The sequence below is a fragment of the Anomalospiza imberbis genome, chromosome 2 (assembly GCF_031753505.1).
Source record: "Anomalospiza imberbis isolate Cuckoo-Finch-1a 21T00152 chromosome 2, ASM3175350v1, whole genome shotgun sequence".
NCBI classification, from domain to species: domain Eukaryota; kingdom Metazoa; phylum Chordata; class Aves; order Passeriformes; family Viduidae; genus Anomalospiza; species Anomalospiza imberbis.
Window position 1 is genome coordinate 28,395,270 of NC_089682.1, and position 144,179 is coordinate 28,539,448.

At 39.4% G+C, this 144,179-nt stretch overlaps 1 protein-coding gene and 2 long non-coding RNA genes across 7 annotated transcripts; 2 read left to right on the plus strand and 1 right to left on the minus strand.

Moving 5' to 3' along the window:
• Nucleotides 1-786: 786 nt before the first annotated feature.
• On the minus strand, nucleotides 787-84,379 carry NCK2 (NCK adaptor protein 2). 3 transcript variants are annotated; one of them, XM_068180292.1, is made up of 5 exons: nucleotides 84,052-84,379; nucleotides 52,339-52,410; nucleotides 31,617-31,858; nucleotides 11,320-12,041; nucleotides 787-2,156 (listed from the first exon to the last, which is right to left on the minus strand). In XM_068180292.1, exons 3-5 carry the CDS (start codon nucleotides 31,840-31,842, stop codon nucleotides 1,962-1,964), a joined length of 1,143 nt encoding a protein of 380 aa, XP_068036393.1. In that variant the 5' UTR covers nucleotides 31,843-31,858; nucleotides 52,339-52,410; nucleotides 84,052-84,379; the 3' UTR covers nucleotides 787-1,961. The 3 variants fall into 3 exon arrangements, with proteins under 3 accessions (XP_068036393.1, XP_068036394.1, XP_068036392.1); XM_068180293.1 differs by lacking the exon at nucleotides 84,052-84,379 and adding an exon at nucleotides 83,381-83,495; XM_068180291.1 differs by lacking the exon at nucleotides 84,052-84,379 and adding an exon at nucleotides 83,366-83,485.
• Nucleotides 83,801-94,562, plus strand: LOC137468497 (uncharacterized). 3 transcript variants are annotated; one of them, XR_010995972.1, is made up of 4 exons: nucleotides 83,801-83,929; nucleotides 86,483-86,605; nucleotides 92,292-92,939; nucleotides 93,221-94,562. It is a non-coding gene; the product is annotated as an uncharacterized lncRNA (long non-coding RNA). The 3 variants fall into 3 exon arrangements; XR_010995973.1 differs by lacking the exon at nucleotides 93,221-94,562 and adding an exon at nucleotides 92,112-92,197 and having other exon boundaries at nucleotides 92,301-93,077; XR_010995971.1 differs by lacking the exon at nucleotides 93,221-94,562 and having other exon boundaries at nucleotides 92,292-93,077.
• A 37,683-nt stretch (nucleotides 94,563-132,245) lies between these two features.
• Nucleotides 132,246-136,374, plus strand: LOC137468498 (uncharacterized). Its single transcript, XR_010995974.1, has 2 exons — nucleotides 132,246-132,998; nucleotides 134,044-136,374. It is a non-coding gene; the product is annotated as an uncharacterized lncRNA (long non-coding RNA).
• The last annotated feature ends 7,805 nt before the right edge of the window (nucleotides 136,375-144,179 follow it).

The following is a 144,179-nucleotide window of genomic DNA, read 5'->3' on the forward strand; positions in this document are numbered from 1 at the left end:
GAGGTTTAAGAAGCCCACTGTGGAGTCCTTCTGTAGGTAAGTTGCAAACAACTGGTACTTCTCACCAACTTCCTAAGGAAAACTTCTATCTTCTTAGAAGACAGTTGTGGGTAGGTGCTCTTCAGGATAATGCATGATCATTTTGGATTGCTCTGTATCACTGCTTTCTTTCATTCAGCTTTACCAAGCATAAGTGTCACTGCCCAATTTTTAGTTAATGCACATACGGAAAAATACATTTTTTAGTTCCAATACAAGCTGTCAATTCAGAAAACCTTACAGAAATAAGATTTCAAGAGTGGTGGAAAAATAGTACATGCATAGAACTTCAGAAATTGTACCTGCCTCTTGGATCTGAGCAAGACTGCAGTTCACTGGCAAAGGTGCCAGTGCAGTCTCCTGGCAGTGGCATGATTTACCCCAAAGCAAGTCAGACAGTGCTGGTATCTGCTTAACCTGCTCCAGAGTTATACACAGAGGTAGTTGCACTACTACTGGCTGAAACACAGAATAGGCAAGAAATGTGTTTTAATAGCAAAGAGGTACCAGGAAATAGGTCCATCTTGCAGATTTCATTAAAGCGATGAATGGACTTAATTATCACAGAAACAAGAAACACAGAGCTCATTAGACACTGCCTCATATCAAAACTGTCCTCTGCAGTCACAGATGATTTCTTTTTAGGCCACACAAATTCCAAGACAAACAAATTCATTATTCACTCTATTTCACCTTGCTAAAATAACACCAGGACTACCACCCAAGGATAAATCCAGTACTCCATCGTGACGTAATACCTTTTTTATTACAATATCCAAAAAACTGAGTATGCAAGATTTTGAGATCTCATGATGCGTTCTTCAATCTCAGGAATGTGCCATCTAAAGACTGTATATTTAAACCATAAAGGAGTTTAAATGTAAAGAAAAGAGAAAAATGCATTTTCTTCATAAACATTCTGTGTGTCTCTTCCTACCAACCACACCATCCTCTGTAAAACCCGAAGATTTCTTTCCGTAAAGCAAATATATATATAGTGTTGGTAGCCCGCCCCACCCTGTCCCAAGATCAGTTTTTATTAATCTTCTGTATTAGTGTCAACAATCAGCTACAGATACATATTACCTTGAGAATTAAATACATAATCGTTTAATTCAAACAAGCAGAAGGGCAAGAGGAAAAAGCATTATGTGGATGGCACATTTGGTTGTAGATTACCAAAACATTCAGCCTTTACAATTCAATTATTCTTTCTCTAGTAATCAACTTTCAAATAAAATTTCTCTTTGTTGCAATTACAGACCAAAATACACTAGTTTTCTTTTACTACAATCTTACCATAGTAGTTTAAGAAGTACTATTACAAAATGCTTTTAATTAGTGTACTCTTTCCGAAGAGTCAGAGAGGCAATGTAACAGCAGAGTACAGTGTAAAGAGTGCTTCTAAGAACTAGGAGGTTTGTATTATCCTACTCGGTAAGCGATATAGCTACAGAACTCACAGCCACAACTGTTATGTCTACTCTCTCTCACTTAAGCAGCTGCAGCTTCAGTGCATTCAAACTGTGCCCGATGTCTCTGAATGGAGAGTTCTGCCTGCATGAGCAGTCTGAACAGATTAACTGTGGTTTGAATTGAAAACGCCCCTCCTTGATCTGAGCTAACTATGTAAACGTACACAGGAGAGGGGCGTTTTGAACTCTGCTGGGAAGGTGAGTGCTTGCCATGGCCACCCAAGGGAAACTCTCAACCTGAAGAGAGGTGGTCAGAGGTTAACAAAACTGGAACACAAAGAGAGGCAAACAAAAAAAAAGGACAAACAGCAATTGACAGAGCAAACACTTTAGAAAGAGCCTATTCCTTAAGCCTGCTTCAGATATTGCTCTGCTCTATAAAAGTGAATTTAGGACCTAAGGCTTGTAAGTTATAAGAGGCCCAGGTGGCCAAGTCCATCTTCAACGTCACTGAAGTGCTTTCACAAGATATAGCTTTTCCCCATGTTCACTGGTGAAGATGGGAGCCTTTTTGTAGTGTTCCACCAACTCATCCATAGTATTAAATCGTCGCTGCCCAATACAATAGACATTGTCCACGAGCTGCACCTTGAAATGTTTGTTCTTCCCCGATGCCTTTAGAGATACTGAGAAGTCACTGGGCTGTTGAGAAGAATTGAGAAAGAAAGAAAAAATTACATAGAAGAGAACAAAATGACAGCATAATTTTGCAGTTTCAGGAACAAACTGTGTCATATAGTTGACAGTAATTGACATTAGCCACGGCTCAGTGCTTTAGCTACTTAAGAAACCCAATAGCCTATTATTCGATAAATAATTACCATTGTTATTAACGTGGGCAGTTAAGTCAGTTAAAGTGAAAACTCCCCAGATGCACAGTCTGAAGTTGCCAATTACATGACTAAACTGCAAATATTATCTTAGTTACTCAATCTAGAAGCACCAGAATGTCAAGGAGAAGGGAAGAATTTTTATCATGCATGTCTTCCTCACTAGAGCGGCCGGGAGAAAGCAATTACTGCAATATTGCTTGGGCAGGTGAAGAAAATTCCCCATTTCGCATTTTTTAAAGCCGTGACCACTAGAGGGCCATTCCTGCTTTGCATTGCAAAAGACAAAAACACATGCACCTTTTATCTTCATTACCACATGTATGGAGAATAATTTCTCCCATTGAGTACACTTTCTTTGTAAAAAAAGATAAAGCTATAGAAGAAGAAAAACACCGTACAAATCTCACCATCACACCACTGCCCGCAAAAGACAGAACTTATGCACTAATTAAGTTACTCAGGACATAACAATTTCTAGTGATAAATCTCTTCATCCTGGCAATCAGTTGCTTTAACAAGGAGAGTGCAGTCATCCAAACAGACAGAATGAGACCATTCCACTTCCTTCACCACATGCAACCATAGGAGGGTAGAACAGACACAGTGTCCCTTGCTTCCAGCTGAACTCTGTCTCCAGCCACCTACTGCTGCTGGCTGGCCACAGAGATGGTGTAGAAGCCTGGGCATTAAGGATTTAATGTGTTGCTATCTATGCCTCAAATACCAACGACCATATAAGCAGGCAAGTTAGAAAAGGATGCGGCTGGAAAGGGGGGGATGTGCAGAGGTACGGCAGCACCCTTCTGGGGCCAATTTTCCTATTCTGGTCCATGGAGACCACACCACACAAAACAATGCAGGCATAGGAATGGGGTTAAGGAACAGGCAAGTCCAGTAGAGGGGGATCAAGACTACTAAAACACCCTTAAAGCTCCCCCCAGTTTCCATAAAGGTCCAGAAGAGGCCCCATGCTGATTCATTTACATGAAGAGGAAGAAACCTAATCTCAGGGAGGGGAAAACTTACCAATAACCAGGTAGCCCCACAAAGCCGTGGTGATGTGCTGCTTAGGCCCTGGATACCCTGTTGGCTAGATTGATCCCGGATCCAGGACTGCAGATCTCGTTTCCTTTGCAATCTCATCTCCCTTTCATTTTCTCTTTCTTTTATTATCGCTCTTACTATTAGAGAGTAGGGGCAAAACATGAATTTCTATGCCTACTGTGTAGTTTGCTTATAAATCTCCATGAGCTTCTTTTGAACCCTTGTAGTTTTTGTCATTCGTTGATGAATCTTGGATGCTCCCTTCCATGTTGGAGTGGGATATGACAGATAGGAGCATGGGTTTGCCCTGTGAGAGGTGTATGGAAGCAGGTGCCACCAGCCAACAAGAAAATTAATAAAAAGAACACACTGGAGTTTGTAACAAGCACTTAATGGAGTTAAGTAATGCCTGGCGCTACTCTGGAGGTACGGCCGCAGTGTCTCAGCCCACTGAAGGCATGGCTTCAAGCACAAACCGCTGAAGGCACGTGCCAGGCTTCTGACACAACCATACTGTGTCCCTTGGTCTCTCCCCACCATGCCGCTGTTTTGGCTGGGCCAGCACTGCAAACCTGTGCTTGCCCAGGTTAAACAAAACCCACCTGGTTCACAGCACTGCCTTAGGAACAGTCCAGGGCACAGCCATGGCACAGCAGAGAACCAAGTGGAGGGGTCAGGAGCCCTCACATGTTACTGCTGACACCAGACTTCAGATCATGAAACCACACCCTGAGTCCTCTACACTGCATTTATGAGGGGTCAAACACACACCGAGCACATACCCAAATAAGCTGGAGGACAACATTTTCTCAGATATGCTGTCTTTATTCCTGCAATAAAACGGGTCTCTGCCCACACATCTCTTATGTCCTGCCTATCCCAAAATCTCATCTCTTGCATCTCCTCCTCACCTGTTTTAGCACTAATGCTTTCTCTGTCTTCCCTCTGACTCAATGCACCCTGCCCACAGCAAACAAAGCTCCCGCCATGCCTGTTGATCTGGCTCTGGTCCAACTCCTCAGACTCGAGGCTTGGCTTTGGGCAGCAGCTCTTCTCCTTTTGTACTGCTAAAGGCAGCAGCCACCTCCCCACTCCCTTGGCCTAACCCTCTTCTCCCTCAAGCCACTACATTCCAGATCAACAGGCATCACTTCTTTAAAAATTATTTTATGTAACACCCATAGGATAATTATTTGTTCCATCTATAATCCAGGGTCACCGGGCCTTGACCGGGTCAGCGCAGGCTCCATCAGGAAGGCTTCCTCTGGCATTGAGCAGCTGCTGGCTCAAAATACACAGAACACTCTCTGTGAGTGCCAAGAGGGGACTGGGAAGGGTGGGAGAAAGTGATGGAAAGAAATGTGCATAACAGTGTATCTTTGGGATTCGCAGTCTCCACATACATTTTGTGCCCTGTCGTCCATCCCTAACTCCAAGTATGAAAACTGCTATTTTAAGCCAGCTATCTCTGACATCAAACCCCTGCCTCAGCAGCATCATAAAGAAGGCTGCACAGAACTCACACCAAGACTGGCTTATTTTCAGCACCTACCCCACTGGGTTAAAGCCAGTCTGGCTGTACAAACACTTTGCTGTGGTTAAAGCCGTGAATGCAGTGTGGACAAACCCTCCAGCAGCCATAGTCACACAGGCCTGGGACCTGGTTCCAGTGGAATCTCCACAGTTCCAAGCAGCAGCCATTAACCAGTAACAAAGCACAGGCCTGCACAAAGCTCTCCAGAAGCTTTGGGACCCTGGCCTCATGGAAGAGAAATTCAGGGCACGGGCAGTGTGCTGATTGCTGTGCCCTGAACACAGGCAGGTCTGTAGGGTCTTACCAAGGACAGACTGAGGCAGCAAGTACAGATTAGCAGGTTAGGATTCCAAAAACAATATCAAATCTTGCTAAGTGCTGCTGCTTCCACGGGTGATACCTGCACCCAACAAAAACCAGTAACCAAAAGGCTCTCAATTAAAACAGAAGAACGGGAAGTTCATAATCTGAACAGAACATTTTTGTTTGCTTGTTTTAGGAACAGGAAACAATGTTATGGCAAATTTTAAAAATAAGTGAGATATTCACTTTGCTCTCGAAAAAGTTTTAATATTTTCTGACAAAGCACAGTTGTTTTTAGCCTGTCAAAATTATGAGTTTCCAAAGCTCCTTGTATCTGTTAAGAAACATTATTTCTAGGCCATAAAGGATGTGCTAATGACACACAGAGAGATGCTGGATCTCTGACCTACTGTCCTATGACCCAGGCATTGGCCTGACTTCTATCTTTGTGAGCTGATCCACATAATACATTAAATACTCTTTCTGCCAATTTAATTATAACCTTAGTGAATGAACATTTCTCATGAACTATTGTCTGTTCTTCACAGCCCTGGAGCCTGCTAGTTAGATTCATACATAAGTAGAAGACGTTATCATATTTTCTGCAGAATATGTTACAAAGTTTATTCTTTTCATTATCTGATTTAATTTAAAAAAATGTAAAAAGCGGAAAGGCTGATCTAACTCTTTTGAGAGTCATCATCCGGTGCAAAGAGATGGAAGAGCTCAAACAGCTGTTGCAAAAATCCTGAAACCCTTTATTGGTCTCAGAGTAGTAACTTCTATAGGACTCAAGAATGAACAGTAAAAGCAATTGGACTTGTTTTTGTTTTTATTTTGGTTCCTTCTTGCCCTAACAAACGCAAATTAATTAAAAATACTATTTAAAAAAAATCTAAATAAACTATTGCTCTTAATGCTTTCATTTCAAAGTATGCTGGTTTGATGCAGTTTGAATTGGTTCCCTGCTGTCCTCCTTGGATTTGCTCCAAGTCTGTTTATTTTATTTACTGTTTAAGCTATTTTGTTCTAACTGCTGGCCAATGTTTCTCTCTTCTCCCTCTCAAATTAATTGCTACATTTGGATGTTTACACACTAACTTTTCCAGGAATAAAAGGCTCACATACACCAAATAAAGGCACATCAGAATTAAGCTTTAATCCCTTACACGTATAGAACAGTTGCTGATTCTGCAACAGAGTTACAGAGCATAGCTTTGTGGCAGGAAATTGAATATTTCTGCAAGACCTTAACTGGAAAGACCTAAACCTGAAAAACCTAACCTGAAGTTAAATCAATTCCTAAACCAGAAATTTAAAGATTAGCTCGAATGCACCTACAGTCCAGTTGTAGCAGTACTTTGAATTGTTTTCAATTCCTTTAACATCTGTTTATATCTAGAGATGACCCTGAGCTAGCTGGTGCCTATGGCATGTGCAAAACAAAAGGTAGGAAGTTATTTCTTTATTTCTTTGGTGAGGAATTGAATGATCTTTAAAAAAAAAACAATTGAAAACTACCAAAAAAATGAGTGATAAAGCAATATAAGGAAAAACAAGTGAAACAGGAAAAACAGAGTTCCCTCTTCACATCCTCAATGTGAGAATGAAATTATAATTTTATCATTTATAAATAGCAAGGTTGTAAAAAACAGTTCCCTCTGAAAATCTTTTACTGATCCTGTAACTTAGTTCAAATTTTCCCTTTCAATCCAATTCGGTTTGCCAATGTCCTTTCTCCAAGAAAGATAATCTCACACACTCATTCTTCAAACTATTCCAGATCCTTTGAGCTCCCATCAGTGAGCCTGTCCTGGGGCTCTTCAACTCCTTCCACTTCCATACCCAAGTTTTCCCTAACTTCTCCTCTTACTCAATCACCCAACCAAAAAACTCAAAAGTCATATCTCAAAGACCTAAGGTCAGGCTGGAAAGAGCCATCTGGGAGAATTAATTCAGTTTTCTATCCCTTCTTCATCTATCCCTATCCCTGTTTCATTTGGATATAAGCAAATACCATTCTCCTCCCTATTTAATGGCCATGTTCCAAAATTACACTGGTCACAAATATGAATTGGTTTCATTGATCTTCAACTATAGCTCTAATAAGATTTCTGCTCTTCCATTTAAAATAAGCCACTAGGATATTTCCTGATGCCTGTTTTCAAAGAAAAACTTTCTCCTCATGTCTGCTGTACTTACCAATTACTGCATGTCACAGAACATGACCAATGTTCACTTTTTAAACAGTTGCCACATTTCATTGCTTCTATTGAACAGTGGAAGGATTAAAACTCCAGGAAAACATGGGACACTGAATGCTACAGAATTAGCACCTCAACAACCATACAAACTCTGAACCTCTGCCTCCTCCTTCTATTGTCATTATTGCTAAACAAAGAATGGAGAAGCTAAATATGATCTCAAAAACGGACAAATCCAGTCATACCTACAATCCTCAGTATCATTTTAATATGCCTAAAATCATCACCTTAAAACTATACTCTGCAACTCTGTTTAGGATGGGTTACTGCAATTTGAATGCTGTGACACCACCAGCAGAAGGTAGCCATTACTTCCTAATGAATAACTGCTCTTGAAATCATCCAACAATTTGCATAGCTCACTCATAGTCTGAGAAAAATAACACCTTCTCTGCTTCATAAGAAGGCCTCATAGGACTACAAAGCACTGGTGTCTGCCTGATCACCAGTTTCACACCCACCTGCAGAGGACTGCAAGGGGCCCACAAGTTCTGACAGAAGCTCCCTTTGAAGTTTAAGGGTGTCTGCAGAAAAGGGTCTGCTCAGAAGCTGGAGGCGATACACTACTGCTTCCTGTTAGCTGCAGTACTAGTTAGCACACTTGTTTCCTGGTGTGAATCTAACAAAATTTGAACCAAATTTGGTTCTGTAGTCAGTGAAGTCTGAGATCTTCAAAGCATGACAATCACCCACCCAGTCAAGACCACTAGTATCAGCCAAGACCTATTTGTCTTGGGTTAGGAACTACACAAAAAGAGTAAAAATCTGACTGCTGAAGAGCCTTCAATCCAAAAAGTGGCTCTACAGAGACTGCATAGGTTAAATCTGCTTTTTTTTTTCCCCTATTGTTTTCTTACTTGAGAAAAACTGCAGGTTTCATTAACCTAGCAGCCTGCAACAGAAAGAACAACTAGTTAGCAGTATTTTTAACTAGGTGTGTGCCCAGGTCTTTTAGATCCCCAAAACTAAGGTGACATTACCTAGGTATAACACAGTTGGCAAAAATGTTATCAGTAGGGAACTGTGCCTGTTACATAAACTATGGGCTTAAATGGTTCAAACAAGTTTATGGTTCTAATAATAGTATTTCGTAATTAATGAAGATAATCAGCCTCCTAGCTACCTTACAGAGTTCATCTCAGGTTATTCTCCTCTATGGTAGCATCTTCTAGATTTAAGTGTTACTGAGGAGAATATTTTTGGCTAAAGGAATCTAGCTGTGAGATAAACATCTGGTAAAAGTTAAACCTAGAGAAATATTGTAACATCTTGCAACTACTAACACTTGAAAGGCAAAAAACATGACAGTCTCATCAAGTGAACACAGAATAATACAAACCATCTATCCAAGGAAAGCTTTTCATAGCTCAGTAACAAGAGCAAAATTGAAATCTAAGGAAAACTTTTATGCAGACCAATTTTTGTAACTATGGTGATGGAAGGCTAGAGAAAACTCTAAAACAGGTCAAAAATCAGGCACAGAATTAGGAGCATGACTCACCGTTTTATCTATGGACCTTTCTAGAAAGCAATAACCCCTGCATCCCTAGCATTAAAGGTGAGTTAACAACACAGTGTAGTGGGAAATGCTGGTCTGGTGGTCAGATGAGCAAATCAGAGAGCTGACAACTTGGCTCTGCTCAGTCTGTTCTCTCTAATCAAGACCATCTGCTCAGATTGTGAAGACACACTCCTGGTGACTTTTAGCCACAGCATGAACAACCTCTGTAGTCACATGTGTGAAATACGGCAACTGTCAGAAATTCATGAGTCATTGCTAAACTCTTTCTTTATTCCATACATAATAAGTTTGAAATAGATTTTTACGATCCTTTTCTCAATGCTAGCAAGTATGCCCATTCACTTCTTATATCACTTGTGGCACTCCAGGGAAAAACTAGCAATCCCCAGTGTTTTATAATTCACATATATAAACACACTATATGATGGAATGATACATAAAGATTAGGGCAGACGGAAGTTTGAGATGCAGTAAATTATTTCTTTAAATCTAATAAAAACTAAAACTCCCATGCAGTATTAATACACAGAGGCATTTATGTGCATAACTACAGTTTTCTCATTGCTAAAAAAGTTTCAAATACAGGGTTTGCAAGACCAGACAAAGAGTACAAAAAGAAGGGAAAAAGCTAAGTTCTTCAATTCAGCGCTTTTTTTTTCCTGCAGGTGTGCAAAAAACTTGCTGTGATATGAACTGAATAATTTTTCTGTTATCCCACTAAGTGTTAGATGCTACAAATAGTTTAAAGACCACATTCTGAATGAATCTTTTTGTACTCCAAAGCAATGATTTCTCCAGCAACAATGCAGGCAAAAAGTTATGCTGTCACATTAAATTAAAAGGTTACTGTGTTAAGGTAGTTCGTTTACTGCAGAGATAGAGGTAGACTCTCTTAAGAGCTAAAAAAACCAAGCTGTAGCATAGTGGTCACTGTGACATTTCATGCATGTCCTGAGAAATGGGTAAGCATTTTTGTATTTTAAGTGCTGTATTAATTTTCAAACTCTCCTTCTGGCACTTTCCCAAGAGATGAAAGAAAATTGATAGCTACAGTCTCAGGATAAATCACAATGCAGCCTCTAGATCTGAAAGTGAGCTTCTACCTGCTGGACTGACATGCCAAGAATCCACCACATCCAGTATGCCCCTATCTGACAGGATGTTGATAGAAAAAGGATGTTGGAAAAAAAAGGAATTACTGTAATTTAATGATTACCATAATCCTCCAGTGGCTTTCTACATTTTACAAGACTGTGTGTCCCACATCAGTCTTTTGTTCTGTTGACTAAACAAATTTGATTCCTCTCAGCCTCTGTAAATCAGTCATGATTTCTAAATTCCTACTTTTCTTCTTATCTTCCTCTAGTTTATTTTTATTTAATCTCTAACTTTTTTCCTGTTCTCCTGTGGTTTATTTGCATTTGCCTTTGTTTAGTGATTACAATTAAGCAGAAATAGGAATTCAATGACACAGAGTTTCAAAGAAAGGGTAGTTATATAGCTATCATGTTTTTTGCATGGCAAATTCATCAAGGAGAGGTGCCTGAAATTTAATCAGACAATACTGTCTTCAGATAAAAATATCTGAGACTGTTACAAAGTCGTGTATTAACTGTGAATTCTCTAGCCCCAGCATACATGAAAGTCCTTTCAGCTGAATTTTAAATCTGAACTTTCAAAATTACATGAACCATAATCAGCATTACTCAGATCCCTCTGATGTCATCAAGGCTCAATTTACAAGGCATATGAGCTGCCGATCTGAACCTCTCTGTTGTATATAACAACCAGATACAATAATAACTTTACCTTATTACAAACTAAATTATCTAAGTAGATCAAAAATACATTAAAATGGAATTTTAACTAATAAAGAAATTATGTAATTAATACATTAAAACCAGAACAAAACTGACCAATGCAAAGATTCTATTTGAAAATAGCTTTAAGATCAAATCAATGACCAAATTTTCAATCACCTAGAATTATTTTATCTTGTAGTGCTTTAAATTTGAAGACTGCATGAGAAACACATAAAAAGCCAAATGGAAGCCTGAAATATTTACTTGATTGTCCACAAATTAAAAAAAACCCTGGATAATACAGACCACAGCTGTTAAATTTCAGTGTAAATGTCACTGCATTTCACTGACAGACCAATTCTCACAGGCAGGGAGGGTATTGGTTGGTAATGCTGAAGCCCTGCTCGCTTCTTTAAGGGTGAAAAGACAGGGAATCTGTTAAGTGCCGTGCTTGCTAACCCATGCACGGGGAGTTACAAACCTGCGGGCAGAGCACCACTTACCGAAGATTCACTGTCTCTAACAAGGAAATCTCCTTCCACTCCCCTTTCGTTCAGGGCACATTCTGCTTGGTGCCGGGTAACGTTCCCGTAATACCACTCTCTTCCAGCAAATCGTCCAGTAGAAGATGGCCCTGTGTAGCTTATCTGAGGTGGATGGGAAGTGTTCATGGAAGGACCATCACTAACGATTACTACATAGTTTTTAGGAACAAGACCGATTTGACCTCTGGAATTTTTACATTTCCACCATTCTGGGTCATTTTCTGGCTTTTCAATGACTTCCATAGTTTCCCCTTTTTCAAAATTGAGCTCTTCATCTGTGACCGAGCTGAATGGGTACAGTGTCTGAACGATGTGGAGTACTTTGGTGCCCTGGCCGTTACTCATGGAAGCGCCTTTCCTTAGGCTGAGAAAGCTGGGTGAATCTGCAGTTGCCTCCTCAACCTCCTCTACCACATAGTTCGAAGGGAACCAGCCGATCTGTCCATTGTAGCTACCTCTCCACCAGCCGTCGCTGCACTTCTCCATGACAATCACTCGGGACCCTTTAACGAGGGACAGCTCATCCTCCCTCTCAGCAACATAGGCAAATTTCACGTAGGCAGGAATGTTAAGATCGTAAATCCGGTCAGCGCTGCTGCCGTTGGAAGGGTATTCTGCATCTGTGCTGGGAGTGGGGGAGGCGTCTCTCGCACTCGTCTTTCTCTTGGTTTTTCCCAAGCCTGTTAAAGACAGAAATGTAAAGAGGTCACTTGGAATGCTTGTCGCCAGACTGCAAAAGCTGGATGTGGTGACATGCTGTACCCTCACTTCAACAACACTGCTAAATGGAGATCTCTTCTGTAACACTACATAGTCAGGAAATAGCAACACCTTTAGGAGATTCTCGTTAACATCCAGCTGATGCACCATTAGGTAAAGCGCAATTTGTGTTATAATGACTTCTCTTCTCAGAAGTAGCAGAGTTTAAACACACTTAAACAGAGCGATTTCTTCACTGGGAGAACAGCTAATCACTGAAACGTTTCTGAGCTTGCTGTTATGTATCTTTAAATTCCAGTCAAATTATCATGCCTTTTAGTTTTGGAGATTACTTCAATTTGGCTCAAACAAAAAGTGAAAGAAAACCTACAAAAAATAAGGAGCACAGAAATAAATCTGAAGTTTCTCTGCAGACTGTATTGCTCTCTTTGTTCTGGCATTACCCAGGCAGGCATTGCTGCAATTCCTTCCAACTGCAACTCTCCTTCCAAAACCCACACCTCTTTCACCTACATTTCATCACGTACTGTAACAGCAGAAACCTGATGGTGAGAAAAACCATTTGCATTTGTTTCCCTATAATCTGTAAATTCTGGTGTCCTGTCATGGTTTTATAGTGTTAAATACAATGTACAGAAGAAACAACAACAACATTGAACACAATTTTTTTTTTTTTTTAATTAGAGAAACCATACTAATGTCTGTTTAAATACAGATAAACTGCACAACATACTTGGTGTACTTTTCAAACTTTTGCAGCAACCCCTGCTTAAGCTTATATATAAACAAAATAATAAACAAAGGGAATAAGTAGCCATCTCTTGTGAAATTCACTTATAAAATTTCTGAAAACCAAAATATTATGTTGCAGTGCAGCACAACCAAGCAACACCCAAAATGTCATGCAAGGGACAGAAGGCAAAACCATCATAGAAATAAGAGGAGCATTTGTACTTTTCTCCATACACATAGAGCCTGGGTGGCAGGTGAGAGATTTAGTTGAAATACAAGAGCACACATGCTGATTATAGAGTACTTAATGGAAAGAGAATAAATAAAGGTACTTTGTTTTTGTTTCTTCAAATAATTTGAAATAAGGAGATGCATGCTATTTTAACTATTCAGACCTATTCAATCCAGCCACTCCACTGCCAAAAAGTGTGTTTTAATATATTTAGATATATATGTACTTGCATATGCAATGGGCATCTTCAGCAAAGCTGTTTGTGTACCACAAAACTTCATGCTTATTTCACAGTTATCTGTATAGCACAGACTAACAGTGCACACATAATCATGCAGGGATCGCTGTCTAGAAGGGTTAAAAATACATTAATATGTGGTCTTACAGTCTCAGAAGATGGCAGACAATTCTGATGATTCTACAGTGTTTCCTGACCTTCCCCAGCAGGGCCTTGTTTCCTGCTGGAGCCTGCTACATCCTATTGTCATTCTAACTACACCACTTCAGCCAAGAGCCAGTGGCTGCACTTACAGGCAAAATGAGGGAGGCAGCTTATTGTACTAGGGGAGACAATCACAGGAAAAGAGTGTACAAGCGAGTACTAATCAGAAGCTGGTCAGGCTCTGCCAAGACTGGAAATTTTCATCAGTTTAGAGATCATTTTTAACCAAAAAGACAAGGATGTTTCAGAGCTAATGAGCATTAAATTACAGTGATATAAACAAACATAACTTAAAGGTCATTCTCTTAAGAAAAGGGGGAAATTACTTTTATAAATTCATGGAAAATAAGCAACTGTATTTCAATAGATTCACTCTACATAAAGCCCTCCATTGAGATGAAACCCTCTAGATGAAAAACTTGGGCTTTTATCGGCTCACTAATGAAGACACACAGTCCACTTATTGGAATTACAGCAAAAGAACTAATGAAAAAAGCAGTGGATGGTGAAGTACCTGGCCTAGCTAATTGAAACTCAGAGCACAGAGATAACTGTGAGAAATGAGGATGTAGTGTGACAAGAAAATGCCATAAACTTAAGTGTCTAGAGAAAAAATTGTTGACAAACAGGTAAAACCCCAAAATTTCTCAAAAACCCCTCTGAAATCTGATAAAGGTATCTAAACATTTAGAAAAAAAGTTATAATCCAAACACTTTCTTTCGCTTGGAGTTGCATAAATTCCCTCTTTTTTCACAGACCTTCCAATAGTGCATCTGACATTTCAAATGTTGCTTCCTATCATGCCCATTAAACATAAATCATTACAAAATTAGGAAAATAATAAAAAAAAAAACATAGTCATGTTTCTAATTTTTATCAATAAAGACAACTGGAGTTCTTCAGTTTAAGCTTAACATTTCATGTGAACAAACTTTTTAAGGCTGACAGCATGGTAATGATTAACATTTTGCAATAGCAGCAACGTGCACCAAAGGATTTCCAGTTGGTTTGACCAAAGGAACAAACTATGCAGAGACCCATCTGCAGTCAGGCACAGCGAAGGCAATGCACATTATCTAAGAATAATTTTTAATGTCAGGTTGCAACATTCATAACTGTGTCCATGACTGAAGAGGAAACAAGTTGTTCCATGAGCAGAATGAAGGAAATCTGTTCCTGTTTTTCTCTTTATACCTCCTGCTAAGCTATTCCTCCTCTTCCTCCCCCATCTCCTGCAGGATTCACAATAAGTTTCCCTACTGTATGACTGCTTTCACATCCCCACGTCCTTCTCGTATCTCCAGGTCCCCATTGTCATCTTCAAAATACCTTCAAAGCATATTCTGTCTCCCCCGGCACTGTCCTCCTCCTGTCTCTGTTGGGCTGGCCAGCCAAGCACGGTGCCTGCTGCCCCACAGCCTCTCAGCCCTGCCTGGACTAAGCAAAGAGTTGGAGTTGTTCTGGCTTCTCCTCCAGTGGGGGACAACAGCAATGACTCTCCCAGGCACAGACTTGGAGAAAACTAGTTAGTTTATCTCTGCCAGTCTGTCAAGTTTGGCTAAAATTGGCTGAGTTATCAAGGATGGACAGATGGACGGACTATGACAGCTGACTGCGACAGCATGACTAGTGTAAGCTTCATTTCCTTAGGAAAGTCTAAAAATACAGTTTAGTGGGATGGCTCGTCACAGCTAAGCAAGAATAAAGTTAGGTCAATTATAACTTTGTATATGCATCTATAACAAAAAACACAACTCCATTAAAAAAAGAAAAATACAATCTACATGAGTCATCTCGGGAAGAGTAAAAACTACCATTCTACCATTCTACTAACAGAAATGTTCACTTGCTACTCTTCGTAAGGGGATCCCGATTCTTATGTCAGAATGGAATGAAACACAAAGGATACATGTGGATACAAAGGATTTAATGGAAAACAAAACATTCAAGCACATTGGGAGTCACATGTAGAAAAGTTGAATATAGTTGCAATTGCAGTCATAGTTCTGGTGTGGTTTATTGTCTATCTACTGATCTACCTACCTTTCTACTACAGCTGTGCTTTCCCTATTCTGACTCACTGGTTACAGTTCATCTGTAACCTGTGGAAGCCATATTCCTTTGTAACACAAGTAGTTGTTGTAAGGAGTAATCTAAAGCAAGAGGTTAGCTTTCAAAAGTGAGAGGAAAAGTGTGGAAGGAAAAGAGCATTGCAAAGCAGCAGAGAGCCTGTTTTGCTACTGCAAGTTGTAGGAAGCAATACTATTCACAATCTACAATAACCCACAGTAAATTACTTCATTTTCACTCATATAAGTACATTGCCAAGTGATGTGAGCTGGTATAAGTCTTAGGATATATTACTGAGACAAAAATAAAGAACAAACTGGTTAGCAATATTTCTGGAGAAGGGACCCACTGCAAATCCTCCTTCTCTCTGCACTGAAAGAAATCCTCTGCCCCAAGTTTAGTCCTAGGGAAAATCAGAAATGTGCCTGTCACATCACTACATGCTGTCTTCCTTTCCTAGCTCAGCTGTGGCTCTAAAGAATAGCTTGTTTTTTGAGCAGCAGGCTGAAGACCAGTTTCCTATGAATTTGCTTCCTGTCACTTAAGTTTCCATTGTGCAAGCACCCCTTCATTACCAGCTTGTCCCTGAGACAGTCTTTCCATTGTACCTATAAGGTCCTCAAGCTTCCACCTCCAATTTCCTCACCCCACAGCATTTCCAGCCTCCCACCTCATCCCTCCTTAGACTTCCCTAGGAAATGTCTTGAGTTCCCCAAGCCCCAAAGTTCAAAGTGGTGGAATTTCCCTGTGATTGACCTCCTCTGGCCTGATGCTGGGACAGTGCCAGCTCCCCCACCCCTATGTGTGTCTCCTGCCACACTGGCCACACTCCTGGGCCAAAGCTTGGCTGCCTGTCAGCACAGATGCCCCAATTACCCAGGTGCTCCTGCTAAAAACAAAAGGATTTCTCTCTCTTCTGCCTTCAGTGATGCACTGAAACAAGGCTGCAGAGCTACAACCTCCAGGAGAATTGGTTCATAGGATAAACAAGTTTAACTATATTTAAAACATGATCTTAAAACATACCTTATCAAACAGACACATAACACTTGCATAGAAAGGGATTCTTGCCACTAGTATAGGTTTGTATTCATTTGCTAATTATGGTTTAATATCCCATACTACCTTTACTAGGAAAAGCCTATTTACAAAACAGACAACTTCCTAATTTTACAAGGATTTATTTGACAAATATTTCCATGTTCCTGCAAGCTGGTATCCTTGTCTGAAACTGATGAGTGACCACAGTCTGTATTTTAACTGCATCTGATCATCCCCAGAGATGAAGGAATATCTCCACAGGCTTATCCATACTCATGGTTATTAAATTCTGCTTAAGAATAACATGAACCAAACATTAAAGGTATTTGCAGTCAAATTCTCTAGCACCCCCTTCCCAAGACTGCTCACTAAATTTGTAAAATCCTGTATGTAGCTTTACAGTAAATACAGTTGCATTTCTTTTGTCAAGGAATTTTAAGTTGATTTGATACTTGACTGTTTCTAAAGCTTATTTGTTATTACTGTCTTTTGATTTGATAATACTGTCTTTTCTATTTTTCCCTCTTCTGTATACAAAAACCATTATTCAGTACCAAATGACAATTTCTGAGAAATTGATCTGAGAAACTGTCTCTGATTTTAACACATAATTTTAATATACAAATGATAAGCAAAGATACTTTTTGCAGCTCACCTGCATGTTGAATCAAAATCACAGGACAAAAAACCAAAAAACCCGTTCAGAAAAACACTGCAATACAAGAAAACTATTGCTTTGAGAAGTTGTAAGATACCAAATTTCCAAAACAGAAATCCTCAATTCAGAACTTGGTGAAAAAGCCCAAATACTACTAAATACAACAGGTAAAACTTCTTAAGAATCCTCCAATAGCTTCTTATTCAAATATCAAGAAAAATTAAGGAAGGACACTCCAAAAGTGACCTTCAAACTATAGAATATACTGCAAAACCAACAAAAGTGTCTCAATACAACTGAGTTTTGAAAATTACTTCCTCTTTAAGGGACTAGAGTTCTATGAAATGGTTCTCTTCAGATATCCTATATTCATGTTGGAGAGGTCAGTTTTAAGTCTAAATACGCAGCTGGAAATATAAAAATAGGTGCTGCTGAGTAAAGCTGTTAGTTGTCCCCATGACAATTAGAGAGACAACTATTTGTGCATTTTCATCTATTGCTGTATTTACATATCTTAATAGATTTATCATAACAAGTCAGAACTAATTTTTCTATAATGTATTCTACTCCTTATTTTTGAAATTAGTTTTTGATCAGTTATTATATATTACTACGAAGCTGTAAGTTGGCAAAAAAGTAACTTGAGCAAGAAAAGAGTCAAAGAAATAGCTTGAATTAATAGTGCATCAAATACCAACAGTTACTCTCTTTCACAGTCTAATTACAAATACAACAATCTTTTTTCTCAATTAAAAAATTAAAATATGCTGTATCACCTAGCCAAAGCACAGAAACTGATACTAGAGCTGAAAAGGACACATGTACACCCACAACTCTCACACAGGCTGTCAAAGCATGGGCTTTAAACTTCACATGAATATTCGAAAATTTATTTATGGGGGAAAAAAAAAATAAAAAAAGATCTTTCATGGGAAATATGAATTAACCAGTAACTCAATTTTTAAAATATTACTGACCATTACCCTGTGAATTAAAGAAACCCAAGAAACAAAACAAAAACAACAACAAAAAAGCAAACACAACAACCCCCCCCCAAAACAACAAAGTAACTACTTGTAAAATTTTTCATACTAATTTTAATGCATTTTAATTTATCCACCCTCCCTCCAGAGCAAAATGCTTTTAACAGCACCACTTGCTTTATGGTTATAAAACATCCCCAAAGAACTCCATAAAATCGTAGAAGCCACACAAAGAACATGAGCACAGTACAATTTAATGGAAATATTTTCATTTTGACTATTTTTTATAGCAACGGGTTTTGTTCTTTAAAAATAACCCCATTACAATTCAAAATGAAACAAAGCACTCCAGAGGGGTGAAAAATTTAACCTCATTATAATATTTTAAAACAATGACTTCCATTAAAGACCTCAAAGATTCAAGATAAACAAATTGGAGGATGATAAATTAGAGGAAGTCAAACAAATGAACTAGGTAGGAGAACTCTCAGTATAAATACACAAAGCAAAAAAAAAAAAAAATTAACATAATTGCTGCTAATTTCAGAGTTCTATAAAAAGTTAAGAAATAAATGTCAGCTGAAATTGATATATGTTTTAGTTCCCCTAAACATTAAATCAAATTTTACAGAACAGCTCTCCTTATTTTAAAAATATTCAAAGGCAAGGCAACCAGAAATTTTAATTCAATTCACTAATACATTGTTTTCTGTTAGATGCAACAGAAAAAACGCAAATTTCTCAAAATTAATTTTTAATTTACAAGTAATATTTCTTCAACATTTTAGCCATTTTTATTTAAGATACATAAAATTATTTTTCTTGTGTATTCTAACAAAATTGAAATTCCATCTGACTTCATACAGATGCAGTTAAAAACAATGATCCTTTCTTGTTTAACAAATAAGTTATTCATCTCTGAATATTACAGCAATGAATTATATTGCATATTAATGCTTACATTTAATAAGAGTGCAAAGTGTACAGTGTCTGTTTTGAAATAAAGTAAAAAATGCATTAAAAAAGAAGCAATTAACTTTTCAGGAAAATTCTACAGGAAAAATACCACCACAATGCAATGTAAATTAAGTAATTCATCCACTCAGTACAGAGCTAAACACAACTTCTTGTCAACTGGAATATTCAAATCAGACACTCATGTAGTTTTGTTATTTATTATTACTTTTATAATTTCAAATTAACTTGCCTTTACTTCTTTATTGCTAAGGAATTCAGCAGACCAAAGTTTCTTGTGTTACACAGAAAGAAAAACCAAATATTTCTGCACATTTTCAGACTGCAATCTCCCACTCCTTCTCCCCCTCCACCTACACGTCCAGTTTTCAAGAAAATGTTCAAAGGCTAAGATCCATATGGGATAGTTAGTGTTTTAGAAGCAACATATCCATCAACAGCACTCTTTAAAGGACACTGCTATAAATTCCATAAAACTTCAACTGCATTTGTAATACAGAAATAAAGCTTTACAGCTCAATTAATGACTTTTTGTATCTTCTCTAAGAAGCTCAATATAAAAAAAATCCACACTAGAAGAGATCAGAAAATAGAAACTCTTCTCTAGATGTCAAAGTGAAACTCTGACATTTCGACAGCCAGGCTGCTTTATCATTGCTTTTCAAATACACAAAAAAGTTTCCCATGCATCAAACACTATTCGGTCAGGAGGCTTCTGCAGAGAAATCAACTCAATAACTACATTGAGAACAACTACTGCATGAATTCCTGTAATTTACACTGTCCTACACATGTCTATTCGTAATTAGGAAAGGTACACTCAAATTTCAGTATCAGGTACTGAGTTTTCTGTATTCAAAGCATTTTAGAGCAAAAGGTTAAAATTATAAAGATGTAATATAGGGACATACGTGAACAGAGACAAATGCACAATCTGCAGGCTTCCATAAACTGCCTCATGTGTGCTCTTACCCCAGTGGCAAAGTGAAGTAAAGTGGCAAAGTGAAGTATAAAGATGTAATATAGGGACATACGTGAACAGAGACAAATGCACAATCTGCAGGCTTCCATAAACTGCCTCATGTGTGCTCTTACCCCAGTGGCAAAGTGAAGTGGAAGACTCATTAGGCAAATTTAAATGGTCTTGGGATTTTAAATCCTCTATATAACAGGAAAACAGCTGTCTTGGTCTCAAATACAAGGCATATAAAATAAATGGGGTTTCTCAAGACCTACCATTCCAATTTCCCTCTACATATTTAAATTGAAGCTTGCCTACTTTAAATATGCAATCTCTGCTTTCAAACACAAATAAAATATTTCCACCTAATATGTAATCTTATAAATTATGTTATCTTGACTTTGAAAGATGTCCTGATTAAGAGAATATAACCAGAAATACCTTAAATCTAAGGTAGTCCTATAAATCTAAGAACATATCTATAAAGTGTGGGGAGAAGGCACAGTAGCCATGTAGGACTTCCCATTGCTTTCTGTTCCCTTGATGTAGAGAAGAAAAGCTACGCTGTTTTGCCTCTTCTTCACATACACTAACAGAGGATATTGACAAAGGAAATCACTAATATGCATGAGATGCTCCAAAGTGTCTACCTCAATGCGTACTCCTGTCCTTCAGGAAGTATATCAGCTTATGTTCCCTCTCCTCTTCCAGCACTTGGTGGAAAGATGATTTATATTTAGCTATCTCACATTTATATGAAGTAAAAGAGGTGCACAGGACAGCTCAGGATACAAATTTGACTTCCCAATGCTAACCCATTCTATTAAAAAGAAATTGGGGGAAAAATACAGCAAGTACAAAGCAGACTATCCTGAATGTAAGATGACAACTCTCCAATTTAAAGACTCTTCCAAATAACTGAGCTGGAATTATTCTATTTTAGACACATGTAACTATAGATCTAATTTAGTCATTTCACTTCTTGTATGCTCAAATTTACTCTCAATTCTGTACCTGAAAAGCAAAGATGTAATAGATGTTACAGATAGGGACTGAAGTTTGGATCACGAAGCCCAAACCTGAACAGAGAAACTACAAAGCAGCAATTATACAGCCCCTCAGCTCAAAGAAATGCTTTACCAGACAATGATTCAGACTGACTAAAGGGCACTATCTCAGCATCAAAAAGCTGGAGACAGTCCCTCCTGAAAGTACAAGTCATCTACCCTTTGAGCTTACAGTGTTTTACTCCACTTGACCCATACCAACACCAAGCAGGATGTAAAGCCTTACTAATTCTGCCGTAAGGCCAGAATACCCATGTTATACTATACTAATGTTTTCCAACATTAAATAAGTCATACAAGCAAATACAAGATGTTTATTACATTTTCTCTTTAGAAAGCTCAAAAATCCACAGAAGCCTGCCACTGATACTACAGTTTTCTTGCAAACTCCTTTTAGGAAGGGGAAAGCAAGCAAAGTATCATCTTTTCTGTACTAACTTCCTCTCTGAATTTCAATGCACATAGCTTCATTAATCAAGAGCTCTCAGGTTATTTGCAATTACATACACAAAATCAGGCCTCTCTGTCTCTGAAGGGGAAGTAACAGGATGAAATGGCTCACTTAAGAAAACAGCCCACCTCCTCTGAGGTTTAAGTCCTCACAGCCAAAACACAAAACTCCAGGGCTCACACACAAACCAGAATAACTTCTTCTGTACATTTAAATTCAGTAACTATAGATAAATAATTAAGTAATACATTTATCTCCTGTTCTGGAGAACAATTTCCTGAATGAACAATTGAAAAAATATCTTACAGGTTGGTTAGGAAACTGGTAGAGCCCATATACAAGAAGAATGACCTTTCCACCACACCAAAATACATTTTTCCTTTCTTTCACTTTCCATGTCCTTTAATTTACAAAATCCCAAAGGCTGCACACAGGCATTATGACGCTGACTCCAAACAATTTAGACAGTCTACAGCCTAATTCCTTAATCAATTTCTAGTGCAAAATACAGCTACAAATAGTCATCTATTAGAAAGAGCAGCCTTAAATGTCCACCTGTCCAAGCTGACTATCCATTAAGAGAGGTGTCCGTCCAAATGAACTTGCTGAGACCACAAAAATAACTTGTCAGTAAACAATCACATTCACCACTGAAGCAGCTCTCAAAAAAGCCATCTGTGCTGGAAGCTTCCCCCTTAAAACAACAGAGGTGGGCATTCTCTCCAGCACTGCAGCTTTGTGCTTTATGCCTACATACACTCCACACATGCAAATTCTTGTTTTATGGACATACTCCACAAAACAAAACACTTTTGATACTCAGAAAATGGAAGGAAACCTTTCCTTACACATTCTAAGACAAACCCCAATTTTCTTTTGGCATGAATGCTAATTTACAAATTCTGTTTGCACGGTATGAGGACGTGTCACTGAACCTATTGTTCAGGTCCTCAAAAAACCTGAGAAACAGAAAGGAATGGAACACACGTGGAAACATGTGGAGAAAAATAAACAAATTAATATTTAAAAATCCCTGAAATATTAAACCTCAAGACAGCCCAAGGCCACAAAAAAAAAAAAAAAAACAACAAACAAACAAACAAACAAACCAGATCCATCCAGTAATACCAGAAGAATTACTTAAGGTTGCATATTGAAGGAAATTGCCACATCTGAAGGAGAAGAATTCCCCAATGATTTTAAGGTGCGAGAAAGAACAGCCACTGTCACCTATGTATTGAAAAATCTCTTGTCCTTTGAGTCACTGTAATTCCTTGGAAAATGGTGTCCCTCAGAGTACATGCCAAGGCTATTGATTTTTGCCAGTTCCCTTAGCTTGGTCTTTTGAACAGTGACCCAGCTCCACACACCAAACAAGGCACACAATACCTCTAACACCCCACCTGCTGTCATCTGCTTCTTCTCTCTGCTACCACCTTCATGTGCTAGGAAGCCAAAGGGGATGACAGTATGCAGAGCACACAAATACATGTACCCTGAAAAACATGTGCTAATGGAAAAAGTCCAACCCAGGCAGATAGGTGCAATGCAGTGACCCTCACTGCAGCCCCAGTTCTGCTGCCTCAGCCAACTTCAGTTCTCCCAGGAACCTGAGGGAAAGGAAGACAGAAGGGAACACTATGCAATGAATCCAGTACAAGACAGTACTTGGGAAAAAACCACCCTCTATTTTCACTGGTTCAGAAGAAGAGGCATAATTAGCAGAATGCTTTAAGTATTTTATTCTATGTAAAAAATGAAACATCAAAAGAGTTGAGGGTTCAGACACAAACTTTTAATGCTAAGAAAGGAAAAGACTGCCTCCACAGCTGGAGCAGGGCATAGGAAGAGCTACCAGCAATGGAGTGACTTTCTTTAATAGTGAGCCGTGAAACTACCTTGGGAGCTAATTTTTGGGCCTGCTCTAAGGCCAGACATTACAGGTTGAAACATAACTGTCTCACAGAGGGGCAAAACCAAGGATCCTCCAAGGTGACAATTGAGGGAAATAATACTAAAGACATCAGTACAAACAGCCACAGTTGAGTTAAGGTGATCCTTTTATCTTTTCACATATAATTATGAATAAAATAAAGGCTCATTCTTTGATCTGTAAATGTCAATGTACCTCCAAGCACATAGAGACATTATGCATGGGAAAGGGGGAAAAAGTATACCTATTAGATAAAATTTGTAATACAATGAACAAATTTATTTACTCGATATAAAATAAAAATAGGAGGATTTCTTTATGCCTTCAGCCTTGCAACATTTTACTGCAACTGCCACAGCAGAAAAATCTGCTGAAAGGTAGCACACATCATGGTTTCACAAATCACTATCTGTTTTAAATTCCTGAAGCAGCACACCATTTAAATGATCTACCCCAATACATAATCTATCCCAATAAAGCTAAAACTTTAACAGAACACAATATATATAATTGTAAACTGAAAAAATCAAACTTCTGAACCATTACAAGGTAGCACTGCAACAAGCTTCAGGTTCTGCATTCACTGCTGCTTTTGGCTTTTCACTTTGGAGCAGATAAAGGGCCTGGTGCATACATCCAGCAGAGAAACTCTTATCAAGCAATAAAAGAAGCATTATTCTGTACTATGAGTTCTCCAGAATATTCACCAAAATGCTTTGCTTTCAGCTCTTTAAAAGGCATGAAGTTTGTGTTTAATTTTCATTGGGGATTTTTGCAGTGGTTTTGTTTGTTTGTTTTGCATTAGTCTGCTCTGCAACTTCAGATTTTTTCCTTCTCAAGCAGATGCTTCTTTAGAAATTACAAAACAGTATTTTTTAGAAAGTGTGATTTTAGTTCCACCAAGCAGACTTGGATTCCTTTAATGTTACTTTCAGTGGACAGAGTTGATATGCATATTATAATTATTTAAATGTTTATGGGTGTACAACAGGTCCAAAACCATAAATTCGTGAGTTTGTTTTGCATTCTAAATAAATATTTAGACATTTTATAGTAGCACTAATTCAAAATCAATGTATTTTTTGCAATTATATATCTAATTGGTAGTCAGAAGGCAGACCCTACACTGTCATCAGTCATTTTCCATACATAAAACTACAGCTATTGGGTATGGCTCCCTGTCTTCAAAGATCATCAATAAAGTGAAAATGACTACTTTAACAAAGTCTAGGTTTTAATGATGATTGTGAGGCAGATAAATTTCCAGAAAGCAGCAAAATATTTAATTTACATATTATACAAATAATCTGCTACCACTCCAGTGACATCAGCACTGCCAGCATTTAACTCAACATGCTCTAGATGGGAATGTGGAAGAAATCTCTTCTCTGTGTTTGAAATCATTGTGAACATCTCCCATTCCTCCTTTCTCAGCAATCTATGTAACCACAATCATCTGTTATTACTGTGAACAAGAAATGCAATTGTTCCAGCTTATTTTTCCCCCGAAACTAAAGACACCACACCTAAAAGGAGTTACCATCACTTCTCTCACTACCACAAAACCATGTTCTCCTCAATTTCATCACTGGTGAGGAGTCACCACCGTTGCCACATTGTCTTACAAACAAACATGCTTTCTCTCAGCAATGCAACTACAAAGCAGGATGAAGCACAGCAGAGAAAGAGCTTCTGCTAAACAAATTCAACAATGAAATGAGCTATTCCAGGATTCTAGGAAATTGAGCAAGAATTTGTGCTGTATATAAACACTTCCACTACTTCCTCTCCCTAAATTTGAACTTAAAGTCCTGTGCGCCAACTCCTTTAAAGTGCAAACAGAGATGATTTACGCTCATCCAATTCTCCAAGAAGCACAAGAGACATCCCACTACTGTCATGCCCACATTTTCTGACAGCTAAAAAGCTTCAAAGCAACAATAAGTGACACAGAAAAAATACTTTTATTTTTCCTAAATTCTTACAAGAGGATTGACTTTATTGCTAATTTCAGCTAGAGATGTTTGGCTAAACAAAAACTTCATGCAATTCCTTCTTAGGATCTTTTATATGTCATAAATAATTTGACAAGTAGCTATATTCTTTAAGAAGTTATTTATTTTTTAAAATCAATTTTATTAAATGCTGTTTTTTGAATGGAAAGAGTAGCATTTCTTACAGGTCTGTGAGAAGGAAGGCCAAAAACACTGGAAGCTTGGAGTTCTCTAGAGATTAAAGTAACTCTGTTTGTCGTGTAAGGTTGACCTGTTTTTATTAACATGAGTTGCATATGGCTTAAGAGGCTGTGCTATACAACAATATAGTTATTATACAGTAATATACCCTTATAGTGTTCAGAGAAGACTAGAATTGGAAATAACTAATTAAGAACTAGCAGAAATATCTTCTAACTGGTACTTGTTGCTATTACGAATTTAATATGTTTTCTGTGATCTTGCAGATGAGGCTCAGACAGGTCACTGATAAACAAATTCATCAAGCAAAGAGTACTGAAGACTCAATTTAGGACTCTGACTGTGCCAAAAATACTGGGCATATTTATGATTACACTTTTAAAAATTAGTGTGGAAGAACTGGAAAATATTCAGCTAAAACCAGCAACGTTAGACTCATAAGAATAACTCTTACCAGTGAAAGAGTTTAGTAATCAAATTTCAATACTTAAAACAAGATTTAGAAGCAATCTGATGAACGTCAAAATACCACCTTTTCCAATAAAATATGGCACACACATCACATCAGAGCTACCAAATTAAAGGCCAGTAACACACACCAGAACTTAAAGGTTGATAACTTAACTGGAGAATGAGATTTCATAACCATGTTATACAGAACTGTGATGGTACTTGTTTAAATCTGAGTTGAAATATTTATATGTAAAAAGGAAGTACACCAAGCCTCTTAACCAACAGTAACGAGGAACAGTTTTCCATTTCTAAAAAAACTATTGCGTTAAAGAATGAGCAATTCCTCATTTTTGCTTCTTACTAGGCAGTGACTCTGCAAAGAAAAAAGGGCTAACTTCCCTGTCAATTTCCAAATGAGCACTGAGAAAATAGTATTAAGTAGTCCTCAAATGAAAAAATATGAAGTTATGTATTTGAAAAATCCCCAGCATTTTCATAAAATAATGGGGGAGAGGAGAGAGATATAAAACTTTTGATTCCTGGAAGCACCAGTATATATGGCCTTCAGGGACTCCTGCAGATCTACAGACTCACCCAGGTAGACACACACCACAGGGGTTGACAAACAGAGGAAACACTCCTGGATCCTCATAACACTTGTGAAATAACCTGCTAGGAACACTGATGCAAGCAAGACTTGGCTTCTCTACATTACATCTCACTCGGCAATTCTTACTTTTCAAGCCTGGCATACTGAGTGAAAAGTTACTGAAAAGTTTTGCAGACTTCCAGAAGCTCAATAAAGGAGCCATTTAAAAAGTCTCTCATGCAACACAAACATGTCTGTGAAATGTTATCAATGTTACTGTTACTTGCCATCATCACCAAAACACATCCAGTTCTATTTTTCCTACAGATTTGCCAACACCTTTCCTGTATTCTTGGTGTCCAATCTCCCTTCCAATACATATTTTATTGAACTTTTTTCTTATGCAGGGCATCTGTTCAAAAACCCACATCAAGAGCAAAGTAGAAGCGTCGTCAAGGTTTCTTATGTAGTTGCTCACTAAAGAGAACAAGACCAGAAACCAGTAAGAAAAGCCAATATGCAGTGCTGGTTGTGAAGCAAAAGCAACAAAAACAGCAAAAACATTAAAAATCATGGATTCCCATGAAAATGGCACTCTGCTGTTGGATCACACACTTCAGGCACTAATGGCACACTGCTGCCTGGGGAGTTGTGCTGCTGCCAGGAAAATGACTCGCAAAGGGATGGAAAAAATGTAGAAGTTTTATTTTGAGTACACAAACAACTGACTTCTCAATTATTTTGGCTTCCTTCAGATAAGGTTTCTGTTTGGCATGACAGAGATGAGCCAGCAGGCATAGATCATCTTTGCTGCAGACGGGGAAACCCATGGAGTTGCACTCAGAGGCAGCTCTGGGGGTGGTGCTGGCAAACACCCACTCCAACCAAATGGATATGGGAATTCCTTTCCACCCCCCAGCACATGGGAAGAATTATATTACAGAAAATTACAGTTTAAAAGATGCATGCTGGAAATCTCTTGCTTAGTAAGACTTATTCAAAATGTATAGAAAATACCCTCCCCGCAAAAGAAATGCTGTAAAAGGAAACTATTTTAAACTTCATTATAATGAATGAAGATGAAAGTTTAATCACAGGCATGGAAGCTGGCTTTTGCCTTAAGAACAGTAATAATTACCAGATTTCATTTAATATGAGCAAACAGAAGACAGCAATTTGAAATGGCCAAATTACCACTAACATTCTACTTGCACTATCACTCAGTTAAGACAAAAAAGGGAAGGGGAAGATGAATCATTTAAAATACTCAATAGGTAGTCTATACACTATATTTCCATAATTAAAATGAGACCATTGTAGCTGAGTATTCATTAGACCTCACTCAAGAAAGATTTAAGAATACACAAGTAGTACATCTCAAACAGAAAAATTACAAAACCAGACATCCATCAATTGAAGAATTACAAGACTCAGTTTCTCCAAGTAATTTAAGGAAAATTAAAAGTTATGGAAAATTCCCTGATGTCAGGACTAAAAGAAGATACAATAGAATAGTGCAAGCCCTTAGAAAGGCAAAGACAAAGTGAACAGTGTAGAAAAGGCTATTGTTTTGTAAAAAGGCATAGGATGATTCTAAAGTATCTCTTCAGAAATTTCTGGGGGTCATTTGAGATTTTGGGTGAGCAGTTTTTCAGTCCACAAGGAACTGATTTAATGAACATATGCTAAACAAGCATTAATCAGCATTTTAATAAGCACCCAATGTGTTTAGGAGAGTTGTCTCTGAACACATTTTATTTAATGTTTTTTTCAAAAACTGCTGAAATAAAATGGAAATTCAAGAAGCCTTAAGACATTGCTAAAAATAGGCTGATATTTTAAAACATCAAGCTGCCTATTCTAGGTACCCATATGCCCATCAACCTTCCACCAACCCTGAGCCAAGAAATGGTAAAGCTGATAGGACTCTATTAATAAAATAGTCAAGGGTTGCGATATAATTGATGACAGTCAACAGTTCTGGAAAAATTAGTTTTTAGCATCAAATAGGCATGACTTAATTCTCTGATGAGATTATAAGTTTTTGTGTACAAGACACCAACATAACTGGTGGCATAAAGTTTCATTAGAACACAGACTGCCAAAGATGAACAACTATTCAGCTGATGCATCTTCAACAGCAAACAAGGGGAACTATTAATTAAATAGTTATAGCTCCTACGGGGTCTGCCACAATTTGAGCTATGGCTGGCACTTTTCATATTTATTGAATATAAAAATATAAATCAAGCACCAGTAATTACTGTGGATAAGCATAAGAGTGGCAGATAGCTACAGGTAATCACATAGACAACACATGACATCATTTGCATGACAACGATGCTTTCAGATGAATTATTTTTTAACACAAGGAAATGTAATCTATTAAGAAAGAGGCAGGGAAAAGTGCATCTCCATGGGAACAACCATTTGCTTGAGTGACACAAGTATTAAAGGGTGGGTGCAGATATGTCACTGGAAGCAGCTATGAGTCTCCTGCTTCTCTCCTGAGATTTCACAAGATTAATGATTAATTATTGACAGACTATTAAGTGACACTTTGTTGGGGTTTTTTTTTGAGTTCAGTACCTGATATTTTGGCAGTAGCTTCAAAATCAAAGTCTGAAACAGATTTGGTTTAAGGACTAATATTCATGACCACCATTCCCAACTGTGCTGGGTTAGGAGGTATTTTAATGAGAATTTTCTTGTGATCCTTGGAGAGGCAGGTGTGATGATACATTAGACATATTTATATAAAGAGAACTTAAGAACTTGCTTCACTGGGCAAAGCAAAACTTTCAAAAGCTGTTTCACTAGATGAAGCATCAGTCTTGCAATTCACAAGCCTTTGTTAAAAAAGGGGGAGTGCATTTTTGATAGCCTCTCAAAACAAGGGATCCTCTAAGGAAGGACACATGCTCTGCTTGTTCTGAATGGGAAATTACTGTACAGCAAGTCAGGAAAGGCTTAAATACTATAGTTTAGTTGAGGACACTGATTCAGGAGAGGTAAAAGAAGTTGTACACATATGTGGTGCACAGCACATACATGTTTCATTATGGTAAGGAGTTCACAGCACCTAAACTTTTAAGGAAGAATACTCTTAAGGACCAGCTCCTTTGGGTGGATGTCAAGAATATTCTGAATCCATTTGTGAGTAAGGTATGCCTAAGGCAGTTTCTCACTGTCACAGGTTGTATGAGCTTAAAAGAGCATGAGAGATGCTTTACACTCTGGATAGTCACCAGGTAAGCGTGGTCACAGCACACAAAGACCAGACTCCATCATGAGGCACCTTCTGCCTAAGCTGAACAAACACACAGAGAAAACCATTAGAAAGGGATCAGGGAACGTGTAACTTGTCATAACAGTGTTCCAGAACTTAAAAACCCATGCAGGTGTGCACAAAGGGCTGAGGCTTGGGAGATGTGACACCTAGAGATGGCTTAGCCATGAAACCACCAAGCTTTTTTCTCACAGCTTTTCATCATTCACCGTCAGAGTGAAGGGAAGCACCCTGCAGGTTTGCTAAGACTGAAAATAAACACACATATAGGCTAGGACACACTTCACTTAAATAGATTTCTGTTGGACATAAATAAAAATGTGTTGGACATAAATAAAAATGTGTTTGCATCAAGCAAATATTGCCCACATTTTACATAGGCACTTGAAATATTATTACAACAGGACTGCAATCCTTTCCTAAGGTACCTTTCAGACAAAATACATACATTATATTTATGTTTTAAACAACATAAATCTATATAAAAGGAGCTTAATGTCACAACTGGGACTTTAACCTTTGAAAAGGCATAATCACATTTCCTGGCACTGTAATCAGTATATTCCAAGAGTATCTGTAGAAAGGACTGTGGTACTAAATATTACCACGGTAAATTTTATGATAACCTTGTTTGCCTGCCACCCATTCTCTAGTCCCCAGTTTCCATGTACTTTATGGCAACTCAGCAGTGAAAGACATGGTAATGAAGGAGTGACTAAGAAACAAAGCCCGTTAGAAACAACATTGGCACAGGATAATCCCACATAAGCTATATGCATATTGCCATATGCAATGCCCTTTTTAATCAGTCCTTAAGAATCAAAGAGAAAAAAAAAAACAACATTTCACATGACTTTCAAATAGATTTCTTTAAAATACACACAAAATTTTTCAATGCTAGATTATTTTATGTGCATGAGATACTGTTGTGAAGACTTTATGTGCAAGTTGAAAATACAATACATATTTAAGGACTTGAAAGTTGATAGAACATCTCAGACCACAGAAACTTAACTGTACATAGCCACACTGTAAAATCCCATTCATATAGTGATTTAGCTTTGGCTATGATACCTATGCTGAACAATCCAGTTTACATCCTTCATCTTTCAAGTGAGATGAGTTAGCATGAAAGGAGAGGATTCAGACGTTGATATGCGTATGAAACTTACAGTTTTTCAGCCACTGAAAATACAGAACCTTTGAAAAGTGGAACAAAAGTAACATCTTTTTCTTCTGGATGCGATGCAAGGAAACATATTAAAAGATTTTTACATGTGATTCTCCACCCACACCACTCTCTCTGTCTCTCCCTCCCTCAATCATCTACCCATCATGTCACCTCAAACGAAGCATAAAGACAATGCAAACACACATGTTAAAAATATTTATATCCACATTACATTCCCAACCTGAAACTCATCAAGTCTACTAAATTTATTCCAAAATACAAAAGGACTTACCCAATGTGTCTTTTAGATTTTTAACCAGAGAACCTTTCTTCAAGCTGTTTTTTCGCTCCACATAATTTGATGGCACATATCCCGTTTTGTTGGCCGCGTTTCTTACCCTCCACCATGTCTTAGAATCATCTAATAGCCAAAGACGCTCATTTTTCTTGATGTCAAGTTCTTGGTCCTGCTGTGCAGTGTAATCCCACTTTGCAATAACAATAACTTCTTCTGTCATCTTTCATGGAGTCCTTCTGCAACAAAATAATAAAACATTATCCTCAGTAAATTTTGTCATATAAGTCTTACTCATTTTTTCCTTTGAATTCTTCTAAAATAAGTAAGAAAAAGGCTAGGGGAAAAATGAGAATGCCATAAAGGGCAAGCCCTCTTTTAAAAATAAGGGAAGCCATATTGACTTTTCTTGGTTTTTCAGCCACTAAAATATGGCAACTTCTTGATAGCAAATTCTAGTCATAATGTATTACATTCACTTCCTCCAAATGCATATAAAATATATGGATAAATATTAACAGAAGCTTATTTACAAAATCTGTTTAATTTTTGCATATAGCATTATGAAAGTATCCCACATGTGGAATTCCAAATTCTGATCTGAGAAAAAAAATAAAATAACAGCATTCCAAAAATATATTTTCCCTCTGCACTAGTTCCACATCCTCATACTAATTTCAAACATATAAGTTTTCTGCATTTAAACAAAGCTGTCCATCTTTATTTAGTAGGAAGTTAAGAAATAATTCAAGAAGCATTGTAACCCAGCAGGGAAATCTGCCATCAATAAGAGGGTACTGTCTTTAGCAAGCCTTTGTTCACCGTTTTGTGCAGGCAGCACAAAACTGCCTTTAAGAGTCTTCATTCCGCCTTTGTTCCCAGGAAGATCCCAGCTCAGCATAGTCCTGCACCAGGCATTAGTCAGCAGGGTGGAAAAGAGCACCCACTGGATTTCACTTCTTCCCTACCTGAAACATATCCAGAGTTCTATTAAGACTGAATGAGCTGTCTTTCTCTCACTTACCTGTAAGAACAATGATGTTTTTCAAAGCTATTTGTCAGCTGCACAAAGACAGCTGCATGCCTCCACATTTTCCTACGCATCCCCGCAATTACCGGGAACAATGTGAAGCAGCACAATAGTGCGCAAGGAAAAGTCCAATACTAGTACCAATGACATTCAAATATGTTACAATGCCAACTGAGACATGTTGATTTTACCTTCTAAATTCTAAGAAATCACCTAAAATATTCTAATTGCTGCCGTGGAGGCTGGGGGAGAGGGAAGTCGAGGAGGACAGAGTAGGAGGTGAGAACATATTTGATAATCAATGTATCTGATTTTGGGTTTTTTTAAATAAAAGGTGTAGATTTCATGTAAACTACAGATTAGTAGAAAAAGGTGCAAAGGTACTTTAAACTACTAATGTCCAAAGACTTCTGTAATATTTGACTTTGTTGCCTAGGTCTTGGAAGTCCACAACCCCATCTTCTCTGATATGTAGTGGTTTATGTGATAGAAAGGTAATTAAAAACCAAACTTCATTCAGAAACACTGTTCAGCATGTAAATTATATCACCTATATTCCATAAGGGTTCCTTCTGCAGTCTGTAAATACACACACAAACACGCACACACTTCCCCCTTTAGCTACAGTACAAACTGTGAAAACTGCGTGCCAGACAACCCAGCTTATCTACTCTAGGAAAAATAAGTGCTTTACTTATTTAACCTGTAATCATAAAACATAATAGTGGACCCTATTATAAATTAATAACCTCTTCTTATAATGAATTTTGTTTCCAGGAGAACATCATATAGGCCTGAGTGACAATCACTAAACCATCTGACAGCAAAAAGCTGTGCTTGCCATTTGCTGGCCAACACTAGCAAAATTACCCTCTGAGGTCCCCAAGACAAATTTAAAAAGGAGCTATGATGCTTTGAATAGCTGAGAAGCACAATCTTTACACCTCAAACAGGCTGTGACTTATGCAGTGGAACTGATAGTTTTACAAGAAATAAGTCAGTAATCATTCAACCATTTTTTCCCCCTAAAATAATAATCCCATCTGACAATGATAGAGAAAAGCCTGAACTTTGGACCTCAGTCTCCAATAAACTGCCCCGCTTTCTGACTGACATAAAATGGACAGAGTCTACAGGTCGATAAGTTGACGTAGCCACAGGGGACTGCAATCAAACATGTTCTGGAGCCTGGTGTTGTCAATATAATCTATCTCTCCAATTTAGGTTGGTTTATTTTATCTCAGCAATTGTAAAATGGTCAATTCTTACTATTCCTGGGGACACGGAGAATATGAAGAAATAGGACATCATCAGTGCAGTTGGTTGATGTTGCCACTACATAGGCTTCCCTTCTAGAAAAGGTTATTTTCACAATACAGGCACATTTAAATTATCAATATTACAGCATATTAATAATTGAAAACCCCACATTAGGAATAATATTTGAGTAGTGACTAGTAGTAAACTATTAAACTCTTCCTATACCTCTAAAGAAAAAAACAATTTTAATTGACCCCTATTGTAAGAGTCATGAAGTATTTCCCCACAGTACTGGGCAAGGACAGAAGCACAGGAAGAAACTAGTTACCAGGGCTGACAATATCAACTGAAGTCCTCTGCAACTACCCAGGACAGGGTGTTCAAACCTACTTGATTTGGTAAATTCCCACAAGCATAGACATGTAAAACTGTCACTATGCCTGAGAAATGCTGTCATTTCACAAGCAGACCCCTTGCATGATGCAATTTTGGCAGAAGTATTCTGGTATAGAGAAGCCAAGTTTCCTGAGCACCATGCTCACACATAACCCATTTCAGTAAAGTAGTCCAGCTTTTACTAAATGTTTAGTGGCACAAGCTTTCCTTCCCAAGTGAAGATAGGATTTAGAGTCAAAATGCATATTGTAATTGCAGCTAAACATTTGCCCATTTAAAGCTGGGTACATGTGTGTACAATTTAGTTGTGTTGGGTTATTTTTGTAGTTTTAGGTTTGTTCTTTCTAGGGGAGCGAATTTTGTTTTGTATTTTGGGGTTGTTTGCTTGTTTTGTTTTATTTTGTTTGTTTTTAATGTGGGGAAATAGATTAATGTTCTTCAAATTATTGTTTTATGATTACATCATTAGACTGTCTCCATCAAGGACAATATGGCTCTTCTGTGACATCTGCAGAACTAAGATTTCCTAGTATGTAAAAAAGGACATATTTGTTTCCCAGAAGGGAGGCTGTAGAGGTAATAGTTTTGAAATGCTTTTGCAACACAGCCATGTGCCAAATAAAAGATTATAAGCAGACAACATAACAAGATTTGGGGGGAAATGAAAAGAAAACACAATAACACAGCCTCCCAAAGCATCTGAGAGTACCGTAAAAACTTGACACGGACTGAAAGCATGAAATTTCTTCAGTGTACTGCTTATGTACTGCAAAATAAAACATACCATGGTTCCCAAAAATTTTAATGGCAACATAAGATTCCTTCACATCAAGAATATGAAAATCCATTCTGCTAAAAGTGTACAATATTTTGGAAAGTTCCTTCTCAAAAAGCTCAGAAGTCCCAGCACTGAAATCCTAAGTTGTCTTCTCCTACCTGACAGAACAACATTCCACACTGAAAGCACCAGTGAAAAGCTTTGAAATATAGATATAATACAGTTCTGCAAGGAACTGTAACAGTCTTTCCTCCATACAATATTGTTTCACATGACCTTGGCTTTTACCTTATCACATCAAGTGGTCATTTGCTTTACTTCTACAGCAATCCAACTTCCAACCTCAAAAACAAAAACCAACCTGAAATGAAGACACCACATTAAATGAGAACAAACAGAACTCCACAAACCAGACCTTCAAAAGTTAATTCTTGCAATACCAATACACAACTCCAACTCCTTTTAATCCTGCAATTCTTTCACTATCAGTCTCAAAAGATTAATTTATTTTGCCAGCATTGTATTTTTGCTGAAATGTAAAAACTAATATAGCTTTGATTGAGCTCATGTATTTTCAGCCACTTCGTTACTTCCCTTCAGCTTAGGTTTTGTTAGGAGAGGAGTCCTGTCTTCAGTGGAAGCTGCCCTACTGCAGAAGCACACATGAAAATTTTTCTACAGAAAATTATCCTTGGGAGAGAGGGCAAAAACTGAAAAATTGCTCAGCCGAGAAGGCAATGAACAAAAACTCAGCCAAAGTCAAGACAGTTATGGCTGTACTGAAAGTCTGCTCAGACAGGAGAGGATCATATGGCAGAATAAATGCAGACTGTGATGTAGTATCTAGTACTGTAGCTTCTGTATGACTTTATGAGAACAAAGTCCAGAAAGGAAAAGGTTATGTTCAATAAACTATCAACAATCCAACAACTTAGCAATGACAGGGAAAACAAACTAAACAAAGAAACACCTATGCCATTTTGAAGCCATCCTTAAAACTGAACCATATAAGTAATATTTGAGATGATGGAAATTTAAAGATAGAGGAACTTAAGAGAATTTGATCCAACAACCACATAAATCTACTAAGTGATTCTCCATGTGAAAGATTTATTCAGTTGGTGTCATTTTAAATACCAAAATACAAATAATTGTTATGCAGATCCCATTCTCTTTTTACCAGGCTGGGATTCCAATCCTCACTCTCTCCCCCTCTCCATATAGGACTAATATTTCTCCCACAATGACCAATAGGAAAGGACCCTTATCAGCATGCCACCCGAACTGCAATCTTCTCCTATGGACTGACACAAGTTAACACTACGACTAGTTTAATGCCCGAGTCCAGTGGGTAGAAAAGCAGCATCTTTTCTTGGCTTCAAGAGGAAGGCTCACAGTTATGTTTGGGTTAGTTAGGACAGTACAAACAGAAGGTAAAGATGAAGTTAGAAAGGAAGCAGTTGCTCTCCTTGTTCACAATTTGTTTTGCAAAAAGGAACATTACTGAAAAATGACTGACAGTAATGCTTGAAATGTAATCCCTCACCAAGGGAACAAGCAAAAATTCTAATAATAGGCAGTGCCAATTGATATAACAGACTGTTCTGGAATTGGATGTCTTCTTAAGACATATGGAAAGAAAGGGACAGAATCGATACAAAGGCTTTTACATGACAATGATGTACATAAACCATCTAATTGCTATACAATATTAAGTAAAACATAATTTCTAGATGATATTTAGTTAATTACACGGGAAGAATGGAAAACTAACTAATGATATATCATGGTTTTCTCTAAGATTTGAAGGCTGAACAACTTCTCCTCCTGTCCCCAAACTCTGAAAAATCAAAATGTGTTTTGAACCATGTGGCATTTGCTGCTGACAGGCAGCTATCAAGTGCCCACCTGGTTAATCTTTCATGAGCTATGGCAAATAGGCAATATTTGGCCCTCTAAGGTAATATAGTTGTAGAAAATAAATTTTACAAGTCTGTGTTCATACAGACTTGTTTCACAGTACCTGGCTGTGCTTACTGTATTCTGCAATTAATAACTTCTATTAGATCACTTCATCTGAAGTACACTCTAAATCTGAAGCTTTCTTGTTTATGATGATGCAATCTCTGGTGAGCCTGCCTACAGTTTCAGGAAATTTGAAGTTTTGTTTTCATCTAGAGTTTTTTCTTTGTTGCATGAGTGGGTGTGTGGTTAGTTTTCTTACATCAGCCTTGATAAATAGTTTTGACATATAAAAAGATTTCAAAAAAACACATCTTTACATTTGAAATTGTTTTGTTCGGTTCTTGAGAACCAGTAAAACACTAACACAAATAGAGAACTCAGAAAGCATTAAAAAGAACCAGTAATGTGAATTCAAATAAACACTTGTGTAAAAGAATACATCTTTTGGATATACTTTTAGCTATCTCCAGTAGAAACAGGAAAATATCACCTCCTTCATTCAAAGGCCAAAGTTAACCTAAACCAAGGACGACCTATTTCTAATGGTTGTTACAAGACAATCTCAAAATGCAGATATTTAAAAAGAGTAAACAAACTGACCCAAATTATAACTAGTTGTTATAATTATAACCTTTGTTTTAACTAGTAAAACCCCTTCCATGCTTTGTTACTTGAGCTATTTGCTGGTGCTTGGACAAACAGAGATGGAACACATAAAAGCCACTTTATCTAGCTGCTTTTGTAATTTAACACTTTAATACTTCATATAATGTGTGTCAACCCACCCCAAGAGACACATTTCTTCAGAAAGAGGTCACTGCATCAGACTACTCTCTCTCTCTTTTAAAGGAAGTTAACTAAATAGCTGTAGAGAACAAGCATTCATCACCCAGCTATGTGCTTCTGAGGTATCAAACCCATACCTGAGCAAAAAAGGCCTCAACACCCAAGCACCTAAAATAGTTGACCGTTTCAGTACAAGCCTGACAATTAATTTGTGAGATTTCACTATTAGGTCTCATTAGGATGCATTGATTACAGAACTAAAAGTGATAGCTGAGTAAGTGCAAGTAATTATTATCTAATTTACTTTGATGTGCAAACTGAAGACAGTCACAACCGATAGGTGCTGCTGTCTGTATTTTAGGGCGCCAGTTTTCCAAAGCTGAAAGCAAAGATGAGTGGAAGGTGTAAAAAATAAATGTGAAAAAAGATGTAAATAAATTAATCCACTGCAAAGGAGGAATGTTTCATTACAATTTGCATCTTCCTCTCACAATTTAGCATTTACAAAAGAAGAACTGTTTAAAAAAATAACCTGTTAAAAAAGTGAAGTAAAAAGCCCTAGAGGTTTTCTGTGTCCCTTCTCCCTGGTCCTTTCCATGAATAGGAAAAACTGACAGCAATAAGCTCGAGTCCAGGAGTGCAAACTGAAAGTACTGAAAGAAGTAAAATTCAGCTCATCAGGAACTATAAAAAAGGTATTAAAACTGCATTGGAATAATTTAAATATTAGCAAAAGAATAAGTACAGAATTAGAGAGAATATTAAGTTGACTGCACATGATGCAGGAAAAAAAGTTTAATACTTATTTCTACATATGGGACTATTTTTCAGAGACAACCATTTTCTTCTTTGTCATTAACTAGCATATAAAAGTAATAAGAAAAAGTAAAACACTTTTCATGTTCAAATGCACCCCAAGATGTCAGAAACATCCACAAAGCTATAATAGTTTTAGCTACTCACTAAATTTGTTTTTTTTCCACTTCTTTTGAGATCCTGGTTTAGGTCTACACATCCACCCAAGCTGGACAGATTTAACAATGAGCTGAGGGATAGCCCCAGCCACAATGCAGGAGCGACTCAAAGGCAGGCTCAGTAGGTGCCATGAGCTTTTCTGGCAGCACCAAGACATTTGTTCTAAAGCACAAAAAGCGCTTGGTTTCCTTTTGAGTCACTTAGGGTTAAAAAAAATTAAAAAACAACCAGAAAGGCATAATTATAAATGAAAGGGTGATGGCAATCCAGGCTGGTGCAACACTTAATGGCACCAGAGGCACTACAGCCTATGCACCCAGGCAGGACAGCCCTGCCACAGTCCCCTTCTACAGGCACAGAAAGGGGTTCTTAGATGATACTTCTTGTTAGGGTAATTGGGTAGTATATCTCCAAAAAAGGTGAAGGATCACTCAAAATTAACCAGTAGTTTAGAGCTGTACTAACTTGACCTTGCTGCCTGCACACTTCAGATTCTGTCCCCTTGGTGTGGCCTGCCACTGTTTACTGGCACAGTAGTTCAAGAGCTGGAGCTTGTTTCTGCAGCCAAATGCCTTTGACAGCTGCCAGGCAAGGTTGGCCTCTCCTGGCCCCACAACATATCTGATAACCTAATCTAATTCAGCTGCAGCTACACGCTGGCACCTTGTATCTCACATTGCAGAACAACTGAAAACAGGAAACCTCAAGAACAGTTTAGTGGTAACGAATTTCTGCATAGCTCAAATAAAGCACAGAGCTTAAGCACTTTTTTTGTCTTATAAGTGGCTTAGAAGTCTTTTTAAAAGGCAGACAACTAAATAAAGGAGAATATAAGTTAGAAACACCCAGAAATACATATTTCCTGCTAAGGAGTCAGTACAGCATTTTACCTTTCAATAAAAAACAAAATCTTTGTGTGTTTATCTAAGAATGTATAAAAAGATGTTAGTAAAAAAAACTTTCATCCCAAATTTTTATCCAAAGTCTATCACACAAATGAGTCTGCTCAGGTGAAATACTCAAGCAGGGACTGCTTTAAGTGTAAACTCAACATTTAAGGAAAAGCAATAGTTTTAAACAAAAAGGCTGTATCTCCTAAGCAAGACCCACTTATGGTTTGCTTGCAATCCAGATTCTTAGTGATGTCAGTATCTGATGGCTGTAGGTTTTTCCAGCTCTCCAAGCTCCACTTCAGCAGGAAGGTGTAGCACAAGTGTCTGTTGTACAAGACCGCTGGGGATGCCCTCAAAAGAAGAGGCTGCCATGCACAATGAATGCAGTGAGGGCAAGTTTCCAGTTGACATTTTTCTTCCATTCTTGAAAGCTAAAGTCACCTCACAGTCACAGCTGCCCATTATTCAGACTAATACAGATTCATAATTTGAGGCATGCAATGTCAAAAACTGCAAGAAGAAACACAACATAGGACACTGGAAAATACCAAATAGAAGTAAAACTGCTAATGGTTATGTGAGAAAGTGGCTTCACCAAATGCAAGCCTTAACTGACCAGCTTAGTGGCCTTCTATGATGGAGTGACTACAACTGTGGATAAGAAAAAGGATACAGATGTTGTCTGCCTGGATTCCAGTAAGGCCTTTGACACAGTACCTCACATCTCTCTACACTGGAGGGATATGCATTTGATGCATAGATTACTCAGTGGATGAGGAATTGGCTGGATAGTCACATTCAGAGGGTATTTGGACATTGATCAATGGCTCAGTGTCTGGATGAAGATCAGAGGCAAGTGGAGTCCATACTGGTATCAGCACATTTCAATGTCTTCATCAGCGACACAGATGGGGGAATTGAGCACATACTCAGCAAATCTACATATAACACCATACTACAGCTGACAAAACTGAAGGATGGGTTGCCATCCAGAGGGACACAGACAAGCTCAAGAACTGTGCCCATGCTCACCCGAGGAGGTTCAAAAAGGCCAAGTACAAGGTACTGTGCCTGGGGTCAGGGCAACTCCATATCAGTACAGGCTGGGGGATGCAGGGATTGAGAGCAACCTTATAGAGAAGGACTCTGGAGCATTGGCAGATGAAAGCCTTGACATGACCCAGCAACATCTACTTGCAGCCCAGAAATCCAACTGCATCTTGGGCTGTATCAAAAGCAGCACAGCCAGCAGGTCAAAGGTGATTCTGCCCCTTTACTCTGCTCTGGTGTGACCCCATCCAGAATACTGCATCCAGATCTGGGGCCCTCAGCACAGCAAGACATGGACCTGTTGGAGCAGGTCCAAAGGAGGGCCACCAAGATGATCAGTGGGCTCAAGCACCATTTCTATGAAGACAGGCTCAAAGAGTTGGGGTTGTTCAGCCTGGACAAGAAACGACCTTATACAACCTTCCAGTGCATAAAGGGGGCCTTTCTAGAGAAAGATGGGGACAGACTTTTTAGCAGGGCCTATTGAGATAGGACAAGGGGCAATGGTCTTAAATGAAAAGACAGTAGATTTAGACTAGATATAAGAAAGAATTTTTTTTTACAGTGAGAGTGGTGAAACACTGGAACAGGTCGCCCAGAGATGTGGAGGATGCTCTATCCTGGGAAATATTCACATATTCACGGTCAGATTAGAAAGGACACTGAGCAACCTGATCAACTTGAAGATATCCCTCCTCACTGCAAGAGGGGTTGTACTAGATGACCTTTAGAGGTCCCTTCCAACCCTAAATATTCTATGATTCTATGAAAAGTAGCAGATACTTTGGGCTGCTAACTCTCTGGTGGTACAAAGAGAAAATCATCCAGGCTTTTATAAGGTAGGCTGCTGCAACATCAGAAGAAAGCAAATCTGAGTTCTGGCCTACTAATCATGCAATACCACTCTAATTTTATGCGCTCTTGTTTTATGTCATGACTTTCACACAAGCTAACCCTCCCAGTTCAATATTTTTTTTAAGATTTCCATTAGTAATACTGCTATACCACAAAATTTCCTCATCTGGTGCAGTTCAAGATACAAATGCTTAATCAATGTAGCAGACTTTAAGACACATAACACTAAGTACAATCTTTTCTATTTACATGCAAAGCACTCTGCCGTTTCAGGATGCTGAGTTTTTAAAAGTCTTTTGATGTTTTCCTTGAAAAGGATATTTCTATAGCCTTTTTTGGAACAGTATGACTGTTATAAAGTAGGCAGTATTAGTTTTCAGCTTCTGAAAGATGATTTAAATTTAAAGTTCTATTTCAAAGGACAAAAAGTTGGTATTCTACAAGAACAAGTTGGCATTATAGCAGGTCATGTTACAGTTACACAGTACTAGCTACAAGCTCTATAACTTACTTATGCTTAGAAGATAAATAGCAATAGTAATAACAGAGAAAACACTTCATCATGTCTTTAACTAAACTTAGTATAGCCACCAACAGACAAGGCAAAGGGCTTGTAAGAAAAACCTAGCTCAAATCTTTCCATAAATATGGGATGACAGCCTTAAGGGATTAAGAAAACCAAACAAACACGTTTCAGTTTGTTTGGGATGTGTGATGTTTTTAAGAAATGTGTATCTGTATGTCATTTAGAAAATAGGACAAAGATTAACAGACAATACTGGCAACCTTCTAGAGACCAAGCAAAAAACTCAAAAAACAACACTAAGAGGATTTTTGCAGTTAGATGATTTTTACTGTTTCATCTCAGACCGTATTTTTGGAAGAAGGTATTTCCCTGTATCTTGAAGGCTATACATCTTTCCATGCCCTTTTATCATATATTTACCAGAAAACACAGGGAATGTGAACTGTCATCTTTGCTGATTTTAATTTGTTGAAAGATGAGAAGAAAAAAAAAAAAAAGTCTGATTATAAAGCAACTCCAACAACAGACAGTTGGCTAATATCCCTCTTCTTGGCCAGCCCTTCCTCCAGCCTTTACCCTCCCTGTGCTTGTGCCATCTGCCCTCAACCTCTTTCCTGCACCTGCTGCTGCAATCCCCAGCAGCAGGCAGGGCTCAGGCAAGTACACGCAGCAGCTGCAAGGTTTTTTCTGCCTCCATCAGCAGCTTAATGCAGATACAGCAACTGTGAATGACACAACCTGTGGTGACTTTTTCCACTATTAGTGCAAAAAGTCTTCTTGTTTTATTTTGAAGGCAACCAAGGGCAATGGTACATTCTAGACAGCAGTGGGAATACCCAGACCGTTCAGAGAGAATATCTTCAGACCTTTTGACTATAAACAACATGAGACAAACAGAAAGGTGGCAGCTTTTTTGGCCCATTTTTCTTGGCTGCAGAGTAAACACAAAAGAATCTCAAACTACCTCACATTTAGATATAGCAAGAGGGCAAGAAAAGATCATTGGCTCACCTTTTCCTGAATTCTTTTAAAAGCAGTTCCAGAAAAAATGATGCAGTTAATAAACTCTGCAGCCCTAAAGAAAACTTTTGCAAAGGAGACCTCATCTCACCTCTAAAACAGCAGCAATGATTAATGACCATATCTCTGCATTGGTTTATGGGTGTTTCAGTGTTTCTACAAAGTCAGAGACACAGATAAGCTTCATGGTTGCTCTGGATGGCTCTCTCTCCACTTCTCCCAGCAGACAGCAATTAAGTTTACCTCTCTATTCAGAAACACATGAACCAAAAAACAAACAAGATAAAAGAGAAGGGAAAGTCCAGGAAGAATAAAACATACCTTAGGTGTCTACGTAAGGCAAAATTACAAACCATTTCACACCTAACAACCTCTCCACAGCTCTTTACAAAAACAGAGTAGGAGGGAGCCAAGCACACAAGGTCAGAAAAAAAACCCAGACACTCTACTGAGAGGACATTTAGGTAAACTTAGTTATATGACAGACTGGTGATCCATGCCCTATGAAAGAACAAATTAAGTATACTCCTGTTCACAGACTTTCATCCTTACTATCAGTAAACCTTCTTTCTCGAAATTAAACCAGCCAGCCACTCAGGACATAGCAAACACCATGAGATTTTAGAAAGGAGACATCCTTGAATTTCTTTCAAGATTCCAAATAAAAAGCTGTTTGAAAGATTTACTACCACAGCTGCTTCTTTTCCCATAGCTAAACATTCAATGGTCTGCAGGAGTTATACTTCACTGGAAGTATTAGTACATTTATGTATTGTATAAACAAAGAACAGTCGTCAGACACAAGAAGTTTAACCTTGATCTCGCACAGAAGGACAAAGCTCAGAATCACTGTGGATTGCTACGTTTTACTGCTAATCCCTTGAAACACTGCTACCTACTTTTCAAGGGATTTCACTTTAAACTGTCTATAAAATGCTGAAAATAAAATTGAACTGCTGACCTTCTGTTCCTCAATGGAAAAAGCATATATTCACTTTTTAACTAGAAAGAGAAAGAGATGTTTGCTCAGTGCAAAAACCCATTTACTTCCGAAGTTTTTAAGGGAAAAAAAAAATATATTTGCCAATATATATATATTGGCCCATTCCAACTGTTTTCATAGAAAGTTACCCATTCACTCTATAGTCTTAAGAAACTTATCATTTGCTTTTCCAAAATCTGCCCCATCAATTTACCACATAACAGTAGGAAAATTAGAAAACAATTTTAATTGTTATAATAATTTTAAACTTTCTAGTCCACAGAGTACTAATTAATTTAAATGTCCTGTTCAGACTCTGCTCCTGTAAACTTTGCAGTTCACTGTCACTTTGAACGCTGAATAAATTCTTAGATTCCTGGATTCTCTTTCCAAGTCACTTGGACCAAAATCTTTAGCCAATATGAAAGGGTGCATGTAGCACTGGAGAAAAAAATAAAGATACTCCCCCATTTAAATCTCAAAGTTCCAAAGCTGAATTGTGGTTAATGAACACCTATTTCTCATATCTAGGAGAGTTTTTCAGGCAAAAATCTACTTTTTAGAAGCAGGGTCTTTGAATAATACAGGTAAAAATAATCACTGGACATAAGACACCATTCTTGATTCTGTGCTTATGCATGTAACCAAAGAAGCAGCTGAAAGATGCAGTGTTAGATTTCATTAAGAGACAGCTAATAGTATTAAATTTATTCCTGTATAAATGTGTACATCTTCCTGAAAATGACTGGAACACGAGATAGTTACTCAGAAAGCTATGCTTTTAATTTCCTGACAGGACATGCACCCAGTGAAAGCACAATTTAAATAAAGAAACACTCTTGGATCTTTTATGAGATTCGAGTGAATGCTGAAGCTTCACAAGTCTTTTGTCAGTCACGCTGACTGCTGTGCTAACCAAGAAGTATAAGCCTAGGCAAGAAATGGCAATCCCAGTCTCCCCTTAAAATTACTTATTCTTCCATCTAACAGCACTTCAGAGTCAATACAAGGAATTCTCTCTTACTGCTCCCAAAACACAAATGCAGAGGAAACACTATCCCTCAAACTTTCCTAAACAAACAGGTTTCAAAATGACTTGTCCTCTAACTTTTAAAGAATGCTTTAAATTTAAAACCAAGACTACATTTTTGGTCTGGACTGTTGGTAGTGTTCATTTATTTCAATCCAATTATTTCTTACATATCTTCCTCCAGTTTAAATGAGGATCTCTTCCAAAAAATTGTACTTGTGAGTGCTCTGCTACACAATTACAGCAGCTAGCAATTGCTAATTCCTCAGCTGATGGAGAGGGACACAAAGCCAAGAGAGAAGCACCTTTCACAGAAGAGGGAAGAGGATGAAAGGGGATTTTCTAAAACCCTTCTTCTAAAACCCCAGGAGTGCTCCAGAGAACACATGCTTCTTTAAGTACGTAGGAAGATGCTCCTTATTCCGAGCTCTTATGTTGCAGTTCAGGTGCCAGCTGCTCTAAGACGGCTTACACAGACAATCTCAAAAGTTGCTCCACTGCTATTATCCCAACACAATTTTCCACTGCACCAGATCTGCTGCTCAAAAGAATAAGCTTTTGAAAGTAACTTTTCACTGTAGGAATATCTGTCTTTTTCCACAGAAACAGTTACCCAAGACCAAAAATAAGCAATTAGAAAAGTCTACATTTCTAAGAGCAAAATATACATTCAAGAGAGACCATTGCCTCATGATGCTGGACTCTCATCCTCCTTCATTCCTACTCTCACCTTCAGTGCTTGAACAGAATGGAGTACTTTAAAATGCATTTAAATCTCCTCCTATTATTTTTATCTGCTGTCAAATTTCTGCAAAGCTTGCTTTTCCTGAATAAAACCTCCCTGCAATAACTTGGTTCGAAATTAAACATTTGGTTTTGGCTGCTACATCACATTCCTCTTCTTTCAGAAATGTTATGTACTCCTGCACTGATGAAACATTCTACCCTCACACGCTCACAGACACATTTTTTTCCTTACTCTCACCAGATAACAATAAAATGCATCAACAAAAATGAAAGGGAAATTATAGCAGCCAAATAATTTCCAAACATGGACAGAGATTAACATCTGTACAAGAACAAAGATTAAATAAAGGAAAAAACAGGTTCAAAACCACAGGTCTGAAATGTGGACCTTTAACCACAGAGTTCTTGTTCCTTCTAGATTAATACAAATTTTAAAATTTATACTGCTACTGATTTTCAATTAAAATTACTATGCCACTGCTCTCAAACATCAGTTCAGCTGGAAGCTTCACAAAATACTACGGTACTACAAGACGCTGTTAGGTACTAAGCATTACTTTTAGTCAATATCCAAAAGCAACCCACCACAACCCTGTTAAAAGTAATGTTACAACAGAAGTAGACAATTTCTTCATTATCTAACTCAGACCTTACTCAAGCAAGACAATGGTGTTACCAAATCTGGATCAAGCCTCAATGAAAGGTGTTCTGATGAAAACAGACACACAAATACTGGACACTGTAGTGCAGTGTATAAACAGAGCAGCAAGTTACAACCCCATGATTAAACAGAAATAGGAGCCAGTATGTAAAAATTTGCAAATCACCTCAAGGTAGCAGAGAATAAAACAGAATGTAGAGAAAATAAACAGAATAGGGACAAGTAGGAAGATATACTCATCCCCTCCTTCTCTGGACCCCAAGGAGAACTTATAGAAGAGACATCCCTTTTCCTTTCCTCTACCACAGAATCTCTATTTCAAGTGAATAATACCAAGCATTTTTACTTTATTTGTTCTTTAGCTTCTTGCAAAACAAACTGAGGAACAGGTCTTGGTGTGAATTGTTATTTGAGTTCAAAAAACTCCACCGTGAAACCAAGCTATAGTTTGTAAAGCTAAGCAGCACTATGTAATTTCCTCAAATATTGCCCTCAGTTTTGTTTCTCTTATTTTCAAGAATTTTTCAGGATTAGTTAGGGTACTGACTCACTATGTGGAAATGCCAAAATACCCAGCCACCCACCAACAGGCCAGAATCTTTAGCTGACCAGTGACCTACTTTGTGCTGTCATTTTTCTCCCCTTCTCCTAAACCACAGGCAGGAAGCAGGTCACAACAACCAGCAGGCTTCTGATCTCTCTGCCACCACTTTTTTTCCCTGAAGAACACAAAGCAGCAGCTATACAAATGGGACATCCCCATTTTGGCCACATAATAATGTGTGAGCAGTCACATGGAAGACGACTGACAGCTCACAGCTCAAGACTTCCTGAAGTTTCAGTAATTCACTGCAGTCAGAAAGTATGTTACAGCAGCCATGCATGCAAAGAGTGCCTGAAGTGCAAGTCAGCAGCTGAGAATGCTAGCTTCCATCACCCCATTGACAGTAAATTCAAATTCTATGGAGCACAATTGTCAAAACCTTGCTTATGAGGTAGTTTCAAAACCAATTTTATAAACATAAATACACACACAAGTTTTGTAGTTCTAGTGCAAACATTCAAGTAAACTCACGGATGTCAACACCCTTTCATTTTAAGATAAATGTTTCACATTACCTTGCATCCAGATCTTCACCATTATAAACCAGCCCTCTCTCCAGCAATAATGGAATAGACCTTTCCAGATCCCATGCAAATCTAAGGCTGGCAGAAAATACCATTCAGTAATCTTCAGGGAGAACTAAGCAAGGAAAATTAATACTCTGACTGTTTAATCTTGAAAAACAAATTCAGAGATCAAATATAAAGAGCAATCTAACCCTCATTGAACAGCATTTTTGGGGCTGGTATGTGATAACCTGAGAACTAAAGGTATGAGACAACTGAGCTTATCAGGAAATGAGCTAAAAGCTATGGATTTTGGTGCAAGATAGAGAATTCAAAATCAGCCTCTTGGGAAAATTTGGATCCCCCAACAACCTGCTGCTTCAGGGAAATCATCTCTCTGACATCACCTGCTGTAGCTGCTTGCATAAGGCAGATTTCTAGCTGATATATGAACACGTCTGATGGTATTGAACATTAAAAAAAAAAATCAGGCTATTGGTAAATTTTAAATATTAGTATGAAAAAGTGGAATAAGCAATTACAAAGAAAAGGTGTGCTACAAAAATTCAAGGACCCAAACCAGTGAGGAAAAAAACAGTCTAAGTGGCAACAACAGTACCCGGAAGGATTACACATAAAGCTGCTGAATCAAAAATCAGGAGAAAGATCATTTAAAAGTAAGGTGGGGGATAAAAGAGAGGATGGAGAAGGTAGAAAATAAGCTACACCAAGGCTCTACTGCCGGGAACAACTAAGAGCAGCTGACACAAATAACAGCCTCCAAAATAAGGAGGGATGAGAGCTGCAGGCGTTCCCTGAAACAAAAGGGTTAGAAAATAAATACAAAGGAAAGTAGGGCTTCAATCCACAAGATGGCAAGAAACCTGTGATGTCTTAAAATAAGGCTCTCAAAATCAGGGAAAGGAAAAAAAAGTGTAAAATGTTTCCATCTGTATGCATGGTATTCTGTGCTTTGCATTGCTACTGGCTTAAAAAATAAACAACAGGACAAGCTCATTTTCTCAGTTCTCTCTGCTTAGTACAATTGAAGCTTTGTTACTACAGTGCAAACAGTAACCGTAATCCAAGATTAATTAGCCAAATTATTAGAGATGGAATTCCACAAGAAATATACCACTACAAAGAGAAACAGAAAAAATGCAGGAAAAAATCTAAAAAAGAAATACTAAAATAATGTAATTTAGGGAAGATCAATTTATTCGAGGTGCATACCTCTGGTAATGGAAGTGTAAAAGTGGGCTGAAAGTGTTCTTCTCCACTGTCCTCAATTACAGGCTATAAAGTATTATGCCACTCGCATAACATAACAGGCAGTATTCTATAAACTCATTTATTATACTAAATGTCTCCAAATATATTTCACTAACACTGAAGTCGCATTCAAAGTCTTATAATCACTTTGGGCACCTGAGATAATTGGTGTAATTACAGCAATATTTTTTTTTTTTAAGGGAAAGGAATCCAGACATCCACTCAGCACATAACTTCAATTCTCTTCTTAACTGTCAGAATCAAAGTTTCCCACAACTAACTCATACAGAACACTGAGGATAGGTATCATTTTCCTTGGGTTAAAAAATATCCAAAATCAACAATTACAAATTGTTGTTACAAATTCTGAATCACAGAAAAATACCAAGAAATATTCTGATAGAGTATCACAAACAGTTCCAACAAGTTGAAATGTCTGGGGTGCTTTTTGCTCTTGAACAGAGGAGGAGGATCAGTTGGTCAGAAGCTGTGTGCAGGTCCCGAGTCTCAAAATGTGAGGAGCTCATCTCTATCATGGTTGCTTTGAGAATCTTTACAGACAAGGATTTCTGTTCTATGCTGTGGTACTGCAGCATTTGACAAACCTGCTGAGTATGAACACATTAATAACTTTGCTTGTATTGGTTTGCTTCTGATCTCATCTAACAATCTCCCTCCCATGTACACAGATAACCCTAAAGAACCAATCATTCCATACAAGTGTAGCAAGTATCAAAAAAACATAGAACATTTCCCAAAAGATTTAAATCTAAAATATGAAATGCTAAATGCACATATCAATACTGCAATCACTTTTCAAAATATTTTGTTGTGAAAATACAATATGAGTTCTTGGTTTTGATTCAATTACTGCAAGTGAATGAGGGACAAGTTGAAAAGTAGAGAATATCACTATATAAAATATGATATTAGAGGAGAGGGAGAGGAAAGCAAACAACTGAAAAAAGTCAGCTTGCCCAGCTATATAACAGAAGACCTGGCAGACCTTGATAACCACAACAAAATCCTGTAAGGATACATGATTGCCTGCAGTTTGGTGAAGTTTAAGGACTTGGAGTGTAATTTCTGAAAATTTACTTTGTTGCCAATTTCATTTCCTTTTCAAAGGGCCAAAGGTTTACTATGTCTTGGTTCAACAAAGCATTACAAACGTAGGCTTTACTGAACTTACACACCTATGCATTCATTTCCTTTTGGGAACAGCGTTAGAATGTTGCAGATTTTTCAGATTCACATATTTACCAAGTGGAACACAATCCATCAGAAACAAGCACACAAAGGATTGAAAATGGTGCAAAATATTAATATGGTTAGATTTAATTTTGTTACTGAAATTGAGTGTGGTCCTATCATACACAGAAAATATCCTGAGTACTCATTCTTCAATAAAAAAGGAGGAAAAAAAAGATACAAAAAGAGAAGACACTCCTTACACACCCACCAAATGACATGTCCAGGTAGTTCTTCCTCAATTCTTTTCAGTGAGCTGTTATCTATTTACTGCCTCTTGACAAAATACCTAAAACCTTCACCTGATATAAAGAACTCCACTTTGGGCATGTTTGGTTACCCTTCACATTATTGGATTAAAGAGTAAAAGAAAAATTGCTCAGTATGCCATATATCACAGCAACTAGCTCAAGAAATAAAGATGACTAAGTACATAACCAAGACTTCAGACACATATTTCCTTTAAGTGAGCAGTGGACTATTTTTTAAATTTTTCACTAAGTATTTAACTTAAAACTATTATAAAAAAGGACAAGAAAGAGATTCCAAAGATAAAACTCTAATGTGTTTTATATTACATATTTGAAATAAATACAAAATTTAGCCCATAGTCAATAAAATACCAGCTTAAATTTGAGAAGAAATTATTGCAGAAAAATAATTTTACAATGACTAAGTCAACAGCTTGATGAATCATTTGCTTTAGGTTTGTGTATTTATTTTGTTTTCACATTTACAGCTCTTTCAAGAAGATTTTGATTTTGCTACTTATACATCATAGAAAAATTATTAAAGAAAATTAATACAAAAAGTTTCTCACTATCAGTCTTTAAACACCTAAGTGTTCAAGGTTACACTGATCTGTTAAGAAAGGCCAGGGTTACAAATTTTTGTTAGCACATTTAAAGACATGTGTCAGATAATTTGAAAATATAGTGCAAAAGCCCACTATCTCAGTATTACTTCAGAACTTCTTTTTCCAGTTTAAAGGAAAAATAATCATTTGCAAAAGCATATAGAGACATTATAGTAAAGACTGGATTTCATTTTTAATTCTAAATAGTTCACCTTCATTTTACTGAATAAATAAAACTAATTTCAACATCTCATAACAATTAATTGAGTACGTATTCAATAGGACTCACAGCAAATATCAAGGCACACAACAACTTAATTTATTGCTTCCCATTTGAAGGTTCCAAAATGTCAATAATTAGACTTCATAACTTCCCCCTGAAGAAAGCAACATTATTTTTAAACAAAGAATTTGAGTAAGAAGTAACAAATCCACATAAATTTGAATAAAGCCAAAATTCCATGCTGTGCTACTACAATGCTGAATGCTTATTCAGTGTTCTGCCATTTTGCTTCTATTTTTTTGGTACAGCAGTAATGTTAATAAATTCCTACTAAGCCACAGAGACCACTACAGCCACCAGAAAGTGACAATAGGATACACAAATCAAAAGAAAAAAGGTAGCCAAACTCCACCACAAAAAGATGTTCTACAGGAACATCAGCTTCATTAGATTATTTCAGGCCTTCAGAGTCAGCCTAGGAAGATGCTCTCTATACGCTGAATGCAATTCTCTTCTGCTCTTGCAGAAAACACAAAAACTTTCTTTACACCCAATACTTTCAATACTTTCAACACTTTCAAAGCTATTACTTAGTTTTTAGAATTCAACCAAAGAATAATACGAAGCCTGCCCCACCATGGTTTATGGATGACCATGGTTTATGGATGACTGCTTCTCCTCCATACTTCCCACACCAACATGTCGTGCTTTCAGACAGCACCTTCAGGGGAAAATGTCTCAAGTCAAAATAGCAGGTAGCAGGAGATAGCAGTCATAAAACAGTGGAAGTAATATCTAGTTTTCAATTAATAGTCTGGGCCTATCACTTTTTCTTGTTTTTTTTTTTTTTTTTTCCTGAAAGTAAGAGCTAGAACTGATTTGCCCCAGATCACTGACAGAAAAAGACAGGCTACTTAATCATTCATCCAGAAGTTAAAAAAAATTAAAAATCACAACTACACTATTATTACATAGAAGCCAAAACTAAGCAATACATCCAGTTTACTTGTTATCTTACGTTACAAAAATAACAACTGAACTTGAACCACTCACCTTTGACACACTGTTAAAAGGATCCAAGCAGTGAAAGGCAGGACTCTCCAATAACGTTATATACACCACCACCTGAAACAACAAACATATATTTTAGTTCTAGCACTAAACTTAGAACACTTCCAAATAGGTAATTTAGCTTTCAGGCTTGAACTTGATCCACCTATTTAGCATAAACAGATCCCCATCTTCATATTTCATTTCTCTCAATGAATACAAGATGATTTTAACCCCAAATAATCCAAACCACATATAAGTTAAGCCTTCATAATACAGAGAAAAATCACTCAAGAAATTGAATTAAAAATTCAGCCTAGTTTTAGAAAGACTGTATTTTACAAAGCACCATTATTTACTGTTTCCTTCACTCTTGTATTAGTCAGTTTAACTTGACTGTACTTTCTAAGAAAAAGAAAATGTCTCTACATGTGGAAAAGAGGTTCAGCAACAAAAGCATAGCCAGGAGTTTTGTGGGGCAGTGAAGTATTTCCATCTAGAAGGCCCTCACACACATACAGACGTGTAATTCAGCTGGATTACTACCACATATGGCTTGAAGCCTTCTGGCACAAGAGATGGTGACCCAACGAGAGAGTTCTGATAGCAGTGGTGAAGCTTGTCAAAGGGTCATAGAACCATATTCAGGGAAATTCCGGCTGGATGTAAAGAAGGCATAAGGGTGGCCAAGCACAGCCACATATCCCCTGTGAAGTGATTGACCTTCTTTCTCAGAGAGTCTCAAATTCTACTGAACATGGCCCCACGTGCAACCTCAGCCTTGACAGAACGTGCATGGCTTGTCCAGAGGTCCCTCCTGGCCTACATTGTTCTGTTAAGTATTTCTAGCCACAAAAGTAACTGTTCAGAAGAGAGGTCAGAATATTTAAACACTTGTTTCTGTTTTTTAATGACCCTTCTAACTCCACAGGATGTCTGACAAATTCAGGCAGTGTTAATCCATTAAGATCCAATTCAAAAAGAAGAAAAAATTCTCAGCAACTTCTTGTGCTGCAGCCTCTACCTCATAAGGACAATGCATTAAAACTCCTACACAACTCCAGGCCACTCATGCAAAAATGTTTCTGTTCAAAGTCTTTTCTGAACAGATTCCAAGCAGTTGTGACTCTACAAAAGCCTCCTATGAAGAAATTAACTTCAAAGGAGAAAGTCAACCAGTGATCCCATGCGCATTAACAATGTGAGGGGAGAATAAAAAGTATTGACAAAGGTATTATAAATACCTTACACAAATGTTTCAAAGTGAGATTTATTCTCACATCCGTTAATAGATGGAGTAACAGAACTACTAAAGTCACAGTTTGACAAACATTTAAACCTAAACATATTGTTAGGGGAGTATAGAACACGAAAGTCCCTGACCCTCAGCTCCTGGAAGCTCGCTCTTTGTTCCCCAGCAACTGCAAGGGGAGACAAACTGTTGCCAGCCCCCCTGAACAACACACAAGATTAAAAAAAAAAAATAAATGAATAATGGAGGATGCCAAATTATGAGAGAATGTTATTCCAACAGAAGAGCCCCCGATCCAGTTCACCACCTGAATGAAGATTTGCCTGTGACAGCAGAAGGCAGATGGGACTGGAGGGTGATAAATCCCTTCTCCTCTTCCAGGTGGTGGAATAGGTGCTACCCCACCTGGGTTTTCAGTGTTCTGCAGACTCAGACTACAGGCAATAACATTTTCCTGTATCAATTTTTCTAACCAATTACAGACCTTAACTGTGTTCCCACTGAAAACTGCTCTATTGAAATTGTAGGACAGATAACAAATAAGTGGGAGAGATGATTTAATAAATGAAGCAACATTAAAACCCTGAGGCAGAACAGATCTATTTTCCTGCTGGCTGAATGTTTTGTAGTACGTGCTTTTCTTCTGTCAATAATACAAGGACATTTTTAATATTAAGAGGTAAAAAAGAGAAAATAAAATTCTCCTCAATTTTTTTGGTACAAGATCTTCTGAATAGGACTATCTTTCCTTGTCCTACCTCACAAATCATCTACTGCTCATTACCATCTATCACTGAAGTGCTGTACCATGCCTCTGATTTTGTTAGGGTATTTTTGTTTTCCTTAAAGAAAAACACAGTACCTCCCTCAATTATTGTTTCCACCTTCAAAAATGCACACTTCCAAATAGAACATGTGTTTGAAATTGAGCTGGAAAACAGCACTATTCATCATCAATACCTGAAAAACTAGCCCTGTATTTATTAGTCAAATACAGAAGAAATACAGTTGGGAAAAGAAAGAGTCAAAATTTCATCTAAACGTGTAAGAAAAGAATGAGTCATGTGTTTATCTCAACATAACAATGCTAACTTCCTTCTGTAGAGCAAGAATGGTTTGATTTTGGCAGCTCAATTAACACACATTGAAAGCAGTTTGGAATGCTAATGGTGATAGTGCAAATAGTCAAAGGAAGAAGATGCACAAAAACCCATGACTCCTAACAACACTTAGTTTGAAATAAAATTCTGTTAACCTAACAGACACACAAGCACAAGATGCAGACTGGTCTCTGTCCTCCTTGGGTTCAATCCTGTTGCATTGTGACCCCATTTTCTCTTTTATTCATGATAAAAATCTTCACTCGGCTTTGGAAGAGCCAGAGGAAGTTTTCTGCTACGAGTCACACCAACAGTCACTTCCCCAGAGGAGTAGCCAATTTCCATCACACACCCCCACAGTCCAAAGCTTTGCCCAAAACACTGTGATTTGCTAAGTGACACAAACTCAGGATGGAAACCCAGACCTCAAATATTTCAATTATATTTAAAATGTTCCTTGAAACATTCCTTTAGAATGTGTTCCTTGAACACATTCTTCCTCAGTTTCAGAAGTTCAGGACCTTTCTTCTCAAGGGTCAAAAAATTATAACAGCAGTTAAGGTTTGGGACCATCTGCCCCCAGGCTGATTTTGCACCACACGTGGAGCTTTCTGGTTCTCCTGCTATGTCCTACTAACCAGGACTAGAAAGAAATATTTGATAGCACAGACATTCTGGGGAATGAACTGTTAAATTTTTTTTGAGAGCACAAAATTATTTTCAACCACCTTCAAAAGCCTTGCAGCACACAGGACTTACTGTTTACCCAAAAGACAAACTGGAGCAACATTGGAAAACTTGGGAAATCAAGTCAACAAATTTTTTTGGAAGTCAGCAAAGCAATGGAGACACAGAGGTGAGCAGTCTTCTCCCATGGTATCCCCAATGCCCATCACTTCTGTACCATTTAGCACAATGTCCATTTGCCATACATCATTCAATGCATCTACGACTGGCGTAATGTCAGCCCTGACGCACGCAAGATGCCACAGCTCCTTACCACTCATGGGTCTCTTCATACCCTACACTTCCCTTGAGGCCCAGAGCAGAGGAGCAGAAGACTATGACAACGAATAGGAATGGCAGAATATAGGAATTGGATGAACATGGAATTACAAACACACAAAGCAAAAAGACAAATTTATCTCGCCTGCAACAGTAATTTTAGTCACTCATTTGCTTTCTAAATCAAGGTCTTTCAAACACAAGGACTATAAAAGTTCCATAGTAAAAAGCCTCTTTCAATAGAAATAAATTTTGAACTTAATGCTTGCAAATGAGCACCAGAAGGTAAATATCAATAACATCCAATATAAGATTATTATAAAGCTTACTACCTCACAGAATAAATTAGTGGTCTTACAATGATTACATTACAAGTAACATCCACAGTTATTAACCATCTCTTCTTTCACTAATAGCTCTACTGTGCCCCATTTTCTTTATCTCCATTGCTAAAATCCAGATTCAGCCTTACAGCAACGATTTCTATGACAATTCTCTTAGGCTCTCTTCCCAATACCCAACCACCTCCTATTTAAATTCTGACATGAAATAGCTAAAATAATCTCTTTGATACTTAATATGCTAATACACAAGAATGATCTGACCATAAACCTGTACTGCACAGAGTGGGAATTTTAACTCCAATTGACATATTACTGGTGACCTTCTGGAGAACAAATGAAAAGCATCACATTAATACAAATTCTCCTGTGGAGAAGATCAAGTTGGCAATCTGCCAGTTCATTACACCATCTAGCTTCACTCCAACATTAAATATTGCCTTCCTTTGTAATTGACTGAAATACACTGGAGCAATTGCAGGTAACCACTTTGGGCTATTAAAGTATTCCATTAAGACTTCTCCATTAGGCAGATATTTCAAAAGAAGTTCCATTAGAATAGGCTATGTTCAAAATATTTTAACTATGCAGACAATTGGGCAAGCACAATCCCGTTCCACGGAGCAGCAGACAGATCAGCCTAAGCACTCAAAAGCCCAATGCCTGAATTTGTTTAAAGGGAAAAGAAACCCGCTAAGTTTTTTAATACTCTAGTATATGCTTCATATACTAAACCTCCTAGTCCAACAATACACTTTCAGAGTCAGTATGAAACACAGGGAGAAAAGAAAAAGGAAAAGTGGATTTACATAATATTTAAGGTTTCAAAAAGGCAGCAAATTAAAACACTGCATTACAACATGTAGAACATTTTAAAAACAAACAAAAGAGTTAAAAACCTTCCATACTATATAATATACACAACTAAGCTTTTCTTCTCTTAAGATTGTGGTTATCTAACAGCAAGGAAGCAAGTGGAATGAGGCACAAGAATAGGTTCACTGCCTTGCATGCAGAAAAGACTGTGAGATACTTGAAACACTGGGAAAGATTTGAGCTTGTATGCCAGCTATAAAAATGGGACTAGCCCTTGAAGCAAAGACAAATTTCTGTGTTTAAATGGCTATTTTTAAGCAGTTGAGCTTTGGAGCCATCACCAGAGGTTGCACAGGTTACCCTAAGAAATTAATGTCTCTACTGAACAGCACACAGGCAGGAGGTTGTGCATGTTCTCTCTGCTCCTGTCTGGATGCAAGAGCTGTCGTGCACCTCCGGCCATGCTGTCTGTATCGAAGAGGAAGCAGTTAGACACGTATCATTGGTCCTTCAAACAACTCTTTCTTCTTTAAATAAACATATCCTTGGTGGTGGGGGGAATAGGAAGAGAAATGCAGTTAGAGAAAACATACATGGCTCACACTTAAATCGCACACAATTAAAGAATCTATGCTGTCCTGTATTCTCACTTAACTCCTGCAGTAAAATGCATATTCTCTGGAGTACACACGATATATTTCCAAAAAACAAGAATATTTCTTACATATATTTGCACAACCACCTGATCTACTCATGACACACAAGTAGTTGGTAGTTTAAATAATATCAATACTTAAAATAAATACTGTCTTTCAAAACTTAACTGCCATTGCAAGATTCCTATTTATTGTATGTATATCCTCCAATCATTTGCATGACCAGCATCTTTTTAAACTGGAAAGAAATGAGGAGGCTTACATCTGTTATTGGATGCATCTGCTGAGATTTTTAAACATATATTGTAGGAATTTACATTATTTTAAGAAAACTCACATGCTTTTTACATTCTCTAGCTTTCCCCCAAAAGTCTGAGCTATTAAAAAAATCCAGATACTGATAACAAATTACTACCTGAATTCATTGTAACACACAATTTTTAAAATTCCTGGATTAAGCAGGATTTTCTATCTTGATACCTGCTGATAATGATCTAATTCATATTTGATTAAGCTGCAAACTTCTGTGGTAGCCCCTGCATGAAAAAAAGGAAAAAAACCCCATAAAGCACAGTTGAAAAATTATGAATGGGTGGCCAGAAAGGTTCCCCTGACAGGAAGGCTATAAACTCTTTGAGAAGACATGCAATATTGCAGTTTCAAAACCAAAACCAAACAACCCCATTGACCATAACCGCACACATAACCCCACCGAAGTGCAAGCTGTGACCAGACTCTCTGCAAGCTGAAGGAAGCTTACAATAAAGGTGCTGTGCCAACATCATAGCTCCAAGTTTTTTCAGCATTCCTATTCAAGAACTATCAGCAAAAAGTGAAGTATTCAAACTCCATTTTATATCAATCCCCTGTTTTTCTCTTCTTTATCTGCAGTAAGAAAACAGAGCTTGCAACCTTTCTTATTTTCTTTCTTTAAGGGTTTACAAGCTGGCTCTGTAAGGATATGGTTAAATATCCCTAAAGCCCACATAGGAGAAGCAACAAAGGTCTTGACTCATGCTTAGGACAGCCCTAACCACTTCAAGAACCCTTACAAATGTATGTGGAAAGACCTGCATTGCCAATTATAACTGCTAATAGATAAGCAGAAACTGAACTGTACGTACCAAGGCTGTTCTTAAGCTTTGTCTCACAAAGTCTCTAGGGAAAGGAAAGGATTCGACTTCAGCCCCAGGCAATATTTCACTAAGTGAGCTTCTCAGGCTGTGGTTTGAGCATAAGAATTATTTTGGTTTCCTTAATAGGATGCTTTATTATTCAAATTACAGATACCATTTTTAGAAACGTCTTAGCATCTATCATTAGTAAGAATTTCATAAACGAATTCTTTAAACATAAAGAGTTAATAACTGGTTCCATTTGAGCTTCAGTCTTTCTCTTATCAATAATTTAATGCTTTGATTGTAAATACAGTACGACAATAGTCTTTTCCATTAAGTATAAAATCAGCTCAGATTTTTTGAGGATGACCCCAGTGGTTAGCAACTTACCAACCCCAAACAGCTCCTTCACAAATCTGTTTTTCCTATTGCATCTTTATGTAAAACATTTTAAAGGCAAAAACTTATACAATCCACTGAATTATACCAGTTCTTCCAAACCTCTCTACTAGAGTCAGAGCTTTTAACTCAATACTTGTGGATTTCAGGACTGCGGAAGATGACTACAAACAGCATGTTAATATACTCTTTAGAATAATCTGGTTATCTGCACATGTAGATTACTGAAAATTAACACCTCCACTGGAAAAAGATTCACAGATGCCTTTTAGAGAACTGAAAACCATATATTCCAATGAATTAGCTACCACAGAAGAATGTAACATTAACTCAGTATCAGAGAAACACTAGGCAGACACAACTGGTTACCACTCATGGCTAAGATGACTAACACTTAAAATAAGCAAACAGATCTCAGAGTTACATGGTTTGAGATGATTTGCTTTGGGGTGAGATGTAACAGAAAATGGACTGTACCAGGGGCCACAGAGAGTCAAGTAAGGCAGACTTTACCTTCTGGCAATTCATAGTTAAAGGCTGAAATCCTTATTAGAGCTTCTATTCTGGTAAATTATTCATTCTTTCTTAGTCTGAAGAAAATCTTCCCTATGTGTACATTCAACACAGCACCGTATGAATTTAAAAGAATACTGTCATATACTGTCATTACTGTCTTGCTGCAAAAATATATGGCAATGGTGATTTTTAAGAGGGATAGATCAAGGTCAGAGTTTGTCTTCGAAGCCACCAGGCAGATACAGAGAAGTAGAGGAAATGCACAGAGCAGATTGTGACTGATGTCTTAAAGGAAACCACTGTCAGAAACTTCTTGATAACTCAAACTGCAAAGTGGCAAATGGCTAATTTACGCTGACAGAACAAGGCATGGTTTGGGCACTCCCAAGCAAAAGTTGCCATCACCAACAGCCATTGTTTCCCACACCTCAGCCTGTTTTGCTGAGGGTATCTGGGTTTTATCCTTCCTCCAGATGCTCAACCACCAAGAATAAGGATGCTCTAGGCATTTCTGTCCAAGCAGAGTATCTGACACTGAAGATCTTGCTAGCTCTGCCCTATTCTGTTACGGCAAACTGCATCTGAAGTACTGTCAGCATGAACGAACCACTTGACTTGGACAGGACAGCAGAAAGAAGTCCAGGCCTCCTAGCCCTCAGGTGAAGAAATCTATGATGACTTCAGCTGAGTGAGCAAGTTGAAAAAACCTCTCTAAACCATCACCATCAAGCAGAGCAGAGATCTACTGTTTACTGAAACTTAGTATTTCATTTACAATGCCAAAAGCACAGAGATGAAGAACTCACATAATCAGACATCAAACTAGAATGAATACAATAGTAAAATTGAGGCAGGGGGAGACCACTCAATACAAAATCCCTTACTGACTCCAGAATAAGTTCAAATAACATCTGGTTTTAGTACTCAGTAATGCTCTGATGAAAATTATCTTCTTTGGGAGGAGTTAGGTATTTTTGTCATAATCTATTTGTATATCAAAGGCTGTGAAAAACTGGTATTTCAGATATCAAGTTTTTCAGAGTCTCCTCTGACGATGTAACTGATGAAAAACAATAAGGTTCAAATTGCAATAACCCGCATAAGGTTCAAGTACAAAACTACCAAACTAGAGGTTCACATCTAAGAGCCAAAGGGAACTGGAAGACAAACACATGGAATTTTGAACTGGCTTTGCCACTTATACAGCTTGGCAGGTGGTACAGTGACCATCTTCTTTGAACATGGCAGAACAGAAGTCCCCAAAATCTCCACTTTCACTGTGCAGCACAAAGATCCTTAGATACATGTTGCATTTTGGAAATAACTTTGCCAAGTTGCTAGGACCTGCACTTCCTTAGAACACAGTCCCCCCCAAAAAACCTGGGTTTTCTTCCAAGCTAACCATCAGAAAAACAGCTGAAGCAGTTTTTGTCTGAATCACACAGAAACTTTGCTTTAGGTTGGTAACAAGAGAAGTGTTAATGCAGCTTTGGTTCCATCACAGCACACAACAGCTCTAGCCGCAGGCTGTGCTCTTGCTGGTGTTTGGAAGATAACTAGGTATTCCAGAATCTCATCATACCCAAATAAAATTTGGCAACAGCCTACCTTCTGAGGTTTTTAGCACGGATTTTTTTTCCCTTTCATGTCTTGTACACATTTGATGGTGTCTTATTCTACTCATTTTAATCACAGCAGTTCAGTGGCAAACTACAAATGAAAATGCAATAAAAACATTGCAGGCCCTGTAACAATAGTCAAAACAAAGATTTCCTATGGCAGCTGTCAAATTAATGACATCTCCAAAGCTATCTAAATACAGTATCTGGGCAGAAATCCAATTATGTCAATTCTGTCTGAATACCCCAAAAGAGAGTCCTACTGGGGTTAGAAGTGGAAATAATTTTAAGCGCAGATTAGCTACATAAGCAGCTCCACTCTTGAAACCAGAACAAGGGAACAAAAACCTAAAGGCATGACATTTATCTGGATGCAAGGGAGAGGGGAAAAGGAACTGATAGACATCTGGCAAAAGGTCAAAGCCAATTACCTTGTCCAAATTTGCCCCCAAGATAATGGCTTCCAGGTCCACTTCATTGAAAAAAGACATATTGTCAAGTAATTACAAAGATTTCTGCTTACCTCTCCATCCTCAACTACCATTTTGGTTTTTTCAAAACTTCTTTTTCCCAACAAAACATTAACAGCAGTAGTATAACATACCAACTTCCCAGAATCACAAAACAAATTTACCTGAAATATACATAAAAGAAAATAATATTCTCCCTCATTTTGACAAATTGTATTAATTGACAAATGGCATTTTAATTTAAGAATATGACTTATGCTGCTTTACTTAAACCATTTTAACCGCTTTTCCCTTTTTCTTTGGAAGTATGTGTTACTGTCTAATTATGTGGCAAATTCTATTTACTAACCCTTCAAGAGGATTCAGTTTATTTGTTGTTTTAAAACAGATAAGGATCAAGGAGAAAGGGAAATAGTATTTTAATTCAACAGAGAAATAATAAGGAATTTTTTTCTTTCTTTGCAGGCATATTAAAACATAAGTTTACCTGTTTTCTTAAATGAAGTTATTCAAGAGACTGCTATGAAACTAAGAAAAAAAAAATATGTGTGCCAAATAACTGGAGCAATCTATGTTGGATAGTAAATGCATTCTACCTAGAAAGCCTTATCTCTATTATGAATAGATGAATAAACCTTTAAATACAAGTATAATGATCAAAAATAGGACACTGGTTTAGACAAAGTTTTTAAACCTGATCTGTCCAGAACATTTTCAGTGGTAAGGATACAACTCACTATATATATATATATTGCACGTGATTCTGGTATCAAGACAACACTAAATTCAGGAGGGAGTAAAGCATTCATAATTAATGTGGTTATATTTAGGACTACATATACCAAGCCTGTGCTTCTTATACCAAGACTCACACAATTAGAGGTGGGTATTTTTTGTTTCTGTTTCTTTTTTCCAGAATACAGTCATTAGCAATACTCAGAAAAGTCTTTAAACAAAAAACTATCTTGGTCAAAATCTGGTACATTCTAGAGTATAGAGCTAATTCAAAAAGAAATTCAAACGCCTAATACACAAAGGCAGGGTTGCACTCCAGAACTCAAGATAGCCTTAATTCAGAAGCAGTGCCAATGAAGAGCAGCTATATTTTCTTAGGGCACTTGTCTCAAAATCCTTTTTCAGAGGTATTCACAGACATCTCTTTGTAAGGCAGCAATATTGGATATTACCAGTTTGAACCAAATTCAACTCAGTAACTCATGTTTTCTACTGTTAAAGCATAACAGAAAATCAGACACAGTAATTTTAACTCAACTGCTAAACTAATAATAACTTTATTGTATTTACATACAATATACAGTTACTATATTGAAAATATATTGTTTATATATATATATGAAAATATACAGTTAAGTGAAAATATCTCCCAACTCAATCATGCAGTCAGCCTGTCAGAAGCATTTTGACATAGCCTCGAACAAAATTCTTCAGCTACAACTTTCCTCAATGTTCCTTTTTTTTTTAAGGATATATTCAATCAATCTATTGGTTTCCAGTTTTGTATGAGATTTAATTTTTGCATTTGCTCTCTACAACAGACTGAGCACAGTACCATGAATCCTCCTTCATGTCACACAGGCACAGCAAATCCAATCAAATCCAATTACTACTCCATTAGGTCTCATTTAAATCCCATACGGTATGACAATAAACTGAATGAAATGAGAATCAGCACATTTTTCAACCATCTTTATAGTATGACATAGATGGCAATCACAGCTTAATAAAATTTCATTTACAAGAAAGAAAATTCAGAGCTACCTTTCTCTGCCAAGCATTTCAGAAAGACTTGGGAAACGCCTCTTCTTCCCACCATCCCTTGAAGAAGCCTGTTGCTATTTCATAGTTCTCAAACAACTGTTCCTTTTGCTTGTGGTAGAGAAATTTGTCCTGTGCCAATGCTCAAAATGTATGTAAACAATAACAACAACCACCAGGTGAATTCAATGTTTACTCCAATGGTGTCCCAGTTCTCATTTTCTTGTTTGTTAGGGGTTGATTTATTTTGTCTGTCTGCTGTTTTTTAAAGATTTCCTGGGTAAGGAACCTTTTGACACAGGGTTACTTCATGTTGGAAAACAGGAAAGGAAGATCAAAGCAAAACCTCACCAACCTCAAGGGTACTGAAAAGATGATGAATTTTTTAAAAATAAGCTCTTACCCTATCTGGATTTTAAAAACTATCATTGCTAAATATTTCAAAGTAAATTTAGGCAACTTTCAGAAGCTCTGAATGCTTCATCACTTCAGTACAGTTTATTTACAGATACATAATAATCATGTGTCTCTCTTCATACAGTATTTCCCAAGCTCATTCAACTACATAAACCCTAACATTTATAGATGTCCAGGTCTGTCCTTTCTTTTGGGAATGAAAGGAAAAAAAACCAAAAGAAAACAAATAAAAAATCCCTCATTTGTAGTAGGCAGTCACAACAGTCAAAGCTCCCTCTAAAGAGTCCACAAGAGCCTTGTTGAATAGCTCTTTCTCAATAGCTAACCTGACTAAATCATCTTTCTCATGCAGGCTAGAAATCAAAATGTCACGCTGCCATTTAAACACGTGATCTGTTGCTAAAAAACAAAAGCCAAGAAAACATATGCTGTCCACTTTCAAACACACATGCCAAATGCTTTGTTTCTAGTACAGAAAGGCTCAAAGAACAGATTTCTAAATATTTCAGTCATTTTATTATAAACAATTCTACTTACAGTTTTATTAAATTTTGTCTTTTACATGCTTACTGACAACCTGAGAAACATAAATTACAGACTTGGAGAGAGAGGATGCTGGTGGGGGAAGGGAGGGTAATTAAGTAATTTCAAGGTTGGTACTCCAATTCCACAATTAAAATGGGAAGATCTGGGCCAGAGCCTTCTCAGTGCAGGGCAGATAAAAAGACAGTAACATGAGGTTGGGGTTTGGTTTTTTTTTTCCTTTCTGTGACAAAAGGAAAAAAAAAGGCGGAGGTATTTTTCCATGCGTATTACTCAATCACATGGGCTTTTCTGGTGTATTTCCATGGGGTTTTCTGCATACACTTTAAAATGGCTTTATCGACCTGCAGGAACAGAAGCTTCACTAAGATAAATATGAAGACACTGGCTTCATGATCCAAACATCTTTTGCCTAAAAAGAATATAATCTCTGAGATTTTAGAACTAATAAAGATCTGAAAACACTAAATTGTACTTGTATACTTAAATAATTTGGAAAATTCTGGTTACCTTTAAAGGAGTCAGAACAATTTCCTCTCCTTTCTGCATGATTTTAATTATACTGGTTTTCTTTGTAATTTACCATCCCTCTCAGTAGACTATGGTGGCAAATATGGATCCTATAACAAGAACAGATCTTTTAGGGAAGTTACACATCTCAAACTGCAAAGAGCACAAGCATCCCACATGCTTCAGAACACAAAAGTCTATGACATGAACCCTAAGAGGAACAGTCTCAAAAACGCATTGTTAATTGCTAAAGCATACACACAATTTTTCTCCAAAAACTCAGCTACAGCAACCTTTCAATTAAATCAGCAATATCACATTTGCCATAAGTGCTTTCTTCTTGACAAATATAAAGTAACAGTTCCCAGTAAAAATTAAGTCATTTCAAAACTAGAACCTACCTTCAGACTGTGAACATACCAAGTGCTCAAATTATAGCTACTGAATTTTTAGAAGCACTAGGTACCTTAAGAAAGCAGTACAATAAGCCTCATGTTCTTAGCACATTTGACATTTCTTAGAAAGCAGTACAATAAGCCTCATGTTCTTAGCACATTTGTTTTGTTTGGTGAAAAAAAAAAAAAACAAACAAAAAAACCCAAAACCAAAACAAAACAAAAAAAATTTTTGGTGATGCTCCAGGAACTAGAAATAAACCTACAATGACAATACAACATCAAGGATAAAAAAGCATGATGCATCATCTAGTACTGGTTCTGACACCATAAATGAGATATACCATTCATTCATTCCTTCGCAAAAAAAAAAAATTATTCTCACCTTGTATTTTACCATCTTGTAGCAACTTTACATGTGCAAACTTTTTTTCTATCAGAATTCTTATATTTCCTGCTGATGACAGGCATTAATGAGCTCAAGAAGAGTCAATCAATATTCAACATTTCAAAAAATATTTGAAACAAAGCACCTCAGGGCAATTTATTAATATTAAAGATATATTACTATCTTACTTTGTGAGACACAAAGGAAACAGAAGACAGAAAAAAGAGCAACCGTACAGAGGACGTACTAATCAAAATTTCTAGCATGGGTTTCTACGCCTATGTAACAAATTTTTTGAAGTAGATACTGCCACAATTATAAACTGTAAGGATAAATGTTACACACTTTGCTTAGCTTGTGTTTCAGAAGCCAGTTTTAGCTTTGCCACCTAAAAAACCTAGCTGGCTTCACCACAGAAACATTACTCTTCTTTTCTGCACAATACAACCCGAAGGGAGCTTCAAAATGAGCACTTTGGGTCTGAGAACCAAACTCAAAGCTGTCACATGACAAAAATGCCTCCTGTTTGAATAAAGCTTGAAGGAAGAATCAGCTCAAAGGAGGATGTACTATTTCTTTGTCCAGCCTTTCAATGTTCCCACAGGCAAAAAAACTTCTTCCCTATCAGTGCTCTCCCTGGAGGAGAGAGGCAGGAGGACTTCATGGACCTGCTGCTTGAAGACAACTTACACTGGTGAGCAGAAGAGTAGATAATCCTGACTTAAGCGCCAGGTTTGGAAAGTTATTGGCACATGTTAACCACTCAAATTTATAATGCCAAATTAAAGAATAAGCCATTAGACTAATACACACACATCCAGAAACTTGAATGGCATCTTGTGTACCTATACAAAAGTTTTACCAAAAAATGGAATGAGATCATGAGGTCCTCAAAAATCAGAATCACAAGATTTCTGTGATTCTCAGCAGGGCAGGATTTCCCCCTCCCATCTCAAATGACTGACTCAGGCTAATTACCACCAAATGTTACGAAACAATTCTTCACTAAAAAAACCCAACCCAAAACAAAATTAAACAAGCCAACCACACACATCTATCATTTCAAAGAAAATTTGCAGAACCAGAAGTATGTATAAATTGATGGCCTAAGGGCAGTAAGAATTCTGCTTCAGGTCTACAGAGCTTCTCCAAACAGTACCAACACATAAACGAGATTACAAATCTACCAGTACTACATTTTGATTGCTAACACATTATATCTTCCTTAGTGCCATTACCTGCAATATCTACCAAGCAATAAAGCTTGGATGGGCACGCAATCACAATTTTATTTCAGAATTACTCTTTGCTGGTGTTTTCAAAACAAGAACATGGATAGCAGATATAGTCTTTTAGTAAGTGGCTGGTAAATATAACTCGCATGAGAAGGTCATGCAGTGAAAAAGAAGATGAAGTAACAAAACACGAACAGACAAAATGTTAGAGGGACGCTGAAAGAGATGCAGAAAGGTTTTAAGCAATTAGCAATTCCCTTCAAAGACAGGGAAGGAAACATACACATGGAAGACCTATGCAGAGCTTAGTTTTAACTTCACCTGATGACAAACAACCCCCAATTATTACGGTATTCAGAACAATCTGATAGAAAATAAGGGTTGGCTGTTAATAGCCTCAGAACAAAGACTGGCTTTGATACACTGAAATTTCAGAGACAATACATTCAAGAACATTTATACACAAAAAAGGAAATACATATCACCTGCAATGACCATTACACCAGAAGATCTGAGGTTTTAGCTAGGGTTTTGTATTTGACAGCTTAAATTCTAATCCTGAAAGATAAAACAAAATGCTATCAAATTCAAGTCAGTCTTTCAGAAAGGGAAGAACTGAGGAGATGCTTGTTGCTAATTCTGATCCAAGTCAGAGACACATGATGAAAAGTTCAGCATACAGAGATTCTTCAAATGGCTGACTACATTTGGTGATTTTTTTTTCGAAGATATTAATATTATCTTTTTTTAAAGATACGAATATACACAGAATTTCTAGAAAAGTTGGAAGAAGAGTTTTGAAACAAATGTATGGAGAAAGAGGACGAGCTAACAAATACACAGTGTACTAATACCCCTCTTAAACGATTCTGAAACCAGTTTCTATATGGATGGTAACTTCAGAAGTGCATTGTCATTCTGACACAAAACTTTATGTTTCAAAATTTTTTATGTATAAAGCAGATAAAGTTAAAACTCTAAAATGTCCTTTATTTTATTCCTACCAAAACACACAGAAATTGCATTTCAAAAATTCCAATTTCTTGATTTCAAATAAAAAAATGTAACTGATTATATACTTGGCGCTACATGTGGTTTCACAGCATTTCAAAAGCAAGAACAATGATTTATTACTATTGTGGGGATCTCTGTACTCCAGAAGTCTTTAAGTGGAATACAGATATGAACTAAGATTTTGTATTAAAAAAAAAGTTTGCTTAAATTATTAAAAAACATTCCATCATGTCAGAAAGAGGAAGATAATTTGAAAACATATCACACACCAGGGACAAAAAAAAAAAAAAAACCATCAAAAAACATTCCGAAAGAAAGAAGGGACATTGTTTTCTCCTCCGTGAAAACTCCATGAATTTTCAAATAGCTGCCCACTGTCACCCAAGAGGACATTAGAGGACATCACCAAGAGGACATGCTCCCAGCATTAGGAACCCCCTACTCTGTGTCTTTTCAGGCTTCTGAGTGTGACCTCCTACCAGGGAGGGCTTTCCCTAGGGCTGGAGGAGGACTGCACACACACAGATCCCAAGGGCAGCTCCTTGCCCTCCTGCTGCCACTGGCAAGAACCACTGCTTCCTGCTTCTCAACTCATCAGAACAGCCAACCTCAGCAAACTGATTTATTAAATAACACAGATCTAACAATCAGTATTTTCTAGAAAGAAGGAAAACATTTTTCCGCCATGTGTGAGAACATCAGAAACGTTGGTAATTATAAACACTTGTAAAACTGCTGCTTTACATCCCTGCAAGATCATTCCTCTGCCATCGGCTTTTTGAAACAACTGGAACACACAACATAATCTTCCATCAATTGGAAACAGCAATTAACTGGCACACAGCAAGTTAAATTGAATCATGGAGATGACCTAACATGGAGGAAACACAGAATTTTATGAAAAGCCTTAGGGTTTCACACAAATCAAAGAGCATAAGGCTGTGTGTTGGAAGTGGTCATGAATGATTTCTGTATCAAGGTAGGTTTTTGAAAAGAAAAATTTGGAGGAAAGGATTAAGTAGCGTAATATGATTTCCCTGTGAACACTTGCTGATTGTTAGAGCAAGAATTAATTTTACCAAATCCTACCAGCTAAGCAACTATCGTGGCAAAATATTAATCACTCAAATTAGCTATCTCAAAAGTACACGTCTTCCCCCTTTCTACATTAAAAAAAAAAAAACTTCAAAATTAATTGTCTTTGATTCTGAAGAAAATTCACAGAACTGTGTAAGCTGATCACACAACTGATCATAAGGAACTACCTTAATAGCTTGCCCTCTGCAAAGAAGAGATGCTTTTTATAACCAAAACTTGACACAACTTCCCCAAACATCTTTTCAGCATTAAAAAAGTTTATGTAAAGTCTCCAGAATGAAAAGTAACCCAGAATGAAAAGAACAAATACCTTTAGTAATGCTTTCTCAGCTTTTACTAACCAACAAAATCTTAAGACATCTACTCAAAGTATAATCAATACAGAACCTTTTAAGGAAGCAGAGCATATGCAGAAATAACAGTTCAACAATACTTAAGAATTAAGTTCAGGCATTAAAGTCTGAAAAAGAGGTTTAGACACAAAAAAAGGTTGGAAATGAAGAATTGAAAATTGTAACAGTTGCCAGTAGCAAAAAAATGCTCAGTATTTCTTACCATCTCCCAGAATAGCACAGCAGCGCATAAACTGACAGCCCTGCTGAAATTAGTGCATATTTTGAAACATAAATTACATTACACCTTGCTGCATTAGGACGGTGGCTCAGAAATAAGTACACAATCCCTCCAGCAGAATTTACTTCAAAGCCTTCCCATTTCTCTGCCTACAGAGCTCAGCAATAGATAAAATTGAGAATGTAGTTTTCATTCATTTCTTCCAGGCACTCTAAAATTCACACATGCACCTCAGAGTGGCTTGAAATCTGGTATGCCATATGGCAGTACACTTGTCATTTCCAGAAATATGTTGAATATGGGTTCCAGAGATATAAAGCCCCAATAAAAAAAAAAAAAAAAAGAAAACAAGAAAACAAAACCAAAACTCCTGAAGCCAACAAATTCTGCACAAACACCACCAGCTTTATACTACGCATAACTGGAGAGCCTGGGCTTTGATCAGGCTTCAAAGAATCTCTTTATTTGCCCCAGAAAATAAATCTGATGCCTTAGCTTATGGAGGCTTATTTCCCTACTGTTTTGCAACTCTGTAAATTTATTTTCACTTGCCTTAAGTGAGACTGAAGTAGAAATGATACATCAACATCAACAGTAGATTTATACAAATACATTGCACTTGGAGCACAAAGTAAATGATTTACAAGCTGCAGAACAGTGGAGAAGCAGGATCAAGGGTTTTATGGCTATTCCAGTGTGAACCAACTGAAGAAGAAATAATTACTTCTCATTCCTACATAAAATGTTTAATGGTGCACATGATGAAGTAACACTCAAAAAAACGCAGAAACCTCCCAAACAAAATCCCAAAGAATTAGGAAACAGACTTAAAAAAAAACCTGACAAAAGAAAGAAGGCTCTCCTGCTGGCTGAAATAATCACGCGGTCTCCAAACTCAGCAAATTAGACTAAGATTTCCAAAAAAATTGGCAGAGCTGAACTACACATCTGGCTGTTGCCAAAATGAGCGAATCCTGTGCTGTAGGTAGAAATCAACTAATTCATCCTTCTACTATCATTTGTACTTTCCAGGGGTGTCTAATTTCCACTATTTGCATTTTCTGATTAAATTATCCTTCTCTTCTGAGAAAGAAAACTCAGACTAGGAAGCTGAAATCAAGTAACACTACATGACCACAACAACTTTCCTCCTCGCTTTTTTCTTCCAAGGATGTAATTACAGATACAGAGAAACAGATAATCATTCCCCTTTTTGCAGGCATACACAGCTCCTCTCTTTAAGCCTCATATTGCATCTTGAAACTAAGTTATCCCAACACACATCTTTTTACCCCTAAAATGAAAATTAACAGCGAGTAGTAACTGTTGACAAGATGTGCTTTAGCGGTGATACTAAGTTTTCAAACACACACAGAAATCAAGAATATAATCTAACTCCAGAGGGGTGGATCCTATAACCTGTAACAAACTTGCCATGTGCATATTCCACAGAAATACCTGTTTTGGAGACAGTGTATGTGTGCTATTTATCCAAGTATGCAGAGGTGACTTGGAAAAAAATAGCAAGGAAATACAGGTGATTCTATTATCAGAGTCCAATCCAGACCTACCACAACATTTCTATGAATAAAGAAAAAAATCAGGAGCATTTCAACCATAGCTGGGAAGAGTATATTTGCAAGCACCTAAGACAACTCATGGCAGCATCGACTGGGATGTGTAACATAGCACAGACACTCTTCCACTACACTCATCCATCAAGTTCATCTCAGACCAGGATCCATTCAGCTGCTGCAGCTGAGGAGGCTTTCAGCCATGCAGAGACAAGACTACCACATACCTGCCACTCACATCTCCTAACGATGAGTGTATCTGCTCATTGCTGCTAGAGGCAGTGTGCTTTGAGAAAGCCAGGGTTTTTTCCCCAGGCGTAACAAGCACAGAGCTGCCAGTCACTGGTGTTGCCATCTAGGGAAGCTATTCCTAGAAAAGCAAGAAAAATGCGTGGGCTGAGCTGAAAAGACAATGTAGAAACTAAAGCAAGCAAAGGAGTCCTCTGTAATACAAGAGGTGAAGAAAATACCCATGTCTACTAAGATTTAGGCTGAAGAGCAGATCTCTTCCCAACACATTCCACAGCCAATAATTGGGTTTTTCAGGTACACTGAGCTTGTGGGTGGGATGAAAAGTGGTTTCCACGTGCTACAGTGAAATTTTACTGTGCCCAGCAGACAAATAAAGTATGCTAAATTTCCTGAACACTTTAATATTCACTGCAAAGCATAGTAAAACCAAACAAAACCCTAGAAAATCTGCACTTTACAGAACTTTCCATGTATTTTGCAGATGGCATTGAAACCATCTGCTGATGCTGCCACAACAATTCAAGAACCACCAAAATCTGTGTTTGACAGGTCCAGACCTACTGTAAAGAAAGGAAAATCTGAATGACTTCAGCACAATACATAGAGGTGCTCCTCGATAATACAGATTACATTTCTTGTTTAACCATTCTTCCAATAAAAGCAGTGTGAAATTCAACTTCTATGGTACTTTTAATTGTAGTCGTAGGAAACAAAAAAAGCTGTCAGCTACTGAAGCCTCACACACTGTAATCACCATCCTCCCACAGCTATGACTACACTGACAGAAGAACTAGAGAAACCATTCTCACACTGGCAAATATAAAAAATGCCGAAGAGCCAGAACCAATTCTCAACTGCGCATACACTTGTTTTAATCATCATTTTCTTCTTCCTATATGTGCTTTTCTTTACAAAGTTCCAAATCCAAACCTCAGAAAAGTTAACACATTCGTAAGTGGCTTGAGTATCATAACTCAGTTGATTAAATATTTGGAAGAGTTCACCTGGTGGCTTTGAAGTGCAGCAGAGGACCAATTCAGGGCTCTGCAAGCGGCGATATACTTCTTGAGGATCCACCAGTAAAGTGGTAACAATCCTTTAGGTAAAGCAAAGCCAAAAGATTCAAGATGGGAAATTAAGCTATAAACAGTAAGAATGCAGAAGTTTACTTCCTGTATGCAAAGTTAGCAAACCATTACAAAATCAAAGTACATGCCAGTCTTTTCCTTTCTTACTTACAGATTTAGCCTTTAAGGTGTCCAGTGCACTTTTTCAAGCTCTTGCTACCTATTGTAATTCTATACTTAAAGATCTTCCTGCATTCCAAGACAATTATTATTTTGCTTTGATGCTTTTTTCCTTGGATGTTTTCCAGATGAAGTTCTAAATTGAAGTTCAGCAGAAAAATGATCAGAGCACTACATTTCAATAACAGAAGCATTGAAAGAGTGGCCTTCAGTGTATTAAAGTCATTGCTGGAAGCTACATATGAAAATATATTACCCACCTCAGAAAACCCTCCATTGTTATAATTTGGTCATTTCACACACCAGTGATCAATCTCAGCTGAGCACATTCTGTAAGTCCATACATAATGATAAAAAATTAGACATACTGGAGAAAAATTTAAGTCTTTCCTTTGTGAACAAGTATATTCACCTAGTGATTTCATATAAAAATCACATTTCTACTGCTCCTTGGTATGAAGCTAAACAAGGTGAAGATATACAAATTGTTGGTTTACAAGGGTCAATGACTCAGCAATCTCCATTATGTCCACTTTGCAGCAAAAGCTGATAAGCACAAAACAATTACTTTAAAAAACAATCTTGGAAGTATGCCCACATGAAACTTTTTTAAATGTACATATACATTTAAGGCTACTAACTGTGAATCATATATCCTTAGTCTAACCCTTCCTGAACTCAAGATTTCTATTATCCAACTCTCTTTCCTTTATCTGCCCTTAAAATTTATGAATTTCAGATCATAGTTGAATATAAAGTCCTCAGAATCAGCAACTGTCAGTAAGTATATTACAGCACATCTACAAGCTGAAAACTCCAGGCTACATTTAATTTCAGTACAGAACAACATAGACTTTTTAGAACAGCAATGTTCTGAAGAAATATTACAAAAAAGAGAATATCCAGCTATTGGAAAACAGAAAAAACTGAAATAATATTGCTTCCACCATTCCCACAAAACTCTATGACACTGGGATCCAGTGCTGAACCTCATAACACAATTCCCTCTATAGCAGCTCTCTCACACTACAAAGAGTGAACAAGCAGAATGTGGAGGATGTATAGTGAAGGAAAAGTCCAGTGTCATTTTTACACAATTCATCATAGTCCAAAGACAGTTCATACTGGTAAATCCTACCCCAATTTGGACCACATTAAGTTCAGATTTAATTAATCATTCCCAAATACCAAGTTGCAAGCGTATACATATGAAGGTAGAAAATGAGAATATGATATTCTACAGAATGACCTGCAAAGCACCCTACACTTTCTCCTACCCTGAAGAGATATAAGCAATCAGACAACCTCATTTCTGCGACCCTGCGACCGTGTGTAACTACATATTTAGTTAGAATAGAGAGCCAACAAAACACTAACAAAAATGTCTTCATCCAAATCCTATTCACAGCTGTTAATTTAATGGAAAGACTCTTCCGGCATGAAGAATACATGAGTAATAGCCTCCACGGGAACTTTAACAGCAGATCGTTAGACAAAGGGCTTCACAGCACAGCAGCTGGACGCCATTCAGCTACCTGACAGCCCCTGTGCAGCTTGCAAAGAGTGCATTAACCACAGGATGTGGCTTTCTGAGGCAGTGGCTGGTGCTGCCCGGTACTGCAAAGGGAGCAGAAGGGAGATGGGGTAAGAAGGCAGATTTGGATGCTTTGAAAGAGGTATTAGAGCAAAGGGCTGCGTGATGCAAGACAACATATCGCAAACAGCAGCTGCAGGAGAACAGATTTCTCCACAAAACAGTTACACACCGTCATTTTAGCCTTCCATAAATTTACAGTACTTCAAATCAATGCCACTGAAAATTCTAGAAAAACAGTGCGGAACATTTATTTGTTACATTTCTCAATGCAAAAATGTTTCTTCTTATTTAAGGAAAGATACATATTGACTGATCCATGTGGGAGCCCACCCCAATACCCTAACACAATTCCAGAATATATTCATAGAAGAAGGAAGTTAGAAACAATTATACAGAAATACCGTAAGCAAGGGTTCAAGCATATCCTCATATCCTCGTTTTAGAAGGTTCATCAACTCTACTTCTGCACATCATGTACCTGCAATGTTACAGTCAAATCTTACTCATTTCCAAATGTGTGTAATCATGCTAGACAGATTACATTTTTTTTCTAGTTTTATCTAATATTTTATTTTCTTTGCTTAAATATTTCTGCTGTATGAAGGGATTACAGACAACCCAAAAACACGTCCACTCACAATCAAGGCTATTCCCAATCCTAATTATCTACAAAATACTGTGCAATGGAAAAGGTGGAGGGAAAAGATTAACAAAGCAAAGACACAGATGATTACCATCAGTTTAGACAGCACAATAATCAAGGTGTGCACCAACTAAATCAAAGATTTTCTTGAATTAAGTATTTACAGATTCATAAAATAAAATGACACTTCCCTAAGAAAAATCGAAAGGTGCATGTACACAACTGCCAAAACTATGAATTATACTGATACCAGGTGCAAGTACTAATATTGAGATTTGGAGTTTTGATTGCTGTTGGGTTTTGTGGGCGTCTTCGTAATATTTAGTAGGTGCCACAATTTTAGAACAATAGTATCAACAATTTAAAAATCCTCTGAAATCCAGCTGCTTAACATCAGGCATGACATCCTGCAAGCCAGGCACATCCCTCACATTCAAAAAAAGCCTGTGGCAGGAATATGGCACAGGAACAAGAGCCAAGGGCTGCTACCAGTCAGGTAAAAATGACCTCCCCTCTAGCACAACTCCACCTTGACTCACCTGCATTCATGACTCACTGACATCAGATTCTTGCTACTTTTGAAGAACGAAGCATTCAAAATTGTACTATCTGCTTAGCAAGCACAGTATAATGTACTAAATACCAAGCTGCTTCAAATGCTATGTACACTCAGTAATGGTATGTATGCCATTGCTGCAGAAGAGCAAGTCAATGACCATTAATTCAGATTGCAGTTATGTACGATATCTTCTTTTAACCGCAAGTATATCACTTATATTAACTCAAAGGAATCCAAATGACCAACTACTTAACCACTAAAATTATCTATCTGGAACGAAGGAAAAAAATATCAAAGAACAGAACAGACAAATCACAAGGGCAAGTTGAAAAGACTTTTATAACAGAACACTGAAATCAGGTCTAACTGCACCATTAAACAATCTAATACAGGTAAAGCATCGGGGTGGGGGGTGGCAAAGCATTTTAAAAGTTATTAATTTCCATTATCTGCATTAATATACTTATTTTCAAACCTGGGTTCCTCCAGAATAGGAATTCCAATCCTCAATGCATTCAAGAGCCTTTCTTGCATCACATTTTAGTTTTCCTATTTTTCCTGTATTCATTCATTTTTGTTTTCTGTTTTAAATTCTATGTTTTCACATTTTTAAATAAAATACCAAACTAACTAATTCCTTGTTTCCCCCCTGAAGGAGTTTCCTTTTCCATCAACTTAAGCAGGCATTATATATCAAGCACTGCCTGATCCACACCTGTTCTGTAATAGCTCAGTATTACTGTTCATTAAACAATCCTAAAATACTAGGAGCCACACTGACTTTATGGGACTGCTGGAAAAGTAATGCCATATACAACGTATAGGAGTAAACTCTTTCTCTAAAAATAAGCTGGCTGTGTGACACGACAGCAGAAGTTCCATAATTCAGTATACATGTTGTGACAAGTAAAGAATGTGTAACTAAGAAAGAATTGACCTGCAAGTGGTTCTTGTCTTGAAAAAGATGTGCATATGGCTCAGCCTCGTGTTTTGTAAATAAGAGACGTTCATTCCAATAGGACCACTAGTAGTACTGAGCACATGCTTGCATCTCCACAGAGCCACAGAAATGGAGGGAGAAGCTGGGATACAAAACAAAGAATGAAACTTTGCAAAGCTTTGACACTGTGTCTTCCAGAGAGGTGAAAGAAATACCTGAATAGAATAAAATAAACATTCAGAATCTCCTGTCAGCAAAATCAGAAAAGATCCTAAAGGAATACAACCAAGAGTATTATAAGACAAGAATAACAGAGGAAGACAAACATTGTCACAAAAATGACATTATCCAGACTTTAACAGTTTTCTACCATAGGAAGTCTACAACATTTCAGTTCATTAAGATTCCCCATGCATCCCTTAAGAGCCTAAAAGCTCATGAAAATGATGTGTCATATTTTGATACTTGTGCTAAACAAAAGCATTGTGATTACCAGTGTTTAAACTCAACACAATCCATACAGTCCTTACTGGAATATCTGATTAAATTTCTAATATTCATGAACTAGAATCTTAATATTGAATGCTCAAAATGATTTAGGTCTTTTGATGTAACGGAACATAAGTCCTTTAGTGTCAAGTAGAAGGCAGATCCTTTATTACGGCATTAATTATTTGGGATATTAGCATTATTTTCTCTCTCTATTTGAATTAAATGGAATTCAAAACAGTGTGAATTTATGAATAGTCCACAATATAATTATTTCTATATTATCCCTGTAGCACTAGCAGAAAGACTGCCAACAGACCTGAAAATGTAAAGGAAGGAGATTGATCATCAATTTTTCTTTTCATCTTTTTTTCTGAAAGCGGGAAAAGGTAAAGCTTAGGATGTTTATACTCTAAATGGCTTCACTCTTTTTTTGATGTAAAATTACCCATCTTTATACCTATAAATGCCACCTACATTTTTTGCATTCAACATGCAATGATTAAAGGAAAGCACAATTACACAAGATATACCATAACCAACTTCTTTTATGACTGGAACAAAAACATTCTTAATTAAAACCACAAAACTGAAAAAATAGCAGGGATTTTTACAAAATTTCAATGCTCACTGGGAAAAAATACTATGTCTTCACTTACATTTCCAAAGTTGCTACATACACAGAATTCCGAGTTCTGGTAGAAAGGACTAATTAAAGATGCAAACATGGTACCTTCTTCCCAGCACCTAAATGGTACCAGTTATCATTTCACTTATATTACAGGTATAGTCAGAGAGCATTGCTAACAAAAGCAATTCATAACTATAAATAAATACACCACCACACATGAAAAACTGCTGTTTGCAGGTCATTTGAGTCAGTTTCCAGAGCACTAGATACTGACAGACCATAATCCAGCTTAACATTCCAATACAAAACACACAAAAACCAGCATTTATATGGTTTTACCCAACTTTCAGGACTTTTTCAGTCCAGTTAAACCAGAAACACCTGGCCAACTGAGACTGCCACCTTACAAATAAACAACAGCCAAACCTATAAATAAACCAAATAAGCCATCTGTGCCACTGACTGGCCCTGTTTGTAGCCCATCTACACAGGTGTCAGCTCCTGGCCCTGCACTCTACAACTGAACTACCATGGAGTGTTTGTACCATCACTGACTGACAGCACTAACACAAAATGAAAAAAAAAAATCAGTGAACAGAGTGCTTTTTTCCAACCTAACAAATACTCAAAACCTATCATTCTGGTTTTGCTGAAATTTTTACTAAAAATACTAAAGGCATTTAAAACACATGCATCTTTGAAGTGACTGGATGAAGTCCAACTACCTTTTTTCTCTTCCACTATTTAACAAACAAATTTTCAATCTAAAATTGCCAACTAAATTTTCAACCAACATTAAATCTATTTAAAACGAAAACTCATAGGATACTTGTAAAAACAAACTATAAAAAACCCTGAACTCAAACCAAGAAAAAGCCTAAAGTAAGTTTTGCTAAGCCAGGTGGCAGTGAGCATTTGCAGCAGCCCAAGTCTCCTGTGGTGGAATCCAGAATCCTTGACATGCCATCATTCAAGATCTGTCAAATTTGATAACACTCAGTGTGTGTCTGGAAGGACACCATCCATTCAGGGAAATGAACGTGTCATTTGTTGTCATGACAGCTATCAAAATTCAGCCCCAGAGCATATCACAGAGCCACGTATCTCTCCTTCTGCACTAAAAGGTTGAAAAATACTTTCCTTGTCGTCATCCTAAACATCATTAGAATGTCAACTAAGAAGTCAGCTCCCCTGAAACAGCAGTGGCCCAAGATGGCACTGGGAGCCAAGTCCGACACACAATGGATGTGGGAGAAAACAAGTGTGATGGATACACTGCTATTGTAATACCAGGAAGGAAAAACCTTGCAGCCGTGGTATGCTGAGGGTGTTCTTACTGCATTAAAACCAAGAGGTCAGTATGATCAATGTTTGGGACTCTGCTTTGGTTTCAGCGCCAGGTTTTGCTAAACAGGAGGCTTCATTTACTGCTGTTCCTTGAAGCGTTTATTAGTCCAGAATGCTCTAGAAAATTTAGAGCAGTTTAACTCTCCATATACAGATTAGGTTTTGACAGGACATAGTATTCCTCTTCTTTCCCAAACCTATGAAAAGACTGAAGGAATTCAGTGTTTTATTTTACTATACATAGTTAACTAATACTTAACTGGTATACAAAAAAAGCATTATTTCAGCCAACTTAAATTTGACAACAATGAGTTAGAAAATCCTACTTTTTTTCATTTATAGTTTATATGCTTATTGAATACCATGATTCCTTTCTAAACTTTCCCACCCTTGCAAGGATCTAATCTTATTTTGAAGGAAAGGTTTAAGGACTTTTTGGAAATAATATAGATAAGAACAATATAGTTAAATCCAAAGTGAAATTGACATTTTTTTTCCCCAAGAGCTTGCTTCTATTCTCTTAAAAACAGAACACATACTTTTTAAATTATGCACTGATAGCAGAACCAATAATCCCACCCCAGCATTAGCAAAAAGCACCTGCCTTTTTAACCCTCTTCCTGTTCTCCAGCAGCATCTGATGGCTCCTCTGTATTTACAGAGCTGAACCAGTGTAACCCATAGGGAAAGACAGGCAAGAGACAGCACTCAGCTAAAAGCAGCTTCTGACACTGTAAGAGGACGTGACCCGGACTCAGAGGACTGCATCGGGAAGAGTATCCACAGTTTCCAGCTTCTCCATAAAGTTCAGTACTTGCTTTCACACTCGTGGCACTTCCCTTTATTGAGGCCCTCATAAATACTCTGATCATTTCTGGAATGTAAAAACTTCAAACACTTCAGAAGGCTATAGTCTGCCTTTCTATCAAATAGGTAATAAACTGAAGGCCTGCTCATTTATTTTTGATTATTAATGCCCCACATATCCAAACAGCACAACTGCTGAAACACAACAGGCTCCCTAACAAGATTCCTTTTTCTGATTAAACATCTTATTTGAAACAAAGTTAACATTTAATTTAATTAATTTTTAAAAATATTTTTTAAAGAAGGTTGCCTAACACAGTTGCTACCTGATTCTGTAAAATACTACCTTTTTTTTGGTCTAATAAAATTTCTGCTATATTCTACCTGTGGTTTATCTCACTACCTGTTTTCATGTCTGTTTCTATGGCCGTGTGTACTCTGCATACAGTAACTGATATGAGTTGAGGAAAACTGGGTAAGGTAAAACACACCCGTATGGCATTTTCTTTTGCACCTGTATTTTGCCATGATTTTAAGAGAGAAGCAACACTTTTGAGAATTCAGGATCTGCCAAGTGTCCCATGTTTACCACATTGTCTGCTCCACCAAATAATCAACAGTAGTTACATGTCACCATATTAATACTGGCTAAGGAGATCAGGACCAAAACCAGCATAGCAAACCTACAGTGCAAAAAAGCCTCTAAGCCACAATGTTTGTTTCTACAATTGTGAACAAATACAGACTATACCAGCATGCCAGAGCTTCCACTCTAACGAATGTTTTTCATAGTATGAGTATTTCTAAAAGTTTACTTGACACCAGGGCTTTGTGTATAGCTGCAGTAATTTAAAATGCAATGGTTGCTATTATCTAATCAAGATTTATTCCTCTGCACCTGAATTCTTAAAATTCTCGATACTCTATAAAAGCTTAAAAATGTACACTGTCAGGCCCACAAATGTATTATTTATGCTGGGTTTAAACTATAAACTCCCTTCATTAATAGCGAGAAACAAATTCATTTGTTGTGTCACATATACTTAACTGAAGATAAAAATATACATTTCATATTGCAATGCACTTTCAACTTACTCATGTCATTAGCATTTATGAAAATTAAGAATTCTTATGATGGGGAAAATAAGATTACTTTAAGGAAAATAAAACAAAACAACAAAAATTTACCATTTTGAAGAACTACTTTACACATTACTGAACAGAGCAACAGTTTAATTGGGCAGAACACTGTTGACTACATTATTATGAGAAAACTAATGGGCCTAATTAATTTTCAGGAAAAATTTAAATTGGAACTACCTAAAATAGAAATAACTTTTGGATTCCTGGGCCAACATGCAGATGTCTGCAAAGCAAAACAAACAGAAAAGTCATTTCTAAAAAGGTGTACCAGGATCTCATGTAGTAAAGACTTGACAATGGTGTACAGGTGAAACGATTAGTGCAGGCCTCACTTCTTCACCTCAGGATGACAAAACAATGCTATTTCCCACATTGCAAACACCATCCCAGCTCTCTAAACATTGTTCACTTCAGGAACTAGTAAGAATTCCTGACTTTCACTCCCTGAAAACTACTGTGCTACAACATTTCTGTATACCTAGTAAATACAAGGACAAAGTGTACTACCTTTAGGTTTACTATTTGATGAGAAGGAGAAAGCAGCTCTCCTGCAGAGTGCCTCAACCCTCTGCCTCTTCGACACACCAGATGACCTACTTTGGGGGAGCAGGCTGTCCAGCGACGAGCACCCAGCACCCCACCCTAGGCTGACTGAACTAACCAAAAGACAGCAGCACCTGGTTTCAGTTTTCAAACTCCCTCAAACACCTCTAATGAATCCACATCAGCAATCCCCCTTCCTCAAAACACAGCGGGAGTGGGGTTTGGGATTACCCACGGCTTAGAAACCATCAATACAAACAGAAAATATTTTTCTAGAGCCTATGCTTTATATTCAAAGATGCCTTGGTTTTGATTTCAAACCTGCTGCAAGTAAATTGATACAGCACCTGTCTCTATGAGTCTGGAAGCAGCTTTAATGCTCAAGGAGCATGAAAAATGCAGATACTCTGGGTAGTTTTGCTGCTGCTCAAGACCATGACCGGCAAACAGAGCTATCTGGGTATCACTTTTCGAGTCGCTACTGTTATAGTTTCTACTGAGGAAAGCCATGAGCACTGCAAAGGATTAACATACCAACAGCAACACAAGGTACAAAAAAAAAAAACAAAGGCTGGAAAAGCAGCAGACACTGCTGACCTTGTCCCTCTTCTTTAGCTAGCAGAAGATGTGAGGTGACATGGAAGAGAGCTTAAGCTTTCAGACAGCTAGCCAAGAAAATAGAGAAGAAAAGAGAGGAAGGGGAGGCAAGTTGGCAAGTTCCCTTTCTGTAAGGCAACAAGGCAAAGGCTGATCTCCTGAATTTATCATATGTTCAGTAGTCTGGATGTAGTAAAAAGCATCATCCACACTATCAAGGGCTAACTATGCTATTAGTTTTGGGAAAATAATGCAAAAGAGATTTAGTGTACAATTTTTTTTCTCCACAAAAGCAATTGAAATTAATCTGGTAGAAGTAAGAGACAAATGCAACAGCTAATGTTACAACGACAGAACAACAGCAATAAGAGCTAACATTATAATGAATCTGTATCTGTTTCATGGCCTATATAAAAATATTTGCTAATTACAGCCTTGATCTTCATGGTACAGGTGCCTTCTCTTGCTACATTTATTCACTGTTCCCAAAAGTGACATCTTCTGTCAAAGTCACAAGAAGAAAGTCAGTTACAAAGACAAAGTGATCTGCTTAACTTCTTAAACACACTTGGGTGAGACAGAGGCTTTCGATTTCCAGAGTTGTGAAATCAATATTTCAGAGAAGCAACAACATTACATCAGAAATTATAATCCTAAAAATGAAATCACAGTACCATTAACATCATCTATGTGGTGCTGCTTCAGATTCCTAAAAAGCAATGGCAAAAAAGTACTTTCAAACAGAAATTCTTCATCATCTCCTACCCAGTGAGTCCTTTCAAATTCCTCCATATTAAGTTACCAGTCCAAACTCCTGATGATATAAACCACGCATGGTTAGGCCATGAAAATTTGTTTTTACAAAGGCCACTACCACATTTCATGAAAGAGAAGTCTAATTCTCCCACGTTAAGCTGCTAGAACAGCAGCAGTATGTTCCTCAGAAAAAAAAAGCTTCATGGGAAGAAACACTGTTCAAGCTGAAGAATGCTTTAAATTCTTGCCGACTTTCAGTCACCATACAACTTTTAAAACAACAAAAGGTTTCTCTTTGTTTTACAAAAACATAATAGTTTAGAGTGAAATACTACACAGAATTCACCGAATAACCCTTATGCACACAGAGAATCACATTCACTGTTAAAAAACAGTGGAAGATATTAACATAGAAACTAGAGCCGAGAGCTCTCATGATCAGCCAGCTGCAGGTCAGACCTGAACTACAAACCTGAATCCCGATCTGGCAACCTGATCTTAGATAGGCCAAAGTGCCTACCCTGCCAGCAAGGGGTAGCTGTTAGGCTGGGCAGAATTTTAATGAAAAACAGGGCGAGAAGACTTATAAACTTCAGAAATTTTTCTCCCAAAACACGCAGGGATGCGCTTCACTGAACATTCATTACGTGAGATGTAATTTTACCTTTATGTCCTTTACCTATACTGGCATCGACCGATGCTATAGCACACCGCGCTCCTTGAGAAAATCCCCGGCCTCAGCCCTACTGAAGCCGAGAGTCGGTGACGGAAAGAAAAACGAACTGAGCGGACCGAGGGCGATGTCCCCGCCGCAGCCCGGCGTGCTCGCCCGCCTGTCCCCGTGCGGGGCGGCGGCGCTCCCGCTCCCGCCCGGGAAACTTTCGGGTTGCGCCGCGCTCCGGCCGGGAGGCGCTGCCCGCCTTCCCCCGGCGCTGCCCCGCGGCCGCCGGATACACCGCCTCCATTCACCGGAGCCCCGCGAGGGGTGCGGGGGGTGGCGTCCCGGCCCGGCGCTGCCCCGCGGCCGGGCGGCACAAAGCAGCGGCTGTCACACGCACGCACACACACGAGCAGCAACTCGGGAGGATGAGGAGGAGCCGCCCCCGAGCCCCCCCCCGCAACTGGACGTGGCACAACGAACACTCCTCCCGCTCCGGGCCCCCCGTGCCGCCCCCGGCAGGTACCGGCCCCTCCTGCGCGGGGCGGCCGCGGAGCCTCGGCCGCACAGGTGACACCCGCCTTTCCCCCGCTCCCGACGCCCCTTCCCCGCGTCGTCCCCCGCGGCCGCCACAAGTTTGCGGCGGGCCCCAGCCCCCGCCCCATCCCCGTCCCGCCTGCGGCCGCGCTCACCTCCGGCCGGCCGGCGGGGAGCGGAGCGGAGCGGGGCGGGCAGCAGCAGCGGGGAGGCTCCCAGCCCAGGCGGGCTCCGCTTCTTTGTCTCCTCGGCGGCGGCGCCCGCTCGCTCCCCCTCCGCTTCCCTCTGCCCTTCCCCGGGCGGATGCGGGCCGCGTCCTCCGAGAGGGGCCGACTGGCTCCCCCCGCTTCCCCTTCCTTCTCCTCCCGCGCTCTTCGCCGGACGCGTCCAAGGCCCCGGCCCTCGGCGGCGGCAACGGCGGTGGCAGCGCAGCTCCCTGCCTTCCCTCTGCCTGCTGCGCCCGGCGGCGGCGGCGGCGGCCCCTCCTCCGCGAACCGCCCCCCCCGGCACAGGCACAGCCCCCGCCCCCGCCCTGCCCTTCCTGCCGCTGCCGCTGCCGGGATCGCGCGGGAGGAGCTCTCCGGGCTCCCCCTTGCCCGCCGGGAGGGCCGCTGCTCCCCCGCCCCAGCGCAGGAAGGACGGGCAGGGACAGCCTGGGTGGCTCCCTCCCCTCTGCGGGATGACCTCTCCAGGACCGCGGGGCGGGGCAAAGGGGGCCCTGCCCGGCAGGAGCGCCCTGACACCCCCTTCCCCTTCCATCCCCATGAGACCCGGCGCTCCCGGAGAAGCTGCCCCGCTGGGAGCGGAAGCGCCCGGGAAAAGTACTGGCGAACGCTGAAAGACCCGGGGATGGGGGAGACGTGTGCGCTTCGGGGCTGGGCCGGGGGAAGCGCCCCGGAGCGGGGACGGGCGCGCCGGGGTTCGCCCCGGGGCTGCCATGGGCCGGGAGCTTCACGGGCCGGGAGCGCGGGGCCGCTGCCGCCGGGGAATTTCCAGCCGCGATATCGGGGCGCTTCCGCCGCCGCCCGTTAGCCGCGGGGCGGCCGCAGCCGTAGCTCTTCTCTTCCCGGCCCTTGTTTTCCCTGCCGGCCCGGGGCGAAGTTTCAGCCTCAGCGCCCCGTGTATCAGGCCGGTCGGGCGGTAATTGGTAGGTGTTGTGCCCTCGGCAGAGCATGTGGGCACAGCAGCCATCCCCAGCCACAGAATCAGAGAATATCCTGTGTTGGAAGAGACCCACGAGGTTCATCGTGTCCAACTCTTTGCTAAGCACAGGACACTCCAAGAATTCCACCACGTGCTGAGAACACTGTCCAAATGCTTCTTAAACTCTGTCAGGCCAGGTGCTGTGACCACTTCCCTTGGGCACTTTTTCCAGTGCCCAACCACCCTATGGAAGAAGCTTTTTCTAATCCCCAGCCTAAACCTCCCTTGACACACTTCAGGCCGGTCCCTGGGGTAAGCCAATTCTGAAACAGAGCCCCGTGGCTGGGTGTATGTGCAGGCTGTGCCAGCTGCTGTGCCCCTCCACTCACTGGAAAGACCTCCACGAGTGATTAAAGGTAGAGGACAGAAGCACCCCATGGTGGCCTTGATCTCTAGTGGGAATAGCCAACCTGCCAGCCCCAGTGCTTTCCCCTTGGCACACTCCCCTCCCCCAGTAGTGTTCCTAGACTATGGGGAAAGATTATCTCTCCGGGTGGGCAGGGTGGAAGGGGGAAGCGACTCTAAAATATTGTAAACCCTTTACAACATGGCAGCTTCGAGGGAGAGGAGGCTGGAGTGTTAGCCATACCGGTTCTCCTCAGGAGACATTTCCTGGCTTTGGAGGCAAGGCTACACAACACCACTCTGAATCCAAATGAAAGTCAGCAGCCCTGCTGCCTTGTTTTCTGTGACCAAGCTTAATATAGTAGTGAGATCTTGAGGCAAAGATTTTAGAAGCTTGAAATATGATGATTTAAAAATATGTGCTCAGCCGTCTTTCCATGCTCCTGCTTAAAATGGTTTAGAAATCCTCAAATAACTCCCTCTTCCCCTTGTTAACTTTTACAAATTCTTACAGCACTTAATTGATGGTTTGGGAAGTTCCAAGTGCCTTTCACATGCCTGTGAGATAAACCTGAAAGGAAAATGTGGCCACTTCTTTCTTCCAAGAAAGACTTTGCATGCACCTCAGTGAGGAACAGAAATCCCCTTTCCTGGGTTTTTGTGCATGCATTTAATTTCAGTTCAGAGAGGTGTTAATCTTCCTTTTGAAATAATAATCTGACCATGCTTTTTTAGAGCTGGAAAATATTTGGGGTCCCTGCTAGCTCTACCTCACAGCATGGTCAGGCCTCACTCCAGCCTGCACAAGCTTAGGCTGAATTTAAATGGGATCAGTCATCCAAGGACTTTCAGATAAAAGTCTCTGTTGTTTCTAGAACAAAATGCACTGTGGAAGTGATAAAAGAGAGGTGAATTATCCCTTCTCTCCTTTGCATGTATAGTACACAGTTAGGTTTTGGTCTTGGTTTTGTCCCTCTTACCACACCCTTGCTAATGCCATCCTACAATAAATCCTCCACTTTGTTCTTTTCCCTATAGCACTGTTGAGTTGAGGATGTCCAAGGCAAGGTGCTATGAACCCTTCAAAGTTTCCAGGCTAAGTTAGACCTCCAGAAGGAACCATAAGCTGCTGAAAGAGCAGTAGCTCTCAAAGCTTTCCAGGTGTCTGAAAAAAAATGATAAAACACACCTAACTTTAGCAGATTAATGCTAATAGGATTTACAGAATAAGAATGTTTTAGGGAGGGATTTGGATGAATACATTGTCTTGAGGCAAAGGACTAATTTAAGGACTCTGATGCATACTGTTGTTACATATACTTAATTACATTAAGAAGCGATCCATTAAAGCTGGGTTTTTTTCCAAAGTGTGGCTTATGAAAAACAGAAGACACTGTAGACAATGTTTGCAAGGGTTTGCATATTGAAGGATGCTTTAACTGCCTATTTGCTGAATGAATCCCTAAGTTTCCCTGCAAAAACAACCAAGATGTTGCCCTGAGTAGTATTTCAAAACATTGAGCCTACTGAAATATTAATGTATGCCTTTTAAAATGTCATAATTAGCTGTTATCTCTGAAATAACTGTTATTAAGAAGAGCTGGCTGCTTGTGATTTGAGTGAGAATTACGTTCTACATATGAGAAGATGATAAATTGGGGGGAATATGCACAGAAGTGAAAGCAGTACATGATGTGGCAGACACACTTTTGTATAAAGAAAGTAAATATGTAAAGCATGCACTTTTGCATATGCATAAGAGTGGTGCTGTCCTTACAAAATATATACACCGTAGAAAAGAGCATAAATATTTTTCCCAGTCTAAGGCCATAACTGTATACTAAAAAAAGAAAAAAAATGGGTGAATAATAGAAATACGTATCTATGTCTTTGGTAAAGAAGCAGCATGCCTCATACTGCTGCTTTAAACAAGGCTACATGCACACCCCAGACCCAGAGGTTGTATGATAGACCTATTTTGCAATTACATAATGGCAGTCAATTCATCTTGATGTTCATGTTTTGCACAAGAGGCTTAAAAAACCAATAGCGTGTATTTTGGCTTATAGTTCTTTACTATTTTTTTGCCTTTCTTTTTTCATGACTACCCATTTTCTGTCCCCTGTGTACTGCTGCTTGGGCTTTACCACTGGTCTGGCAGAGCCGTGGCTTCCACAGGATGGGCATGTGAACATATGGATCCCAGCCATGCAGATCCAAACCACTCTAATGTGTTTACACACATTGTGGCAGGAGAGAACAACCACCTCCCACATGTGCCTCCTTCTGCACAAATACCTGATCTTTTCTCCAGATGCATCAGGTTTTCTCACCAGCTGCTCTATCTAGAGTATGAGCAAATACCTACTCCCATAGGGAGACATTTTAGCAGGGATGTGAGACAGAGGGATTGGTAAATTAAAAATCTGGAAAACAACATTGTCCAGTTCAGAGGTGGACAGCAAAAGCGTTTGGTCACTCTATGTTAGTCCATTGGGGTGAAAATATACCTAATCTATGTTAATATAGGTTGGATTCCATGATCTGAGAAGTCTTTCCAAAACATAATTTATTCTATGATTCTGTGATTAACCTCTTTCAAAAGCCCCTACGCCTGATTTTCAAAACTGCCTTTTAAAGATATCAGTAGTCTAATAAACTCCATTTATACACGTGGGGTTGTTAATACTGTATCAGTAACAAATGGAAAGGTAAAAAAACTTCAGGCACTCTGGGGAAGAAAAAAGGGGATTTTTAATTCTCCCTAACCTGAAAAAATGCTCATTTTAATAACACAAACAACAAAAACAGAAGATAACAGAAAACTCAGAAAACTTCTGTCAGTGTCTTTTCTCTCAAAAAAAAAATCTTGAAGGGTTTACATCGCTACATATTTAGTTTCTGCTTAAAACATATGTTGAAATCCCATGTAGATGAAGGGGAATTACATGACCACTACCAGGGGAGAGTAGATCCCAAATACTCACTTAGTTACTGCTGAGTCACTTAAGTATATTTGCACTATGATTCTGATTCAACCTGACGGTAAGGCAGCTGCTTTTCTCACTTACTGCATGGCTGCTGCATCTTCAATGACATTTATGAAAAACGTTGAGGGGAAGAGCATGTCCTTAGAGCTCACAATACATCCAAATTCTTCTATTCAATGGACCAAAGCTCCCCAAAGGTGCTGTAAAACTGCAAGCTAAATTTATCAGCAGATCACATTTAACTATGACAAATTCTATTGTTATCTTTTGTAGACAGTTGCTGAGATTCAAAGTATTTATGTAAGGAAAACAAACCGGTGTTTTGGGCTTTGGAAATGTCAGGGCCCTTGATTCTCCTGTTTATTTAAAAGTGGATGTGTGCTGAGGGACATATTTTGAACTCTATTCAAAGGTTAAAACTGATCTTTCATACAGTTTTGAAATTCAAAATACTGCTGTTAAATGTTTTGACTCTGCTGTGTGATCTCCATTTTGCACTTAAATACCAAATTCTGTCTAGAGTTGGCTGTTCTGCACAGTGCAGAGACACAGGCATTGCATCTTCCAGCCATGAAGTGCAGCCATTTCAAGGGAGGAGCACAACCCCCTGATACGTGCCACAGCTGTGCAACAGTTCAGAGCTAGTGGTACAGATATAGCATTCCACAGCTGTGGTAGGTTATGTCAGCAAAATGAGATTGCCCACATTGGACTTTGCTCAGGACTGCAAGCTGATACTCCCCTCTCATGAGTAAAAAATGTGTAGGGAGAGGCAACAGACAAGAAACAGAGGAGGTTATCTTACCTGGAGATCCAGTAGGCTGCATTATCAATTTATGAGTTGTATAAGGCCAGGGACCAGTGCTTTCTTTGCTTGGGAGGAACATTTTCCAAGTGCATGTAGTTGTTTACTGATGCAGGGAAGCTCATCCCATGGGCCCTCAATCTCCATGGGCCAAGTTCCATGGCAGCTTCCTTGAGGACCCGCAGCCACAACCTTGCAGCTTTTGTGTGCCTGGACAGGACTTCTTCTCTGCCCATCCCAGCTTGGTACAGCAACCATGGTCTGAAAAAGTGGTAAAGTGATGTGCTGCAGATCCACAGACACATTAATTGACCATGTCACCCCAAGAGCCTGGACAAATGGAGCAGAGGGATGGTGGGACTGATTTGGGCCAAGAGGTTGAAAAAGCAGCTGCAGGTTGTGACTGAAGGCAGCACAACAGTCCTGTGACATCACGCTGACTCGGGTTTAACTTTATACTTGGCTCTCTACTATGTGTCTACAGCCTTAATTATCAACTTCATATCAAAGGCTTGACTTCACCCTTTAGAGGTCTGACTGGTGTCAGTTTCACAAACTGACAATGCTGTAGTTAACTGCAAAGAAGGAGACAAATGCTCCTCATTAGCCTTCCCAATTATTTTCTAATAACTGGTGACTAATCATAGGCCCTGCCTTTGAAAACTGTTTTGCCAATTATTTTGTTATACAAAATGTATTGTATGTCTCAGAGCACTGATACCAAGATGCATAAGACGATGTAAGAAGTGCAACCTTCAAAACAATGTTTTCATCCTTCATGACTGCCAGGGAAAGTCTGGAATCCTGCTCTCTGTGAACTTAGAAACCTGTAGATAAAAGAAAAATCAATGTGCTTTTAAATCAGGATTTTACATTAGTTCCATGATTGGTGTCGTGATTGAATTTTTGAATGTTTGGGGTTGACGATTCTGAATTAGGTCAGACAGTGTAAGTCATTTTCTGCTGTTATATGCTGGCATGAGTTTTACCTTCATGCAACATTTCCTGTTTGAATGGGTAATGCAGACTCTTACCGATCAGTGCACAAGATTTTAGTCTACAGTCTAGACAGATGTACAATCCATGCAGATCAAACATCATCTACCATAGTCATAGTCTAATCTGTTTTTTTTCTGGTTCAGAAAATACAGAAGTGTAGTCTGTATTTTATTTTTCAATCCAGAATTAAAAGACAAGACCATAAGTAGTGTGATTACTAGATGATTCTCGCTGTATCTACGTGATCTACAATAACGGGAGGCAAAACACAACGGGCACACAAAAATAAACCAAGACTCTACCTGCCACTGATGAAAAATTTAAATTCGAGATATTTTGTGTAGTCAGTTTTTAAAGTTCCTTCTTAATGTTGCAGAGCTTATGATCTCTACACTTAACAAATGAAGTCATCCTCATTTACTAATGGGAAATAAGTTAAAAATACCTAAATAGGTGTGACTTTAATACATAGGTATACAAGATGATGGACTACTGTTTCTAATAGAGCTGGTACATAATTATTGTGAAATTTGGTGTACTCTGGTATTTTGCTGTCACTCAGCAAATAACCTCAGTCATCGCTGTGGAATTAATTGAATAGTACATCAGTACAATCAATTGCTGCTCAATCTAATTAAAATTACAATTAGCTGGGAGAAAAATAGTGTGAAGAACCTAATATGGTTGAAAGTGAAATTTTCCTGACTCCATCAGTCATAATTGAAATTGCTGAATGATTATGCATAACAGAAAAACTGAATACCAGACAGCAGTATAAAAATCGGTGGTCAAATACAAATATTACATTAAAAAATCTGGAAACACTGAATTCTTAAATCAGAGATGAAGAAAAATTTTAACTATATAAAATCATAACTATGGGTTGTTAACTGAAATAAAATTTATTTAAAATATTGATTGTATCACAATTAATTATTTTAAGGAACAAACTTTTTAGTAATGGCAAAGGAGCTATGAAAAAATAGGTTTCACAATACAATTGGGGGTGTCTTGGTTTTGGGTAGGGCTCTTTAAAGCAATCCCTTTTTTAAGCTGTTATTGCAAAGACAGCAACATGGCAATAACAACTGGCTGAGCATATGAAAACTCGGACCTGCATCACTATCATTCTTTTACCTGATCTCTATTACATACAAGAATTGTCTAGAGACAAGAAAAATAATTCAGAAGTCAGTGTTCCTAGTCTTTGTTTTTCAATTGTCACTGTCACCTAAGTGCTGTATAGCTTTGTTTTAGTCAGGAAAGCTTTGATAGTTTAGTATTCCTTGATTTAATATGATTATAATAATAGTTCACGGGGATGATAGTTTGTAGATGTAAAGCACAGAGGGCATCCTATACAAGTGGTATATTTTAGCATTACAGCTTGCAGCAGCAAAGTCAGTCCTGATTTAGCTGACAAATCCAGTACCCAACTGAAATATACCAGGTGCTATTTTTTCTTCAACAAATTTTGGGAGGATCAGTTGTGTTGACACTCATTTGCCAAACACCTTTGTCAGGCTTACCTAAGTCACTACATGTTTATCTGTGGTCTGTGAACATAGATGGACATATGCATCAGAGCACTCTCGATAAACATGTGAGTCAGTGACATTGGCCAAATACAGGACCAATTTCTACTCAGCAAGAAATAGTCTATTCCAGACCAAAGGTCTGCATGGTTCCTCAAATCCCAATTTAAAATACTGCAGCTCTTTCAATGCCAAACCTCTCCTGAGTGGAGGTTGCTTGCCACAGCTGTGAATGCATGCCAGACGGGAGGCACAGTGCTGTCCAGCTGCCATATGAAAAAGTAGCAGTCCAATAAATGAGTTATTTGACCCAATACTAACAATCATGTCTGTTCTAGGTTTGAAATCACCTACACTTTGACTTTCTGTAGAGCTCAACACTGCAGTAACCTGCTCTCATGGGATTTAAAATTTGACGGGTGAGGTCCCTAGCTGACAGGGCAAATTGTGTAGGCAAACCTAATCACAGCTAATTTACTTTGTATTGATACCGGTAGGTCATGATAGTCCTTTTGCAGATTGTTCAGGAAAAGATCATTTCCTCTGCCCTCACCCTGAAGAACAGTTTAATTTACCTTAGGAGTTTCCCAGCAGAGCACAGGGAACCCTGCAGAGGGTCAGAGCTTGAGGTCGATTGCCTTTGCAGCCCCCCCTTAAGGGCCCCTGCCAGCACAGCTGTAGCTGGCATGCCTCCCCTTGCCAGCTGCTGCAGAGCTCCTGTGAAAGACTTGGGAGGGAGAAAAGCTCCTCACCGTGGGAGGGTGGGTAGGAAAAATGATAATGGGGAGTGGTTGCATTCTCCTCATTCCTGTCCCAAACTTCCTAGTCATTGGGTCCTCTCCACTGAAATACCCCCGGGAGGGGAATTCCTGGGAAGTATCCAATCCAGAGAGAACGAAATCTGCCTTTATGCTGACATGCTGCTGTTCACGTTGATCTAAAGGTATTACGAATGCTGTTTTGTGCTGGTCCCTACACTGCTGTTTGCCTGTTCAACACATTGCCTCACAATGTCATGTATTTTAATTGTATCTTCCCCAACAGGTGCCTAATACTGCACTGCCTTGTGCTTTGGTGTCAGTAACTCTGAAATTGTTTACGGAAAAGCTCATGGCTCCTACTGATTTCATCTGCTCTTGCAATTTCACTATGAGTCATCCAATACGGTGTGTACTTTGTTTTACTTACAGACCAAACTGCCTGAATTGCATCTTTAGTGAAGTTGTCTCAGCTCCCTTCAGGCAAAAAAGAACAAGCAATTAAAAAGTTTCTGGCTCTCAGAGCTGTGGAGGCACACTTCAAAATGTTTTTACTTATATACTCTTTTTATTAGGAGGTAAATAAAAGCAAGCCCACCATTGCATTTCTAATAGTGCTTATTTTGGGTCACAAGTTATGTGTACCAGAAGCTGGTAGTTCTGGGTGCTTTTCACCCTTGGGAAAGTAGCCTTAGATATGACTTGATATTTTAAGGGCAGTTGGGAAGAAGCAGCAGTCCACAGTGGAGCCTGGAAGGACTGCAGAGGGACTCTGCTGAGATGGATATAACTGCCCAGTCCCCTTCTAGCCCAGAGCTTCACTTGCTGCCTCTAGAAGTCAATCTCACACTCTTTTTCCAAAGCTGAGCCTATTGAGAGCACCAATTGCTGTGAAAATCCTTAAGCTACACTTGCAAGGAGAGTGTTTTTACAATGATTTGTTGAAGCAAGGAGGTCACTGAGTGTGCACAGCCCTCTCTGAGTAGGGATGCTGTTAACAAGCAATATCAGTGTTGATTTTAAAAATAACACTTTCAGGTGCAATGGCCAGGCTAAGGGAACGTAACATTCTTTTTTTCCACAATTTGGATAAAAGTGTCATAATTATGTCCATTACTTTTATCAGAGTTGTTACCTTTGCAGTTGTAAACAAGAAAGGCTCACCAATTTTCCACTCTATGGAAAAGTCCTGTATGCTTTGATAGCAATACACCAGAGACAGCATATAATGGAAATGTTGTCATGGAGTGCCAGCTCAAAACCAGAGGAAAATGGCTGAAAAATTAACTCTCTAAAGACATTTTTCTTTACTGCTTTTCCTTTTATTTTCCGTCTTTTATTTGAATTACTTTTCTCTCTCTTTTTCTTTCTCTTTAATAATATGCATATTAAAAAAAAAGAGTTTCAATCTCAAATAGGCTCAAAAAATGTCTTTTTTGCTGTAATGTAAAATTAAGACATATAGCAAATCTGCTTTTCAGTTGTCATTTCTCAGGTACTTCCTGCTTATGTCTTCAATCAATGTAACATTCTATGTAAGCAGAACAAAGCAGCTTGAGGAACATATCTACCAATTATTTTTTCTCAGTTAGATGAATGCTGTATTGGTTTTATGTATCTCTAGCTCAAATTGTGGTCTACTTATGAGCCCTCATCTGGCAGTTCCTTTCCTTCTAAAGGGCAGGGTGGGCAGAAGGGTCTTGGTAAGCTTGATCTCTGCTGCCTACATATATCAGCTGAGCTAGTGCCAAGGATGAAGCAACCTGTCACATTTAGCACTGTGTTTTGGTTGCAGTTCTTTGCCTGCAGCAGTGCAGAAGTGTGTGGGGTTGACCAGTGTCACCTAAGAACTCCTTAAATCAGATTCATTATTTGCTGACCAACAACAATTGATTATCTGAGACAAAGGTTAACATTACCCTAGACATCTTTGGTGTCTAAGGCTAATTCCTAGATTAAATCATAAATGTTTATGCTCTGAGAGAAAACATTTATTAAAAGCTAGGAGGGCATGTATCTAATACAAACATGTCCCCAGGAACCACCATTTGAGCTGTGAGTATTTGTACAGGTGTCTATTCTTATATTACTTAATCTTTTTCTAATTAATTTTTACTGGTTTTCTTTCTCAGATCTTTGCTAATATTTTCACCAGCATTAGAGGTCTATGAGCAAGCAGGGCCCGAACCTAGAGTTCGGCAGTGTGTTCCTTGCAGAGCACACATGGAGCCTGTGGATACAGGCACCAAAGTGTTCAGCTGAGGACAAAGAAGAGAGGCAACATGTGCCTCTCCTCCTTTCCCAGTTCTGCATCCTGCTTATACCAGCTCTGGCCCTAACTGGACCCTCCCTTTGACTCACTAGTGTGGCATAAAGCTATGTAGGATTTGCTGTTGTTTGTTTTCTTCCAGGTTGTTGAACTGAGGTTACTCAAGTACAAAGCCAACATGTGAGTGCTGGTGTCACCATACGATAAAGAGAGAAACTCTGTGGTGGCAGGGGTGTGAGAGATGGGTGGGACCTCCATTTCTGGGGTCACAAAGTTGTTATTTGACTCCCTGGGACTTGTGATACAAAATCCTTGGGGCAAAGGGATCAGAATATGAACATTCTCTGCCAGCACCTTCTGCAGGAAGCAACCTGGCACCAAGAAACATGGTGCATAAGCATCTCTTAGAAATCCCACCCCTGTTCCTCTGGCGAGGATGAAGGGATCCTGAACATGCTTTGCTGACTAGGAAATAGAGATCTCTGGATTTTACTGACTCCCTCTTTTCCATGTAAGTACCTGACATATTACACAGTGGCACTACACACCCTTTTCCCTGCCCCATGAATTTGCCTTTAACTTCAAAAACAAAGGTGGCGCGTATTCATAGCCAAAGCTGCTCCATAACCACTGCTGCCTCCTGTGATGGGTCTCCAATGGTTGTGTGCCAAGCCTACTGTGACAGGCCCTTAAGGCAAATAAGTGGTGTATTTTTGGGTTGCAATCACAGCCAGACATGACAAGAGTATCAGGGATGGTCCCAGACACAAGCAGGTGCAGAGCTGGCAGCATTTAGAGACTTACGAAATCAAACAGGAAGGTATGGATTTGCAATGTTGAGTACAGGAATCTTAATAATACATAAGCCCTTTTTTAGTCACTTAAACCTTTCATTGGGTCGAGCTCTAAGCAGCTCATTAAGTTGCAGTCATACAATCAGGAAGCTGAAGCAATGTCATGTAGAGCCTCTGCCCCCACATTGTCTCTCCTGAACAACTACAGGAGTGCAGTGAGTCATCTTTAGCCACCTAAAAACTACTCCTGCCAGCTATTTCAGGGCTACTCAAAAAGTACATGTTCATGATTTGCAAGTGATTGAAGAATCGGCCTTCTAATTCTCCCTAAATTTCATGAACATTCATTTACTGTTAGAGTAGTAAATGAATTCTAATTTCTTCAGATTAAATTCAGGAAAAGTCTAATTTCTTCAGATTAAATTGATAGCTGTATTTAGACAAGGAAAAATCTACTATAAGTGCCTTAGTTTACAGATTTTTATGTATTAGGAACAATTCCTTTATGTACATTAGGTGGAAGTTGATTTGATGAAGAAATAAAAGTGTCCAAGTCTTAGGAAATTGCATTTTGTTATTAAGAATTACAAATAACAAACAGCTGCAGAGAGGAAGACAGAATCTATATTGGGAAATTACTGGAAGACTGCTGTCAGGGAAGAGAGAGGCTGGGTGTAGGATTAGTAAATTAATTCCTCTAACTCCTCTCCCATAAATAAATTGGTGGAACGTGGTTGACCCTCATTCTGGTTGGGAGAGACAGCAGGCAGTAATCCTATCCCCTCCACCCAGTTTCTTTTGCTCCCAGTTACACCCCTGACCCCCAAGAGCAGAAGGCCTGGTTCACCCTGCCCTGCGGCTGCTGCCAGCCCAGGCAGAGCCAGACACAGGAGCATCACCTCCACTTTCAGCTCCCAGATTGTACTGTATCTTCTACATTTATGTGTTAGCTGTTTTTCCTACCTGCTCTTTCCTACCTTCATTTTTCAAGGAAGTGGATATATTCTGATCCAAATGATTTGGTATATTTAATAGCACTTCCATTCATTTTCTGCTTGCTAAATGAACAATGTAATCAGTATGTCCAATACAGGAAAGTGTTCAAGGGGGATATTCACACTAGAATGACACAAAAGAAATAGTATGTATGCAAGAAGTAATTTACATGGGCATATTTTTAGGTTATTTTGTCTCCTGTTATAAATGATGAAGTGATGCTATTTAGACTAATTGAGTACGATCACTGATTTTTTCATTTTCATGAAGTCTGAGGCAATACAATATACCTTCTGTAAAATAAACCATGAACTGCAGACACATCTCATGCATCCTAGGCAGGAAAAGAGAGAAGGCATTTCTACATTGAGTATGTATACTGGACTCCTGGATCTCTTATTCATACACAAGAAAATTTTGCCTCAGGTTTAAGTGCTCCCTAATTCATACTTTAGGCTGATGAACCAGGTCTAAAATGTTGAACCTATCAATTAGAATAAACACGGTCATGTTGAAAACCTAGATCAGAACATCACCTAGACTAGAGCTGGTGTTGTACCATTTGCAATGCTATAGAGGTGAGAATACAAGCATAGGTCATGCTCTCTGGATAACTTAAAATTACAGCCTTGCTCAAAGCAATAGTATTTTCTTCATATTTCCTGTAAAATGTTATCTATATCCATAGTTGCATGGAAGCAATAACAGTACAATCACCATTGCAGCACAAATTAATTTCTGAACAACTGTCTCATAAGAAAGTTCTCTTGGAGAGGAAAAAATAGTTCAATAAGCAAAGTCCACTGCATTTGCACGAGGCCAGAATGCTTGGGCTGCACATGCAGCTGGAGAGTTGTAATCCAAATCCTTTCTGCGCGTGACTTGATTGTGCTCAGGGCTGCTTTGCCAGTCTTTTAAGTGCAGTCTTTCCCAGAGAAGGAGTGAGCAATAGGCTGCCGGACTCGTTGCAGCCAGAGCGTGAACAGGTTTCTTCAGGCGCCAAGCCCAGCTGTCCGTGGGCGAGCAGGCGTCCTGGCATGGGACTGCAGGGGACAGGCTGACAGAGCACACGGCCTGGAGGTGGAGGCCAAGCCACTGGGGAGCTGCGAGGGCCCAGGCATATTGACTGTCCCTCGGAAGAAACATTTTATCAGAGCTGATTCTGGTGAAATGTAGGTGTCCCTTTGTTCCGCAGAACAGCGGCACAGCCAGGCGGTGCAGCTGAAAAGGTGTCCTCAAGGAACAGCGGTGCACCGCCGCCAAGCTGAAGGGGCAGTGAGTGGCTGCAGCCACTCTGTGCCATGGTTAGGCCAGGGTGACTGCAAGGACGGCCCTGGTTGACCTTGACTGCAGTCTGTGCTCTGGCTGGGTCCGGGTGGTGTGATTAATGCAAGTCACAGTGTGGTCAACCCTGCCTTGCCTGCAGCTAAATTGCACAGTGCTTGTGAGGGACGTGGTACTAAGGCCCTGTGAAATCTGCCTTTCCCCCAGCACACCGAGCTTTCTGTGCAGAGCTCCCTGGCCTTGCTCCCATCTCCAAATTCCGCTCTACAACAGAGTGTAGCACCCTCCTCTGTGTCTGTCTGTGTAGGAATGGTGATCAGGGCTCCTGCACATCTGCCCACCACAGCACTGCTCCCACACACAGCCCGTTACTCACAGTGAAGATGGAGTTGGAAAACACACAGGTAAAAGGACCAAAATAAACCATGCTCTCTAGTACTGATAGATCTCTTCAGTTTAGTCTAAACCACTCAGCCAAACCACAATATTTTGAGAAAGAGAGCAAATGTAAGTACTCGCGTCCTCATAGCCAGTAAAACAAAATAAGTGAAGCAGACAGCCAGTTATAATGGACAAACAGTCTTTTGGGGAAGACTTCCCAAGCCAACCATTAAATTCAGCACATTTTTCCCACTCACTCAGAGCTCCTAAAGAAAGGGCTGAGCTCAGGGGATGACAGAAGAACTGAGGAAATAAGATAAAAAAGCTACAGAAATTGAATTTCCTTGCAGAGTAATTCTTCCATAAGCTGCATAAACTTTTCTCACCTAAATAAATACTCTGGGATGCACGAGTTTTTACACTTCCAGTGTGGCTCTGGGGGTAACTTTTGTCTATATTGTGACTTCCCAAAAATCTCAGAAAATAGATGATGCATTTACATATTATGTATCATCTTGAACTAGGCAACACTTGGGAACCATCAAATCATTCCAAATGTTTGCAGATACCAGAGTCTTAAAACAACCCAAACAAAACCCCCAAAATTCCAAACTCCATCCTCCCCATTCCCCCTCCAATTGTGGCTGCAAATATTTCATATATAAAAAGCAAAAAAAAATCTAGACATTTGGTGACTTGACTATAAACATATCTCCCTCTTTCCTTATCACTGCCTAATGGATTCTACCTGAACAGACCACATACAAGCAGTAAAGAAAATAATGAAGTAATGAGAAAAGTGTTTAGGACACCCAGGCTGTAAAGCATCAACCTAAATATCAGCTATAGTGGCATTATGTAGTACTTTCAACATATACAGTTCTATTAATTGCTGAAATATCCCAAGAGGCAGGTATACTTTATATACAGCTACATTTAGGACAAAGAAATTACAGCATGCAGCTGTTAGGAGACTTGCCTTTGATCAAAAAGGAATTCATTATCAGAGATGAAATTCAATACAAAGCTTCTGATTCCACTGCTCCCACCCACTGTCTCAACAAGAATATACAAATACTTTTATATTCATAAAATAAGAATCAAAATTATTTTGCTTCAAGTGCTTTTGATGTCTCAAAAGTATTGGAAAATAATAAACCCAGCCCTCAGTTTCTTACTTTACCCATGATCTAAATGAATGAAAATATCCATCCTTTAATTGTTAACCTTACACATTTGTTATGCAGCCATGTAGGGATTAATAGCGTCAGCTCTTGACAGGTTGAGATGAGTAAATTCTTACCTTCTTGGTTTGTCAGAGCTAGCCTTTGGAGAGTTGGTTTTCAACCTCACTTTCCTCTGTTAAATGAACAACTCAAATCAGATGGATTGCCTTGAAAGAAATTAATTTATTTTTTCTCTGTGAGACTCATATATTTACTTTCCATTCTTGAAAGAAAAAAACCTCTCTAAATAAAAGCAAAAATCAAAATAACAGAACACAAGCTGTGATTTATTCAGCCCAGCATCAGAGAATTAGTTCTCTAGTCAGAAGTGAAGATGGAGAATTTAGAAACAAATTTGTCCCTTTCATTCAAAGACAAGACCATGAATCAGTATTTGTTTACGTACAATCTGTCTTGCTATAATCTGTGTAGAGGAAGTGCTTTCACCCACACATTGCTCCACCTGACTTGTTCAGGTTTCATGTAGAAATGCCCTTGACAACAGCAATAAGTGGAACTAAACATAGTTTTATAGTATTTAAATTGTTTCATTAAGCATGTCAATTAAAAAAAAAGATACTTTAAAGTTAACCTGCTGAAAAGAAAGATGATTAAATACATCACCCATATAGATTTGTTTGGGGTATTTTTCACTCTTTAGAGCAGCCTTCAGCCCTGCATCTGTGGAGTTAATTACCTTTAACAGAATTTTGCTATCCTCTCACTTTTGTTGTTAAATATAAAGTCTTTCATCATAAATGAAGACCACCATAAACTGAATCACAGGCCTCAGCTTATGATTATTGCTACCACTAATAATGAAAAAATTCTCTGCTGTACTGCAACAAATCCCACAGCCTTTTAAGTTGATGGCATGAATAATCTGTGAAGTCCCCTATTTTAAATTTTTACTAACATTGTCTCCAAGTTTTGAGAGCCTTGAGAATTTGACAGGGAAGTTTCAATTTATTGCAGCCTAAACATGTTTGCAAGACAGGAGTAAGAAAAGTCATTGTATAAACAGCAGGGATGGCTCCAGGCTGTCTACCTGATGCATTCACAAACCTTGCAGCACCTGTTGGTGCATACAGGGGCTAAAGTCCCTTCCACACTGCTTTCCCTACTCTCCTCACTCATCTCCTCTGCTGGGTGATTAAAGACAATAGTCTCAATAAAGTATTGTCATTGAAAATACAGGAAATACAGTGGAACTAAGGGTATAAGTATATTTTTGGTCCATTGACCTAAAAATTCCAACCAAGTCAAACTGATTTGTTTACAGTATGAAGAAATTTATATTGCTAAATGCTGGCTGTGAGCATACTTCTGTAGTCCTGCTGGGTGCCTCCTGAGTCACCCCTGAGCAGCGGCCCCAAGAAAATGCCATCACCTTTATAGCTTGAAGTGAATTTTATAATTAGACAGATATATTTAACAGCATCTACAGGTATAAAAACAGTTTTACTCAGAGAGGGAGAGAGATGCTTTTTTGTTATTATTTTAAAGGAAGTGTTTTTCTTTGTTGCACATATTGAAGAATGCACCAGAAAAGGCGCCATCTCCCTAAATTCCTCCTACGTCTTGTAATAAGGGACAAAACCAGTTGGAAAATAGTTTTAGGGAAATCTGTGAATAATAGTAATACTTAAATAATTCACTTCTCCAGAATAATTTCTGAAGTCTTTTACCTATCGTAGTGAAAGCAATAACAACCACTTTTGCCTATGGATGAGAACTGTGACATTTAAATCAAGATGGGACTTTGACAATTTCCAACTTCCCCTATTTTGGAGGGCACACTTTTGGCATGGACTGTGATTATAGGAATTTTAATAAATACACATATTTAAAACATATGATTTATAGACTATTTAGCATCTATAGCAAAACAAGGTCTTTGAAAAAAAAAATTAGAACCACAGGTGAAAACACAGCTCTTCTGCAAGATTTCCATCTCTTCAGGATCTGGGGTAAACACAAAAAGTTTTTATCAACTATTCTGAGATGCAGATGTAAAGGAAAGGAGTGGAGCAGAAGCATATTTTAAAATAGACATTTCCTCAGAGAGATACAGTTCTTTGGATCACAATATTCTGACATTGATGCCTGGGGACAGGGTCAGCAAACCTCCAGAGCTCTATTGGATGGCATCTGTAAAACAGATATAGAGTATAATACACCCATATTTGGGGCAGGGAGCTGAGCAACAGACGCCTGTATGGTAAAAGCCCCTTTTGCAGGTTGAATGGCAAATGGCCACATGCAAGACCAGCAGCACTTTCAGGGCAGAGGAGGGTACAGCTTCATTTCTTCCCCCACAGCTCCATCCCTGAATATAAATGTCAAAAAATAAAGAATGTGTCCTCAAAAGCAGTCTAATACAAGAACTGCATTTTTTAAAACTGTATTTACAAGAGAATCTTATTAGAATTTCATTCCCCAAAGTAAAAGAGTAACAACATTACAAAAATAAAGACAGAAAGATGAATTGGAATAAAACATTGGGTGGAAACACTGAGCTGTTGCCATGGCTAAGAGGAACTAATTTATTTACTTATACTTCCTTTGTAATCTTATTTTCTCCCATGTGACAGCCAATGACTCATTGTTTGTTTACTGATGAAGAAAACATATTTTCTGGAATCTGGACCAGGAGGGATCTTCTCTGGACAGTCTGCATTTGTCCCACAACCAGAAGTGGGCTGAGCCTTCTCTGCAGTGCCCATTCAGTAGGTCCCTCCAGACCCATGGGCACGAGCCCTCAGTATTTCAGGGCAGTGGAAGGGGGAGGAGAGGCACACACATAGGTGCTGTCCATAGGGACTGCTGTGGGTAAATAAGATCACTTGGGCTTTCTTTACTTTTCCCACAGGTTTTCCCAGTCTTGGTTGCTCAGGAACATTCTGGGCAGAGAAATGTCATGTTGGCAATGCTGCTGGAAAAGCGGTAAAGGTGATAGTTTGTAGGCAGTTCTGGTATGCTCTGTCTCCTGTATTTCTGGACTTGACATGTACCAGTTCAGGTGACACTACCAGGAAATACATGGGGAGAGTTGTTTGCATTTTCTTTTCTTTCCTTTCCCCTCACTTGCATCCCCATCCCGATGAGCAGAAACTGAAATGGAAATATATTTCTAGGGTGCTTTTTCATGTCAGCAGACAAAATAAAAATATCTCAATTGAAGAAAAGAAGAGAAAATCATAATTTTTGACAGATCAGTCAGCTGCAACTGTGGTTATCTGCCAGCCTCCTGGGAATGAGCATTGCTCACTAGTAGGTGTGTCACGTAAAAGGCTGCTACGTTATTGTTGTTGACTTTCTTTTTCCCCTTCCATTGCCTGTTCTTCAAAGAGACTTGCTGGACCTCTCGGAGTGGTTATTAGCTGATGGTGTACACCAAACACCACACAGAAGAACGTGGCCCTGAATAGCAGGGTTTTCCCCAAACCACAGCACTCTCTACCATTTGAGGTGACAATCAGCCACCATCATTTGATGCAGTGGGTTTGTGTCATTCTAGTGTTCTAGTTATTAAAAAGTAACAAAACTGCTAACAGATAAACATATGAGATCATCAACTCTCCCATTAATTAAAAGGGAGTGTTTCAATACAAGTAATAATTAACTTAAGTGAATATGGGATACGAGCCTGGTAGTACAACTGAGTACAGCAGGGAAGCCTTTGGTGCCAGCAGATAATGTCAGTCACCTGGGAAATCCTGGGAGCACCCTTGAACAGTGAGACTAAACTGCTGGAATACAATGTCCTTTGGTCTAAGCCAGTGCCTGTTTCCAAATCCATCCCCAAATTCTGCTCATGACTTAGCCATAGGCTTGTTTTTGACAGACCACTCCATGGGCCAGTAGCTAGATTCCGTAATTGCAACATGAAACATAAAAAGGAGGTCCTGGATTCAGAAAAGAAAATGGTGTGGTAGGATAACTTCAGGAGGGTAAGATTCATCACTTTTCTTGCTGGAGCTGTGCCCTCATCAGGGAGGAAGTGAAGCCATTGAGAGGGGACAAAGTCCAGCCAAGCAGGGATGTAGATGACACCATGGAGCAAACATTGCTGCCTGCTCCCAGGAGGTTTGAGATATAAAGGCAAGGCTCCAGACTGCCCATTCACAGGAAGCCCCACATCACTAGGCTCCAGGCATTGCATGGAGACCTGTGGGCTGAACTGAATTAATGCTGTGGAGAGACAACAAACTCCCCTCAAACTCCTGAACCTGTCAGTGAGCCTTCCCCACTGTGGCTGAGTGGTAGCACTGGGCATCCCCTCTCTCAACCACTCCGTTGGTTCACTTTTTTGAGTGCTTTCATCACTGTTAACATCGGCTATACTGCAGCAATGAAACAGATTACTGGAAATATTTTTTCTTTACCTGAATTCTGGCAGTATCCTTATTGCTACTTCTGTGTCACATAACTGAATTGCTTAAGCACGGAGCTCTGCCCAATACTGTTCTGAAGGAAGGACACCAATAATGCCTGAAAACCTGATAATTGAAAGATTTTATGCATATTAATATTTGAAGCTTTGCTTAGATGTAAATTTCAATGGACATCTCATTTATCTATCTCTAACCTAAAATACTCCAGGGTAATTGTTCAACTTGTAAAATATTTAGATGCACACACCCACGCATGGCCCAATTTTTCAAATTAGGTTTGTATAGCTGTATGCCTAATTTGTTTGTGCAACTTCTGTGATTGAATGTTCAGCTGGCAAATGGACAGGCAAATGCTCAGATCTACACATACCAGGCTTGCTCTTTCCTCAGTTTTAGGTGTAAACAAGATAAATGTTAAATACCATCTCTTGTCAAACCCCAAGCAGACAGTAGTTTGTGATGCTTTCTTTGTGGAAAGTGGGCCCAGGAATAAATTCCAGTGATCCCACCACTAAATGCATTAAGCATAAAATAAGTAGTTCTATAAATACACATACTAAAGATGTAAGTGGGAACTATTCATAGTGGATGGTCACATTCTTAACCCTAGTCTGTGTCACTTACCAGATAACTATTGGAACTCCCAAGTTTCATTTACAAGTACTGCATTACAGTCCAAAACCATTTGAAGATAAACTCATGCTTACTGTCAAGGGAAACTTCTGAAGTTTATTTACTTCCTAATGGAAAAAAAAAAAAAAAAAAATAGCACATTCCTTAAGCACTGGTCAAATTAAACTTCATAAGGGTTTTGCCCAGTATTGTACATAACTTTTATGGACTAGCTCAGGGAAGTTCTAAACTTGCATTACAGCGCTAGATAAAAATAATGTCATAGACATGGTGCATATATAGCCTATATAAAATAATATGGTAATTATGCATCAGTCAGCATTGTGATTCATGTTGAACTATAGCATGAACACTACATCACTGTAATACAGCTATTAACTATGAGAGATCCTGTGCCTTACAATGCACTCTTGTTCCCCTTAGTGCTTAAGAAGCACAGTTTCCCAAATTGCTCTCTGTAATTTCATAGATGTCATCCTTATGGAATTTCTGCTCTAATGTTCACCTTAATCTCTGCAAATTGAATCTCTTCCAGTTGCATGAGATATATATACGTGTAAGTTGTAGGAATCCCCTCCCTTCCCTTGGCATTTAACTTGCCCTCTTCAGCAGTTGCAGTTGTAGAGATGTGATCCCATATTTCATCAGGACACAAAACTGTCAGCAGGAAGTATTCTCAACACCCCCTCTGAAAAATCACCCCGTTTTTCCAGCTCATCACCCAGTCCAACTGTGTTGTTGTGGGCACACTTCCTGCAATTCTCACCCAGAAGAATCTGAGATTCATTTCACTCTGAGAAGGCAGCAAATAGAGGAAGCCATGGGCAAAGGCTGCTGTGCCATGGTGTTAAGTTAGTATGCATTTACATGCTGAAGGGGGTTTGTTTTTAAATAAAAATACCTGTACCTAATGAGGCCCTGACGGAGGTGAAGGTGAGTGATTGACAAGTTTCCTGGGTCAGGCCCATCACTGTGACTCATACTTCACTCCAGGTGTCCCATCCTCACCAGGGACCCATGCAGAACCCCATGGGTGTGGGTGCCTCTCCCCATAGGACCCTGGGTGTCAGAACAAGCTAGACCTGGGGCAGAGATCCAGCTCTGTAGCAGATCCAGCTCTGCAGGGAGGAGAGCCAAGGCCTCTGCTCACTTTGCAGCATGGTCGCCAACACTGCGCAGATGAAAATTAGGCATGTTGCAGTTCTTTTTTGATTTTTCCATATATAATGAGCATCTAGCATCTTCAGGAGAAATCACTTCCAAATCCCAGAGAGAAGAAAAAGAGTTGCTTTCCTCTCGCATGCACCCTCAGGAACCTGGCTTTGTTGCTCTGCATGCTAAGAAAAATCACTCTCTCAGGAACAACAAACACTTAAGAAAGGGAATCCCTTTTATTTTAGAGGTCTGCTTTGGTCCAAGAGGGATTGCACCTCTGTGCATCTCTCTCTTCATTAGCTGGGGAGGGGGAGCTTGCTCCATCCTAAACCTCTCTAAAGGACAGTCCAAAATTATACCAGAACAGTGAAAGTAACCATGTATCACACAGCCCAGCTGCTGGGCTGATGTTTTCTGCTGCGTCTTTCACTCAAGGGCCTTAGGTCCCCATACCTTAGATCAGCTGACAAAATCTTGAGGTATGATGTTTAGATGCCAACAGATATACTGAACTACTTTTCACTAGGGGAATGTAGTAGGACATCTGATATCTAGCTAAATTGTGGCAACAGGCATTTGGAGCCTTAAGTTGGACCTGTCTCCTGCTCCCAGCTCCTGATTTGGCTGTCAACCAGAGTTGCCTGGTTCATTTTGAGATGCTCAAGGCCTGGCCTCTAGTCCTGTGCTCCAGAGAGACGTGGGTTTCCTGTAGTTCCTGTCATACAACTGTTAGTCCCCATTGCATGTCTGCTGTCCCCTGGGGCCATCAGGCCATGCCTCTGTGTAAGCAACTGAACAAAGCCCTAAGTTGCTAGCAATTATAATGGGACATTTGATGCCTGCATCCTTTGTAGGTACCTCCCTGCTTATGGGTGTCTTAAATCAGCAAGCTGAGGCTTTCCTTATACTGTTTCCCCATCTTAATGTATTTTTCCATTTTTCTGAGACATGAGAAATTGTATGCAATTCAATATTAATCCCTTCAATAGTATGGATTAATTTAGTCAGGGCATCTAATTTACCAAATGTTGTCTCACATGCTTTTTTATCAACAGCTAAAGCTTTGTCAATGCTTCCTAATTGCCAGCACTCCATTTTAGTTTACATAAAACAATGTTTAAATATAGTTCTGCATCATTCTCATTTCACAACAATTTATTTCAGTTCTCTCTTTAAAATGGGGTCAGCTTCCTCTTAAGCACAGAACTCATCTTATCTGATGCCCCTTTGGCTGCCCTTCACTTCTGTTTCCTTGCTAGTTTTATCTCTTCCCAGGGACTTGAGCAGAGCTTGACAAGCAGGATTTCCAAAGGCACACTGACTACTTCTTCCTCTATTCTGTTTCCTATTTCAGGGATGAAGAGTAGTGGGGAATGTAGACATACATGCTGCAATTGTGGTTTCTTTTTGACTTCCCCAACTTTCTCAGAAACTCACATTGGTTGGCTTGTTTGTGGATGTATTCCATTGCATCATAGTGACTAATTTTCTTCATACCTTCCAAATGTTCTTCTGTGCCTCTTACCTCCTGTACTAAACATCCAATCCAAAACTTCTGATTATTAGTGAGAGTCTCCTCTACAATGCCTTTTTAGGTTTGCTTACTTGAACTTGAATCATTGTGAATACCAACATCAAACTTTCCTATCCTTCTCACATACCTAATACAACCCATTGCTGAACAGAAATAAGTTTAGGTTAGTATCTTCCTTGACAGAAATACAGCTGCACTAAACCCTCAAAAAAACCAGAAAATAGCAGACCAATTTTCCTGCCTACAACTGTGTGATACTGTTTAAAAAAATTAAAAAAGAAACATGGGAGTTCAAGAAAACATAGAAAGAAGTTAGGATTTTTTGGATACAATTCTTTCAGCATGTAGGGCAGGCCTCCTTTTATACTTTTCACTGCATCTGTGAGAGGGAGGGAGGGAGGGAGGGAGGGAGGGAGGAAGGAAGGAAGGAAGGAAGGAAGGAAGGAAGGAAGGAAGGAAGGAAGGAAGGAAGGAAGGAAGGAAGGAAGGAAGGAAGGAAGGAAGGAAGGAAGGAAGGAAGGCAACACTGAGACACTTTATTATCTGAAACATGATTCAGCTGTGTCTGCAGCTTAGAAATGCCTTGATATTTGCAGTAGCTGTAACTGCCATACCACAGATATGAGGGTGGGGTGCTCCCTAGTCCCTGTATACCCAAGATGTGGGGCAGTCACTCCTGGATTTCTCAGATTCTCTTGTTTGGCTCTCATCCCTGATACTCATTTTCTGAAATAATAAAATATAATAACCTAACTCCCCATATCCTCCTCCCCTTTTCCCTCATCTGATTGCACCAAATTACATGAGTGCTCTCTATCCCACCTCTGTCTCCTGGGGCGCAGCCTGGACCCACGCAGCCTGCCTACAAGAACAGCCATAGGAGCTCTCTCCTGTGCTGGCACTGTTTGGCACCACTGGGGGCTGCAAGGGGAGGCTGGGGTGCTGTAGTGGGAAAGGTGCCCTCCGGATGGGTCACTTCCTCCAGCAACCATCAGGAGGGTACCAGCACAGCCAAGAGGTGTGCTTCAGGTGGCTTAATACAAGTGCCTCCCATGCTGGAAAAGAAGAAAATTAGGAAGCAGGGAGCTATCAAAACTATAAAATGTTTTATTCTGGAAGTGCTGCAGAGAAGTGGTATGAAGACAAAAATATAAGAGAGCAAGATCTTCCCACATTTAGATGAATATTGTTGATATAACAGAGATCTTTGCAAAAGGCAAGGACACACATTGCCTACATCTGCCACTGTAGTAGCAAGTGGTCCCTACTGTTCACATTTAAATGTTGACCTTTTCATCTTTCATTACTACCATGGAGATCAATAATCTCATGCATGAGGAGAGACACCAGTAACTGGAATGTCCAGGGGACAGAAAAATAAGGTTATGGTACTCCACTGTCTGCTGAAACACCTCTTTGCAAGTGTCCCTGCTTAAATTTCTTCTCCAATGCAGACATGGAAGATAAGGCTAGAACTCATCTTCATTCATTCTACATAATTAATCAGCAATCATAAGAGCTTGATGAAGCAACATTTGCAGTAATGTAGACTTTAAAAATAGATTATATAATTTCCTCCATGTTTTCAGTTTCAGTCTACATTCATGCAGGATGTTATGCAAATCCATAATCATATCCTTTCCTCCCACACACATGAACATAGGAAGGCTGGCTAATACATACAGAAACAAAGCACATGTACCCATACAGAAACATGCTACAGTTGAGATATAGGCATTAATTTTAAGTATGCCAACAAATATTTATATTATTTTCATCATTCTTTTCAAGTGTATGTTTCTATATGTGCTTACATACCACATTGCCATAACATGACACGTAAGCATAGTGGTATCTTTACATTAAGCTGCAGACATGGGATGGGCATTGCTGGTGAGAGACACAGAGTGTATATTCAAATGCATCTTCATTACATACAATTATTCAGAAGATTTTTTGCTCCCAAAGTAGACCTCACAAAACTATTGCTGCAAAGCAAATTTTAGGCTCTGCTTATCTTCCAATACATTTATTCAGAAAGGGGAAAAAACAGAGAGGAAAAGAAGGGACAAAATACAAAAATAAAACAAAATAGATATTAAAGAGGAGGAAAAAAAGATGTAAAATACACATTCCATCATTTTCTCTGTAATAAAGATGTGTTCAATAAGTTTCACCAAGAGTCTAGATAATTATAGATACACAGCCCCTCATCTGAAACCTCTGTCTTGTATATATATAAATGTACACACAGAAGTGTGTGTGTGTATATATATACATATATATATATATGCATACACACACATATATGCATATATCTGTATTTTCATACATGCTTGTATCAACGCAAATATATAAGTGTATATGTGTGGGGTATATAAATGCCACTTCAACCCCAAAACTTTTGCAAAGGGATGAGACCAGTGAAGCAGACTCCTGACTGTCTGACAGAACTGGGGAGCCAGCTTATGTAATTTCTGCCTCTGGTTTGCTCAAAATACAAAGGACAAATTTCTGCTTTACATGCTGCTTTTGCAGGCAGTGCCTTACAGGCAGATTTACAGCACCACCAACATCAACAACGACAGAGTGGGGATAAACTCACAGAAATCGCTGACACAGCTGTGTAGATAAAAATGCCCTGTGGTGGTCCAAAAAAATAGTCCACCAAACCACCCCAGACAATTTATTGCAATTTCTTTCCTCATCATGTACCAATATACACCACTGTCATGTCTCAGAAGAAAGTCAGGGCTTTCTACAGCAAAAAGAAGGATAAATTGCTTCATCTCTGCCAGAAGTGGAGCATGCCTTCTGTCATATACCGAAAGCTGCTCCAGGGAGAGGATTTCTTCACATGGATTCAGGCAATTATTTTACATTGAATGAGAAGCAGGAACATTTCTGTTTCTGTGACTGAGCCTCCCTGGGGGTCCTCTGTTGCCAACAACCAGGATGTGCAGCTCTTGGGAGATGGGTCTTGAGGGCTGAAGTGGTTTTGACAGACAGTGTCTCACTGGGGTGCTGCCTCTCCCATGTTCACTCCAGGGACTTCTCCCAATGGCTGGAAAGGTGGCAAGTCACCCTTCATCCACATCCAAACTGCAGGACAGCAGAAAATGGGGCACCAGTGGCTTTAGTTCAGACCTTGATCCCAGCCTGCCTATCTTCTCCATCCAATGGGATTTAGTGATTGGTCTCCTGGGCATCCCAGAGCAGAGAATGCAATCACATTCCTCAGAGCCCCTGACTGTGGACTGCAGTGCTACTGAGCTTTCCTTTTCTATTGAAATAACTCCAAACAACTAAACCAAACAAAAAAAAAAAAAAAAAAAAAAAAAACAAAAAAAAAAACCAAAAACAAAAAAAAACTAAACAAAAAAAAAAACACCGATAAAACACCAAAACCAAAACAACCCCCCAAAAACCTCCAGAGATTTTCTGAAAAGCAGTCCTCAGAAGAGGTACAGCAAAACTTCTCATGCTGGGCAGTCTGCTGTGCCCCTAGGGGTGGGAAGAATCCCTCTGGCAGAACCCCAGGTGCAGAGTGGGAGGGAGACAAGTTCTCCTTTGTGCTGAAGCCACCTGGCAGCTGCTGCTCCCTTTCAGGTATTGCTGAAGGGATCCCACTGCTAGAGCATGGTCATGCTGTGCTAGGCAGGAGGTAAAAACTCATCAAAAGATGCTGCCCTGGCTGAAAGATGATTTATTGCAATTGTTACAAGTTAAAGAGCTGATTGCAGTGAAGCATTCTGCATTTTGTTTAATTTATTGGCATCACTTTCTATAAATGCAATGGGAAAATGAGCAGTGATTCCATCCACAGTGTGGCCATTGCATTTCTTAGCTCCACACAGACTCTTTGTAAACTCAATGTTTGTAATTAGTGGCTGAACATGTCCCTCAGTATCTGTGATAACATCATTAAGTGAAAGACAACTCAACTTTCATCACCAATCTAGTTTTAAATTTAGGACATAGAAAATCACTTTTCCAAATTATTTGGTAGTATTCATGGACATCAGAGCTTCAAATTTTTTGGAGCACATCCACTGTGAATACTATTTTCTGCAACTTTTATTAGTCTGGAGAATGAATTGATGCAGAACATGAGGAAAATAAATCTGGACATGAAGACCTTACAGCCTGAATCCATCTATCTGTAATGGAAATAAATGCTTGGGTGATTCAGTTCTACTTAAATTGAAACTCAGACTGATTGCAAGGGTGGCAAATATGATTTATCAATCTTTAACATCTCTGAATAGGCATGATCTTCATCTGAGTTTTTGCATTAATTTGTAGCTTTGAAAATTTGGAACATTTTAAATTTTGCTATGTTCTCATGCAGTAGCTGGATCTCAGCAGAGATTTTTGCCTGAAGTACAGTATCTGACTGTCTGCTGCCTTACTTCTATGTGTAATAATTAGTGTAGTTGTGCACTGAGAGCATTTGGGCCATAGCTCAAGCAGCAAGAGAGAGTTACTCTACTTTCATGCAGTAAAAGCAAAACAGATTTGGCAAGCTCTGCAAAGTGATGACAGGATTGAAAATATTACAAGTATCTGTGCTTCAAGAAGTCCTGCTCAGCACTTGGCTTTTTCTGAGCACATTCTGCACACACCTGCACAAGCTAGTCCCATGAAAAAACCAAGTTTTTGGTATTCAGTGAAGAGATGGAGAAACTTTTAGGGAGTTTTACTCGTAAAAATGGGTGAAAGATATTTGTTCTTGTTTCAAGTCAGGAGGCTTTGCTGAGCAGGGGTTGTGAGCATCATTGCTAGCAGCAACCATCAGAAATGTCAGGACAAACAATTTCTAGTGATGAAGGAGATGGAACAGCTTCTCAAGGAGTAGGACAGTGACAGGGATGTGCCTGTGACAACCACACCAGGCTTTTCTGAAGAGCTACCAGGGCTTGAGATGAACACCACGAGTCAAGAAATGTGTGATAATAAAAGAATCAACAGAAAGGTAAAAGACCGAGGCTTCAGAAAAAATTACACCACTTAAAATCTGCATGAAACTCTTGGGGGTAGGAAAAAAGGAATAAAAAAGAGATTTTACAGTCCTCAGCAGGAGTGCAGAGAGAGGTTTGTGCTGCTCCTTTGCACAGTGGTGCTCCACAGACACATTGGAGATGCGAGCTCACCTTCAGTTAAGGTTAGCTTTCCAGTGCTTGACGTTGCTAATCCTGCTGAATAGTCAGGCCCCAAATGAACCGTCTCCGAAGGGAGCTGTCAAGCAATACTTGCCCATTTAATTGACTAAGACCTGTTCCTAGTTTTTTTGCTGGCAGTTGATGGATCTAGTAGTTGTCTTTCCCCTACAAGATAGATCAATTGACAAGAAAACTATTTAATGACAAAGCTTCTAAATGCTTGTCTAAGTTCTCTCTGCATTTTAATAGTGGAGACAAGTTGTTCAATCAAGCATGGCACCGAAGGCTGCAGCATTGAGTTGAAATGTATCAGCTACTCTGAAGAAAATGCTTCAGGTCATGTTGTGGACAGAAAATCCAGAGACACATTTAATGTGACAGACTTTAGTATCCAATATCTATGAGTGTGGGTTGGAAGCAAGCTTGTAGAGTTGCTCTAAAATGCCAACTGAGCTCACAAACACATAGACATATTTGTTGGTTTAACCCCCAAGGCACTGTTGTGATTCAAAAAGTGGCATGAAGGTGTAGATGGGCAGTCTGTGCCTTGCAATAGCCCTTTATTTATCCTCCACTCATTTTTTGCCTCCAGGCACTCAGCATTATTTCACATCTATACAAGGATTTCACTGGTTCTGTTAGGCAATCCCTAACACATGGAAACCTTTCTCACAAGGTTTCCATGTTTTCCCTACTTTTACTAGTTGGAAGCACAGTAACTTGCCATCTTTGCTGAATTTTTATTTCTAAATCAATGTTTTTATACATTTAAGAATTTGACAAGGAGAAGATATTACATTAGTCTGGAACATCTTCAACCATATTCTGCTAAATTAGTAAACCCATTCATTATGAAACTTGACTGATTTTATACTTTCCATACCTTTTGGGAATGTACCTAACTTGCCAGCACTTGAAGAGACAGTGTAAACTTTTCAGTTTTTACTTAGACTGTGTTCTCTTTGATTCAAAGAGAGCCCATCTGGAGCCCATCTGGTCCCTTGCAGTAATAGCTCACTGAGAGAAGAGGTTGCACCAGTCTACCTTTGAGTGTTCGGAAACAATGGTGAGAAGGTGAGAATCTCTTTTGTCTGGATTAGGTCCTGCTTCTCTCATTCAAGCCATGTTCTCATGTCAAAACTAAATTTTCCAATCTAAGGATTGATAACTGCCACCTTCATCCAGTTCAGATACTGTGAGAACCCTGTCTTGTGCACCACGTAATGTGTCCCAGTGTTGTGTTATGTGAACTGAGTTAGGAGTTCAGCAGCAGCAGAACTGAGCCACAGTACCCTACCCTTGTTTCAGAGAAATGACAGAGTAAAAACTACCCAGGAGTAGAGGGAGAACAGGAGTAAAGAACAGGAGTAAAAGCAGCCCAGGAACAAAATCATACCTTGCCCGTGAAATTTTCATAGTTGTCTTTGCACCTTCTGTATGAAGTAGGATGTGTTTTTTAATCCTTCATGTTATTGGATAGTCTGAACTAAAGACCTCAAAATATAGCTCCAAAACTGTAAGCTATTAGAAAGCAGAATCTATTGTACAGCTCTGAAGTGTGGCACTCTCCTGCATTTATCCATCTTTCCCTCTCTGTGGTCTCTCTCACTGAGGTTTGTTAATAGAACTTGTCTCACCTTTCAACATGAGATTTCCTTGCCTGAAAGATGGGATAAGTCTAGTCATCATATGATACTGCACTCTTCATACCTATCTAATTGAAAATGAGCATCATTTCCCTGCAAGTTTATCTGACCAAGGAAACCAAATAGTGACTTTCAGATTCCCCATCCATGTGGATCATGCAGTACGGGGCAATAACCTGTCCAGAAAGGGCTGCTCTGTCACCACTGATGGGAGGCTCATGCTCCAAGCTGAGCCTGCTGCTGTGCTTCTGCCGCTGTCAAGATTAGAAGCACTGTGAATATCACTTAATCAGCTTTCTTGCATCAAAGTTTTGTCAGCCACAGATTTCCCACAGTTCACCATCTGTCTCATTATTTACTGTGTCTTACAGTAAAAATTTAAGGCTTCCAGAAGAATTGCCAGACAACTTCCCATTTTTGCATGTGTAACAAACACCTGCAGTTCTATTCCCTTAAAGGCCTGAAAATTAATATGAAAATTTATTTTGGTTCTGGGGATGCTTTAAGGAAAAAATGTAAACCCATTGCTGTTTTTGCGGTAAAAGAGAGTGAAATAGTAAAAAACTGAGCGAACCACTTACCTAGCATTGACTGAGTGATTTGGTCAGTCTTCTTTGGAGGGGAAAAGAGAAAGGAGATAGCTTGAACACATCTAAGAATATGTAGCCCAGCTGTGTGCAGGCAGATGGGCTCCTCTTGCACCTGCCTTTGAGAATATGCAAAGCACACACATTCATCCACACCTGTTTATGTAGACACATCCTGACTTTTGAAGCTTCAAATTTGCTATCAAAATAATCCCTTCTGTGCAAAGCAGGTGTTTGCGAAGTTGCATACAGTACATTTGTGAAAGAGTCATTCTGAAAGTTTGGCAGTGTGCACCAGCCCCACAGAACAGGCCGCAGAGTTGTGACCACTGATTGACTCTGAGTGCATACAGAAACTTCCTGTGTGTGGCTCACCAGCCTTGTTACCCATCCTACAGCCATCATTGTGCAAGTCATCTTCTCATATTTCAGGAGAAGTCAAAATTATAGTAATGCCGGCAGTAATGCATTAATTAACTGCAGTCTACTGGGGCTGCCTGTGAACTTCTGAAGTGTGAGAGTTCATTAGAATGACTGCTGTGGATGCTCAGGTGATTCACCGAGGAAGTGCAAACAACCTTGTTCAGCTCATGGTCATGTGCCCTTCCTGCCCCCATTGACTTTCATTTTGTGCAAAGACTTCATCTGATGGCTTGAGGCGTCAGTGATTTAAGGTTTCTATCAAGAGTGCTATATAAAGTCAGAACCAAGTAGTCACATTTACTAACCCAAGAGGTCTTTATAATGACACACCTACACTATGATGAGGCAAACGAACATCTACATTCCTAAGAAATTACATTCTTTTAGGCTGAGTTTGTTCAACCACACTGTCCCAAATCTTTTACTGGCAATGCTGAATGCATTCCCTGTGAAGTACCTTTTCCATTCACAAGTGCTTACACAGATTGGCAGAGGCACCACTGGATACAGACATGCACACCAATGACTGGCTGGCAAAGGGTGACATGCAAAAGTAATTGGAGCCAAGAACTGTGATCTCTTTACTGATCTTCATTTCCACTGGTTTTCAATATTGGATCAATAGATGTCCTTGCTTTGACATCCTTCATCATCTGTACTGCAAATATCAATAATGAACCTGTACACAACACTGCTCAGAGAGGTTTGCTAATATGGCATTTAGAAGTAAGCTTCTTTTCTTCCTTAACATCATTGTAAGTTGTTACTTCATGTAAACATATTTTTTCTGCTTTTCTATATTATCTAGCCCTATTTAGAATATCTTCCCTCCATGCCTCACAAGAATGCCTTGCTTTTCTAGTTGAGCTGATCCTCCCCATCCCTTTGCATTTAGAAAGGATGAGTAACATGACTCCTAAAGGCTTTGTCTGCAGTCACTTGCAAGTTGCTGAAACACTTGGTGCCTTTAATTATTCCAAAAGTGAATGTTGCAATATGACCGCACCACCTGCATGGTTTGGGATCCAGAGCTGTGTTGGCTGCATGTATGGTACTCACAAGGTTTGCTCCACAGCATCATCTGCTATGCATACATACATATGCATTTCTGCAAGACAGGGATTGCTCTATCCAATGCATTCAATGCCATGCTGGAACTCTCCCAGCTACGAGCTGAGATGTCTCAGTGGTGCAATGCGGCTTTGATCCCAGAATCACTGTAATTACATTACACTATTGCTCCCTCTGAACTGCTTAGCTAAGCTGAGAAGCCATCTACAAGATGGTTTGGGTTGGGTGACATCTTGCTCCCACATCACTGCCGTGCATCAGGTGGTAGTGCAGGTTTGCTTCCAGACAGCCCTAGACCTGCCAACCTCACTCAGCTGGTCCCACTTCCAAGCTTCCCAGCTGTGGTTGCTTGCCTCTTTCATTTGCACCACAGCACAGGCACTGCTTGGCTTGTCAACCAGAACTGGATGCCTTTGCCCTGCTATCAACTGCTCATCTGTTGCTGGGCTGTGGCTCACAGAGCACAGAGGCTGCAGGGATGAATAGAGCTGGAAATACCCTTCCTGTGCTGGATGGTGCATTTCCCCCACCACCCAGTGTACCAGGTGCTCTTTGCTGTCACCTGGCCCAGTGATGGACATTTACATTGGAATTTAGAAATCATGCAGACTGCCAAAGGTAGCAGTCTCTGTGGTGGGGAATTGCATGCTGCATAACGGAAGGCTATCCTGTTCCTACTCACATCTGCAATGATAACATTTGTTTACTAGTTTAGGCAGAGAAATAGAGCCAAATAAATTGTCATTCTCTCATCCCTGCTTTGAAAATCTCACTGTCATTATTATTATCATCAGAACAGTGCCTGAAAATAAACCTGTTGAACACAAGCAGACATGTGAGTGTGTACCCAGATAAAGAGGGGGTTGCTTGGCTTCAAAATCCCAGACTGGCAAACAGTAGAAGGAATCTGGGGAACAGCAGGTGTTCAGCCGAAACATTTTCTGCCTTAAAAAGAGAGGAAGAGAAATATGTACAGAATGGGAAGGACTACCTTGTGGCTGAGGGTCTCAGGAGCTCTGGCCTCATTTCCTGGCTCAGCTCAGGATTCTCACATAACCTTGGCCAAAGTCAACTCATCTCTCTGTGCCACTGCTCCTCCATCATTACATGGATTTCCCTGCTACAGCACTACTCTGTCTCTCTTTCTCTCTCTTCTATCTGCCTCATCTGCTGAGAGTATAAATTCTGCAAGGTACAGACAGCTTCTGATTTCTCATTTCTCATTTCTCTCTGTCTGAATTTGATTGTCTCTGATTTGAGTTGTTACTGTATGTATTGTGTCCAGCAACCTCAAGCAGAGCCTATGGATGATACCATAGCAAAAACAAAACACACAGCTGAGTTTTTGAAAGCTTGTGTGTTAAAAAAAAATCAAGAAAAAGCGCTTTGCTTCTGATAAGCTAGTCATAAATTTTAAGAAAATCTGGCTCATTTTAACAGTGTAATGGGTTGGCTGTGGAGCAAACACTAACTGGCAGTTTCCTATGGTGTTACTATATGGATTTTTACATGTTTTTAAAGTTGTAGGCTCTGTCTGCTGTATTTAAATATTTGAATAAAGTCCTATGCACAGGGACTGAAAACTCGACTTTGCTAACAGTCAGCAGAGCTGTCTGCAGGTAAAATTCTTGTGTTAGCAATAATCCCAGACATGTGGCTGTTATCTCCATGAACTAGATACCAATTGGCTCAGAGGTGACAGCCGTTTTTCTGGCAAGGTCCAAGTTTCCAGGAAGCCACAAGGTATCAGTCACAAGTTTAATGTATTTTCTGCATTATCAATGTAATTTTCTACATGATTGATGTAATTTAGAATAGCTGGCATTCACCTTACAAAAGAATAAAAGTTTGCTTAGAACCTAACATGAATTGGTAAACAAGAGAGAAAAAAAATGAGCAAAATAGACTCTTTTCATTTTCATCCAGTGTTTGTTTTCTATTATCAACAGGCTTCCTAGCAATAAAACTTGATTAGGGAAAGAGAAGATATAAATCAGAACGTATTGGTACATACTGTTGCTGTTGATGTTTTATGTGATATTGTTCTGACATATCAGGAACATTTTCCAGGCAGTAGCAGCTTTACTTAAGGTGAATTTTATAATTATTTCTGCACTCAGGAGAGCTGTCATATCACCCAGAGATGTATGAAGGGCCCTCACTGTAGCCTGTACTCCCCCGCCAGACCTCTCCGATGTCTGTCCTAGCTCTGGGCTTCCCCTAGGTGCCAGAGCCCCTGCTGAGTGTTTGGATCCCACGGGATGGATGGGACAGACCTGACCCCCCAGCCTCACATTTCAAGCTGTTTCCCAGCTGACAAGTAGCAGGTACTTTCAGGCTTAACTCCATCAGGATTAGAAAGAGTTTCTTGATATTTTTATCTCCAAGGGATTTGCCTAGAGCCTTTTTTCTCTTATAGTTTATTTAGCCCTGTTTAAATCTCTTCCTGCTTTCCTCAGGTCTACAAGCAGATAAAGAGCAGAGTATAAAGCCTTGCATTTATGTTCATGCTCGTTCTTAGCTGGGGAAATAATTTCTCAGTGGAAAAACAGCCAAATTCACAACACAGCCAGATAGGGTGGGCTTGAAACACCAGGCAGAAATACCAGCACCTTGATGGAAACTCCAGAGTCTCTGCCATTCAGCTTTTCTCCAGCTGATAAGAGAAGAGGCTTGGATCTATGGTTAACAGTGGTTTATTACTTCTGTCAGGTAGGAAAGGAAAGTAGGGGCTGCCAAGGCTTTCCAGTTCTGGAGAGATAACGATACTATCCACAGACCTCCTGAGCCAACGGCAAAAGCATCTTCACCAAAGCCACTTTACAGAGCTTGTTAGGAAAGAACCTTGCATGAACAACTTAAAGAATGACATGAGATAAGCCAGTCCCTTTAAAGTGCTTTATTTATCTACCTATAGATCCAAGGTAATCATTTGGCCAAACCAAGATCTCACATGGCCCAAGTTCAGCATCTCAAAACAAGAATGGGTGAGAATCTGCCAATCACCAGTGCTGTAGCCTCCTTGCCAGGTTTGTTATTAAATACAGACATAGAATAGATGAAAGCATGTTACAGTGCTGAGGCAGTTGGCTACCACGGCACTGAGACACAAGAAGCAGCTAGTGCAAAGCCAGCCTAAGGAGTCAGTGAGGCTCATTTGCAAGGGAAATGCAAATACAGAGCTGATTGCATTCCCTTAAATGGGAAAGTGTGTTAAATCTGATAACCGTGCTCTGAGTGTCTCCTAAGCGTGGGCTTGTCTCAGCATTTAGTTTCTGTTCTACAGCAGGTGAGGGAATGAATGCTATTCTGAAACCCTGAACAGGTGAGATACAGAATTATTTCCCTCTACTTCTTCCAATATCTGCATAAATTAACATGTAGATAGCCTTTGTATCTCCAAAGCACTCCACATGTATTAACTAATTAATGCTCACTGTACCCATCTATATTAAAGAAAGAATTATCCTCATTTTGCAAATATTGAAATTCAAGTGGGAAGATTAAGTGCCTAGGAGTGAATCCATCTAAGCAGTTTAGTCGGTGAAGTCAAAGGGACTAAAACTTAATCATATGTTTAAGATCTTTGGTGGACTGAGACCTGGGTCTTGCACAATGCTGAGTACCGTGTAGGATCAGGCACACCCAAAGCCACAGAGGTACCAGGTATGAGAACCTGACATGAAATTGTTCTCCAGGAGTTCTGATCTCAGGCCAGTGCCTGAAACCATCACACACTTTCCAAACAAAACTAAAAATGAGTTGTTTTCTGATATATATGGTCAGATAAGGCAGAAGTCAGAAGACAGACTTCAAACAAAAAGATGTTTCCTGGATATAAGTGGTGTATGTTTTCTTCTTCACCACATTTCCAATAGTGTAATACATGAGTCTGGCACTTTCCAAAATCCCACTTCTCTCCATCATTACTTGCAGTGCCTATGGCAGAAAACATGAACTACTACCTGCCTGCTACACATAGCTCTTGACAAAAATTATCACATCTCCCCACACTCATGAAAACACAGTCTGTTCTTCTGGAGTTTTGAAATCAGTTTTCCTGGCTTCACAGCTGTAACATTGCCAGACAACAGATCTGACAGTCCTCTCAGGAAGAAATTAATTGTATAAACGATTTAGAGGAACCATGCAGAGAGTGGGGTTTGATTACCTTCATTTGCATATTAGTTCTTAGAGGCATAAGAATGATTTTTGGGGCAAATTGAGGAGAGCCTTACCTGAACCTTTAGCAAGTTTTATCAGGCTCAAGTTCAGAAGTAGGCCCAGATCAGATGCCCAAAAAATATATCTGAAATGTTTCCCAGGGCTGCTTGAATACATCTCCCTTACAGATTTGCTGCAATTTATTGGCATTGTACAAGATTGCAAAGTACGCTCATAAGCTGCCCTCAAATGCTCATGTTATATGTTATTTTAATAAGGAAGGGCTTTATTTGGGCACAGTTATTCATCAGGATCTGAATATGTTGAGTGGGGCATTGGGGTATTTTTTTCCTAAAGAAATGGCTCCTTTGTTGACCTGGAAAATAAATGGTGAGTTGCTGAACAGGCTGGTCTATTGTAGAGTTCCCAAAATCAAGCTAAACAGCTGGTGACTCATTGTTGGGATATTAATCAGAGCAAGATAAAAGTGTGTGCAAAAGAAGGGACATGGCTTATTTGATGGGGTTATTGACTGATTTGGATTAATTTATGAAAGAGACAGGTGTTGATAGGGGTGAGACCGCAGCCATAGAAAGAGTAAGGGATCAGATCAGCCAGCCCCTCCTAGTGTTGATAAGCTAAAAAGAAGAAAATGTCCGCAAAGACAGAGGAGGGATAAAAGAGAACAGCAGGGCAGGGCAGCTTGTGCAAGCCTGGTGCTCACAGAAGACAGCCTTTGTGAGAGAGGCAATAAATCAGCATGTGGGTGAGGGGTGCAAGGGTCAGAGATAAGGAAACCTGGGACCGGGTGAGCCTTGTTTATGGAGAAGAGCTTTTTTTTCCCCTGTGCCTACTCTGTGCCAGCTATACTGCAGTGACTGCTGGCAAAAGAAGAAGGTTTTAGTCATAAACAAGAAAATCCCATAGACTTGGATGTGGTGGATCAGGCTTCACCTGCCTCTCCTTTTCACATGCTGCAAAACTGCAAAACACAACGGCTCTGCGTAAAATGAAGCAAAGGCAGGGCAAGCAGTGGAGTGTGGAAAGAGGAAGCCACTGCTGATCACAGGGGAAGGAAACAAGACACAGAGGGAAGGTCTGGCCCCTATGAGGCAGACACTTCAGTGCTGCACTACTCAGACTGAGCCAGGCCACTGAAAACCGTGATGAGTGCTGTAGAAAACACCAAAGTGGAGCAAGTAACTTTTCACAGCACTTGATGAAGTTATGAAGAAAATTATCAGGAAAGCATAAATACTTTTCTTTCAAAAAAGGCTGCTTAACTTAAATATTTTGGGGCACTGTAGAATTTCTCTGCACAATATAGATGCACTCAATAGCCATGGCATGAAGGTGATTTTTGTTATTTAGCACACGTTTCCACAGTACGGCTATTGATGTGTTCTCCCCAGCCAAACTATGTAGCATTAATTTTTCACATGGGTAAACTAGCTTGAATATTGGCATAGAATGTAGAGAAATACACTGACCATATAGATTTCTCTCTGTCCCTGTAATACTGCATGCATCTCTGACCTGGATCTCTGGCTTTTTGCACTGGTAGCCCATCTCTAATATTGATTTGGAACATAGATACATAATACACATATTATGGATTTATTTCCATCTTTGTTGAATCTCTCTTGGTTTGAAAAGTAGATAATCTGAAAGGATGACTTTTTCCCACAACACTGCTTTCTGAGCATACAGTCAGGAAATACTGTAACAAATATCTTCTAGCATGGCAAGTAACTTCCCTTTCACTGACTGCAACTCCTCCTCAGCATCTGATGTCTGTCTCGGTGAAATGGCTGTGTACTGTCATAGCAGGGCCCTTTCACAGTGAGACATCCCATCTGTCTTCCTTTCCCACTGCATTGCAAATGTCCCTTTGCTTTAATACCGGTTGTTGAGCCTGCCTTTCGTCTACTGCTGCATGCTTTTAAGTGAGGATGTTGTGAAAAGGTCAGGCTGCTGGGGTTTGGGTTTGCTTCTTTTTTTCTGATGAGCTGGAGGTGGCATTTGGTTTTTATGCAGTGGTAAGACATAGTTTGTGACAGATGGTGTCTGTAAAGCGTGAGAGTGTGGTAACACTCAGAACACCAGTGAGCACTCACCACACCACAAAGCCCTGGAAGGTGGCACATGTTCGGGTCTTCAGCACAGGACAGCCAGCACTGCTCCTCAGTGAAAATGCCTCCAGCAATGTGAACTACAAGGGTCATGGGGATGCCTTGGAGTGCCACACCAAACTTCAGATATATGCTCACAGCCTGAGTTGGATCAAAGTAGGTTCAGTGAACACTTCTACAGATCTGCTTACCTAGTGTAGCCAGTTTTTGAGAGCCAGAAGCCCAAAATACACAGGCCTTAAGCTCAAAATTTTGCGAGATGCTCCTTTTTAGCATAAAAGTTCAGTTCTCCAGCTTTTACAATCCTGTTGGATTTGGTGCTTGCCAGTGTAAGAGGGCACCAAGTTGTGAAGCACACGGGGAGCTCTAGGTGGGACCCCTCTGCCCACCTTAGCAGACCACCCAGTATAGCTGCCAGAGGGGAACAGGCCTCTTTCTTTCCATCCTGAGAGGAATAGCCAAAACAAGTGAGGGAACTTGTATCCTTGACATGTCAGTTTATGGCAGGGTGGCCAGATCACATACAGTTGTCTGCAGCATGGGCATTTGATGAGCCTTACATTTGGTGATTAATGGGCAGGCTCCTGACATCGCAAAGCAAATAAAAGCATATACAAGAACTAGTTGCTTTGTATGCCATGTAATTTCTCCCATATCATCACGTGCAGCACCAGCCATCACAATAACTGAACTGAACTGTTAATAAGCTGTGGCACTCATCCTGTGTTAAGAACTTGTTCTGGGTTCTCTTGTTTTTAGCCTACAGAACATTTTCCATGTGCCCATTTCATTATCAGCCATGCTGTTTGTAATCCACCTCCTTACTTTAATAGGATTTAGCTGTCAAATAGGATTCCCTTTAATTTATAATCAGCATTAGCTTCCTTAACATCTTGCTCTTCTTTGTTAGCTTCATCAGAATTGGTTAAGTGTTGTAGTAGGTTTGGACTATTCCTAAGGATCACTGCATTGTGGGATCTCCATATAGGTGACTGGTTACACACAGGTACCATTGCAGCCAGTGGCAGTCTAGGCCCCTGTAGAATTTTACTTCTAAATGCAAGTGTCTAATACTGTTGGAATCGCTCATATGGATAGAAAATGTGGGGCTGGGATATATCAGACAGGGCTATGCCCCTTTGGAGCAGCAGTTGGAGCTGCCAGGGGTCTCAGGGGGCAAAAAATCCCTGGTGTATATGCCAGGGCATCAATTCCTTAGTAGTCAGTGGTCATGTCTGCCAGGCACATATGCAGCAGAAAATAACCACCTTCGGCAGCGACTTGCTTCTAGGTAGCACCTTGTGTTTTTCATCCAGTCCTTTATCTCCTCTTTGTTTGGGGGTGTTTTTCTACTTTCTCACTGCTATTAGGGGATGCTATCCAAAGCCTTTATTTCTCAGTGAGATCAAAAGCATAATCACATCATTCTTTCTTTTGGAAGATTCACACTTATGCAAATAGTTGTCAGTGAGGGGTTTTTGGCCTCATATACATGTGTGTTTCTTATTTTTGTATATAAGGCTCACTCTTTATCCAGGTTACCTCACCTCACCTCACCTGTCTAGTCATAACTTTAGCCTAATGTCATCAAACCTTCAGTTCCTGTCTATAGCTGCTCTTATGCTGGAGTTTAATAGGGGCTTTTATGAATATTTTGAGCACAATGGAGATAAAAATAGGCAAAGCACAGGATGTTCATCAGGGCTTCTTTGTAGAAGAGCTTGAGGCTGCTACCTCTCTTTGGATCCCCATTGTTTCCTAACCTCACCCCTTGAGGGGGAGATGTATCCTCAGCCAATTGAGAAGAGGCAGAGCCTGCTGCTAGAGGAAGTTTCTTACTGTGATTTCTCTGCGGGAAAAATATGTTTCTTTCACTGTGATCCTTAGCTTTCTGGGAGAGGAGTAAGGATAGGATTATAAAATCCACCTGTCTTCTACTCTCTTTTGCTAGAGGGATGGCATGTAGAAAACCTATCTGCTATCTATACATGAATGCCAAAAATATCTAGGTCATAATAAGCTCCTGATTATATCTTTATCCTTTCCTTGAGAGTTAAAATTTATCTCACTTTACCTCATCTCCAAAGTTTTTATCTGGGGTAGTTTAAGAAAATTTATTTAAGGGAATTTAGGCAAAATTCCCTTAAATAAAACTGGAGTTGCACTCATTTTGCTTAATTAGCACATTTTTTTAACATTGGGGAATAAGAGCAAAATGCAATGAGACTGGTTTAATAGATTGAAAATTATGAGCATTTTATACTGTGTGATAGGACTTTGAGCAACTTCAAGTAGCAGGCTTAACAACCCAAACTCTCCCAGCTTTGAAAACTGAAAATGCTGTTAAATTATTAAGCTTAGTCTCCGCTGGCAAGGACATTCAGTGTCTGAAACCATACCAAAACCTCAAGGCAGTTGACAGCAGATAGTATAATGAACAGAACAAAGAGAAATTGGGATTTAAAAAAAAAAAAAAAAAAAAAAAAAAAAAAAGAAAAGACTCTTTACCTCATCCCTCAAACTGAAAAAAGTTAAAAACAGGATCTATAAAACCTGAGACAAAATTAAAACTTAAAAAAGATTATCTTGTAGAAGAAAATTATATCAATTATCACTTCAGGCTGAAGGAAAACATATCAAATCTATTTCAAGCATTTTAATCCCTCATGAAATAAAGTGCAAAGTACAGACGGCATTCAAAATGCAGGGAAGCAAGTAAAGAATGTAGTGCTTGTTTTATACAAAGGCTTAGTGGTTAAATATAAATTGAGCCAGAGGCAGGAGAGAAAGACGGATGGAGTAGAGGTCAGGGCATTCATTCGGGACTTGTAACACCAGGGAACCCGTTCCTACCCCAATAACCTTTTAGATAGGAAGAGGAGTGGCATTGACAGAAGATCCTTATGTTACACAGCCTGGTGCTTAGGCACTCTGGGGAGGTAAGTGTGGACTCAGATCCACTTTGGTTACAAAAGGAATAAGAACTAGATTTCACATATTCTCTGGATTGCTTTAATCTCTGGACTTTGGGCAAAACACAGGAACATAAGTGGCAATATTTCTCTGTCCTGTTTTCATGCATGCAAACCATACATTTTTTCCATATAATCTGTTCTGCTAGTTCAAAAGCCTAGATAATAACATTTACTAAAATGTTAACTTTACATATGGAGTTTCCAAAATGGAAAATATTTATGAGTGTCATACACAGAATTAGTGAAACATTCAGACCATGGTAATGAGGAAACATTGATGATATCTGTACCAACTTCTAAGAGCCAGCTAAAAGGAAAAAAAGCAGGTGTAGGTGGGGAAAGATTATGTCAGTTGAATCTGGGCCTAGTTTTAACATACTGGATTTCTGCAAAACCAAGTAAGAATATATTTCATTCACATTGGAGAAAAATATGGTTTACCCAGTTTCTTGCATGAGTATTAAATAGAGAATCTATATCATATCACATTATGTCTCTGACCCCACCAAGAGGTTTTCCCCTCCTGGCACCCTGCATTCCTGCCATGGGGCCTCAGTGGTCTCCGTGAGTTGCCGCTGTTCCTCCTGGTTCTTTGCATTCATGACTAGGAACAACTTGGACAAGCAGCTTAAAATGCTGCCACCCTACTGCCAAGAAGCAGCCTGTGAATCTCAGTCATGTTTCCTTTTCTACACTCACAACCAGTCAAGGTCAAGATGTCCTAAGTGTTTACAGGAGATCACTGATGAATGGAGAGCTGCTCAGACATTCTGAATTGCAGATAGCTGCTTTAACTGACTTAATTAGAACATGCTCAGTATAAACACGGTATGAAGATGAATTCTGCTCCTGCTAGCGGCTAAGTGATCTTTATCTAGAGGCTAAATATGTTGGGAAGAAAATTGAGATATGGACATACTTCAAATAAATCATAAAATGGAAGGTGAATAAATGAAGAACTGAGTGCAAAATTGAAATACACTTGGTGATTTGACCATATAAATATATACTGTGCACTCCTATAGAAGTGTCAATTTTCCAGGTCAAGCAGAAAGAGTTATGAGAGAGTTTGACCCAGTTATTGCTGAGACCCTCTGAGGCAATTCAATATTGGATTACTGCTAGTAAAGGGCATGCAGAACAAAATACAATCTTTGCTAATTGTAGTGAGCCTGCAAGAGCAATTTTTCTTACCATAATAAAGAAAGCCAAGTGTTATTCAGGACTTCTGGATTCTACTCAAGATCTGTCACTAACAGCAGATGCCACTAATAAATACAGGCACATCTCCAGAAATGCAATAAATATGGAATTCTGCTCTGTTTTTCTCATCAGACCTATTTTAAAATAAGATATATACTGCAAACAAAAGGAAATACAGTATTTAATATTCTTCAAAGATATACCTGGAATTTTAAAATCAGTTTTAAATTTCTTATTGTTCTTTCTTTTCTTCCTGATCCCTCTAATAACACAATCCTTGATGATGAACCTGCCACTCCCCACCCCCTAAATGAGCAGGGTGATGAGAAGAGTATGCGGGATCTTTGTTCTCTATCATGTTCTCTATCTCATATCTTTCATTTATTTCTAGAATTCTGAAAGATGGCTTCTTTGTTAGACCAGCAAAGTACAATTTCATTGCATCCCTAAATTTTTATGGAGACCATTTCTGTGTTTTATGTTTTATCACTTCCAGGGAAACTGCCTTCTTTCAGCTCTTCCTTCCTTTCAGAAAGGGACCATGCCCTGTAGTAAACTATTACATGAAAAGATTCTATTTTGAATGCTTCTTTTGAATAATTTTATTCCTGTCTACTCTACCAAGGACAGAAATGCTGGAGAGACACTTGATAGCATTCATCTCACCTAACCTCAGGCATCTGCCAGGTAGATGTCTCCACTTGAGCTAGACCAGGGTCCCCTTCCTAGACTAATGGATAGAAACATACATTTCTAGTTCATGAGTCATCTGATCTGGTTTGGATGATTACCTCAGGACAAGATGAATCACAAGGGAGAAGGGCTTATTTCTCTCTGCTGATAAGAAAAAATAGCTCAGATGGAGACATCTCTTTTATAGATGCCTACGTTTAGGTGACAGGAATTGCAGCCTCTGAAAGATCAAAAATTAGTGTCTGGCATTCATTCCATAAAATCTCAAGGACTATCCACTTTTCTGAGACCATTTAGACAGTTTGACCATTGCTGCTGGAGGTAAGTAAAAGATTTTCTTTTGGGGCAAGGCTTTGTTTTCTCTGTATTACTCCTAAAAGGACAAAAGATAGCCTATTAAAAAAACTTCCAGGAAAAAAAAAAAAAAGGGTTAATTCCTTAGTGCTGAGGTTAATCTATTGTTTTTTGATTGTAAAGGAAATCTTGGAGTTTAAATACTGTAATAAAAACCTACAAAAAGATTGCACCAATAAAAACTACAAAAAGAAATTTAATTTATGTAGGCTTATTCTTGAAAGTCTAGGTATACATCTCAAATCATTAGTGCAGAAGAAAGTATTACAATTTTTCCTTGCTCAGCCTTAAAGATTGTCATTCTGATGTAATTTTATTCCTGGGTTCTGCAAATTGCTGCTATTTACTTTAAAAATCAAGTTAACTAGAAGACCTAGTAGCTTTTGTGGAAAATGCAAGATAAAAATATTGATGGGAGGTCCTGTTTCAGCTGAAAAGTGCCTGGGAATTTTGAATGTGACACTGTAATTCCTTTTGCCTCACCTTTTAGAATCATTGAATCTTAGAATCATTTAGGCTGGAAAAGACCTTTATTATCGTCAAGTCCAACTGTTAACATGGCACAGCCAAGTTCAGCCCTAAACTGTATCCCTAAGTGCCACATCTATATCTCTTCTAAAACTCTCCAGAGATGGTGATGCAGCCACTTTCCCAGGCAGCCTGTTCCAATGTCTGACTGCCCTTTTGGTAAAAAAAAAAAAAATTCCTAATATCTAAATCTCCTCTGGTGTAACCCCAGGTAATTTTATGGTGTTCTATCACTTGTTACTTGGGAGTGGAGACTGATCCCCACCTGGCTACAACCTCCTTTCAGGTGGTTGTAGAAAGTGATAAGGTCGGCCCTGAGCCTCCTTTTGTCCAGGTTAAAGACCCTCATCTCCTTCAGCTGCTTCTCACAGGATTTGTGCTCCAGAACCTTAATAAGCTCCACTCTCTTTCTCTGGACTCATACACTTGACTCCAGGACTCCAGCACCTCAATGTCTTCTAGTGAGGGGCCCAAAACTGAATGTAGGAATTTGAGGTGTGGCCTCACCAGTGCTGAGTACAGGGGGATAATCACTGTCCTGGTCCAGTTGCCACACTATTGGTGATACAGGCCAGGATGCCATTGGCCTTCTTGTTCAGCAGCTGTGGACTAGCACCCCCAGGTCTTTTTCTGCCAGGCAGCTTTCCAGTCACTCTTCCCTCAGCCTGTAGCATTGCCTGGGATTGTTGTGATGCAAGTGCAGGACTTGGCACTTGGCCTTGTTAACCCTCATATAACTGGCCCTGGCCCATCAATCCAGCTTGTCCAGATCCTTCTGCAGAGCCTTCCTGTCCTCCAGGAGATCAACTCTCCCACCCAGCTGAGTGTCATCTGTGAACTTACTGAGGGAGCCCTCATTCCCCTCATCCAGGCCGTCAATAGTTACTGACCAGAGCTGGCCCCAGTACTGAGCTCTAGGAAATACCACTGGCACCTGACAGCCAGCTGAATTTGACTCCATCTACCACCCACTCTCTGGGTCCAGCCATCCAGCCAGCTTTTCACCTAAAGAACAGAGTACCTGTCCAAGACATGAGCAGCCAGTTTCTCCAGGAGAATTCTGTGGGAGACAGTGTCAAAGGCTTTAGCAAACTTCAGGCAGACAACATCCACAGTCTTTCCCTCATCCACTAAATGGGTCGCCTTGTCATAAGAGGAGAGCAGGTTGGTCCAGCAGGACCTGTCTTTGACAAACCCAGGTTTGTTCTGGCTGGGCCTGATCCCCTGGCTGTCCTGTACCTGCTGCCTGGCAGCACTCAAGATGATCTGCTCCATGACCTTCCCAGCACTGAGGTGAGGCTGACAGGCCTCTAGTTACCCAGATCCTCCTTCCAGCCCTTCTTGTAGATTCCAACTTCCAAACACCTGGAATCCCTCTGGTTAGCCAGGACTGCTGATAAATGTAGGAGACTGTCTCAGTCAGCCTTTCCACCAGCTCCCTAAGTATCCATGTGTGGATCCAGTCTGGTCCCATAGGCTTGTGTGTGTAAGTGGTGTATTCAGGTCTCTGACCTTTCACCTTGGATTATGGGAGTTCTGATCTCTGTCCCTGTCTTCCAGCTCAGGAGTCTGGGTGCATGAAGAACAATTGGTTTTGCTATTAAAGACTGAAGAAAAGAAGGCATTGGGCATCTCAGCCTTTTCCTTATCATTTGTCACTATATTTCTCTCTCCATTCAGCAGAGTATGGAGATTCTCCTTAGCCCTCCTTGTGTTGCTGATGTATTTATAGACATATTTTTATTGTCCTTTATGGCAGTAGCCAGATTAAATTCTAGCTGGGCTTTGGCCCTTCTGAATTTTCTCCCTGCATAACTTCATGACATCTTTGCAATCCTCCTGAGCTGCCTGCTGCTTCTTCCAAAGGCTGTAAACACTCCTTTTTTTCTGGAGTTCCAGCCAAACCACTCTGTTCAATCAGGCCAATTTTCTTCCTTGCCAGCTTGTCTTTTCGCATATGGGGATGGGCTCTCTGGTACCTTAAAATTTCTTTCTTGAAGAATGTTCAGCCTTCTTAGACCCCTTAGCCCCTCAGAACTGCCTCCCAAGGAACTCCCTCAACCATCTCCTAAAGAGGCCAAAGTCTACCACTCCAGAAGTCCGAGGCAGCAGTTCTGTTGGCCCCCCTCCTTACTTCTCCAAGAAGGTAAAGTTAATTAATTTGTTGTCACCTGCAAATGGACTGAGGGTGCCTTCCTTTGCTTTGCCCAAGATGGCCTCCAGCTGTCACATCACCCCCAAGACCTTCTCTGTTCATGAACAGGAGGTCCAACAGGGCACCTTCCCCACTTAGGACCTTCACATGTTATGTCAGGATGTTATGAACTTCCATACACTCCAGGAGCCTCCTGGACAACTTCCTCTCTACTGTGATGTATTTCCAGCAGATGTCTGGTAAGTTGAAGTCTCCTGCCAGAACAAGGGCCAGAAATCATGACACAGCTCCCAGCTGCTTATTCAATATTTTATCTGCCTCTTCATCCTGGTTTATAACAGTCTCCCACCAGGATATCTGCCCTGTTAGCCTTTTCCCTGATTCTTAACCACAAACACTCAACTCTGTCATCACCATCATTAAGCTCCAGACAATCAAACCACTCCCTAACACACAGGGCTACTCCACCACATCTTCCTTGCCGATCCATTCTGAACAATTTAGAGCTGTCCAGCACTTCAGATGTGTGAGTCATTCACCATGTCTCCATGAGGGCAGTCATGTCATAGTTTTCCTGCTGTTCAATGGCTTCCAGTTCCTCCTGTTTGTAGCCCATGCTGTGTGCATTTGTATAAATGCCCTCCATTTGGGCTATTGTTCCTCTTACTTTAGTGAGGAAGAAGCCCTAATTCTTACATGACCATTCTCAGGCATTTCTGTGGTTTCTAAAGCATCAATATTCCTTTTTGTCTTAGCTGCCACATGGATCTCCATCCCCTACCTCCACTGAGATGGCAAACCAAAGGACATCTCTAGTGCATCTAGTGCACAGTCCCTCAAACATCAGTATGCCACCCTAGGCTTATCTCTAGAGGGCCTGGTTTTACTCCTTTATAAGAGCTAAGCCTCTGGGAGATAGTCACTTGCCTAACAGTGATCAGGTATCTGTGGTGTTACTCAAGTACTAACTGCATATTAGTCCCCGTTAACAGAAAGGTTAAACCAGAACTGCATGACCAACCAGCACTTAGATAAAGAGGGTGTGAGACAAACAACACAATTTGCAAAACTCTTCTACTCTTTGAACACATGTGTAGAGAGAAACACTGCTCCTCAGTTCCCAAGCATTACTGGGGAAGGACTCTGAGAGCGCACACCAAACCTGGTGGCCCTGGAATGTTTATGCCTCCGGGAAAGAGTCCTAATTCAGCTTGCTATAATTTAACACAGTTTATTGAAGTAGTCACCATTCAGATCACAGCATTTAGATTTGTGGCTCTCAGTAATGTCTGCACCAGGTGAAAAACTGAACTGGGAGCAGGAAACAAAGAGATCTCTAAGAGCATATTGTGAGGAAGTCAGTCCTAGGGAAAAAGTTATTGCTAAATATGCAGATTTAGTGTGTATTCAGGGATATCTAAAATTTATCTTTGATTCTGAAAACATATTGGGATTAAAATAACATAGAGCTAAATTAGTACTATTGATATGAATAATCATAATAATATGAAAAGACACAAATACCTCTGTTTTAAATTTATTCTTCTGCCTTTGAAAAGATGTATGCGCCCTTATTAAATGAAATGTATTCTGTTTTCTCATCAATTTTGCTTCTCATTTTTGCCCATTTGTACTTTTTAAGAAAAAATCTGGCATTTTGAATCATGTAGTTCACTACATTGTTAAAAATGCTTATAAATTGCCTGTGATATATCCACTGATGAATGATGACATGCAGACATTAGATGAGGAAACTATTTTCATTCTTTGTATAAAGAAGTCACTATAAAAAGTATTTTTAACAGGCATTGTCTGGTTTTAAATAGATCTTTAGATGAGGCTTCATTAAAAATACTGTAGTAATTAAAGACACTACTATGTTGAGAACAACTTAGCAAAACTGTAAAGCTAATATTGAAAAGATGGTAAAATGGAAGTTTCAGTCCCTGTAATTCTCAACACCAATGTGTCCCTCAAAAATTCCTCACGATGTGCCCTCCTTGGCTAACCAATTGAACGTGTCTTCCAAATGACAAGTGCCTAGCACAAAATGCCATTTCCTGCAATTTAAATAAAGGGTTCCAGGCTGCTTTTTATCAGACAGATATGGCATACTAGCTGAGCATGTGGTTATCACCATTTCTCCATGATGCTTGTTGACAGCACAGCACTTTTCCTGCCTTGGCTGTTGCATAGATTTCATGGGCCCCTCTTCCAACATACTTGCATTCAACTCATTTCTGCTGAACACTTTCAAGTATCCTTTTCCCCTTCTCCCCCCATCCATTTCCTGTAATATCTTAAATATATTCTCTGAGCCTGTGAACTCTGATAATATGCCTTCGTCAGTCATAGAAGTTAAATGAAGTATGAATAGAAGGTAAGTGGAAGGTAATAGGATGGAATTAATGTCGTTTTGGAGGATCTCGATTTCCAGACATCCGACCTGTGTTTCAGTCTCTAATGTCCTGAAAAAAAAAGGTCATGCATGGACACAAATGTTATATTACTGCTTAAGACAAATACATCAGGAAGACATATTACTACTAAATCCTTTATCCATTCATTTAATAGATAAAACAATTCAACTGTTTCTCTACTCTGAGAAAGCCATACAATGCATCCCATCTGATCCTGATTTATTGGTATTCATCTTCCCCAATATGTGTGGAGTCATTTTGGCAGGGGCTGGCATTCTCTCATCTGTTGTATCCTGATGCACATCTGCTCAGAAGTGTCACATGTAGGTCAGGCACAGCCAGAGCCACAGACAAATAGTACAAAGGCAGATGGTTACCAACTGCACTATGGACAAGATGTTGGCTAAACAAGGTAATCACTTGCTTTGCTCTCAAATATATTCCCAATTTCAATAAAGATTTTTCCACCATCTTTTGAAAAATGGTGGCAAACTGGCAAACTCCCAACAAAGATTTCTCTATGGCATGCTGCAACTTATAATTGCCAACAACCATTATTATTTGCCGGAGCTTTAGCAGCATCATATAGTTTAGTTATAAATTGTTCACATATCACTCTTCAGAGAGGTCATAAAGGGGACCATTTTTTGATCAAGAAAGACAGGAAGGAATTCTTCCATCCTGATCTCTAGTGTAAATGTTAAACCCATCACTGACACCTAATCCAAAATTAATAACATGTTCTAGCACTATTGCTGCTGGAGTTCATCTCTCTGTTACTTCCCGTGTTTATTATCTTGACAGTTTTTTCTTCATGGCAACATGATAGTTTACCTCAAAATGTTGGATCATGATTTTATATACAGAACCAGAGTTCTGGCTAAATACACTAATTTTAAATCAGTCAATAACCTGAATATGAAGGTTGTTTTATATCCATTAGGATGCTGCTTGAGGTTTTGGTATTTTGGGATTGATTTCCAGTGTCTACGTGATATGTTTAACAATACTAACGATGAACTGATAATTATGGCTTGGGCTATTGTGTGATGTTTAAAATGTGATGGGTGTTTACTCTGTAAATCTTGAGAACAATTCTGTATCAACTAGTGATTATTTAGCTTCATGAAAGACTACTACAATTAAATCATCAATTATATGTGAAGATTAATGCTAGTTTCATGGTCATTGTCCTTTTCTCCAGTCATCTGTATTGAGTGAATAAACTGGTAGGAAATAATTTTCCTTAGCCCTTCTAAAAAGAGCTTCAGTTGTGTTGATATGCAATGAAATGTGCTATTGAAATAATATTTCAGATTAATATTTACAGGCATTTCTTCACATATACATTGATTGCATTCATCTGCACTGTGCAGACAGGTACATTTCTTGTTGGCTAGTGATAATAGTAATTATAATAGCAACGCTAATACTGCTCTTCTGTGTGAGGCATGTAGATATCTCTGGGTGAAAAGTGCTGTAGAAGAAGTCAGTAAGGTATTGTTACATCATACAGGTTACTCTGTTCTGTGATGTAGTAACATTCTATAACAACAGTGTTGTCAAAATTGTTGCTAGATGATGCTATTACAACAATAACTATACTTTCAATAATTTTTAAAAATTTGGGGTTAGATACAGTAATATTTTGAATTTTTTTACACTTCCTTTTGTTTAAATGGACAGAACGTGAAGTGTACAGAGAAGTCAGGATTATATGAGAAGATACTATTAGATATATCATTATCTATTTGTTCCTTTATTTTCCCATTCTGAGTGTGAATGATTGGACTCAAGCCTTACATTTTCAGATTTCAAAGCCACGTGATGACAAGAGGCACAGCTCAGCCAAAATTCCTGTTTACTTTACTGCCATTTTGCCTCTGTAACATCTGCAGGATCCGTGCTCCATACAAATTCCAGTTCCTTTGATGTAATAAGTACTATCTGCCATTTTTGCACCACTACTAAGTACTAGGATATGTCCTGTTTAGTTGACATGATCAGGACTACATCTGACTGTGTTGCTCAAGGAAAGCTACCCTTCAACTTTGCACCAGTACACAGCTACCCCTACATAGAAAATTCATTTGCAAAAATCTCTTATTCAGTGAAGGACCCCAAATTGGTAAACACTAGTTGAAGAGATTCCTGTCTGCTTTGTGAGTGCCCCTGTTAGCTGCCAGGATTTGTAAATACAGCAAATGGTATTTTTAATATGTTTCAATCACATTGTGAAATCAGTTATTTTGTGAAATGGCTGTTTTATAATATGACTGTGACATCTACTATACTGGACTTTCTCAAGAGGAGACAAACTGACAGGATACATACCGAGAAAACTGAAAGGTCTGTGTACAACTCCAGATTTGCTGAAGAACTAAAATGATTGGAAAACTATTCATATTCCCTTTCTTTTGGCAGCTTATTCACCATGATGGCACAACCAGTATGTAAAGTTGCTGCAGTTGAGACAGACACTTGACGACACTCCGCAGTTGATGCAGCAAATTTTATTGAGTGCAGCTCCTTTTTATAGGGTTTTCAAAAAACCCGCGCAGTTGATCCTAATTGCCTAAATTTGGTTACCACCCAGCTCACTGGCCAATAGCTGCCTGCGTCCATGCTTGTCAGGGATTGGCTGGTGTTTGAATTTAAACCTCCCGGCTTCTCAATGCCTTCTTCCCAGGGATGTTTACTTCTTTTCCATAATGGCATAGACTGGTCAAGTTATAATCAGGGTTATCTATGACTGTGAGGCCTCCAGGCCAGCTGTTAGCCACCACGTAAAGTCAAGGGGCTTCTGCTTAATGATCTCAGAGACAGATAGGAAAAGCATTGACGTCATTGAAGTCTACAGGATTTTGGCATTTGATTACAATGGGTGAGAAATCAGTCAGTGATTTCTAAGGGGCACAGATGATCACAAGCTATAGGGAACTGCAAACTACACTTGAGATGACTGGATGTTGCATGCACAGTTATGGGACAGAGCATGGAGAACTCCAGTGACATGCAGAAACCTTGCAATGTATAAGAAAAATAAGGCAATACATAACTTAGGAAAAGTGCATATAAATTATTTAGATTCCACATACCTAATGGGAAATATTAATTTTTTTCACTGTACTTTTGTACAAATGGCTGTACGTTCTGCATGCAGCAGATGCAGAGAGCCAATTGCTTGCCAGGTGCATGTGTATGCCTCTAAGATCCTGACAAACCAGCTGTCCAGACCAGGCCCCTTGTTGGAAGATGTCACCAGGTTCATTTAGCTGCTAAGTACTAGGATGTCATCCTGACACAGCACTAAGTTGTGGTCAAAGACACTCCTGTCTCCACCCATTTACATACAGATTTCACTTGGGACTCAAAAGGATATTCGAGGAAGAACAGACCCCATTAACAATTTTCTCCAAGGACATTAGGAGAGGAGCTGGCTTTCTATGCCAGGTCTGTGGTCTGAGGATGTGTTACTCACATTCCCAGTGTGCTACCGGGGACAGCAGACTCTGCATCAAACCTGCTGTGGAAAAGTTGGAGTGGAGTAACAGTTCACTAAATTGTCTGTGACTCTCCTTCTAGATGCAAGCAAGTAGATGAACAGCTGTGCTTGTGCAGTGCTTTGAAATCTACAGATTAAATTTAATGCCTAAAGTCATGTGCAGTGCTAAATACTTTTATTGTCTTCTGAAATTAGAAACACCTTTGAAACAATTTCAAACCCTTCTCCCACATAGTCAAAAAAAGGAAATTAATCTTGGCCAAAATTAACTTTCCATCCTCATTTCTCAACCTGCTCCATCTGCTACTTCATCTGACCTGTTCCAACACTTCACTGATCAAATGCAGTTGCAAGCTTATCCATCATCTTACAGCATAATGAAGTGTAAACGTTTTCTGAATCAATCTGTCATGTGAGCCATAATTTGGAGTTCAAAAGATTGCATCCAAGACCATTTTAAGCTTTAATCACAACCATGCTGAATGATGGGCTACTTTCCATTAGCAAATGTGTCTCCCCTTTGCTGCTCAACATTCTCAATGAGTTCAGAAATTCTATGGTTTTAATAAACATTTCAAATTGATCAAAAATTATAAAAACCCAATCAACAACTACAAAAAACCACCTGACAACAAAAATGAATAATTTCTCTTAAATGACCTTGTTTAATAACTTAATGTCTAGGTTCCTATTTGAGGTGAGTACAAGAGAAAACATGATAGCAAAATTATCTCAGAGACCTGAAAGCACATGATGGAAGTAAAGACGCAAAACCAAATATGATTATATATGGGGTATTGCCTGTATCCTTCAAGTTTGCCTCATATCATCTGTTGTTACATAAAGACTAGTTCAAAACAGCCTGCAAAAAAGCAATCATACACCATTTAATGCATAAGGCTGAAGTAATCAAGCAGCAATAGAGCACTGATACAGTAAAGCCAAAACCTGACATCATTGGTTTTCAATACTGTTGTCAGATAATATTAATAGTAACTGAATCCAGCGTCTGGTTCTCAGGAAAGAAAAACAATCTTTCTCCACTAGTCCTCACATCCACAATATGCAATATTAAATTCAGAATGGCTAAGCTGTAAAATGCCTTACAAAGAGCAAGGAGCAGGGAGAACCTTGAGGAACACGGGGAAAGCTAGGGGAGAACAAACAAAATCAGAGTTCCACCAGCTCACAAAGGTGAAGAGCAATGAGGATCAAAGCATTCAACAGCCTCGCTCATCACTAAACCTCATTCATCACTTAATTAAGACTAGATATTTATCACTATTTTAATAAGGGATTAGAAATGCAGGCTGCACTTTCAAAGAACAGTGTAAACAACATTAAGATAAGTAGAATCATTCAAATTGGTAACACCCAATGAAATACACACTGGCAGATCTTGCAGAAGCTCTTCGTGTTTATCAATTGCCTTCAAGAGGTTATGGGATGCCTTAGAGAAGGGTAAAGTGGCAACATGGCATACATTTTTACAAGGTGGAGAACAGTCTGAGGAGCTCAAGCTCAAGGAATGTAACTTTGGTGCATAGTTATTGAGCAAATTTATTAAGCAAACACCACTGAAGCACCCAAAGGATAATACAGTGATTGAAAACTGATAATCCTGAGTTATTGAGAAGAATCATGTCAAACCAATCTCCAAAGTAATCTTTTTGTCAGATCTGCCTGCCCTATATGGCTGTCCTGAGGGCACCACTGTGCAGTTCAGACAACAAATTCACCCAGCCACTCATTGCTCACTTGGCAAAGAGCCAAAGAGGTCTCCAACCTCTGCCCAATGTAACAGCAGCTTACATATCTAGCTCATGGGTGGATATGCACATTGAAGGAAAAACCTGCTTAGAGTTGATTTTGGTTTTGTCAAACATGGATGTGTTTCAAATAATGTTCAATTGGGGTTTACCATAGATTTTGTTACATTAAGAGATTGTAGAATAAAACTGAAAAATATTTTTTTCTGCCATTCATAGATGACAGCTAACTGGGACGGGATGCAAGTACTTTGGAGGACAGGGATAACATTTTAAATTATTTTGACAAGCTGCAGAAGTGATCCAAGGTCTGCAGGGTGTTCAGTAAAAAGAAATTCAAAAAACTTTCTTTAGTCATAAGATGTGAATACAGAAATGCACAATGAAGAACCAACAGTAAGTCACCATTAGAGTGGAAAATAATTCAGCAATTGCTGTGATTCACAAGCTAAAAATATGTGTGTGATGGTGCTGCAGAAAAGACAACTCCCATTCTTGGATTCACTAGCAGGAGTGTCATGTGCAAGACACCAGAAGTATTTAACATTCTCTGATCCATAACGATAAGTTTCCTGCTAGAGTGTTACTCTATCCAGGGCTGATAACCACACTTTAAAGAAAGACATGACAAGCTGCAGAGAGAGTGGAGGAGAAAAATAAGTATGACAGGAGAGCTACAAAATATTATTTCTGTATAAATTACAGAATTTTTCTGTGTTTACTGTGGGGAAGACCCAGGGGGTAGGAGGGAGGGAACGGCAGGAGCCCATACAAGCCCTCCAGTTTATCAGGTTATAATGAGAGGGAGTGAGATCAAACTTCCTCTGTCTGCTAAGGGCAGTACACAATATAACTGGCTTGATTTACATCAGTAAGATGTATTTTAATCCTGGAGCCTTTTATGAGAGATTTTAGGTAACAGGTTTGACAAAAAGGGATGGTTCATACAACATCAAAGGAACAGAAGGTGGATCCACAGCTCTTCTGTGGGGAGATGCTAGAAATAGCAAAACTGCCCCAGAAACCATTGCTCACTCCAACTTCCCCTTACTACAGGAAAACAGAAAGAAACCTTGAGGAGTTGAGGAAGTGGTTGACAAGTGGCTGAGAAGATCTTGGATGGGCTGGGCAAAGGGCAGCTGAGGGGTACCCCTGGTTTGGTGGCCTTCCTCTGCAGGAGACAGGCATTTCCCACAGCCCACTGAAACCCCACCATGGAACTCACTTGAGACTTGGAGGCTTGTGTTTCTGTGGCTGTTGATTGAATATAATATGTAAATGGCCTGTTCATTTTTTCTCTAGCTGCAAAGGTGGAGTGATGGTAATTTTATTATAGCATGAGTGTTCTTCAGTAAAAGGTAGTTAATGAGCTGTCAAGACTTCTGTAATAAACTTCTCTGTCAGAATTGTAAGTGATAACTCACTGAAAATGAAGCTTACTTTTAGTCATTGCTCAGAAATGTGCTTTACCAATTTTGTGAAATAAGCCTCATCTTTTTCAAGAGTCTTATCTCTCAGTAAAAACAAACTGTGAGATTTTCCTATAGCAACAGGGTAGGGTTCTTTTAATATAAATTTAATTACTAATTTTTGCTTATAGTGGAAATATGTGTGCTGTACAGTTGCAAAACAGTGGAGGAAATGTAGAAATTCTGCCTCATCAGTACCATTACTTCTGCCTCATGCCATTTCTCTTTCCTCACATGTGCTCTTCCTGAGAAGACAACTAATCCTGGCCACCAGTAACTGAGAGCACACAGAGCTCCAGAAGGGACACGATGGTGCTTTACAGCAGAGCAGACTTTCTTGTCTTGACATTTTCTGATTTTAAAAATGTCAATTTTTATTTGCCACCCCTGATCCTTTCCTTCCAACATACATTTCTCAGAACTGTGCTCAAAGGGGCCAGGAGAAGAGAAGAAGGTATTTGTTGTAAATAATTTGTCTGAAAGCATATTTCCTTTTGCAAATGATGTGCACACTGTTTACAATCCATAACTTTAATAACTGTTTAAAGTTTTACAGCTTGGATATACTTCAACTGATTTTCTTCCTAAGCTTTCTACTGCCTTTCCAATTTTCATGTCTTATGGCTGGTCAGAGAAATCACATGCTTGTATTTCTTGTCCACAAGCTGATCCAGGCTTTATGGTCAGGAAAATTCCCTCTCCCAGTTTATGATCATACTCAGATGCTTTCTAGTATTCCTGCAATGTGTCTGCAAATAAGAAAAGTTCATTTTGAGGGAAGCTGCAAGTGCCTTTTTTGAATATTCACACAGGTTTCAAAAGGGATTTTAGATTCTGCTTACCTCTTGCAAAACATGGAAAGTTTCCTGCATTAGTTTTCATGAATCAGCAAATACAAAAGGGCAAAATATTCCAACAAATCTGTGTTACACCCAGCAGTGTGAGAGCAGTGCCCCTCTGCCTGTCTCCCAGCTCCTGTGTTGGCACACTGATGGCTGCACTGCTAACCTGGGCATCTTCCCTCACATTTGATGAGGATCTTTATGGTTACCGCCTGCATTTTACTTAGCAAGAGTGTAGGAATACTTCTGCTGACTCTCCCACTTCCTTCCCCCCTGGAGAGTGACTGAGGGACTGCGGTGTTTTGCTTATGACCTCTGGTGGTAGAAGGGAAACTCTACAACTCCTTTATTTGCAACAAAAACAATAATGAAAAAATCAGGTAGCCTTGTTTCCTATCAAGAATTAGGCTGTGGCTTAGCTGGGCACGATTTCTTATCAAGCACTGAATTTTCCTTAGGTACATCCTTTCATGATATTGAGTCAATTGAATGAATGTTGCCACACAAACTGTGTCATTGGCAGAGACACGATGGGGAACACAGAACCCGTATTTACCTGTTTCTCGTGTGCTTGCTTTTCAGGAGTGTCCTTGCTTCATGATACTTTATTTCATGGCATCTCCTTCTCTAAAGTAATGTACAAAAAAAAAATACACTTTATTTAGCACTGAATATTTTGCTTGAAAAATTAAATGTCTTTCTCACTTCTAAGCACTTTGCACCAGATAAATTTTGAACCTGTTTGCACCCATACAAATCTGAAGGCAGGGTAGGATCCGGACAGAGTTTGGTTAACCAGTATGCAGAACCACAGTGAAGTGTGTACATACAAACTGTGCATTAGCTAAGTATATATAAATATTAACTACATATTACTGAGGGGGATGTTGTTGAAAATGGAAATCTAATAACATACAGACATTTGCATAAGAAAGGCAGTGCTGGATACAGGCCAAGATATCTGAATCCTAATCTTGTCTTCAGACAGCTGGCAGCTCAAAGCAGCTACCAAGCCATTTTCCTCCTCTGTACCAGCCCTAGCTGTTGCCCCATCACGTACTTACACTATGGAGGTGGATCCTTGTGTGTCTGTTGTCCAGTGGATTAAGCCTCAAGCTTTACTTGAGGGGAAAACAGGAAAGCTTTTCTCCAGCAGCTCAAGTTGCCACATCCCTGAGGGGCAGTTATCTAAAATTTCACATCAATGAAGTTGCTCATTGATTGAGAAGGGGACAAAGTAGGGCTCCATCTCCCTTGCAGCCCTTAAATCGCATGGGGAAATTCAGGACAGGTTTTTTTGCTAGAATCAAACAAGCCTCTCCTAAACCACAAGTGAAAATTAGCTGCCATTTCCCAACACTCAACAGTGCAGCAAAATCTTTCCTCTGCAAAGTTTGACATGGAAGGATAAGAACTAATGACACTGAAGGAAAGGGATGAACTGCAGGAGTGAGCATTTCCCCTGCAGAGGCCTGCAAAGAAATTGGGTCACATCAGTGAGCCTGACAGCAGGGATTCACCCTGCCAAAGCATGTCAGCCTACTTTTAGCCCTGTGTACGTGTAGATCCTGCTAGTTTGTCCTTAGTTTTAAGCCCATTGACTCCACTGGGACCTTTCCTTTGCTTAAATCTCCACCTTTCTATGAGCTAGGTCAGCAAAGACTAGCTATTTGCAAAGGCTATTTGAAGCTCTCCATCTGTATTAATGAGGCTAGATGTTTTTGAAGCTGCTTTTTCAGAAGTTACTTTACAAATCTGTATCTTACATTACATGCGTTCTGAGAAAGGCAACATCACTTTTAGTGGAATGAGGCATCGATGCGTCTGTTCCTGTGGCCGTCACAGGAAGAAGCACACTTTCTTCTCTTCCTGAAAAGTCAGGAATATACAATTTTTTGTAAGGCTAAGCAATTAAGTTGCATTTGGGAAGAGTTTCATAACAGGTAGCAGACAAAGTCCTCCCAGTAAATGGATATAAAGTCTCCATCATATCTCAGACATTTCATTGAAGACACTCCAACTCAGAAGTCACTTTGGCAACATGTTGAAACATTCATGCCCCAGCTTCAGTACCTTTTCACCAGGTGCTGTGAACTGAGAGAAGGGGAGTTGCAGCCCAGACACATGCTAGACCACTACATCCCACCTCATATCTTACTTAGAAGTGCCTGTCTCTGGCCAGTGACCACAAAGAAAGGTGATGATGGGGATGAGATGTTTACCAGGTTCTTCAGTCACATGCATGAAGTTACAGAGCATGGATTCAGACTGATGATTCTACAGTAGTTGCAGAGGAGGAGACATCCTGTAGAGCTCAGAAATTAGTTCTGTTAAATGTGGCGTGGTGGGGAGGGGTGGTGGAGGATTTGACAACTTGCCCAAGTGCACATAGGCTGTCTGGGTGACAGCCAAGGATGAGTGCCAAGGATGAGTGCTTGGCTCCACTGCCCTTGTCCTTGCTCACTCAGAGAGGTGTGAAACAGGCAGCTGTGATCTGACAGCTCCTTTCAGAAGTGTCGGTGAGAAAGGAGGATGACAAAAGCCATCAGAAGAGCAGAGATGCCAAGCCAAATGCCCATCTTTCCCCTGGCCAGAACCTCCTAAGCCAAGATATTCACTGTAGAGGAAGTTGACCGTGTTTGCGTTAGACCTCTGAAATCTTCTACAGCATCATCGCCCCACTAGAGCTTGGTGCCAGGAGATTCATAAGCTTTGTATGTTTAAAGTACCTGTCATGAGAGGTCCTAGTTTCTCCTGGGCACACACCACAGCATCCTACAAGGTGCAGGAACAGAACTGGTCACCTCAGCTTCACAGGTACATTGCACAGCAGCCCGAGTGTGTTGTAACACCAACAGGAGCCCTACATAATGTCCCCTGTGCAACAATGACCATATGGTTTTGAAGAGGAGTTTCGAAAACTCCACCCAAAGATGAACAACATAGAGAAATAAAAGTGCAGAAAACCCTTTGGTATTGCTGAATTCAGATTTGACACCTGAAAAGACTTTTTAGGTGTGAGAAAGGGAAGAGTGGAAAAATAGCTAATTTTCCATCTTTATGAGCAATATGGGAGACACGGGAAAATTCTCAGACTCAGAGACCATCAGTAGGTGTTAAGTATTCACCAGACAGCAAGAGGAATGGAGCCAATTTTAGCAAGGAACAGCTGACACCCCTGTGCCAGGCTGAAGGCCATGAGCTGAGACACAGTCAGCAAGCTAAATTAGAAAACAAACTAAGCGGCCAATATATGTACACAGGCTATGCCACAGCCCTCACAAGCCTAACACCATCTCAGCACAGGAAGTACAAAAAGGGCACAAGGGAGACAAGGCATAAAAGACAAGGACAAAGAAGGGAAGGGGGAGAGAAGCTCGCCTCTCCCAGCAGAAACCAGCTTTCCTCTTCTGTGTATGCTTTCCCTATCTTAATGTACAAAGCTTGCGGCCAGTCGATTAGATTGCTCTCTCCCCCTTGCCATTTGTATGTCACTTCTCTGCTTATCTTGGATCTTCCCCAGGGCAGGGAGTATATCTTCATGTGAACAGCCTAGCTGCACTGCAGTGCACAGGTTAAGAAAAATACAAAAGCACTCACTGAGAGAAAACAACATAAAGAGACTTTTTTTTTTGGTGAACAATGGAAAAAAAAATAAATTATAGTGTCTGAACTTCTTACATTTAACTGCATAAACATATTGAAAGTCTGCTGCCCTCTGTGCCTTTATTATTCCCATGCACCTATCCCCCAACCTCGCTTACCCTGCACGGCTAAGTATGGTGCCCTTTTACTGGAAATAAGCCCTGTCCCTGTCATTGTTGAGAAGATCACTGTAATGCTTGCTATAGGGGAAAAGAGAGGAAAACCAGTGCCTGATG

Coding starts and splice junctions, on each gene's coding strand:
- NCK2 (XM_068180292.1), bottom strand. CDS start 31,842: ATGACAGAAGAAGTTATTGTTATTGCAAAGTGGGATTACACTGCACAG. Junction 12,042..31,616: donor AAATCTAAAAGACACATTGG/GTAAGTCCTTTT, acceptor TGTCTTTAACAG/GCTTGGGAAAAACCAAGAGA. Junction 2,157..11,319: donor TTAGAGACAGTGAATCTTCG/GTAAGTGGTGCT, acceptor TCTTCTCAACAG/CCCAGTGACTTCTCAGTATC.